Source organism: Schistocerca gregaria, chromosome 1 (genome assembly GCF_023897955.1).
Source record: "Schistocerca gregaria isolate iqSchGreg1 chromosome 1, iqSchGreg1.2, whole genome shotgun sequence".
Taxonomy (NCBI): Eukaryota; Metazoa; Arthropoda; class Insecta; order Orthoptera; family Acrididae; genus Schistocerca; species Schistocerca gregaria.
This window is the reverse complement of record NC_064920.1, coordinates 590,658,433-590,791,387: the sequence shown is the minus strand read 5'-3', so window position 1 is coordinate 590,791,387 and position 132,955 is coordinate 590,658,433. Positions and strand designations below refer to the sequence as shown.

The 132,955-nt window shown below is 39.6% G+C and overlaps 3 protein-coding genes across 5 annotated transcripts in view; 1 reads left to right on the top strand and 2 right to left on the bottom strand.

Moving 5' to 3' along the window:
* Positions 1–68,630, bottom strand: part of LOC126357627 (serine/threonine-protein kinase unc-51) — a 141,144-nt gene extending 72,514 nt beyond the window's left edge. For both annotated transcript variants that reach the window (XM_050007474.1, XM_050007475.1), the window contains exons 1-11: positions 68,204–68,630; positions 68,024–68,116; positions 67,886–67,936; positions 64,948–64,980; positions 64,799–64,835; positions 63,720–63,770; positions 35,376–35,501; positions 34,269–34,342; positions 16,740–16,900; positions 15,312–15,484; positions 387–476 (exon numbers count right to left, since the gene is read on the bottom strand). In XM_050007474.1, the coding sequence (XP_049863431.1) occupies positions 387–476; positions 15,312–15,484; positions 16,740–16,900; positions 34,269–34,342; positions 35,376–35,501; positions 63,720–63,770; positions 64,799–64,835; positions 64,948–64,980; positions 67,886–67,936; positions 68,024–68,116; positions 68,204–68,293 (979 nt within the window). In that variant the 5' untranslated portion in view covers positions 68,294–68,630. The remainder of the gene's footprint in view (positions 1–386; positions 477–15,311; positions 15,485–16,739; positions 16,901–34,268; positions 34,343–35,375; positions 35,502–63,719; positions 63,771–64,798; positions 64,836–64,947; positions 64,981–67,885; positions 67,937–68,023; positions 68,117–68,203) is intronic.
* A 549-nt stretch (positions 68,631–69,179) lies between these two features.
* On the top strand, positions 69,180–86,938 carry LOC126357680 (DNA-directed RNA polymerase III subunit RPC9). The gene is made up of 5 exons (XM_050007478.1): positions 69,180–69,269; positions 69,349–69,385; positions 78,936–79,016; positions 79,124–79,276; positions 86,319–86,938. Exons 1-5 carry the CDS (start codon positions 69,262–69,264, stop codon positions 86,403–86,405), a joined length of 366 nt encoding a protein of 121 aa, XP_049863435.1. The 5' UTR covers positions 69,180–69,261; the 3' UTR covers positions 86,406–86,938.
* LOC126357653 (density-regulated protein homolog) lies at positions 86,398–131,688 on the bottom strand. 2 transcript variants are annotated; one of them, XM_050007477.1, is made up of 6 exons: positions 131,610–131,688; positions 131,380–131,531; positions 108,724–108,811; positions 102,921–103,097; positions 86,649–86,788; positions 86,398–86,566 (listed from the first exon to the last, which is right to left on the bottom strand). In XM_050007477.1, the coding sequence occupies exons 2-6, from the start codon at positions 131,479–131,481 to the stop codon at positions 86,522–86,524; spliced, it is 552 nt and encodes a 183-aa protein (XP_049863434.1). In that variant the 5' UTR covers positions 131,482–131,531; positions 131,610–131,688; the 3' UTR covers positions 86,398–86,521. The 2 variants fall into 2 exon arrangements, with proteins under 2 accessions (XP_049863434.1, XP_049863433.1); XM_050007476.1 differs by having other exon boundaries at positions 131,615–131,682.
* Positions 131,689–132,955: the final 1,267 nt, after the last annotated feature.

Here is a 132,955-nt window from a genome sequence, read left to right as displayed (position 1 = left end):
CAAGTAAGAGTGTGAGACTAGCACTGGTAATATATTTCCTCTTTCCTCAGGTTTTACACTTTTGCCTGCTATGTCCTCTTTCATGTGTTTATTCTGGATGATCGAGTACTGGTGTTGAAGTTTTATATACAGACAATGCTGTCTTTTTACATAATTTATCACTGTATATAAGAAACTGTGATATGAATGAGCTGAAGCAGTCTACTGAAAAATCTTCATAATTCAGATAAGGATATTTAAAGAACTTGGAACAACTGGAAATTAGTGCTGAATAGAAGTTACTACAAAATTAAAGTTACTTGTAAAAAATAAATTCCCACACAAAAATAAACATAAAACTACACTGACATAGAGAACAACACAATGGTAATTAAAACTAAAAGTACCTGGTTCTGGTGAAGAGGGTTCAGCCCTTGGTAGTGAAGAAGCCGCTGCTACAGGAGCAAACAATGTAGCTGGAGAAGGAGGAAGCTCTCCTGAAAGAAAAAGTAGAGCATTTTAACTTCAGAATAGCATACAACGTGTATTCCAAGCAAAAACACAACACTATGTCTTATACTGTGTACACACACTGAAACTGTGGCCAAATGATAGAAATTTATTCTGTGCTCAAACTAAGCAAGAAAAATAGAGTAAGGATCATACAGCCTATAAATTCTTAATTTACAAATATGAACAACAATCTTGCGAAACAATAATCTTCTGGTGTATTTTGATATTAACTAAAAGTATTAATTATTTGATAACATAATACATCAGAGAAGTACTGTGATGCTGCTGCTGATTTCTGTATTATAGAAAAGAAGTCTATAAGTAAAACCTGTACAACACAAAATGCTAGTTGCTTACAGGGCTTTAAGTTCCAATTGCTTATGGACCTTTAAAGATCTGTATTGATGAAACCAAATATGAAGAAACTGTGTCATGTGCCACTTGCTGGAGCATATATGCTTTGTAGTGTGACAGCAATAACTAGCTAACAGTCTATGATGAGACTGCTACTTGTTTTTGAGTGTGTAGTGCAACCAGTTGCGTGACATAAGGTGTGTGTGTGTGTGTGTTTGACTCAATTTCACACATCATAATCGATGTTTTTGATAGCCTGTGGCTGTCATTCATTATTTAAATAATGAAATAATGCACTAGTGTGGTTTGTGCCTGCCTTACATCTACAAGCTCACACCACTGGAAGCACCTTATGAATGGTTCTTGCTACACCAAAATTTCTTTAGCCATTTAGTTACCCCACATATACATGTACAATTAATGGTATAAAAATGGCACCCTTGTCTTTACATTCAAAATACATAATGAGTTTCATTTGTTCCATATTCAAACATCTCACAACCTATGCATGATTTAGCTGGAATAACTAAAATGATTTACCATATTTACAGCACTTTCAAAGCTGATCAGTACCTCCATATTGTGGAACAATGAGATGATGCATTAATCCAACTGCACCAAATTCGATTCAGTAAATAGTTATGCCCTGTTGTTTAGAGCTGGCTGGAAAAAACCTTCTCTATCAAGCGGCAAGGAATGTATTAGCTGAGTGGCATATTCTTCTAAGTCCTTACATGTGGATTACATGTGCAAGTAGATGTGCCTTCCAGTAACTGTTGTTTCCAGTGTGATATTTGTACTTCAACTACGATAGGCCTATTTGAGGGTTATGCTAAAAAGAAGAGATCAGTAGCTCCTTGATATGGTGTCAGCTTACTGTACACGTAGCTGCTGTATGTGTCTGACTGAATCTCAATAGCAACTTTCATCGTTATTGGACCGTTTGAAAACCAAGCTGCACAAAAAACACCGGCGATTGGACCGCAAAAAAGTCCTTTTCCATCACGACAATAAACTAGCACACACTTCAGCAGTTGTGGTCGCAAAACTAATGGAAACAGGGTTCCAACTCATTTCACATCCCCCTATTCTCCAGACTTGGCTCCCTCGGTCTACTATTTGTTCCCCAATTTGAAGAAATGGTTGGCGGGACAAAGATTTTATTCAAACAAGGAGGTGATGGCAGCAACTAATAGATATTATGCAGACTTTGACAATTCCTATTATTCGGAAGGGATCAACAAATTAGAACAGCGTTGAACAAAGTGTAGAAGTCTAAAGGAGACGATGTCAAAAAATAAAAAAGGTTTACCCCAAACATGTAAGTAGTTTTTATTTTTGCACGGTCTTTTCAAACGCCCCTCGTATAGCTTCAGTATTTTCTCCACATGTCAATGGCATCAAGAACAGCTTGATTCCTTTGAGGCGTAGAACTGACAAGTCTGTGGAAAAAGTCCTCATCCATGGCAGTTCTCCCCATGAAGAATGAACCAAATCCCATATGGGATTCGCAGTTCCCGGAGGAGGGTCTGTCCAACAGTCCTGCGGAGTCTTCTAAAGGTGAGCCCATACATGCCCTATGGATTTGAGAACAGGTGACTTTGGAGACCATGGAAGGCACTGAATAATATTCTCCCTCCTTTGAAACCAGCTCCGAATCCTAATTCTAGTGTGTGATGAATGATATCTTGTTGGTACGTGAAACATCCTTCAGGGTACCGAAGTCAAGCTCCAGGGATGATTACATTTTCAAAGAAATGTTCATACCATGCTGAATTGAATTTGCCTTGGATATGTTCTAAAGTTCCTTCACTCATGTAAGACATCCAGCCCCAACATTTCACACTTAAGCACCTGGTTCTAGTGCATGTGGCCACGAAGCGCACATCGTATCGTTGCCCATCTATGCAGTGAACAAGAGCAGGACCTCTGCTCATGGATGCTATTGTCCTCTCATTGGAGAAAATGACTTCTCTCCAATTGTCATCTTCCCAGTACCTCACAATTGGTAATCTATCCATGACTTGTTCATCAGATATCAGCTTTTTGATAGGAGCAGCATGACAGGACCTGATTCATTGGTCCTTTAATCTTCAGAGAGCAGTTCTTGAAGAGCCCAGAAAACGTGAAGCTCTCCTTAGTTCTCAAATGAGTGACAAGGGAGTTTTCTGGCCCACACTGACCAGTTCTTCATCTTGTATTCATGTAGAGACTAGTGGTCTTCCAAGTATTGCACGTCTCGCTACCTCACCATTATCTCCAAATCGTCTAATCTATGTTTTTGCTGTGGAAGCATCAACACCATCACGATGTCCTGCCTCAGATGCAGTAGCACCATTTCAAAGAGAGAAATTATTCACTTGTGAACATTCACATCAGCCATTTTGAAGCAGATGTATGATGTATGCCACTCAGCTGATACATTTCTCTTAGCTGAAAACTGTAGACACAACAGTTGGCAGTCTAAGTAATTACAAATAAATAAATCCATTTTCAATATTTTTACTATGGGCATTTGTCTATTTGTTTAAAGATTAGTCTATTACAAAATGCAATCTTTTGAAAGAATGTGGAACTGTGAAATGCTTATTGTCACAATAATTCTACCGAAATGGAGTTCCTATATGTCAACTGTTCCCACATGCTCGAATACTGATTTTCAAAAGAAATGATACGATGAATTCTTTTGCAATAAATCTAGACATATACTGTATCCTAACCATTATACTGCTTCTATTTGATGATGTAAACACCAAGCTGAAGCTCCACAGACCCCTAGAGTTGTGAACATGGCACTTCTGAACTAGAGCATGCACAATGCTCTGTTCTTGAACTTAAATTACTCTGGCTAGGCAATCTTTTTGCCTCTCACTGATTAACTTGGTGACATGTTATTAACTCCATGTTGTGCTATAATTTACCATTGTCATTACTAGCAGATGATTTGTATTTAACTCTTATTAAAATGCCTGATTATACAGAAAAAACAAAAACCTTCAGCTTGTGGTATATTTTAACAATTAGTATGGACAATGGGTGGATTGCTACTCACCAAATTAAAGAGATTTTGAGGGGCAGTGCCCCCTCCTCTCTCTCTCTCTCTCTCTCTCTCTCTCTCTCTCTCTCTCTCTCACACACACACACACACACACACGCACGCACGCACGCACGCACGCACGCGTCATCTTGGTTCCAAGTCCCAACTGCCGCTGTGGTGAGCAGAATTTCAGCTGTAGTGAGTAATGGGGGTAGAGAAGAGGAGTCTGGGGAGGAGGGAGAGGGATAACAAAGCTGTGATGAAAGGAACTATAGTGCTGCCTGTGGGACTGTGCAGGGATGTGTGGAAGACAAGGACAGGATAGCGAGCTGGCTATATGGGAGGGAGGGGAGAAGGTAAGCAAAGGAAAAAAAGAGAGAAGTGCAGTGATGAGATAGTAGGCATGTGTAAAGCTGGAAAGAGAAAGCAGGAGAGGGCCATAGGCAGGTGGAAGGCAGATAGTAGCGAAGGTTGAGACAAGTGGGGGTCACAGGAACGAGGATAGTTCCTGTAAGCTCAATTCACAAAAGCAGATGGTAGGAAGAACCCAGTTGTGAAGCAGTGCATCATGCTGGGTGGCATACTCAGCAACTGGGTGATTCAGCTGTCTCTTGGTCACAGTTTGACAGCGGCTATTTATGTGAACAGACAGCTTGATTGTGGTCATGTCCTCATAGAATGTCCACTGGGGGCCGAACTGCACAATAACCCTGGGTTCAGTGTGGGGTGGTGGTGGGGTGAGTGGACTGCTGTAGGGGTTGTGTACCACTGCGGGCTATGGCAGGGACGAAGCCTCTCCATCGTTTCTAGGTCCCCAATTCCATACCATACCATACCATACCATACCATACCATACCATGCCAAGCCATGCCATTGTTGGTGGTTCTGATGTGGATGGGGATACTGATATCACCATATTTGAGGTGGAAATCAACCTCAAGAAAGACGGCTTGTTGGGCTGCGGAGGACCGTATGAAGCAAATGGAGAAGGGGGCACTGAGTTTCTGCAGGCGTGTAGATAGCATGACCTCATCCTTGGTTTGTATCAAGAATATGTCATCAATGAATCTGAACCAGAGGTGTGGGTTTGGGATTCTGAGTAGATAGGAAAAATTCCTTTACATGGTCCATGAGTAAGTTGGCATAGGATGGTGCCATGTTGATGCCCAATGGTATAGCTCATATTTGTTTGTAGGCTTGCCTTCAAAGGAGAAGTAATTGCTGGTGAGGATACAGCTGGTCATGATGACCGAGAAGAAGGTTGTATGTAAGGGGTCAGTCAAGCACTGGGGAAGATAGTGTTCAATACTGACAAGCTCATGAGCGTTCGGGGTTTCAGTGTAGAGGGAGGTGGCGTCAATACTGATGAGCAGTTGCCAGACAGTAAAGAAAAAGAAACTGTGGAGTATCAGTAGAGGAAATGTTTAGTGCCTTATATATAAGAGAGTACTTACTAGTAATAGGCTGAAGATGTTTGTCCACAAGGGCAGAGATTCTCTCTTGGTCAGCACAGTAAGCAGCCTTACTGGAGTGACCTGGTTGGTTGGGTTCATGTACTTTGGGATGCATGCAGAAAGAGGGTACAAGCGCTGGGAGTTCTGTGTTGAGCTGGAAACTGTACTCAGGGGAGAGGTTCTGGGATGGACCAAGGAATTTGAGGAGGGACTGGTAGTCCTGCTGGATTTCAGGTATGCATTCACTGTTGTAGAGCTAGTAGACCATGAGGGATTTTGGGAATAATTGAGAGGCAACATCTGTAGTTATGAAATTCTGCAAATTTAACAGTGGATGATTCAAAGAGATTGGACATGGATCACAGCTAGATGGAAAAGTAAAGCTGATTAAGACAGAATTCAATACTGGTTTTGAATCAAGTCTGTTTTTACGATTAGTGGAGAAAAAGCTTTTCTCATTTTAAAGAACATAGTTCTTATACAGGAAATCAGTGATCTGTAATTATTATAAACTGTTTACACAACCAGCCGCAAACAAGAGGATTGCCATGCGCCACCGCCTCCAGCAGACATTCATGGTCCGAAGATGATCTCATAAAAAGATCGAAACCGGTCACCATTAAAAAAGTTAAGTGATCAAGACTGCTTCCAGTTTATTTAAAAGCTTTTCTGTTATGGGGACAGGGAGATGGTCTTAGGAGGCCCAGCAGGACTGAATTTGGAAGTGGAAAAAATGGCTCTAAGCACTGTGGGACTTATCTGAGGTCATCAGTTGCCTAGACTTAGAACTACTTAAACCTAACCAACCTAAGGACAGCACACACATCCATGACCGAGGCAGGATTCGAACCTGCGACCACAGCAGTAGTGCGGTTCTGGACTGAAGCGCCTAGAACCACTTGGCCCCAGTGGCCAGCTTTGGAAGTGGAGCAAAAGGTGAAGCCGTTGTACAGGGCCAAGACTTCTGTGGGACTGAGGCTTTTGGAAGACATGTTCCTGACTGAGTTGTTGGTCTGTTTAGGCTCAGAGTTCTGTAAGGTGGCATGTGGGAGTTTCTGGGTGTGTGTGACAAATGAAATATGTCTGCAATGCAGGGTCTGGCAGCTTTGAATGGGTGTGGGGGATATTTGATGGGGGTTATTGGTTGTAGTGATGGTGGATGAAAATAGTACAAGGCATGAACAAGAAGTGTTTGCACAGTCTATTGAGTGGACATTTTGCATACAGCTCTAGTTCCTGGAGGGCAAAGGTTTCAATCTGGGAGGTGAGATATGGGATGGATTCCATTTTGGATTTTCTATTATTTAATTATAGTATGGATTAGATAAATTTAAACCTACCCAGAGACTGTTACTGAAGTACTTCAGTTCGAAAGTATTTTCAAATCATGGATGCTTAAAGTGATGCCAGACATACAGACTTGTTCAAATTATTAGACTAAAGGATTATTTTTGATGCTTTTTAGTTTTCTGGTTTAAAAGTAGGAGAGATAAGTGTAATAATTGATTTATTTTAATGGTTTGAATGATGCCACAAAATTTCCCTTCCAAGCAACTTACAGATCACTGAATTTTTCACAGTTGGTAACATTTTCCATTTTCTCTCCAAATTGTGGTGGTGTTAGTTGTCTGTGTACATGCTTTGAAGCTGTGTTTACAGTAATGTTTTATGTTTGTGCTGTACTTCAGCTTGTTATTTATTCTATCAATTTCTTGCTACTATAACAAGACATTATACAGCTCGTGAACTTACATGTTTTTAGCTTTAGGAATAAATCATGGTGTTTCCATAGAAAGCGAGGTTGAGGGAAAGACAAAAGAGGTTTCACCTTGGAAAGTTCCAGCTGTGGTAGCACTTCTTACTGAAAATTGTTATACACAACAAGAAATTTCTGACAGAATGAGAATATCACAGAAAACTGTCAGCAGAATCAAACTTTCTGTACAGAAAGGTGGTGAACACAAGCCAAACAGGAAAGGAAAATGGGGGCGTAACAGAAAAATCAGTTCTAGAACAATGAGAAGACTTACAGATATGGCAACAATGAACCATAAACTTACTTCTACAGGCATAAGTCATCAGGTGAAAGGTTTGGATATTGAAGTTTCACTAGTTACAGTGAGAAGGACACTGCCTGAATGTGGTTTAAAGACTTGCCGGCCAAGGAAAAACCAGAAAATCACACCTGCCTTGAAAACCGAAAGATTGTAGTGGGCTAAACAACTTCAGGAGTGGACAAGCAAGGGTTGGGCTAAGGAATGTGCAATGATATGGTAAATTAAGTGGGTTTAATCTCAAAAATTAGGAGTTTTGGCTTGAAATTGTGGTGACGTATTGATACCGAAGAAGTGCACATCTGAATTTTGGGACTGTTGAGGTCTCCTACGCTACTATTCCCAACTTTTCTAACTTGCAATTTTGTACATATGCTTCATGTATGCTTCAGTGATGAATCTGCTGTATTCACTGTGATGGAAGAAAGCAGCCAGTATGCTCATCACACATCTGGAGAACAGTTAAAAGCTGAGTGTGTGCAGCAATGTGTGAAGCATCCTACTTGCATTATGGTCTGGAGCGTGATGTCCGTGAACAGTGCTGGCAGGTTACACATTGTTGAAGGGACAATGAGGCAAGAACAACAAAGAAATCCTTAAAAAGGAACTTTTCCTCCAAATAAAAGAGTGCTTGCCTAATAAAGATGACACTTTTATGCATGACAGGGCGCCCTGCCACAAAGGCAAAAGTGGTTGCTCCAAGTACTTGGAAGAAAAGCAACTGAAAGTGTTGCTCAGGTCGGTAATAGCTCTGATATGAACCCAATCGAAAATTTATGGGCTACTGTGAAACAGAGGACAAGGAAATTTACAATAACCACCAAACAAGATCTTAACGGATAAACTAGACGAAATCTGGTACCGTGACAATGATATTAAAAAGTCATGTGAAAAGTCGCTTGGTAGAATTTTGCATAGAGCACAACTTAATCATAGCTAACACTTGGTTTAAGAATCATGAAAGAAGCTTGTATACATGGAAGAACCCTGGAGATACTAAAAGGTATCAGATAGATTATATAATGGTAAGACAGAGATTTAGGAACCAGGTTTTAAATTGTAAGACATTTCCAGGGGCAGATGTGGACTCTGACCACACTATTGGTTATGACCTGTAGATTAAAACTGAAGAAACTGCAAAAAGGTGGGAAATTAAGGCGATGGGACATGGATAAACTGAAAGAACCAGAGGTTGTACACAGTTTCAGGGAGAGCATTTGGGAACAATTGACAGGAATGGGGTAAAGAAATACAGTAGAAGAAGAATGGGTAGCTTTGAGCAATGAAGTAGAGAAGGCAGCAGAGGATCAAGTAGATAAAAAGACGAGGGCTGGTAGAAATCCTTGGGTAACAGAAGAAATATTGAAGTTAATTGACGAAAGGAGAAAATATAAAAATGCAGTAAATGAGGCAGGCAAAAAGGAATACAAACGTCTCAAAAATGAAATCGACAGGAAGTGCAAAATGGCTAAGCAGGGCTGGCTAGAGGACAAATGTAAGGATATAGAGGCTTATCTCACAAGGGGTAAGATAGATACTGCCTACAGGAAAATTAAAGAGACCTCTGGAGATAAGAGAACCACTTGTATGAACATCAAGAGCTCAGATGGAAACCCAGTTCTAAGCAAAGAAGGAAAAGCAGAAAGGTGGAAGGAGTATATAGAGGGTCTATACAAGGGCGATGTAGTTGAGGACAATATTATGGAAATGGAAGAGGATGTAGATGAAGATGAAATGGGAGATATGATATTGCGTGAAGAGTTTGACAGAGCACTGAAAGACCTGAGTCGAAACAAGGTCCCCGGAGTAGACATCATTCCATTGGAACTACTGACGGCCTTGGGAGAGCCAGTCCTGACAAAACTCTACCATCTGTTGAGCAAGATGTATGAAACAGGCGAAATAAACTCAGACTTCAAGAAGAATATAATAATTCCAATCCCAAAGAAAGCAGGTGTTGACAGATGTGAAAATTACCGAACAATCAGTTTAATAAGCCACAGCTGCAAAATACTAACACGAATTCTTTACAGACGATTGGAAAAACTAGTAGAAGCCGACCTCGGGGAAGATCAGCTTGGATTCCGTAGAAACACTGGAACACGTGAGGCAATACTGACCTTACGACTTATCTTAGAAGAAAGATTAAGGAAAGGCAAACCTACGTTTCTAGCATTTGTAGACTTAGAGAAAGCTTTTGACAATGTGGACTGGAATACTCTCTTTCAAATTCTAAAGGTGGCAGGGGTAAAATACAGGGAGCGAAAGGCTATTACAATTTGTACAGAAACCAGATGGCAGTTATAAGAGTCGAGGGGGCATGAAAGGGAAGCAGTGGTTGGGAAGGGAGGAAGACAGGGTTGTAACCTCTCCCCGATGTTATTCAATCAGTATATTGAGCAAGCAGTAAAGGAAACAAAAGAAAAATTCGGAGTAGGTATTAAAATCCATGGAGAAGAAATAAAAACTTTGAGGTTTGCCGATGACATTGTAATTCTGTCACAGAGAGAGCAAAGGACTTGGAAGAGCAGTTGAATGGAATGGATAGTGTCTTGAAAGGAGGATATAAGATGAACATCAACAAAAGCAAAACGAGGATAATGGAATGTAGTCGAATTAAGTCGAGTGATGCTGAGGGAATTAGATTAGGAAATGAGACACTTAAAGTAGTAAAGGAGTTTTGCTATTTGGGGAGTAAAATAACTGATGATGGTTGAAGTAGAGAGGATATAAAATGTAGACTGGCAATGGGAAGGAAAGTGTTTCTGAAGAAGAGAAATTTGTTAACATCGAGTATAGATTTAACTGTCAGGAAGCCATTTCTGAAAGTATTTGTATGGAGTGTAGCCATGTATGGAAGTGAAACATGGACGATAAATAGTTTGGACAAGAAGAGAATAGAAGCTTTCGAAATGTGGTGCTACAGAAGAATGCTGAAGATTAGATGGGTAGATCACGTAACTAATGAGGAGGTACTGAATAGGATTGGGGAGAAGAGGAGCTTGTGGCACAAATTGACAAGAAGGAGGGATCGGTTGGTAGGGCATGTTCTGAGGCATCAAGTGATCACCAATTTAGTATTGGAGGGCAGTGTGGAGGGTAAAAATTGTAGAGGGAGACTAAGAGATGAATACACTAAGCAGATTCAGAAGGATGTAAGTTGCACTAGGTACTGGGAGATGAAGAAGCTTGCACAGGATAGAGAAGCATGGAGAGCTGCATCAAACCAGTCTCAGGACTGAAGACCACAACAACAACAACAACAACAACAATGTGAAAAGTTAATAAAACCATGCCAAACAGGATAAAAATGTTGATTAAGAACAAAGGTATGCGTATAAAGTATTGAATGTACGAATATAATATGTATGGGGATGTAAATGTGTAATAAATGTAAAGTTTTGGAAGAAACGTCTTTAGCCTGATAATTTGAACACTTTTGTAATATTTTAGAGAGGCACCTGGGTTTTAGGCTTGATCCTGCTTTCACATCTGATGCTAAGATGTTATTCCAAAATATAGACAGCCTTGGAAATTCCGTTTGTTTGTAAGGTGGAATTTACAGGAGATTGGGGTGGCAGTGAGAATCTTGACTGAGGGAGATGCCAGGGTAAACCACAGAGTTGTGTGAACAGCTGTGCCAGAGTGGCTCAGTGGCTAACACACCTGCCTAGTAAGCAGGTGACCTGGGTTCGATTCCCAGCCTTAGTACAAATTTTCACTTGTTGCTTCAGTCTATATACATAAAAATCATGCCTGTCTGAAATCAGTGAAGTCTCTAAAGTTGCGTCATTTCAACAAAAATTATGTCCCCATACAACAAATGTGTCATAAACAACCTGTAGCGACACATGGCAGACGTGTACATTGTATTTTGTTCAAGAAACGATGCTTGAAAGACTTCTACATGATCCCAAAAAACTTTACCAGATATTTGGACTAACAGCTAAAATGAAATTACATTGCTGATTATCTGCATGGAAACAGACACGTCAATAGCATGCAGTCCTCAAATTCTAAACATAAAGGTGCTACAAAAAATTAAACAACTAAATATCACTGTCTCTCCACTTCTGCAGACAATAAAATTCATGTTAAGGATTTTTCCTGACAAGGGAACATCACTAACTTGAGCTCATATTTTAAGGAGAAGGAAGAAAACCTGTAGAATATCAGACCCAGCAATCAATCATGAGCAAGAATTTGGATCACAATTCGTATTGTACACAGTTATTACATTCTGAAGGTATAGTTTTCGAACTTTCCTTCACACCAGTTTTTTGTCACTTGCACCGCCCGAATGAAGTAGACCATCCGGCTAGCCACACAGTCCAATGCGCTGCTTCCCGAGCGAGAAGTCGTGACGGACCCTGGCACGAATCCGCCCGGCAGATTAGTTTCGAGATCCGACGTGCCGGCCAGCCTATGGATGGTTTTTAAGGCGCTTTTACATCTTCCTCAGCGAATGCGGCCTGGTTCCCGTTATTCCGCCTAAGTTACACTATGTTGGCAAGTGTTACACAAACACTGTCTCCACGTACATGTACACCATAAGTACTCCACCATGCAAACATTGGGGTTACACTCGCCTGTTATGAGACACTTCCCGTGGGGGGGAGGGGGTGGGGGGATGTCCACTGGGGGCCAAACTGCACAATAACCCTGGGTTCAGTGTGGGGTGGCAGTAAGGTGGGTGGATTGCTGTGGCCTATTGTGGTGTTGTGAACCTCTGAGGGCTACAGGGGGACGAAGCCTCTCCGTCATTTCTAGGTCCCCGGTTCAATACACAATACACACACCCTAATGCAGTAAGTAGCCTAATGATTGAGTGTGAAGTACTGTACAGTGGAGAGACACCCAGAGTCCTCGAATTCATGGGATTTTGAAGAGAAAGGGAGAGGTGAAAATATTCGCCCAATGTGCTTCCCAAATCTTTGAGCACACATGTTATAATAAGTAATATGACCACATAATATGTCAATCTTACAAACATGTTCACTATTACTTTAACAATATTCACATTTTGATATTTTGCAGCTATACATAGTCTCAGAATTAAAATGAATAAACCTGGGCAACTGAAGAGCAGTGACATTAATAATTAAATAGCACTATGCTCTTCTTTAATGAAACAATTATCAATTTCATTCATTTACACAGCAACTGTAGCATCAGCTACAGGTTGTAAACAGAACTTTCTGACACAACGAACAGAGCATGTTACTAATTTCAAAACAGTATTTCCCAAATCTCTATGTAGTCTACATATATAGCTACATCTACACCATTACTCCGGAAGCCCAAGGGTGTGTAGCACAGAGTGCTCCTGGTGCCACTAACGATCTCCCCGTCCATGTTCCATTTGTGAATGGCACATGGGAAGAACAACTGTCAGTAAGCCTCAGTATTAACTCTAATTTTTCGAATTTTCATTATGGTCATTTTATGAGATGTATGTGTGATGAAGTAATATGGTGTCTGACTCTCCCCAGAAAGTACTCTCTCGAAATTTCAATAGTAAACCTCACTGTGATGCACAATGCCTCTCTTGTAGTGTCTGCTACTGGAGTTCGTTGAGCATCTCTGTGATGCTCTCACGCCAATTAAACAATTCTGTGATGAAATGTGCTGCTCTTCATTGGGTCAACTCTATCTTTTCTATCTGTTAAGGGTCCTAGATTAATGAGCAATTTCTCAAGAACCAGTGAAACAAGCATCTTGCAAGCCACTTTTTTGTAGATGAGTTACATATCCTTATGATTCTTTCTATGAATTGCAGTCTAGCACCTACTTTTCCTACTATTTGTTTTATGTGGTCATTTCACTGAAATAGCTCTGGATAGTTACTCCTGGACATTTTACAGTAGGTACTGTTTCCAGCAATTTGTCATCAATAGTATAGTTACACAGTAGTGGATTTCTTTTTCTATGCATGTGGAATACATTACATTTATTTATGTTTGGGGCCAACTACCGAAGCCAGCACCATTCATCAATCATCTGTAGGCATTCTGAAAATTGATACTTTCTTCTGGCCTTGCTACTTTCTTATAGACAACTGCATCATCTGTAAACAGTCAAAGAGTTTCCGATGCTTTCCGCCAGACTGATAAGAGTATTTACATTGTATATAAACAAACTGCCTTGAGGTCACTTTACATCTATTATTTTGTTCCATTACAAGCCACATGTTGAGTTCTATCTGCAAAGAAGTCTCAAATCCATTTGGAAATCTGTCAGGTATTAAGTGTCTGCAGTGGGGCGGAGTGAGTGACAACTAGTTTAAAAACACACGTTTAAAAGCTGTAAGTTTGGAATATCATAACTGCATAATATCAAAAGTACGGCCCAAAGTTTTGTGCAGCACTAATTGCTGGGGCCCATGTCTTGCAAGTGTGTTTTTCCTCCTTAAAATGCGAGGTCAAATTGGTGATGTTTCCTTGTTCAAATTTCATCAGCTTCATGCACTTACAGTCATAATTACATCTACCTTCCGACTCAAATGCATATAATTTTTTCAATATTAACGAGAAGTAAAACTAAATGGAGAACATCACTGGCGGCCTTCGGTTCGAAAATGTTTCTTCTGATGAAATGTACTGCAAGAGGTAGCAGGAATTTTGGGAGAAGTAAGTGATGTTCATTATTTATCAAAGTTTTAGTGCCCAATGTGCACATACCACACTCATAAAATAAAAGTTGATTTCACCAAAAACTTTATGCAAAATGTGCAATACATTTTATAGTTACATAAATCATAAGAACTATTAGCTACACATTCTACAGTTGCTCTGTATTCACAACTTATTCAGAAAATTGAGACAAAGTGACCAGGTCTACAAGGTCTTTTACATAATGCACAAGCTTTGTGTCCGCCTTTGCACAGGAACCGATACCAGAAAGGCGGTCTCCAAATGCTGCATACATGTGCTCCTGTCCATTGCTCAGACTTTGGCAGGTGGCATTACTAGAATAGATAGGTGCAGCCTTGGGAAGAAGTTTGAGAAGATCGCAGACACATTTGGGACTTCACAGACTGGTGTATCAGTAACATCTATTTGCAGAGCCATGTAAAGATTCCAACTGAAATCTTACATAATAACAGCAGGGCACAGACTGGCCAATTTAGATAATAAAAATATAGTACGCTTTTTCATACAAGTATTAAATAACACAGAGATCTACAGATCCATTCAGGCCACAGCAAGAGTACAATCACCCAAGGCAATTATGACAGTATTATGGAGACAAACTTTATCAACAAAAAATTGTATGTCTGTCTGCAGTCCAGAATTACTGCTCGTCTCCTTTGTGGCCTGCAAGCTTCCTATTACTTTCCTTTACTTTCAGCTACTGGAAAGCTGTGTAACAATGTTCATATTTGTGTACCACTTAGCTCTGAAGAAAGAAATTGTACACAAGTATCAATGTTTAATTTAAATTTATGCACCTATCAATCACTTATACTATGAGTTGTTATCTTCACTCATTCGGTTTTTTTTTATATTCCACCAAGGATATTTTTTAGCACTAAATGTATGTTTTTGAGCCATTTAATCTGTCTTTGGAGGTTTCCTTCCAGGACATTATAAATATTAATTAATCACAGCCTGTACGCTAATACATACAGAACATCTCTTTGGACGGTTTAAATCATCAGCAATTCTCAGTTTTAACTATATAAACAAATAATTACATAACTTGCATGCAACTTTTGAAAGAATGGAAAATATCACTTGAAATATAAAAGAAAGAACTCCTGAACAAGCATTTCCCTTAAATAGCTTTATGTTGCTCCTCTCAGCCCTACATGATGTGGGGAAAAAATAATACTAACAAAAAATAATTAAGTCAAGATACATAAAAACAACATTTTACATGACTAATGAGGTTTCCTAACATACTACAAACTATACTCACCAGGTAGAGTACAGGACGGCGGTGGTGGTGGAGCTGGGGTGGGAACAGGCTCTGAATGTCTTTTCAAGAACGGATGATTAAAAAATGTGTCAAAATTCATGCGGTCCCTAGCATTACGTCGCAACAGCCCCATCAAGAGATCTGTTAATTCTGGTGATGTTCCTGGTGGTATCCTTTCAAGAGAAATTCAAAAGCCATTTGTACACAACTGCTGAAACTGCATGGGTAACACACTATTGCCATAGCCATTATTCTTGTAATATATCAATGAGTTAAGTAATATCTCTGCTAATAACCACACACACAAGCTTTAAATAGAATGTTAAAATGATCGTACAATTGTTATCAGATATAAAAGAGTGTTGTTGAACTTCGAAATGTTTCCTGTTAGTTATGCCAAAACACAAAAAGTAGCTTCAGTGTCGTACACAACAGAAACATATTAGAAACATTTGAAATAAAATTCAACAGAGACACTAACAGAAAGACAGATTACACAAAATTCAACCAACAATGATGAGCTGAATTTTCCTTTGATTTAGGAATCATGCCTATTTTGGACAGAGTGTCCATGTTTAGGCATATATCCAACAATATATTACACTATGGAGCAAAGTTACTGTATCGTATGCTTTTTCTTTACTTAATATCTTTGAATGTTCTATGGATTCTATGAAGTTAGTGTTACAGAAAAGACTTCCACAAAGACCTAACCACAACTGGACTTACCAAAAGGGCTCTTTTCTGTAAGTTTTTGTAGGGTACACATTATATTAGTTAAAATGTAGAGGATAATTAGAAAAAGTTAATTTGCAGTACCTACAAGCCTGTTCAACAGCTTCTCCAGTTAATAAATTTATATAGTTAAATGCCTGAAGAGAAGTTGCAGAGTTTAATGAAGCATCATAACCATTAATGAAGGATTGAAAGGACATATAAGGGAGGAGGAAAGGAGAGTGGCAGTAAGGAATAATTATGTGAGAAATAATAGAAAGGTATCACATGACCAAGACAAAGAAAAAAAGCAATAAGAAAATGGACTGCAAATGAGGTGACTATATCAATCTGTTACTACAAGGGAACAACTTTAGCAATATTCATTTAGAGGATGGAATATTTCTTTTTCGTTGAATCAATTTTTACTTTGCAACAGAATTTGCACCAATTTGAAACTTCTTCACAGATTAAAATTGTGTGCCAGTCTGAGACTAGAACCTGGGACCCTTTTTTCTTTTGTGAAGGGTAAAGGTGTCAGGTTTGAGTCACAGTGCAGCACTTAGTTTTAATCTGCTAGGAAGTTTCAATTATTTTTCTATTTATAAATAACATTCAAATAAATTAGATATGATATGTTTCCCCATTTTTAGTTTTCTCAGTACTACAATGACAACAATCTAGGATTAAGAAATCTGAAACAGAAATACTTACTTTGGAGACAAATTTCCATTTTTCTCATAAAATTGTTTGAGAGCAGGTGGAGTTTGGGCCTGAAATGGAGCCTTTCCAGTCAGACATTGGAAAACAATTGTGCCCAAGCTCCACAAATCTGCCTTCGCATCGTACTGGAGAGACATTATAACTTCTGGAGCCTAGAAAAGACCATAAGTCCCTCTAATGATGTGTGTGTATACAAGTGTCTTTATAATAAATCTTCAAAATTTACAGAACTTTTTCCATTTAGGCGGTGTTTAAACAGTGGATAAGTCAAACAACTGCACAAGAGTTATGTTTGACACACAGTCCACAAAAAGGCATTTTTGAAGAATGGGTACTGTGGGGCGAAGACCAATACAGTTTTGTTACCATTCTTTACCTTTTTTCCAGCGATAATTACCTACAAGTAAGTTTCAGGCAAATGTGCAGAATACACACACACACACACACACACACACACACACACACAAATGATATGGCCATTTGACCAAGGTGTCTTTATATGTGCAGTTTTGTTCATTGTGAAATACCATAAACTTCTTTCCTTCTGAATACAGCATTAAATGTATGTGTTGTTGTTGTTGTTGTTGTTTTTGTTGGTGGTGGTGCCCTTCAGTCTGGAGACAGGTTTGATGTAGGTCTCACTGCTTGTCTATCTTGTGCAAGTCTCTTCACCCCTAAATACCTACCACAGCTTATACAAGTATTGTATTGAATCCCCCCCCCCCCCCCCTTTCCATTACCAAACAATTCCTTGATGCTTCAGGATGTGTCCTATCAATCTATCCCTTCTTAGAGTCAAATAGTACCTTAAATTTATTTTTTCCCCAAATTCGATTTCATATGTCCTCAAGGTATATAGAAGGTTTATACAAGGGTGATGTACTTGAGGACAATATTATGGAAATGGAAGAGGATGTAGATGAAGACGAAATGGGTGATACGATACTGCGTGAAGAGTTTGACAGAGCACTGAAAGACCTGAGTCGAAACAAGGCCCCCGGAGTAGACAACATTCCATTAGAACTACTGACGGCCTTGGGAGAGCCAGTCATGACAAAACTCTACCAGCTGGTGAGCAAGATGTATGAGACAGGCGAAATACCCTCAGACTTCAAGAAGAATATAATAATTCCAATCCCAAAGAAAGCAGGTGCTGACAGATGTGAAAATTACCGAACAATAAGTTTAATAAGTCACAGCTGCAAAATACTAACGCGAATTCTTTACAGACGAATGGAAAAACTGGTAGATGCGGACCTCGGGGAGGATCAGTTTGGATTCCGTCGAAATGTTGGAACACGTGAGGCAATACTGACCTTACGACTTATCTTAGAAGAAAGATTAAGAAAAGGGAAACCTACGTTTCTAGCATTTGTAGACTTAGAGAAAGCTTTTGACAATGTTGACTGGAATACTCTTTTTCATTTTCTAAAGGTGGCAGGGGTAAAATACAGGGAGCGAAAGGCTATTTACAATTTGTACAGAAACCAGATGGCAGTCATAAGAGTCGAGGGGCATGAAAGGGAAGCAGTGGTTGGGAAAGGAGTGAGACAGGGTTGTAGCCTCTCCCCGATGTTATTCAATCTGTATATTGAGCAAGCAGTAAAGGAAACAAAAGAAAAATTTGGAGTAGGTATTAAAATTCATGGAGACGAAGTAAAAACTTTGAGGTTCGCCGATGACATTGTAATTCTGTCAGAGATGGCAAAGGACTTGGAAGAGCAGTTGAACGGAATGGACAGTGTCTTGAAAGGAGGATATAAGATGAACATCAACAAAAGCAAAACGAGGATAATGGAATGTAGTCCAATTAAATCGGGTGATGCTGAGGGAATTAGATTAGGAAATGAGACACTTAAAGTAGTAAAGGAGTTTTGCTATTTAGGAAGTAAAATAACTGATGATGGTCGAAGTAGAGAGGATATAAAATGTAGACTGGCAATGGCAAGGAAAGCGTTTCTGAAGAAGAGAAATTTGTTAACATCGAATATAGATTTAAGTGTCAGGAAGTCATTCCTGAAAATATTTGTTTGGAGTGTAGCCATGTATGGAAGTGAAACATGGACGATAACTAGTTTGGACAAGAAGAGAATAGAAGCTTTCGAAATGTGGTGCTACAGAAGAATACTGAAGATAAGGTGGATAGATCCCGTAACTAATGAGGAGGTATTGAATAGGATTGGGGAGAAGAGAAGTTTGTGGCACAACTTGACTAGAAGAAGGGATCGGTTGGTAGGACATGTTTTGAGGCATCAAGGGATCACAAATTTAGCATTGGAGGGCAGTGTGGAGGGTAAAAATCGTAGAGGGAGACCGAGAGATGAGTACACTAAGCATATTCAGAAGGATGTAGGTTGCAGTAGGTACTGGGAGATGAAGAAGCTTGCACAGGATAGAGTAGCATGGAGAGCTGCATCAAACCAGTCTCAGGACTGAAGACCACAACAACATGTCCTCAATTTGTAAATTAAACTATCCATGTAATCTTAAGCATTCCTCTACAGCACTGTACTTCAAAAGCTTCTATTCTCTTCTTGTCTGAACTGCTTATTGTCAATGTTTCATTTCTGTACAAGGCTACAAACCAGAAAAATACCTTCAGAAAAAACTTCCAAACATTTAAATTTATATTAGTTGTTAACAAATTCCTTTTTAATTCTTTTCTTGCTACTGCCACAATGTATTTTATATCTTTTCTATTTTTATCATCACTACTGCTTAAATAGGAAAGTTTGTCTACTAATTTTACATTCTCGTTATCAAATTTAATTCACTCAGCATAACTGATTTGATGTGATTACGCTCCATTACCATTGTTTGCTTTTGGTGGTGGTGGGTAGTGTTTAATGTCCCGTCGACAACGAGGTCATTAGAGACAGAGCGCAGCTCGGGTTAGGGAAGGATTGGGAAGGAAGTCGGCCGTGCCCTTTCTAAGGAACCATCCCGGCATTTGCATGAAACGATTTAGGGAAATCACGGAAAACCTAAATCAGGATGGCCAGTGACGGGATTGAACCTGTTTGCTTTTGCTGATGTTCATCTTATAACCTCTTTCCAAAACACTGTCCATTCTGTTCAACTGGTATTCCAAATCCTATGTCGTCTCTGACAGAATTACATCATTATCAGCAAACCTTAGTTTTTGTTTCTTTTCCTTAACTTTAATTCCATTTCCAAATTTCTCTTTCAGATTCTACACAGCTTGCTCAATGTACAGATTGAATAATTTTGGGACTAGACAACAAACCTGTTTCACTCCTTTCCTGTCCTTCAACTATCACTACTGAAGTCTGGTTTCTGCACAATCTGTAAACAATCTTTCACTCACTTTATTTCCCCCGGGCTAACTTCAGAATTTTAAAAATTGTAGTTCTGTCAACATTATGAAAAGCTTTATCCTAATCTACAACTGTCAAAGATAGATTTATCCTTCTTCAACCCACCTTCTAGGGTAAGTTTTACAGTCAGTAGAGACTTACTTTTTGTATGTTTCTCTGGAACCCCAACTGATCTTCCTTGAGTTTGGCTTTGGCTTCTACTAAGGCTCTCTCTCTCTCTCTCTCTCTCTCTCTCTCTCTCTCTCTCTCTCTCTCTCTCTCTCCCTCTCTCTTGCAAGCAAAGCATGATTTAATGAAAACTGAGGGTTGGTAGTATTCACACCTGTCAATTTTCTGAAAAGTGAAGATGTGTATGTAACTCATGGTAAATTATCAAGAGGAACATCTCAAAAAGCTTCTAATGCCATTATCGTTAGCAAAAATAGAAACAAAATGGTACTTATTATGGATGTCATCTTATTAAGTATGGTGATTGGCGCAGAGGGGTAATATTCCTCATGCAATAAATTGTATGTGTTGCATTCATGTAGATTCTTACAATGGTGGCAGGTAAAATGCAGATGATATTCTACACAGCTTAAATAATTTTGTGGTCCTGACTGGTAATTTGCAAAAGTTCTAATTTCACCATTAAATCCAGGAGAGACAATGAAGGTAACTACTCACCATATAGTTGGGAAATTTAGCAGTAAACTAAAAACACGGCAGTTGTGTTCGGTAGAGTGGGTGATAATGATAGGGGAGGGGGAGGGAAACAAAGAGATGAAACGAAATCCAGTCTGGTCCTATGCATGGCCTATCTCGTCAGACACAGGGACCCTTCTAAAGGAGGCACAACTTATGCAAAGTTCACTGCAGCTTCTGCTTAACCTTTTATGCAGTCAGGACCAACAACCAGTTATTGTTATGGTGGTGTTGTTACAGTAGTTGTTGTCTTCAGTCCAAAGATTGCTCTGATGCAGCTCTCCATGCTATTCTATCCTGGGCGAGCCTCTTCATCTCTGAATAAATACTGCAATCTACATCTTTCTGAATCTGCTCACTGTATTCACCTCTTGGTCTCCCTCTATGATTTTTTTATTCCCCACACTTCCTTCCAATACTAAAAATACTAAATTAGTGATCCCTTGATGCCTTAGGATGTGTCCTATAATGAACCCCTTCTTTTGGTCAAGTTGTGTCACAAATTTCTTGTCTCCCCAATTCTATTCAGTATTTCCTCATTAGTTACATGATCAACCCATCTCATCTTCAGCATACTTCTGTAACCCCACATTTTGAAAGCTTCTATTGTCTTTTTATCAAAACTGTATTATCCATGTTTACTTCCATACATAGCTATACTCCAGACAAATAGCATCAGAAAAGACTTCCTGACACTTAAATCTATATTCAATGTTAACAAATAACTCCTCTTCAGAAATGTTTTTCTGACAATTGCCAGTTTGGACTTTATATCCTCTCTACTTCGGCCATCTTAAGTTATTTTGCAGCCCAAATAGCAAAACTCATCTATTACACTACACTGAGTGTCTCATTTTCTATTCTGAGTGAGGTAGTGCAGTGGTTAGCACAGTGGACTTGCATTCGGGAGGACGACTGTTCAATTCCACATCCAGCCTTCCTGATTTAGAATTTCTGTGATTTCCCTAACATCGCTCCAGACAAATACTGGGATGGTACCTTTGAAAGGGCACAGCCAACTTCCTTCCCCAGCCTTCCCTAACCCGATGAGATCGATGACCTCCCTGACTGGTCTCCTCCCTCAAAACAATCCAACCCTCCTAATCTGTTTCCCTTAGCATCACCTGACTTAAATAAACTACATTCCATTATCCTTGTTTTGATTTTGTTAATGTTCATCTTAGATTTCCCTTTGAAAACACTGTCCATTCCATTCAACTGCTCTTCCAAGTCCTTCGCTGTCCCTGAAAGAATTGCAATGTATCAGCAAACCTCAATGTTTTTCTGCTTCCCCGTCATGTCCCTTGACTCTTACAATTGCTGCCTGGTTTCTGTATTAGATCATAAATAACCCTTCACACTTCCTGTATTTTGCACCTGCTACTTTCAGAATTTCGAAGAGATATTCCACTCAACATTGTCAGAAGCTATTGGTTCAGTATTGCCTTGCGTGTTCTTACATTTCTCTCGAATCCAAACTGATCTTCCCCCATGTCGGATTCTACCAGTTTTTCCCTTATTTCATAAAGAATGTGTTTTTTGCAACCACGACTTACTAAAATGATAGTTCAGTAATTTTCACACCTGTCAGCAGCTGATTTCTTTGGAACTGGAATTACTACATTCTTCTTAAAGTCTGAGGGTATTTTGCCTGTCTCAAACATCTTGCACACCAGATGAAAGAGTTTTGTCATGGCTGGCTCTCCTAAGGCTACCTATAGTTCTGACAGGATTCTTTCACCCCCGGGGCCTTGTTTTTACCTAAGTCTTTCACAGCTTTGTCAAATTCTTCTCACAGTATCATATTTTCCATCTCATCTTCATCTAAGTCCACTTCCCTTTCTATAATACCACTTTTAAGATCATCTCCCTTGTACAGGGACTCTACACACTCCTACCTTTCAGCTTCACCTCCTTTGCTTAGTACTGGTTTACCATCGGAGCTCTTGATGTTGGTACACTTGCTTCTCATTTCCCCAAAAGCCTCTATAATTTTCCTGTAGGCGGTATCTATGCCCCCCTTAGTGAAATGTGCTTCTAATTGCTTATATCTGTCCTCTAGCCATTCCTGCTAGCAATTTTGCACTTCCTGTCAATCTTATTTTTTTTAAATATTTGTATTCCCTTTCGTCTGCTTCACTTGCTGTATTTTCCAATTTCCTCCCTTCATCAATTAAATTCAGTATGTCTTGTTTTACCCAAGGATGTCCACTATGCCATGCCTTTTTACCTATTGGATCCTCTGCTGCATTCTCAGTTTCATCTCTTAAAGCTTCTGCTACTGTATTCATTTCCCCTGTTCTAATAAACCATTGTATAACACTCTCTCAGAAACTTAACCACTGGTTCTTTCAACTTATACAGGTCCCATCTCCTTAATTTGCCATTTTCTTCAGTTTCAATTTACAGATCAGAACCAATAAATTGTGATCAGAGTCCACATCTACTCCTTGAAATGTCTTACAACTTAAAATCTGAATCTGAAATCTGTGTCTTCCCATTATATAATCAACCTAAAACCTTCTGGTGTCTCAAGGTCTCTTCCAATTACAGTTGTAGCTTCCCCTTGCTTTCAGCTGTTCACAGTTCCGGCACAGCAAGACCATTTTGGCTGATGTTAGAGGGCCGGATCAGTGAATCCTCCAGACTGTTGACCCTGCAACTACTAAAAACGCTGCTGTCCCTCTTCAGGAACCATACCTTTGTTTGGCCTCTTCAACCGATAACTCTCCATTTTAGTTGTACCCATGGTACAGCTACTTGTATCATTGAGTTATGCAAGTCACTCCATTGACGGTACGGTCGATGGTTCATGGAGGGAGGACCAAACAGCTATACACCCGAACGAATGGTCATCATCAAGCTATGTCCAAGAACACAGTTTATAACCCAGTAGCAGTGTTTGCCACTGAAAATTGCATAACATAATTGGATAGATAAAAAAATCTATTCATGAAGCATCAGAAGTAGAAAATACATGAAAGTTAAGGAAATTTTCAAGCTTTTGGAGCCGGTGACAACTACTTCTGTCAGAAGGGTTGAAGGGGAAAGAAGAGGGTTGAAGGGAAAGGACTAGCAAAGTTTGGGAAATGAGGAGAATTACAGAAAAGTCACCTAGAACCTTGGGTCAGGAGAGACTTAGCGGATGGCATGAAAATGGAAGACTGATTGTTGGAGACTGGCCGAAGGGAGATTTGAAAACTTAAAGAGCTTAAAGGTGAAAGATAGGTAATAAGCAAGAGAGAGATTACTGAAAATACATTGTGGAAGAGTGAATATGAGTGCAATAGGTAGGTCAGAAAATAAAATATATTGCAAACTGAAAGGGAGGGAAGAAAGAAATAGTTGCTACGAAGAAATGCTGGGACCAAAGAAATTAACACGAATTAAGCACCAAGAACGGCGAACATGTAACGCCAGTTCCCACCTGGAGAGTTCTGGGAAACTGGTGTTGGGGAGTAGAATCCAGGTGGCACTTGCGATGAAGTGGAGATCGAGGTCATGACTGTCATGTAAAGCATGCCTGTTTCAACACACATCATCTGGATTCTCCTCCCTAACACCATTTTCCCATAGCTTCGTGGGGGAGGGGGGATGGGAACTGGACATGTCCTTGCCACTCACTTGGCCTTAATTTACATAAATTCCTTTATTACTTTGGTCTCAGCAACTCTTCTTAGTAAATATTTCTTTCTTTACTCTCTTATTTTCTGACCTGTCTATTCCCCCCTCTCTCCAATATAACCACACACAATGCACTTAGCTTCCCTCTCTTATTTACAATTGCATGAAGTATTGTCAGTAATCTGTCTTGCTTATTACCTTATCTTCTACCTTTAAGCTCTCAGGTTTTCAAGTCTCTTCCCTTGTAGTCTCCAACAATCAGTCTTTCCTTCTCATCCCACCTGGTAAGTCTCACCTGAAAAGGGTTCTGGGTTACTTTTTCATAATTCTCCTCACTTCTGAAGCCTCACCAACCCTTTTCCTTTGTCACTCTTCTTCCCCTTCAACCCTTATGCCAAGAGAAGGAGCTACTGGCTCTGAAAGCTTGCAAATTTCCTGAACTTTCATGCTTGTTTTCCTGCGACCATGTGGTGAGTTAATTTTATATTTGTCCAATTATATTATATTTTCAAAAATTTAATAGTCTCACTGAAAATAACATGGCTGACTTCAATGAGGTTTTTCCAACTTGTGACATCTGAATCACACACGACTTCCCCCATCCTTCCCCATCATCAGTTTCTTTGAAGAATATAAATTAGTATTGCCTCTAAGTGATATCTACCAACCCCCCCCCCCCCCCCTTCACCTCAGTCTTCCAAGCACCTGTCCCACATCCACCTCCATCCCAGTTTACAAACCTTTCCCCTTACATCCACACCTTGACAATAACTCCCCATCACCTCATCTTAGCCCAATTTATTCATCTATAAGCCAAAACTGTTCATTCAACCACTTCCCTCTTTCTCTATTCTACCATGGCTCTTCTCCCTCAAACATAGACATTTTACTTCATGGTGTATTACAAATGATTTGGTGCATTAAGCTGAGCTTATTAGTACAACATTCTTATATCATTAGCATTTCCCCTTCCTTCCTACCACTCTCCCCTCATATTTTATATTACTTGCTCTACCGAATTCAAACAGTGTCTAGAGACAATGTACCTGCGCGGTTGCGGTGGAAGGGAGGGTGGGGGGAGAGTGGAGGTGGGGCTGACTTTTGTTTATGTTTGTTAGCTCAGGTTGAGATCAATGACTGAAAATGAAGCTACAAGTAGCAAATATTGTCAATGTGCCTGTCTGCTGCTGAACACCTAAACTACACAGTAAGTGTTAATTTTACTCACTCCATGGTATTCTTTCCATCCTTAACTCCATCACATTACAACAAAGCTCTGGTAAACTGTTACAGGAAGATAATTTTCTCCAATATTCGAGTTTGCAACAAACATTGAAGTGAAGTACCAGGAAAACTCAAATTTCTTATGAAACAAATTTGTGGGAACATAGGCAAACAAAGACCAAACTTTATAATGTGAGGATTTTGTTTATGTTAATCACTAGGTATCTGAAATATTGAATTGAAAGAAACACACAATGGGCAGTTAATCATTAACCTTAATTTACACAATACACAATATAAATCCTTGGCGAACAAAATACATTTCACTGCAAACAAAATGCTTCTTTTTGTCTCACCCTCCTCCACTTAATTTGCTTGTAAATAAGCCACACATTTACTTCTACTGTGGTGCTGTACATTAAGTAGCTTTACAGTACATGCTAACTTCATCAGTGAAAATTTCTGGTCCCAACATTCCACCTGCTGTTATTCTTTCAGAATATTATCTTATTGACATCATTTTATTGCCTTGGCTTAGCTGGTATAGCAGAACCAACAAGTGAGGTGCTGTACAACACAGAGGTTTACTACCAAATTTCTGAGAAAGTACATTCTGAGAAAAGTTGAGCAACATTTGACTTTCTACCAAGTGTCTCATGAAATGACTACAATATGATCATACAGAGATTTACCAACAATCATTCTTTCCATGCACTATTTGAAAATCAAACACAGGAGGAGGGAAAAATATTGTGGTACCACAATAACCCCGTACCATCCACACACCATAAAGTAGCTTATATACATGCAGATCTAAAGAACACACACACTGTAATGTAGCAAATTATTATGAGTTGTTATCTTGCATTGCAAGCGTAGCTTGCCATGGAGCCAGGAGGAGAGTAGATTTTGGTTCTCACGCTCACACAGTAAGGCTGTTTACTGGGCCCAGCGAGATATGTAAAGAGTGGCGCATATAAAACCGGCCCGAACTGGAATGCAAACATGCTAGCTTGTCAGTTTCTTTGACACCCTTCAACAGCAGTAGCATGTGAGTAGTTCATACGGAAAGTAGTCCTTATAAACCATGTACTTCATTTTCACTGCTGAAGAATATGTGCGGTCTGAATCCATTGAAGTTGTTTGTGACACTTTTCATGAAAAGTTTCCTGAAAGTAATATTCCTGCAAAATCGAACGATTCATGATCTAGTGAGAAAGTGGCGTTTGACAGGTAGTGTTGTTAATTCAAAGAGAAATAAGGAACCGGCAGTATGTACACCTGAAGTTGTAGCAAAAGTGACAGCACACATTGAAAGAAGTCCCTACAAGTCAACACGATGATCATCACAGCTATGTGGAATATCTCGGAGGTCATGTCAACACATCCTTCATGGCTTAAAAATGAAACCTTACTATGTGAATGTTGTTCAGCAAATAAAAGAAGTGGACAAGGGTAAGTGTACACATTACTGTAATTGGTTGTTGGAAAATGTTGCTGGGGGACATCTTGATCCGTTCCTGCTTTTTTCAATGGATGAAGCTTAGTTTCATCTGTCGGGTTACGTTAATTCACAAAAACACAAGACACTGGGATACAGAGAATCCCCATGGCATACTGCAAAAGCCGTTACACAATTGAAAAATTGGTGTATGGTGTGCTGTATCCAGTAACAGAATTATAATGTTCTTCAACAAAACTGTCAACACATGTTTACTTGCAACTCTACAATGAATTTTCGGCTCGGTTAGTTCCAAATGAAAAATGTTGTGCATACTTCCAGCAAGATGGAGCAACTTCTCATGCATCGGATTTGTCCTTAGCTCATATACATACTGATTTTACAGAAGAGAGGACCATTGGTAAGAGGGCTTGTGGCCACCCCACTCTCCCGACTTGTCACCATGTGACTTTTACCTCTGGAGATTTGTAAAGGCTAGAGTCTAATACAGCAATCCCAGAACACTTGACACATAAAAAAAAAAACATATGTGAAGGAATTTCGAACATTCTTTAAAGAGAACTGAAAAGTGTTTTCCTTAACATGCTTTGAAGTGCACAACTTTGCTTGGATGTTGGCAGAGAACATTTTGAACACAGACTTTAATTTCCTTTCTAAAATATGCTTATTAAACTAAGCAAAGTAAATTTGTTACTTAAACTGTTAATTACATAGTTAATAATGAAACTGTACAATAAAAATGTAAGAATGCCTAATGCTAAATGCAATATGTTACATATGAATCTGAAGAAGTACTATTAAATATTAACGAATCTTTCCCCTACTTTGTATACCAAATTATATGGATAAACCAGCCATACTGTTAAAATTTCAAATCTACAATTTCTATACTTTCGGGCACATAAATTTTTAGCTAAAACACATAATAACCGTGCTGACATTGTCAAACTGAGTTAGGCACTGTAAAGTATTCGTCTACAGTATCAACTGAAACTAAAGTAAGATGATAGGTTCATATAACCCAATTTTCTGAAATCATCTTCAGTTTCATTACCACAGATTTCCGACTTACGAAATAGTAGTGTGGACAATTATTATTTCATTCTGTTTTGGTCGTGTTAGTGTTTTGGAAAGACTGAAGGAGTTCATGGAAGATGTATGTAAAGTGAGAATGTGATATTTTATTAAAACTATGTAAATATAAGTTGTTGTGCAATAGGGGAATTTGTGATGTGTGTCCGAGTCAGCATGAGTTTGTAAAAGGCAATCAGAAGGGGTGCTGAGTATTGTATTTATTAGTAATTTGTTCTGTCGAAAGGAATTACATATTGTTTTTATTAAATTTTATTTAGTTTTGGAATTATGAGATTTCTAGTCTAAATTATTTGTGGTAATCTGATTGGCTGACATTAGAAATACTGCGAGTATAGAAGCGCTCGAGACAATCTGATTGACTGCTTAATATACTAGCCAATAGAAAGACCGTGTTTCTCATGCGTCTGAGTAGGGCTTTGTGCCTCAGAACTATGAGTCGAGATAGTTTCTCAGGAGCCATCTTCTGATAAACATCTATTTTAAACGGTGTTGATGAAATCTGCGCCAAAATAAAGAAATTAGTATGTTTGATTGGTTCCCATGCCGTTGGCAAAAAGTGACTACAGTGTTGAGTATTTTGTGAAAGTTTGAGTGTTGTTAGTGGTGTATTTCAGGAGATATTCGAATGTGAACATTTAAAGTGGTACATAAACTCTGCGTGGCATATTTTGTACAGATTACGAGACATTACGGTGAGCACTTCTTTACAGGGAGCCTACGGAATGACTGAAGTGTTAAACTGCATTTAGTAGTGGATAAGTGACTGTTTAGGACATTTAAAATGTCGGGTCAGACTAAATATCTTCTGGCTGCTTTTCGGTGTGAACTTGTTCAGAGATAGTCAGTAACATTGCATAAATGATGTCTGGATATTACATATGGACCTGATAGGCAATTTCCTTTTTTTAAAGACAGTAAACCAACTAAATGGAAATTTTTGATATTTTTCAAATGACTCGTGCAAGAATCCCAAATGCTACATAATTTAACTAACTTCCAGCTATTACCTGCGGACTGGGGTTATGTGGCCTTTGCGTGGTATGTATTTAGTTGAATTTTTTTGTAAACACTGCTTTTATCGGCTAAACCAATATCTATCACAGAGTGAAGGGGCATAAAATTTGTATTGGTGCAGCAGTTTCTGAAATATTATATAATTTGGTATTTTTTCTAATTACTGACTTCCCAACAAAATGATTGTTGAGTGCAGTACATTTTTATGTGCTGTGCATAACTTTCTTATAAGTTCACGTGGTAAATTCCCTCCAAAAATATAAGAAGACATGAGCATAAAACATTTCCCATTATTGTACCAGGTGATTTTCCCTATTTAACACATTATAACACAGAAACTAATTACCAAATGAGGACCAAACTTGGTAACATTAATGTCAAGGGCATGGGGGGGGGGGGGGGGGGGGGAGAAAAGTAATGCAGAATCAATTCAATTGGAAATCTTTTAATGTGCTGCTATGGTACATCGCACCATTAGATACCGGTACCATTACTGCACCAAAAGGGGCTCAATATGGCACCCAGCAGTGCACAGAAGAGTCTGAAAGTGCAGGATTGGATTTAGCATAGCAGAACAAAGCATGTCCGTAGATATTCTGGCTATCTCTCTTGATCGCCTGGTAAACCCTGTCCAGGTATCCTCACAGCCAGAAATTACAGGGAGTGAGATCAGGTGATTGTGTCAGCCAAGTATTTGGGAACAATCAGCCGATGCTTCAACCATTTCCAAACATGTCTTGGAGAAGCAGGAGAACTTCATGAGCAATGTGTGGTGGGGGCGCATCCTGCACAAAAACTGTTGAGTTTAACAGTAGGGCAGGTATGACATGCCAGTAAGCATATCACAGTAAAGCTTGCCAGTCACAATGTATGTCTTTGGTCCTTAAGTGCCAACCTGTTCAAAAAAGAATGGGTCAATAATGAACATAGCCATAGGGTGACACGTTCAACATACAGAGGAACTTCATGCACACTTACTGGAAGTGAAGATCCCCACACACGGCAATTCTGAGTGTTCATCTGACCTGTCACAGAAAAATGAGCTTCGTCTGTCCAGAGGATAGCCCAGGGCCAGCCCTTGTCAACTTCAGTCCTTGCGAGAAAGCGGAGAGCGAAGTCAACACGTTGTTGTGAGTCCTGTGGTGTAACCTGCTGTGTGATATGGATCTTGTGTGGATACCATTTGAGAATGGTTCGAAGCACCTTCCGTACAGTGGACCACGGGATGTACAACTGTAGTGACACAGCATGCGCGTTGCTTGATGATCGGGAATTACACGCAGCATTGTCTGCCATACGAACAGCAATTTCCTCAACCACCTGTGGGGCAACAACTCATCGGCCTTTTCCCAGAGTGATGACAGGTCTCCAGTTGATTCAAACTACTTCACCATCCTCCATACAGCAGGTGGAGAAAGAGGACCCTCCTGTAATCCTTTCTGCACACAGCTGCACACAGACAACATTAGAGTTTGGTGTCAGAAGTATTTACTGTATATCTTTCAGAGTATCTCACCTTATGTGCCAAATATATAACAAAAAAGGAGCAAACCTATCAGTATGTGATAGTAGAACAATGATGCAGGTAAATTTTATCATCAAAAGATAAAATTTCAACCAAGCTGTAGTAACTCCTTCACAGTAATTATGTCCTGATATTGTTGAGGCTCCTTCCTCCTTGTGCAGTTAATAGGAATAGTAAAAATTTCAAACAAGCCTTATGTTGATAGCAGTCCTCAAAATCTATTTAGAAAGCAAACATATTTGTGTAACTCATAATAATGACAGATGGGTCAATTTAATACATTATGTGATCAAAATTATCTGGACACCTGGCTGAAAATGACTTACAAGTTCGTGGCACCCTCCATTGGTAATGCTGGAATTCAATATGGTGTTGGCCCACCCTTAGCCTTGATGACAGCTTCCACTCTCGCAGCTCGCAGGCATACATTCAATCAGGTGCTGGAAGGTTTCTTCGGGAACGGCAGCCTTCACGAAGTGCTGCAGTGAGGAGAGGTATTGATGTCGGTCAGTGAGGGCTGGCACGAAGTTGGCATTGCAAAACATTCCAAGGGTGTTCTATAAGATTCGGGTCAGGACTCTGTGCAGGCCAGTCCATCACAAGGATGTTATTGTTGTGTAACCACTCCACCACAGGTCGTGCATTATGAACAGTTGCTCTATCGTATTGAAAGATGCAATCGCCATACCTGAATTTCTCTTGAACAGTGGGAAGCAAGCAGGTGCTTAAAACATCAATGTAGGCCTGAGCTGTAATAGTGTCACGCAAAACAACAAGGGGTGCAAGCCCCCTCCATGAAAAACATGACCACGTCATAACACCACCGCCTCAGAATTTTACTGTTGGCACTACACATGCTGGCAGCTGACTGGACATTCGCCATACCAACACCATGGCATCACATCACCACACTGTGTACCATGATTCACCACTCTACACAACGTTTCTCCGTTGTTCAATCGTCCAATGTTTGCACTCCTTACACTAAGCAAGGCGTCATCTCGCGTTTACTGGCATAATGTGAGACTTATGAGCAGCCACTCGACCATGAAATCCAAGTTTTCTCACCTCCCACCTGTCATAGTACTTAGAGTGGATCCTGATGCACTTTGGAAATCCTGTGTGATGGAATGGATAGATGTCTGCCTATTACTCATTAAGACCCACTTCAACTGTCGGCAGTCTCTGTCAGTCAACAGACGAGGCTAGCCTGTATGTTTTTGTGCTGTATGCGTCCCTTCACATTTTCACTTCACCATCACATCAGAAACAGTGGACCTAGGGATGTCTAGGAGTGTGGAAATCTTGTGTACAGACATATGACACGAGTGACACCCAATCACCTGACCACGTTCGGAGTCCGCAAGTTCCGCGAAGCACCCCATTCTGCTCTCTCACGATGTCTAATGGCGTCACTGATATGGAGTACCTGGCAGTATGTCGCAGCACAATGCACCTAATGTGAAAAACTTATGTTTTTGGGGGTGTCCAGAGGCTTTTGATCACATAGTGTATGTGTATATATGATCCATCCCTGTCCTCAATATAAGTGGGTCTCTCTCATCCTGAGGTTTGAGTAAGCAGTTGTTCCATTTTTACCTTCCTCAACATATCGTCCTCACCTCCCGACAAAGGCACTATCAGTTCTGAAACTTGTGTCTCTTACTTATATGTAATTTTTAGGTGGCTACTGACAGTACTTCCCTTCAGAAAGTAAGTATTGGCCAACAATTTGGTCTCTTAATTTTGCTGTATAATATTTTTTTCTCCAATAGAGATTTCCAGTCTATAAGCATCATCACACCACAAATAAGAATTGAACACCACTCTGATGTGATATGTGAACACGTAACAAGGACATTTACATCCTTTGATACTTGTGTGAATGGTCCTTTATGTTGGAGGCGAGGCTTGCGTCATACACAATATTTTAAGTTATTTTTGTGAATAATAATGAACCATGGACCTTGCCATTGGTGGGGAGGCTTGCGTGCCTCAGCAATAGAGGTGGTCGTACCGTAGGTGCAACCTCAAGGGATGGGTATCTGTTGAGAGGCCAGACAAATGTGTGGTTCCTGAAGAGAGGCAACAGCCTTTTCAGTAGTTGCAGGGGCAACAGTCTGGATGATTGACTGATCTGGCCTTGTAACACTAACCAAAACGGCTTGCTGTGATGGTACTGCGAACGGCTGAAAGCAAAGGGAAACTACAGCCGTAATTTTTCCCGAGGGCATGCAGCTTTACTGTAGCATGGAGAGCTGTATCAAACCAGTCTCAGGAATGAAGACCACAACAACAACAACAACAACAACAACATAGTTAAAAATTGTGCATGCACTTGCATCCATGCACACACACATGGTCATGTGTTTGGGTGCCTGTGTGGCTGTGAATGTGAATGAGTGCTTTTACTAAAAAAAGAAATTGAAAGATGGTACGAAAACTGTTTTCTGTTACATGTTCATGTGTGCTACGCATCAGTCTGCTGTACGTGTGAACGGATGCCTTTCTTTTATTTTACTTATTTTTCCATTTTGAAATTTCCATTATTGTTACTGAATTACTCTAAACTTCATTATACCATTTTTGTCCCATCCGTATAGATGTAGTAGTTACTGATGATTGACTGTGATTATGTTAGAAGGTGTTATAAAATGTCTGGTAAATTTTTCCTAGTGGTTGCGACTGTTACTAACAGTGTGAATTATAAAGCAGGACTGGGCACGGGGAGGGGGTTGGGGACAGAGTAGGAGTCCCAGGTTGAGAGTGGGATGTCCAGTCTATGAAGCATGTCTCAGGGGGAATGATCACTATCCATGGAGGGATATGAAAGGAAAGCTCATTTGAAGCAAAAAATTCCAGAAAACATGGGCTCTCAAATGCATATGTTAACAGATATGAACACTTTATCACCTTTGCTAATGTGAAACATGTTTCTTCTCCAGAACAAGTGCTCATAGCTCTTAAGGTATGTATTTTACAGCACATGTTTAGTAGACATTTTTTCTTGTTTTTGTCCATACTACTTGCTCCCAAAATATGGAAAGCAAAGAGCTTGCAGTCAAAGAGATTTGCTTCATAGCATTGAAAATGAAGAAGTGCACATAGGTCTTACGGTATGCATTTTCGAGCTCATATTTACAAGACATTTTACTTTGAATGGTCATTGATGTCATATCTGTGAATGATTATTCCTCCTGGTACACCTTATGTATGTCATTATCTTTGTATTCATCAAACAATGAACTCCAGGATGGAATATCTTTATACTGTTATTATTTATTTAAAATTTAAGAATAAGTTTAATGTGGAATTAGTAACTAGAAGCTTTGCTTGTCTGTATCATCTTGTTGCAAAGCTCTTACAAGTGAACAAAATTTTTGCTGATGTTTTAGTTAGTATTAGATAAATTTTTAAAACTTAATGTACCTACAGTCCCTCCCACGGCATGTTCATAACATTTCTACAGAATGATACCATGAACAATTGGAAAACAACAGTTCCACTTGATTTTGTTCTTATTAGACCATTAACAACAATGTAAACAATCTTACCATGTACATAGGAGATCCACATAATGTTTTTGCCATAACACCATCCTGCAAGAACCTTGCAAAACCAAAGTCAGCTGTAAAGAAAAGAATGTTGGGTAAGTATTTGTTAAAATACATAGAAAAATTAAACACCCTCTCTCTCTCTCTCTCTCTCTCTCTCTCTCTCTCTCTCTCTCTCTCTCTCTCTATCTATCTATCTACTATCTATCTAGTTGACTACATTGCTACAGTGTTGCAGCTCACCTGAGTTGTAGTGCTGTGTCAGATGGAGTTGGTTAGAGGAGAAAGGAGGGTGAGGGAGGGGGCAAAGCAAAGTGATGGGATAGCAACATGGCACTAGTGAGTTAGTCCCAGCCAAAAGAGGGAGGAATTGTGTAATGTACACAATGAAATGAAAGGGTGGATTGGGAGGTGCAGATAGGAAGAAGAACAGTGATATCATGAAGAGAAGTGTGTTTGTTAATGTAAAACGAGAAAAATATGGGGGGGGGGGGGGGGGATGGGAACACGGATGGAGGTGGATGTGCGACAAGGGCATATGGAAACTAAAATATGTAAATGGGAATTGTCTTAACACCACATCCTTCGATATCACAATCCCCCTTGCCTCAATCTCCACTGGTCCCTATCTCACATCCATCTCTACTTGACCCTGACTTCCACCTCATTCATTCTACTCTCTCTCTTTCTCTGTTTTATCTCCACTGTCAATCCACTCCTCCATAACAAGATGATGATCACCTTCTCTCTTCATTCATGTAGCTAGATATACAAATATATGAATGTTTGACCGGGTACAATTGTGGGGCTTCATCCACCTGCATACACCCCAACACTTCGCAAATATTTTCTTTTATTTTTTGTACTTCGGTACTTCTTATTTGGTTAATATCAAAATAACTTTAAATTTAATACATTGTTAGTATTGGTCATGCAAAAGGAAAACAATAACAATATCAAATGTTTTCCTATTTACTTTCAACCAGGAAGTGTATATGAAACTGAAAGCAAAGGGTTCAAAATTATGTGATGCACATAATTCAAACAAAACAAAATAAAATTACATTAAATAGGTATCTCTATTGTAAGCATGATTGATCAACTTACCAATCTTAAGTGTTATTTCATGAGGCTGTGGGCACATCTTACCACCTGAATGGCTGAGAAGAATGTTTTGTGGTTTTAAATCTCTATGTACAATGCCTTTCGCATACAAAGCTTTCATGGCACCAGCTGCAATAATAATAAATTATTAAGATATCTTAAAAAGAAACATTGGTTGTTTAAGGAAATTACCTTACATAATGGCTTTCATTTACACATAATGAAAACAGTGTGCAACACACAAACTGCACTAGAAAACAAGTGATATTCCCTAACATACATGGAACAGTATTTAGCAAGTGGGATACACAGACACACCATAATACATATGTGCTTCTCGACATTTCTTTCCAACATTTAAGAGAAAACATTTGAAAGGAATTGTGCAGAAAGATGACAAAGCCAAGAAACGTATTTGGAATGGTGGGTTGGGAGATAGAATGAAGTTGCTAAAACATTTTGTAACTGATTGAATACGACCATGTAGCGTATCATAAGATGTAAGTAATGGAAAATTCAAAATAGGAGAAGAGCAGAGAAATATGGGTGGGTGCGTTGGCAGAGGGCTGCAAATAAACAGGTAGGGAGATGAGCAGTTTCCACTCCCTCTGGACTATCACCTCCTCCCCATTCTCATCTCCCACCTTGTTTATTTGCAACCCTGTGCCAACACATCGGCCTGGCTTACCATGCTCCTCTGCTTTTTCATTCCTTTTTTCCCCACCTCCCTATCCCACAATCTCCTGACGCTGCACCTGTTGGTAATCTAGACCCTGCACCCTTCACCAGACTGCCTAGCCCGAGATGCTGGAGTTGACAGTCATGTGCACATGAGATGTGTTTGTGTGAGAATAGTGTGTGTGTGTGTGTGTGTGTGTGTGTGTGTGTGTGTGTGTGTGTGTGTGTGTGTGTGTGTTTGGGGGCGGGGTGTCTTTTTACTGACAAAGGCTGTGGCCAAAAGCTATATGTGAGTGTCTTTTAGTCTGCCTGTCTGCAACTTGACATGTCTTCTTTAGGATAAGTAGCAATCTATGTTTACCTAAAAATTGTTCAAATGGCTCTAAGCACTAAGGGACTTAACATCTGAGGTCATCAGTCCCCTAGACTTAGAACTACTTAAACCTAACTAATCTAAGGACATTACACACATCCATGCCCGAGGCAGGATTCGAACCTGCAACCGTAGCAGCAGTGCGTTTCCGGAATGAAGTGCCTAGAACTGCTCAGCCACAGCAGCCGGCTATCTTTTCCTACACTGTTGGTATTCCTACATGGAGTTTCCACTGTTTCATCAGATAGAAATTTCCACTATCTATATGTCTGCAAAAGCATGAGTAGATGATGAAAGACCAATGGCAGAAAACAATCAACAGGAGCTGATGACATCAGTGGTCAAAATAGAATGGCTGTTTCAAAAATTTCAGTATACCAGTGAATTTCAATACACCATGCGGGAGCTGGGTGGTTTCATGAGGGGTCAGTATAGGGACCTCGTAGCTAATCCACGATTTACATGAGATGGCAGAGTACATGCTTGTTCAGCCTGACAGGAGGTGGGGAGGTAAAAAGTTGCATATACTGATGATCTTTCATAGTGTCTCCACTGTATTCATCTGTCCTGTAAAGATAATAAGCCACTGGCATGGAGTCAACATAATGTTTCAATAGACATGTTGTTAAAGATAACACTGATCACATCTGTAAACTCCAGCATGACAGTCTCTTTTGTGAAGTCTTAGTTACTCCACATGTACCTTGAAACAACTTTTACTGCATTAATACCATTTTATCAGTGAAATCTTCCCATCTCCTTACTCTCTTTTCATTGAAATCAGGAGCCCAAAACAGCTAGGATTTCAGAATGAATATCTCACTCTGATGGACAGAAAGCTGTTGTGAAAGTTTCTAACTGAATAAAGCAGTGCACTGGATCAAAACTCGGACACTGCCATCAGAAGGAAAGGGCTCAAGTTTGAGTCAAGCTGGGGGACTTGTTGAGGGTCCTGTCTGACAAACTTTAATGTCTTTAAGCGGTGCACATGGTCTGCCACCCAACCAACCTCGCAGAACTGATGATAATTGGTCAGATAATCTTGACTAGGTTTTATATCTATTATCTTTCAATCATGTTTACTCACGTGTGAAAATGATGACAAGATATTGTTCTTGGACTCAATACACTACCTTTCTCTTCCCTTTTGCTCAGCTATCATCCTATTTTACTAACAATTTAGGAAAAGACAGATTGCTACTTACTGTAGAGATGGTATGTCAGGTTGCAGACAGACACAGTTAAATGACACTCACATATAGCTTTCGGCCACAGCCTTCATCAGTAAAAGACGCACACATGACACACGCCGCATACACACACGCACACACAAGAAAGCACACCTCACACACAAATGACCACCAGCTCCAGCACCTTGGGCTGGATGCTGAAGTTGGCTGTCATGTGTGCATGAGGTGTACTTGTGCCACCCCCCCCCCCCTTTTGGTTTTGTGTGTGTGTGTGTGTGTGTGTGTGTGTGTGTGTGTGTGTGTGTGTGCGTGTGTTTTACTGACAAAGGCTGTGGCCGAAAGCTATATGTGAGTGTCTTATAACCTTGCCTGACTGTAACCTGACATGTCTTCTGTATGGTGAGTAACCATCTGTCCTTTCCTACACTGTTGATATTCTTACCTGAGGTTTCCACTGTTTGATCCTATTTCACTAGTTTAATAGTGGGCACAGGTGATTCATTTGTGGAAATATATACGCCACAGTTGATTAGGGCCTGCATCACTTGCACGTGTCCATGTGGTAATGGTCAACAGTCTGTTTTTTTGTATTTTTAACTCTTGCCCCAGATGGTCTGCCTCAATAATCGATTAATCAGTACATCTGTCTGCCATGTACAGGATCTGTGTTCAAACTCCAGTACTGCCTGGGATTTTTCCTTGGTGGGAAGACTGGAAAAGGGTCCACTTTGCCTTGTGATGGCAATTTGGGAACTACTTGAATGAGAAATGATAGCTTCAATGTGTGGAAAGTTGAAAAATGGGCAAGAGAGAGTGGTGCTGATCACTTGTCTTTCATATCACATCTGAATGACACCATACAACAAAGTATGAGATTGCAGCTGGTTGACATCATGCTCTTTTCTGGGTCTGACTGCAGAGTTTTTTCCTTAGTTGCCACAAATGAGTTAAAAATGGTAGCCTTCTAACTGTACGATAGTCAACTCATAATTTTCATGCATTGTTATTTTTTCTTCAATGTACACAACTCAAGACTAACTCCAATCTAGATGACTACCAAACCAATTAATGTAGGATTGTAGAGAGCAACAAATTATTTCTGACAATGAACTTCTTGTGCTTCACCACAATTTATGTCTATGCATTGAAAGTTTACTATACAATGGCCATTGTGATGCAGGGATATGAGCTGGTGTGGATCACACAATGGAATAGTGTGCTAAACTACCATGGAGACCACATGGGATGTGTAATATGGGCAGACCCGCTGACAGAAATCTTTACTTGCGGGCAGTCTCAAGACGTGTGGGGCGGTGCTTTGCTGGGTTCAACCACAACAGACATTGTTGTGTGCTTTGTGTCGAGTATTGTTGCCAAGTGCTCAGTCACCTGGGCCAGCGGCATGCCGATTTTACCCCTGTGCATCTCTCTACAGGGTTTTGGACTTCCTGCTTCCCACAGATCAACACACATTGTTTTTTTGTTTCCTCTCACAGGGCTCTGTTCCCCAGTTATTAACGAGTCACTGTTGACCCACAAAGCACCTCTGCCAACAAGGTAGTCTAGCAGTGGTGGCATGCCTGCGCAGATACTAAAGTGACAACAAAGGACGTCTCTCTTTTCCTCGTGTTACTTTTGAGCCACCATTGACTTGGCATATCTGCAATGCTGGCAGTAACAGTTGTATCTACAGAAGAAGCGGCAGCAGAAGCAGATGCAGGTGCTGACGAACCAGAATGCAGATTTGCTTTGTGCCTTTTCACCACCAGCAGTAGCCCACGGCCAGGTATCTATTGTGAAGTTTTCTTCCCCATTCCCATCACCAGATGACATTTCATGGTTTCGATGAATCTACAGAAAGGTGAGAGAATTACCTCAGGTCATTCTTGCTGCTTTGCCAGATAATGTGTATCACTGATCTGGTTTATAAGATCAGCTTCTTCTTTGTCCAGCAACATGGATTTATTCAAAGTTGATCAGAATTTGAAGCCCTCCACTGACCTTGAGAAACATCTCTTTGATGAACTTTGTTGGTTGCTGACACAGTATTTTGGATTTCAAACCCATGTGGTGACATTACAATTACCTAGGCAACTGTATGTGGCCTGGGTTGCTGACTTGCAGTGTCTCTTCCAAAGCGTCATTTTAGTGTCCTAAATGCGCCACATCTTATGCAGACTTTCTAATTTGGGATACGATTGCCAGTTAGCATCCAGCCAAGAGGTTGAGACTAAGGCGTTAACTTTGTTCAACATTTATTTAGCTGACTTTGCCTAGGTTGTGGAATCCCATAAGTCGACAGTAGTAGCAAGGAACTGCCTGTCTGATAACTGGAATGTGGCTCAATTAGGTCACCCATGCCACAGCTCTTCTCCAAGCATGACAATGCAAAGGCCAAATTTCCATGATGGCAGAATCAAAGTGTTGTGTCTTCTACTTCCCATCTGGTGGTGATTCAGAAGACTGATGGCACCATTAGCCTTTTCAGCAATTTTAAACAGATGGTCAACTTGCAATTCATCACAGATTCGTATCCAATTCTGCGGCCAGCAGAGTTGTTATTGAAGTTGTCAGGAGGCCAGTATTTTTCATGCATTGGATTGCATGATGCATACCTGCAGTTGTCTTGGATGCTGTTTCTTGGATCTTCTTGGCCCTCGGTGCCCCCTTTGGGCTTTGCCAGTTTAATCACTTGCCTTTTGGAACCTCATTTGTGCCAGAGACTTATCAATGGTATTTGGGACAGTTGATTCAGGAGATTCCCTCTTTGACCAATTACTTTGATGGTATCTGTGTAATGGACCTACAAAAGAGGAGCATTCATGAAACCTTCAGCTGGTTTTCTAAAACCTCCTGGAGAACTCCTTTGTTCCAAGTTGACGAAGCGTAGTTTTTTTCTCCTCAGAGGTCCCTTTTTTTTTTGGGACATGTGCTTAGCAAAGATAGGCTTATCCCTAAGAATGACCACACAAAACCATCGTCAACTTGCCGGCACACAAAAACCTGAAGGAGCTCCAGTCTTTTTGGGTGAGATTTTGCATCATTCTCAGTTCATTCCCCAGGCCATGCGTATCTGCCATCCTCTTAACCAGCCTTGTCAGAAATGTGTCGAGTTTGTCTGTTTGTTAGATTGTCAACAGGTTTTTCAATCTGGCAACTAGCACTTGTGCTCTGCTCCCTATCTTGTTTCTGTTATGAATGGTAAACCTTTAGCCCTGGCCTATAATGTATCTCAGTATTGGTGCAGTGTTGCTCACATACTGAAGACACTTTCTACTGTGCAGTGTAATTATTTACAGATGGAATAGGAGATGACCGCTATTATTTTCTGAGTTAAAAAGTTTCACATTTTCTTGCATGGGAGTAAGGTTCCTCCTGATCACCGACAAGAAGGCACTTGTTTCCTTATTTGCCCTCCTTCAATTGTACGACAGGATTGCCCACTGAGTGCAGAAATGGGCCCTCTTTCTCAGCAATTATTGCTATGACATTGGTTGCTCCTCAATCACCCAGAATACCAAGGCTGATGGGCTATCATGGTTACCGGTGGGTCTCAATCTGGAGTTCAACCTGTAGGAGGCTCTCATGGTTGTGTTGAGGCCCTCATATTCATGTTGGGTGATGTCTTGCAGCAAACCCTGTTGGATTTTCCATTGACAGCACAAGAGGTTGTGAATGCCATGGCCACTGACCTGCTTTTCCAGAAAATCATTTCGGTGGTCCACGTGGGTTAGCTGGAGTACATTTATCTGGTGTGGATTTTGCAGGGAATACGTTTCATCCCCCTCGAAATGCCCCAATTTTTTAAAAATGTTTTTTTTTATGTTTTTTTTACTCCACTTGCTGCACTGAGGTATGACTTATATGAATGCGTCGGCACCACACCCCATCTACTGACCAGTGATCAGTTGTGACACTGAACGTCTGGTGTAGGCTTGAGGGGTCTGTACAGGCTGCATGCCACATTACTTTCCTCATTGGCCAGTTCTGGAGCACCCTTGGGAGAGAGTGTACATAAATTTCGCAGGTCTCTTTTTGGGCAGCATGCGATTGTTGGTAGTCAATGAACTGACCAATTTCCCAAATGCATCCAAGCTGTCCTTCACGTTGTCGACTGCCACTGTCCACACGTCAGATATTTTTGCCATTGTGAGAAACCCCACGACCCTTGTGTCCAGTAAGTGGAGGCAATTTGTTTGGTGGGAGTTTAATGACTTTTGCTTTCGCAACAGGACTCAGCATATGATTACTGCCCCACTGCACCCGCTTCTAACTCAGAGGTGGATAACTTCATGGGTACATCAATGACCCAAATGAAGAGGTCATGAGTGCTTTTTCCTGCGATGATGTGTTGCCGAGTTTTCTAGTTATGTACTGGATGAGACCAGTTAGCGGGTGCAGTCCAGTGGAAGTTTGCAAGGGTGCCACCCACAGGGTCTCCTGGATTTCTTGCATCTTAAGTCACATACCACAGACCACAGTGGCCTTCCAGGTTTTCTTACCAGAGCTGCCATTTGGGCCCAGTTCTTTAGCCGGTGGCACGGGTGGCTGCCAGGTGTCGTGGTGGGCTACAAAAGTCGACAGTTGTTTGTGGTGGATATCAGTAGGAAGCAACTGACCTGTCATGCAAACCACTTGTGCCTGTCCACTGTTGGAGGATCACCACCACGGTTTTTTGGTCTGCTGGGTGAGAGGGTTGACTCACAACACTGTTCTGGGTGCAGGCTCTCACTTGCAACAGCGTACTTCCCTGCTGCTGCCTCCTCCACTGTCCTCCCCTCATCTGCAGCCTCAGGCCACAGTGAGGCTCGGATTTTCCCCTGCTGATGTGGAGCCCATGGATTCTGATTGTCCCCCCTCCTCCTCTGCCTCCACCTCCTACACCACCTACTCCTATGACTCCCCCCCCCCCCCTCCTCCTCCTCCTCCTCCTCACTGATGGTAGTAATCTCATCTCCATTGCTGCCAGTGGATTCTCCCTGTTGTCACAGCCTCTGTGCCCTTCTGGGAGAGCCAATGGCGCCAGCCTTCACTCCTTTGGTGGTTGGTCCACTGCCAGGTTCTCCAACAGCCTCTCAAGATTTGAGATGGAGGTCGTAGCCCAAGCCTGTCTGTGTCCAGCCTCACAAGGACTTTCAGATGAGAGGGATTTAGTACACCTGCCAGTGAACATTACAATGAGGGCAGATGAGCTGGTATAGGTAATGCAGCAGAATAATGCCAAAACCAGCCACGAAGGGTGCAAATGCCTTGTTGTTTGGGCAGACCTGCTGACAGAAGGGTTTATCTTCACGCACAAGAAAGCTATGCAGGCTGGTGCTTACTCTGAGTTCAACCACCATGGATCTAGCCTAGTGCTTCATGAAGAGTGTTGTCACCCAGTGCTTAGTCATCAGCCGCCAGCACCAGCCATTTGCCGAATTTATCCTTGTGTACGCTCAACATGGTTACAGACTTTCTGCTTCCTGTAGATTGACTTGCCTAGCAAGTTTCTGTTTCGTCTCACTGGGTCCTATTCCCCAGTTATTACTGAACCACTGTCAACCTGTGAAGTGCTCTGCAGCTACAATACAATGCCGCCACTTGCCATGCCTGTACAGACATTAAAACATGCTACTATAGTTTGTTTTAAATGATGGCATTTAAAACATCTTAAAGCACAGGAAATGTACATCAGTATCTTTAGCTGGGCAAAGGAAGAAACCTGCTGTTATATAATCAGGAAGCATCTCAACACAAAAAAAGTTGAAATGTCTATTTCTGTTAACAGCAGGCGTCTCTTGTAGAGTTTTTTACTTTGTTTCATGGCTAACTATTCACCAGGAATGCCGTCAAAGTATTATTCTCACTGTTTCTCTGTTCAACACTGATGGAGCAAATTTCATTTTTTATAAGGAGAATATACATTCATATGCCTAGCTCCACCACTGACAATCAAGTGCACAAGTAATGACAGATCCCATACTTGTTGCAGGGGAAACAGGGTACACAGGAAAGGATACTACTTGAGGTATCTTTGGTACCACAGGTATATGACTCTCAGACCTTCTTTCAACAAACTGACTCGCAGCAGCTGCCAGTCATTCACCAGCGGTCAGGGCGATTTCCAGCTGCTTATGAATGTCAACTAACTCACCCCATCTTCAAAAAATTGCATTCACGGAGGAGCTGCATTATGGTTTGTGCAGTGTTTTAATGGACAGTGAACAAATAACTTTTAACTAAGTCTGCTGACTATCTTTTAATCTGTTGACCTAAGAAATTACTAACTTCGCACAAGAGTTGCCAAAAATACACAAAACCAGACTTCTATTAAGGCAAAAGGAAAATCTAAGCTACTGATTACTCCTTTCCTAAGGCTTTTAGAGATTAATTATAGTCAAAAAAACTAAGATATAGAGTTAATTTATAGTAAATGTAGATAATTTATACTCCTCCTGAAAGGGGAAAATAAATTCAAGATCACAGGTTTGAATCCTGCCTCTGGCATGGATGTGTGTGATGTCCTTAGGTTAGTTAGGTTTAAGTAGTTCTAAGTTCTAGGGGACTGATGACCTCAGAAGTTGAGTCCCATAGTACTCAGAGCCATTTTTTAAATTCAAGACAATATGTTAGTTACAATATATTTTGCAGTAACTTAATGCAAACACTGATTTAATACTGTGAATTAGTTTCTGCATAAAACAATGGTAACTTCCAAAATTTCTCAAATATTTATATTTATGTGCATTGATATATACTGAAATTTGGGATGATCTATTCTTTGGCGGAAAATGTGAGAGTCACAAACACTGATTTGCTACAAAATAAGTTATCGACAACTCTAGCAATTTATGAAAATTTTCAAAAATACAGTATAAAGATAAGCTATTTCTCATATATTTATACAGCTGCATTAGAGAATGAATGTTTTGAATGAGGATAGGCATACTGTTCTCAAAAATTTAAAAGAGCACAAATAAGTTTAAGCCTACTGTCAGCAATAACAGTACCAGTTCATCAGGGTCCTCGCAAATGTTCGAAATTTCATGCTATATCACAATACAAATGACTACTGATATAATCAATGAAAGATTATGCAGAAGTGATATGAACAATACAATACGTTAATCTAGAATTTCAAATTGGCAAACACAGTCTCACCCAAAGAAAAATTCCAAAGTCGGCTTTTACATATAAATAAATGTGTATATTGCATGGATTTTTCTACTAGCTGTTTCTGTGACAACCCCTATTCTGACATGTCAAAGATGAAGACTGCTGCATCAGTTTATCTCAGAAGGAGAGATCCTCAAGGGTGGGACTGGCTTTTTGAAATCATCTATATCATTCATACATCTATATGGTTGTGTATGTTACACTCTCAGTTATTACAACTTGTACTCATTCACCTTGGTGAGCCCACATTTGCAAGTAATCGATGAAAAACAATTTGAAATTTCATGCAATGGTCTACAGTCATAAGAATAGTAGCACTACTCAAAGTGTTAATGTAGTGAAATGGAGAAGGTGCATTACCCACAAGCAGAAGGTTGTGGGTTTGAATCTTCACAGGTGCCCTGAAATATTTTAATTTTTTATTCTTCCTCAAAATGACTTTGATCAATATTTTTATAAATTAATAAGTTTAAATGTAGCTTTTTAAAAATTTTTAATCCTTAATCTCGTCATTTGAATCATTGCCTATTCACTTCTGCTTTGAGTTCTTTGGCTGACGCTCATCTAATGATTTTACTGACGTTTTGCCAGCACGAGTGGCTGGTATTGTCAAAGTTTAACCCTCCATTGCCGGTGGTGAACTGGAGTTGAGCTTGTGGCCGCAGACTATATGTACGTGGCGCGCCAATGTCCGAGGGCTTCTCCCCAGTCATTTCCGGTGCGGTTCTCCTCTTGCTACCTGCGACGGTCATTCGCTGCAGTACGGGAAGCCAGGATCCGTTTACTCTAAGGCTTTCCTCTTTTTTGTTGAAGCTGTTAGCGTGTTTTTGTATTTTTACAGCTTCTCTGAAAAAGCGCATGTGATATTGCTTCTCTACAGCCAGAACTTCCGTGTCGGGGAATTTTATTACGTGTTCGGTCTCACTCAGTGCATGGTCTGCCACGGCCGATTTCTCCACCTGCCCCAACCTGCAATGTCGCTTATGTTCTTCGATCCTGTTGTGTTTTAGATCGGCAAAGGAGAAAAGATACTCTCTTGCAATGTCAGGAATATACCGTATACCATGCACATGCGGAAAAGTTTATGTCAGAATGACTGGATGATCAATCAACAACAGGATCACAGAACAAGCGACATTGCAGGTTGGGGCAGGTGGAGAAATCGGCTGTGGAAGAGCATGCACTGAGTGAGACCGACCACATAATAAAATTCCCTGACACGGAAGTTCTGGCTGTAGAGAAGCACTATCACATGTGCTTGTTCAGAGAAGCTGTAGAAATACAATAAAACGCTAACAACTTCAACAAGAAAGAGGAAAGCCTTAAGGTAAATGGATCCTGGCTTCCCGTACTGCAGCGAATGACCATCGCAGGTATCAAGAGGAGAACCACACCGGAAATGACCGCGGAGAAGCCCTCGGACATTGGCGCGCCACGTACATATAATCTGCGGCCACGAGCTCAACTCCATTTCACCATCGGCAATGGAGGGTGAAACTTTGACAATGCCAGCCACTCGTGCTCGCGAAACATCAGTAAATAAAAAATAAATAAAAGTAATTAAATTCAAAAGCACATAAATCCCAGCTGGAAAAATAATGAAATGAAGAAAAAAGATAGCAAATCAAAAGATTAAAATAATGAATATAAAAGGGTATAAATAAAAAATTACATTTAAACCAATTAACTGAATAAAAATGCTAAACCATCATGTGAAATTATGAAATTTTTCTCACTGATTACTCACAATCGAGGACACTCAAGAGTGGGGTGTGATATATGGGACTTCAACCTACATCACCATTTAAATGGCTTCAAGAAACCGATCCCATCTCTGGGGACTCCTCCTTGTCAGTCAAAATCATGAAAATGTTCAGCACCAAAACAACCTGTCTTCTGCCTGGAGCAGATGTGATTATATGAACCTGTGTGGCCAAGTGAACAGTATGTCTGTCTTCTCTGGCACTATTCACAAGCGTCCACCGAGAACCTTCAAGGCACTGAGTATGGCTCTCCTGAACCCATCAATTCCATATTCGCATAATATACATGGGATTCTGATCAACTCAAGCAGCAATACCACCTAACGATAAACTGAAGTCTCAATAGGTCTTGTTCCTGACACACACTGGTATACATTTCTCCATCTTACATAAGGCTTGCCACCATGTCTGAGGTTTAACATCATTTTCTTGCACAAAGCCTGCTGCATAACCTTTCCTTGTATACGGAATGTACAGGGTGTCACTCCTACCTACTTTGCGCAATTGCTCTGAAATGATAATTATTTGCTTATCTACACATGTAACACACTGCATGTCAGTTCTCACTTGCATGTGGTCTTCATGATGTGGCAATTTTAAAGACCAGCAGTGCATACTTCATATGAAAAACACAAAAACATTAAAAATGCGACATGTATTGTGACAGTTATAAAAACACAAAGAACTTTTGGTCTCTGAGGCACAATGCAGACACCTACAAAAGGCATGTGGCACCTTAATCTTTTGGCTTTGGGATTGTATGTTTAGAATGTATATTTCGAAAAGAGTGTTCCAACGCACAGATGTTTTGCCTTTGAAGCTTACCTGTGGGTAAAAGATAGCATTAAATTGGATGTGTTTATTTCATAAGTTACAAAAGGCATTCAACAAGTTTTGCACAGTCGTCTCAATTTTTTTTTATTTTTTGCAGGAGCAGAACGAATTTTTTTGTGAACATGCTTGGAACACTTATCTATAGGTTTGTATATAGAAGTATTTTCTTTTATTTACGGGTGAGCCACAATGCACCGTGAAGCAGATGTCAGGTTGCGACAATGGTTGGTGATGGAGTTCCTCTTCAAGACCAGCGATGACTTTGCCACATCGATTCACAGGAAGTTGCTCCCTGTTTATGAGGAATACACAGTGAATCGCAGCATTATCCAGCGGTGGTTGCAGATGTTTAAAGAAGGTGATTTCTCTCTATTGGACAATCCACGATGTGGTAGACCATCGACGGCAGTGAGTGATGTGAATACGGAGACCACGGATCAAATCATCCAAAATGACAGATGCGTGACGACACGACAGCTTGCTGAAATAACTAGTTTGTCACTGGGTAGTGTGATATCACTGATACAGCCACTAGCGTACAGAAAAATCTGTGCACGTGGGGTGCCTAGATTATTGGCAAGAGAAATTAAAACGATGAGGAAGAATGTGTGCGAGGGTCTCATGAAGACCTTTACTAAAGAGTGAACCAAGTGTTTTGACAGCGTCATTACCATGGATGAAAGATGGTTGTTTTTATCCGAACCTGAGAGCAAAAGCCAATCCATTGAGTGGCGTCATCCGGGTTCCGCTCAGAAGAAGAAACCAAGACTTTCACGAACAGCAGGCTGAAAGGCGATGGCCTCCTCCTTCTGGGATCAGTGTGGTGTCATTTTCATTGACTTTTTTGGAACCTGGCTCCACAATTAACCCTGACCATTACTGTTTGTCAATGGACAAGCTGCAATGTGCCATCAAGATCCACAGACCACAGCTTCAGGGTCAGCTCATCAGACTACACGATGACAATGCCAAACCCCATATAGCTCTTATGACGCAGGAGAAAATCAAGAAAATGGATTGGAAAATTGTTCCTCGTCCTCCCTACAGCCCGGATTTGGCTCTGTTTGATTTTTACCTCTTTGGTCGTCTGAGGGCCCACCTGCACACTGAAACATTTGATAGTGAGAAAGACCTTATTTCCTGTCTCAAGAGATGGTGTAAAAGTCAATCCCCAGAATTTTACCAAAGTGCAGTTACAGTATGGAAAGAACGTTGGGCCAGATGTGTCACAGTTGATGCAGGCTAACAATGAGTAGACTCAATGTATAGCTAAATATTCAAAGTATGTTCACAAAAAATTTAATTCTCCCACTGAAAAAAAAAAAAAAAAAAAAAATAGAGACGACTGTACAAAACTTTTTGAACACCCTTTGTACTTAACAATAACAGAAAAATTATGCATTCCCACATCAATGGCAGTTCACTTCCAGATACCAGTCTATTTTCCTTGTTGAAGAAGTTAGTTCAAAAACCCCTTGCTACGTCTACGAACAGGATGGGGACATCATTTGTGTTGCATGTAATGGACACAGCATACATATTATAATGATTGTTTTTAGTTCACAAAACGGTTTAATGCAGCTCATCACATTAGTCTAGCCTATGCCAGTCTTTCACCTCTGCACAGTTATTACAAGTCTGCTCCGAAGCTGAGTGGTAAGCATAGACGGCTACTGTGAGGATAACCATATCAAACACTATGAAACCACAAGGCAGAGGATAACACGGCAGCAGGTAGATATCCCTCGGGCCTTCACAACCTGGATGAGGAGCTCGTTATAGCTACTGCAATGTACATGTAGCTGAACATGCAGACTATATTCAAACATTGGCATCCCTCTACAGTTTTTATTCAGCATAATTTTCTTTGTTACTAAATTAACTACTCTTGTGGTTGGAGAAAAACTTACTTTTCATATAAATGAAAAGCAATTACTCAGGTAGAAGTGTACTTGTGGAGCGCACATGGGGGATTTTTGGACTACAAGATGCCATTCAATATGCAGACAGGAAAAGCAGACTACATTCAAAGTAAAGATACTTCAAATTTTATCAGTAAATTGTCAAAGTATATGTAACAAAGCTCCCAAATTTACTGCCCTCCAGGAATATTCTCACGCTCAAATTATTCTCGAGACCAAGAGCTAGTTAAAATCTGAAATAGGAAGCTCGATGATATTTAGTAAGTCATGCAGCATTTATCGGAAGGACAGATTAGATGTCATAAGATGGAGGTGGGTTTCAGTGCAGTTGACAAAATATTGTCTCTGTTGTTGTTGTTGTTGTCTTCTGTCCAGAGACTGGTTTGATGCAGCTCTCCATGTTACCCTATCCTGTGCAAGTCTCTTCATCACCAAGTAACTACTGCAACCTACATCCTTTTGAATCTCCTTGTGTATTCATATTTTTGTCTTCCTCTACGATTTTTACCCTCCAGGCTTCTCTCCAATACTAAACTGGTTGATTCCTTGATGCCTCAGAACGTGTCCTACCAAACGATCCATTCTTTTAGTCAGGTTGTGTCACAAAGTCCTCTTCTCTCCAAGTCTATTCAGAACCTTCTCATTAGTTACATGATCTACCCATCTAACCTTCAGCATTCTTCTGTAGCACCACATTTCGAAAGCTTCTATTCTCTTCCTAAACTATTTATCATCCATATTTCACTTCCATACATGGCTACACTCCACAGAAATACTTTCAGAAGATTTCCTGACACTCAAATCTATACTCTATGTTAACAAATTGCTCGTCTTCAGAAATGCTTTACTTGCCACTGCAAGCCTACTACATTTTATATCCCATCTCTACTTCCACATCATCAGTTATTTTGCTCTCCAAATAGCAAAACTCATCTACTACTTAAAGTGTCTTATTTCCTAATTAATTCCCTCAGTATCACCTGATTTAATTCGACTACATTCCATTGTTCTCATTTTGCTTTTGCATCTACATCTACATCCATACTTCGCAAGCCACCTGACGGTGTGTGGCGGAGGGTATCCTGAGCACCTCTATTGGTTCTCCCTTCTATTCCACTCTCGTATTGTTCGTGGAAAAAAGGATTGTTGGTATGCTTCTGTGTGGGCTCTAATCTCTCTGATTTTATCCTCATCGTCTCTTCGCGAGATATACGTAGGAGGGAGCAATATACTGCTTGACTCTTCGGTGAAGGTATGTTCTCGAAACTTTAACAAAAGCCCGTACCGAGCTGCTGAGCGCCTCTCCTGCAGAGCCTTCCACTGGAGTTTATCTATCATCTCCGTAATGCTTTCACTATTACTAAATGATCCTGTAACAAAGCGCGCTGCTCTCCGTTGGATCTTCTCTCTCTCTTCTATCAACCCTATCTGTTACGGATCCCACACTGTTGAGCAGTATTCAAGCAGTGGGCGAACAAGTGTACTGTAACGTACTTCCTTTGTTTTCGGATTGCATGTCCTTAGGATTCTTCCAATGAATCTCAGTCTGGAATCTGCTTTACCGACAATCAACTTTATATGATCATTCAATTTTAAATCACTCCTAATGCGTAATCCCAGATAATTTATGGAATTACCTGCTTCCAGTTGCTGACCTGCTATTTTGTAGCTAAATGATAAGGGATCTATCTTTCTTTTGTTGATATTCATATTATATCCTCCCTTCAAGACACTTCCAGGTCCTTTGTTGCCTCTGACAGAACTACAATGTCATAGGCAAACCTAAGTTTTTATTTCTTCTCCAGGGATTTTAATTCTTACTCCAAATTTTTCTTTTTTTTCCTTTACTGCTTACTCAATATACACATTGAATAGCATCAGAGAGAGGCAACTACCCTGTCTTACTCCGTTCTCAACCACTGCTACCCTTTCATGCCCATCGACTCTTATAATCGCCGCCTGGTACAGGGAGAGAAATAACCTCTCTCTCCCTGTATTTTACCCCTGCCACCTTCATAATTTGAAAACCCAGCCAACATTGTCAAAAGCTTTCTCTAAGTCTACAAATGTGACAAACATAGGTTTGCCTTTCCTTAATCTATCTTCTAAGATAAGTCGTAGGGTCAGTATTGCCTCGCATGTTGCAACATTTTATGGAATCCAAACTGATCTTCCCCGATATCAGCTTCTACCAGTTTTTCCATTCATCTGTAAAGCACTTGTGTTAGTATTTTGCAGCCATGACTTATTAAACTAATAGTTTGATAATTTTAATACCGGTAGACACCTGCTTTCTTTGGGATTGGAATTACTATAGTCTTCTTGAAGTCTGAAGGTATTCTGCCTGTCTCATACATCTTGCTCACCAGATGGTAGAGTTCTGTCATGGCTGGCTCTCCCAAGGCTTTCAGTAATTCTAATGGAATGTTGTCTACTCCCGGTGCCTTATTTTGACTTAGGTCTTTCAAAGCTGTGTCAAATTCTTTACGCAGTATCATATCCCCCACTTCATCTTCATCTACGTCCTCTTCAATTTCCAAAACATTGCCCTCAAGAACATCACTCTTGTACAGACTCTCTATATACTCCTCCCACCTTTCTGCTTTCCCTTCTTTGCTGAGGACTGGCTTTCCATCTGAGCTCTTGATATTCATACAGGTGGATCTCTTTTCTCCAAAGGTCTCTCTAATTTTCCTGTAGGCTGTATCTTACCCCTAGTGATACACATCTCTACATCCTTACATCTGTCCTCTAGCCATCCATCCCTTTTCAGCCATTTTGCATCTCCTATCAATCTCATTTTTGATATGTATGTATTCCTGTTTTCCTGCTTCGTTTACTGCAATTTTATATTTTATCTTTTCATCGATTAAATGGTAATATCTCTCCTGTTAGCCAAGGATTTCTACTAGACCTTGTCTTTTTACCTACTTGATCCTCTGCTGCCTTCACCATTTCATCTCTCAAAGCTACCCATTCTTCTTCTACTGCATTTCTTTCCCCTGTATTTGTCAATCGTTCCCTAATGCTCTCTCTGAAACTCTCTAAAAACTCTGGTGCTTTATCCAGGTCTCATCTCCTTAAATTCCTACCTTGTTGCAATTGCTTCAGTTTTAATTTACAGTTCATAACCAATAAATTGTGGTCAGAGTCCACATCTGTCCCTGGAAAGGTCTTACATTTTAAAACATGGTTTCTAAATCACTGTCTTACCATTATATAATCAGTGTGAAACCTTCCAGTGTCTCCAGGTCTCTTCCATGTATACAACCTCCTGTCATGATTCTTAAACAAAGTGTTAGTGATGATTAAGTTATGCTATGTGCAAAATTCTATGATGCGGCTTCCACTTCCATTCCTTACCCCCAGCCCATATTCACCTACCACTTTTCCTTCTCTTCCTTTCCCTTCTATTGAATTCCAGTCCCCAATGACTATTAAATTTTCACCTCCCTTAACAATCTGATTAATTTCTTTTACCGCATCATATTTTTCTTCAATCTCTTCATAATCTAACTAGGACTATTTGGCTTCAATAATGTCTTCACTATGCTGTTTGTAGCAGCTTATCCATGCTCCTATTTTTTTTATTCATTATTAAACCTACTTGTGCATTACCCATATTTGATTCTGTATTTATAAACCTATATTCACCTGACCAGAAGTCTTGTTCCTCCTGCCACCAAACTTCACTAATTCCCACTATATCTACCTTTAACCTATCCATTTCCTGTTTTAAATTTTCTAACCTACCTGTCTGATTTAGGGATCTAACATTCCATGCACTGATCCGTAGAATGCCAATTTTCTTTCTCCCAATAATGACATCCTCCTGAGTAGTCCCCACCCGCAGATTCAAATGGGTGATTATTTTACCACCAGAATATTTTACCCAAGAGGACGCCATCATCATTTAACTATACAGTAAAGCTGCATGCTCTCGGGAAAAATTACAGCTGTAATTTCCCCTTGCTTTCAGCCATTCGCAGTACCAGCACACCAAGGCCATTTTAGTTAACATTACAATGCCAGATCAGTCATCCAGACTGTTGCTCCAGCAACTATACCGAAAAGGCTGCTGTCCCTCTTCAGGAACCATATGTCTGTCTGGCCTCTCAACAGACACCCCTCCACTGCTGAGGCATGCAAGCCTCACCACCAACGAAAAGTCTCTACTGACATTGAAATTGAATAACTATGGTTATGAAAGCTAATATATCAGTCAAGAAAGCTAGGAGAATGTTTCTGCTAGAAGGAGCAGATAAGTAGCTATTAGCATATCACTTGGACAATGAACTGACATCATTTGGCTCCATAACTACGGACATAGAGCAATTATAGACGAAAATTGTAAATCTTGCTCTGCACAAGTATGTACCGAGTAAGTGGATTAAGGAGGGAAATACCCCCTGTGGTTTAGGAACAAAATTTGGAAAGTGCTGAGGAAGCAAAGGCTGTTGCACTCTCAGTTCAAAAGAGACAGTGCAAAAGATGACAGGTAAGTAAGTAGAAATTCATGTATCTGTGAAAAGATGTATGAGCAAAGCTAGCACTTCCACTGTCATATCTTAGCAAAAGATCTGGCTGAGAACGAAAGAAAATTCTGGCGCCATGTATAATTGCTAAGTGAGTCTATGGCTTCCATCCAGTCTAGTGTGGCAGTTGAAGATAGCAAAATGAAAGCACCATGTCTAGGAATCTAGGAAATTGTTCATGCAGGAGAATCTTGCAAACATAGTGTTATTTGACCACCGCACAGAGTCTCATATGGATGACATAGTAATATGCATCCCTGGGATAGGGAAACATATAAAAGAGTAGAAAACAAATAAGTCGCTGGGTCTGGATGGAATCCTAACTTGGTTTTACGAAGAGTATTCTATAGCATTGGCCCCCTTACTTAGTTTGCATTTAACACAAATCTCTCGCCCAGTGCACAGTCCCAAGTGACTGGAAAAAAGTGCAGGTGACTCCTGTATATAAGAAGGGTAAAAGAATGAACCCATAAAATTACAGACCAATACCCTTCACATCAGTTCACTGCAGAATTCTAGAACATATTCCGAGTTCAAATATAATGAATTTCCTAGAGACAAAAAAAAAATCTTATGTCCTTGAATCAGCACCATTTTAGAAAGCATCACTTGTGTGAAACTCTGCTTGTCATTTTCCCACAGGACATATTGAAAAAGTATTCGACAACAGTATTCCACTGTGGAATTTTAACGAAGGTGCAAGCATACAAAATAGGTTTCCAGATACGTGAGTAATAGAACCAACAATGTTGTCCTCAACGGCGAGAGTTCATCAGTGACAAGAGTATTGTCAGGGGGGGGGGGGGGGGGGGCAGAATTTTAGGAAAGTGTAGTTAATCTGTAAAGGAGACAGCATTTAGGACGCTAGTGCATCCTATTCTTGAGTACTGCTTGAGTGTTTGGATCTGCACCAGGTCAGATTAAAGGAAGAAATTGAAGCAATTTGGAGGCGGGCGTCAGATTTATTATTGGTTGCTTTGAACAACATGTAAAGTGTTAAGGTGACGCTTTGGGAACTCAAATGGGAATCTCTGAAGTGTAGGACTTTTCGCAAAACACTACTGAGTAAATTTAGAGGAATGGCACTTTAAGCCAATTGCATAATGATCCTACTACTGCTAAAGCACATTTCATATAAGGACCATGAAGATAAGACATGAGAAATTAGAGCTCATACAGAGGCATATACACAGTTGTTTTTCCCTTGTTCTATCTGTGTACGAAACTGGATAGGCAATGACCACCGTATGGTGGCTGACAGGACAACGTATGGAGATGTAGATGAAATTACATTGAGCCAACTCTGAGCTGTAAGAAACATAGTAAGAAATGTTTCACTTGAACTAACACACACATTCTTGTGTCTGTGGAGCAGCAAGTGGACACAAACTGTCATGCAATTTTTTGCTAATCATTCCCTTTCCTATTCTATCTACAAATGGAGTAAAGTAAAAGTGACTGCTTCCATACGATGCTTAATTTCTACTATCTTGTCTTCATTGTCATTAAGTGAAATGTACACAGGAGGCAGTAAAATTGTTCCACAATCAGCCACAAGTGAGTGTTTTCAAAATTTTCTCAACAGTGTCTCACAAAAATGCTCCAGGGATTTCTACTACTTTCACAAAGCACTCCCATCATACTCACATGTTGACTGAATCTACCAGTAACAAATCTCGCAGCATGTCTCTGAATTTCTTCAAAGCCTTCCTTCAATCTGACCTGGTAGGGATTTTACACACACTAACAGAATTCAAGAACAGATTGCACAAGTGTTCTATAAGCAGTCTCCTATAGAGATAAGTTACACTTTCCTGGAATTCTCCCAGTAAATCAATTTTCACCATTCACCTTTCGTGCTACCAACCTTACGTGCTTTCCTATCACTTTTTAACATTATTGAGCATGTATTTAATCAATGTGGTGGATAGACCACATAAGTAATGAGGAGGTACTTAATAGAATCAGGGAGAAGAGGAATTTGTGGCACAACTTGACTAGAAGAAGGGATCGGTTAGTAGGACACGTTCTGCAGCATCAAGTGATCACCAATTTAGTGATGGATGGAAGCATGGAGGGTAAAAATCGTAGAGGGAAACCAAGAGATGAATACACTAAGCAGATTCAGAAGGATGTAGGTTGCAGTAGGTATTGGGAGACGAAGAAGCTTGCACAGGATAGAGTAGCATGGAGAGCTGCATCAAACCAGTCTCTGGACTGAAGATCACAACAACAACATTTAATCAATGTGACTGTTTCATGAAGTACACCACAAATATTGTATTTGAACATCAAAGGATCTGCACTAACATATATTTTTCTACATTTACAGCAAACTGCCATTCATCACACTAAATAGGAATTCTGTCTAAGTCATTCTATATCCTTCCACAGTGTCAAATCAACAATACTTTCTCATATACTAAGCATCAACAATAATCAGTCAAAAATTGCTGCTCATCCTACCCATCAGATCATTTACATATGTAGAGAATAAGAGTGGTCCTAACACACTTCCCTGGGGCACACCTGATGATATCCTTGTCTCCAAAGAACACTCGCCATCCAGGAAAAGGTACTCAGTCCTATTACTTAAAAAGTCTTCGAGTCACTCACCTACCTGGGAATCTATTCTGAATACTTGGATTTATCTTAACAGATCGCAATGGGGCAATGTATCAAACATTTTCTGGAAATCTATGAATATGAAATCTGCCTACTGCCCTTCCTGCACGGTTCACAGGATGTGTGAAAAAAGGGCAAGCTGGGCTACATACATGTGATGCTTTCAAAATCCATGTTGATTTTTTGACAGAAGGTTTTCTGCCTTGAGGAAATTTATTATATTCAAACTTAGAGTTTGCTCAAGAATTATGGAGTAAAGTGATGTTAAGGATATAGATCAACAATTTTACAGGACTGTTCTTTTATCCTTCTTACGTACTAGAGTCACTCACACTTTTTTACAGTCACATGGGACTTTGCATTGGGTGAGACGTTTGGGATAAATGTGAACTAGGTACAGGGTCAGTGTCTTACAGTACACTCTATGAAATAGAAATGAGGTTCCATGCAGACCTGGCAACCTTCTTATTTTCCAAGTCTCCAACTCTTTCAATTGTTTATCAGTGCCATGGGTGCCTATTTTTATGTCCTGTACATGGGAGCCCACGTATGGTGAAATGACAATATGTCTGTGCAATCCTCCTGCCTGAATGATATTTCAACAGGAAATTTAAAACTTCAGCTTTCCTTCTGCTGTTGCCACACTGACTGTTCAACAATAAACTGTATAAAAGACTTTGACTCATTTAGCAAATTTACATACGATCAAAATATTCTCGTGACCTCCATAATGTCTTTCACTAATGTAAGATAGTGGAAATAGTTGTATACTTTTTTTATAGATATATGAATTTCTACCAACATCTGCCTGCTGATGATTTCGCACCAGTTTTTTGACCTGAGAGTACAACAATCTCTGCTCCCTCAGCATTTTCCAAATTTTGTTATTAGAACACAGTGGGTCAGCAAGTACTTCTGGAGAGGTCAATTCACAATTAGTTTAAACTTTACCCTTAAGTCCTCTATGTCTGTCACATTTGACCTACATGGCGGACATTTATTGTCTAAACAGGATTTAACAACTGATTACCTGCTCTTTTCAGTTCTTAGACACCCAGACTGATGGTTTATGAACTATAGTAACCATTTTCACAATGATGACATCACATTCACTAATCCCTGATGCTATACTGACAATTTTGATAAGGTTGCACCTGTTTGTAGTTACAAACTCTAAAATATTTCCATTGTATGTGGTCTGTCAAACTAGGTGCTCAAAACAGTTATCGAAAAATGTGTTCAGAACTATTTCATATCACCCACAATGAATCCGTAGACACACCAGTTGACACTCTGAAACTACTCGCCTCCAACTAAGATTGCATGACCAGGGTACTTCAGAGCTTGTGAGCATGGACTTTTTTTAATGATTCTACAACTGCCGTGTGCTTATTAAATAATTGGGACACCTCTACTTCAGGTTTCATCCAGCTCTCAGTTCCGAGTAAAATTTGGGTGTGATACCTTTCCCGGAAGGGGGGGGGGGGGGGGTGGTAAATCTGTCTGTTATAAATGCTTTGGTGATTTACTGTTAAAATTTTGACATTCAAAGGAACAGCTTCATTGGATTTTTTAAATGTGGTAGTAGAGGGCTTTATAATGTCTGAGACAGGCTCAGTGTTTCCTAGTTACTTGTGTTTGTGTTATAAACAAGTTTGATAGTGCAACACCATGTCTAAAAGACAGCAGGGTTCATTTTTATCTTTTTCTTGTACCTATTGTTTTCCCCCCACGAACCATGGACCTTGCCGTTGGTGGGGAGGCTTGCGTGCCTCAGCGATACAGATGGTCGTACCGTAGGTGCAACCACAACGGAGGGGTATCTGTTGAGAGGCCAGACAAACGTGTGGTTCCTGAAGAGGGGCAGCAGCCTTTTCAGTAGTTGCAGGGGCAACAGTCTGGATGATTGACTGATCTGGCCTTGCAACATTAACCAAAACGGCCTTGCTGTGCTGGTACTGCGAACGGCTGAAAGCAAGGGGAAACTACAGCCGTAATCTTTCCCGAGAGCATGCAGCTTTACGGGTATGATTAAATGATGATGGCATCCTCTTGGGTAAAATATTCCGGAGGTAAAATAGTCCCCCATTCGGATCTCCGGGCGGGGACTACTCAGGAGGATGTCGTTATCAGGAGAAAGAAAACTGGCGTTCTACGGATCGGAGCGTGGAATGTCAGATCCCTTAATCGGGCAGGTAGGTTAGAAAATTTAAAAAGGGAAATGGATAGGTTAAAGTTAGATATAGTGGGAATTAGTGAAGTTCGGTGGCAGGAGGAACAAGACTTCTGGTCAGGTGGCTAAAGGGTTATAAACACAAAATCAAATAGGGGTAATGCAAGAGTAGGTTTAATAATGAATAGGAAAATAGGAATGCGGGTAAGCTACTACAAACAGCATAGTGAACGCATTATTGTGGCCAAGATAGATACGAAGCCCACACCTACTACAGTAGTACAAGTTTATATGCCAACTAGCTCTGCAGATGATGAAGAAATTGAAGAAATGTACGATGAAATAAAAGAAATTATTCAGATAGTGAAGGGAGACGAAAAATTTAATAGTAATGGGTGACTGGAATTCGAGTGTAGGACAAGGGAGAGAAGGAAACATAGTAGGTGAATATGGATTGGGGCTAAGAAATGAAAGAGGAAGCCGCGTAGTAGAATTTTGCACAGAGCACAACTTAATCATAACTAACACTTGGTTTAAGAATCATGAAAGAAGGTTGTATACGTGGAAGAATCCTGGAGATACTAAAAGGTATCAGATAGATTATATAATGGTAAGACAGAGATTTAGGAACCAGGTTTTAAGTTGTAAGACATTTCCAGGGGCAGATGTGGACTCTGACCACAATCTATTGGTTATGACCTGTAGATTAAAACTGAAGAAACTGAAAAAATGTGGGAAATTAAGGAGATGGGACCTGGATAAACTGAAAGAACCAGAGGTTGTACAGAGTTTCAGGGAGAGCATAAGGGAACAATTGACAGGAATAGGGGAAAGAAATACAGTAGAAGAAGAATGGGTAGCTCTGAGGGATGTAGTAGTGAAGGCAGCAGAGGATAAAGTAGGTACAAAGAAGAGGGCTGCTAGAAATCCTTGGGTAACAGAAGAAATATTGAATTTAATTGATGAAAGGAGAAAATATAAAAATGCAGTAAATGAAGCAGGCAAAAAGGAATACAAACGTCTCAAAAATGAGATCGACAGGAAGTGCAAAATGGCTAAACAGGGATGGCTAGAGGACAAATGTAAGGATGTAGAAGCTTATCTCACTAGGGGTAAGATAGATACTGCCTACAGGAAAATTAAAGAGACCTTTGGAGAGAAGAGAACCACGTGTATGAATATCAAGAGCTCAGATGGCAGACCAGTTCTAAGCAAAGAAGGGAAGGCAGAAAGGTGGAAGGAGTATATAGAAGGTTTATACAAGGGCGATGTACTTGAGGACAATATTATGGAAATGGAAGAGGATGTAGATGAAGATGAAATGGGAGACACGATACTGCGTGAAGAGTTTGACAGAGCACTGAAAGACCTGAGTCGAAACAAGGCCCCAGGAGTAGACAACATTCCATTAGAACTACTGACGGCCTTGGGACAACCAGTCCTGACAAAACTCTACCAGCTTGTGAGCAAGATGTATGAGACAGGCGAAATACCCTCAGACTTCAAGAAGAATATAATAATTCCAATCCCAAAGAAAGCAGGTGCTGACAGATGTGAAAATTACCGAACTATCAGTTTAATAAGCCACGGCTGCAAAATACTAACGCGAATTCTTTACAGACGAATGGAAAAACTGGTAGATGCAGACCTCGGGGAGGATCAGTTTGGATTCCGTCGAAATGTTGGAACACGTGAGGCAATACTGACCTTACGACTTATCTTAGAAGAAAGATTAAGAAGAGGCAAACCTACGTTTCTAGCATTTGTAGACTTAGAGAAAGCTTTTGACAATGTTGACTGGAATACTCTTTTTCAAATTCTAAAGGTGGCAGGGGTAAAATACAGGGAGCGAAAGGCTATTTATAATTTGTACAGAAACCAGATGGCAGTCATAAGAGTCGAGGGGCATGAAAGGGAAGCAGTGGTTGGGAAAGGAGTGAGACAGGGTTGTAGCCTCTCCCCGATGTTATTCAATCTGTATATTGAGCAAGCAGTAAAGGAAACAAAAGAAAAATTTGGAGTAGGTATTAAAATTCATGGAGACGAAGTAAAAACTTTGAGGTTCGCCGATGACATTGTAATTCTGTCAGAGACGGCAAAGGACTTGGAAGAGCAGTTGAACGGAATGGACAGTGTCTTGAAAGGAGGATATAAGATGAACATTAACAAAAGCAAAACGAGGATAATGGAATGTAGTCAAATTAAATCGGGTGATGCTGAGGGAATTAGATTAGGAAATGAGACACTTAAAGTAGTAAAGGAGTTTTGCTATTTAGGAAGTAAAATAACTGATGATGGTCGAAGTAGAGAGGATATAAAATGTAGACTGGCAATGGCAAGGAAAACGTTTCTGAAGAAGAGAAATTTGTTAACATCGAATATAGATTTATGCATCAGGAAGTCGTTTCTGAAAGTATTTGTTTGGAGTGTAGCCATGTATGGAAGTGAAACATGGACGATAACTAGTTTGGACAAGAAGAGAATAGAAGCTTTCGAAATGTGGTGCTACAGAAGAATACTGAAGATAAGGTGGATAGATCACGTAACTAATGATGAGGTATTGAATAGGATTGGGGAGAAGAGAAGTTTGTGGCACAACTTGACTAGAAGAAGGGATCGGTTGGCAGGACATGTTTTGAGGCATCAAGGGATCACAAATTTAGCATTGGAGGGCAGCGTGGAGGGTAAAAATCGTAGAGGGAGTCGAGAGATGAGTACACTAAGCAGATTCAGAAGGATGTAGGTTGCAGTAGGTACTGGGAGATGAAGCAGCTTGCACAGGATAGAGTAGCATGGAGAGCTGCATCAAACCAGTCTCAGGACTGAAGACAACAACAACAACATTGTTTTCATTTGAATTTTAGCAGCAGGATGGGTAGGAGGCATGCATGCTGTGCTCATGTGGATTTAGGAGTAACAGACCACGGTTCACAAGCTGCTGAAGATACTTTTGGCCTTGGTCAGCTGTCTGCACACTGCTACCTCAGGATGTAGCAGTGGCAGAGAAATTTAGCACATCACAAACCTCAGGTGTCGTTTGTTTCACCCATTGGGCAGCCATGCTCACCGCAGAGTGAATGCAGGTAGTAATTGTGGGAACTGTTGCATAACAGCTGCAACACACATAGTATAAACAGTCTGCATGTTTTAGGCCACTGTCACATTGTTTAAATTTTGTCTGGTTCCAGCTGCCAGAGACTGTGGGGTGTGTGTGTGTGTGTGTGTGTGTGTGCATGCACTGTCTATTTTTGAAAAAGGCTTTGTTGGCCGAAAGGTGACTTTCTGACAGTCTGTTTGTTGTGCCTTTCTGCAACTCAGCATTTCTGCTATATGGCGTTAGCAACTATCGTATTCATAACGCTGTTACATTTTGATGAGGCTTACAGCAATCTTCATGACATTTTTTGGAATGGGTTCATGTTACACAGACTTATTAGTACACCCTTTTGTTGTGTAATGCTACAGATGTGCTAGTGCTAGGGGCAATGTATTGTGTGTTAGTGTAGTTTGCAGTTAATGTGGAACATTAGCATACACATGAAAAATTGTATAAAGGTGTTGGAAGGGTTCATGGTTGCTTAACCACTACTGATTCCTTTTAAAGTAAGAAAACCACCTTCAACATTGCCATATGGGCCACACCCACAAGCTGTGCAACGGAAGCCAGAGGTTCTCAAACTTGATAAGGGATCTCTACACAGGATCCAAAGTTTACGATACATTTCTACAAGTGTCAGAGGCGAAAGCTAGAAGAAGTTTCCTTTAGTGTCCTAAGCTTATGTTTACTTCAAGCAAGTTGAATTTTTTACAGGTTTCATTAATTTGCTGTTGAAGGCCACAAGGGAAACTATACTGCAAGCCAGATGATATCACTGATGGGATTGCTTGGGAAGAAATTTTAATTAGTCAGACCAAAAAAAAAAATCACACTTTTCAAATGTGATTACCTTAAATTATTAGATAAAAAAAAGGGGGGGAATGAGTTCTTTGTATAGGATTCCTTATACCATAGAATTTTTTATGAAAAGAATTTTGTAGAGCTGAATGCTAGAGAGGCATTAAAGAAAAAGTAAGGAGGAGGAGAAGAAGAAGAAGAAGATGATGATGATGATGACTACTTCCTTGCAGTTTTTCGAGTCGAGCTCATTTCCTGGTCATCTGAACTTTTGATATTATCTTCCATTGAGAGTACTGAACAGCAGTAGAACATAATAAAATATGTCAGATTAAATGTGAGTACCAGTGGAACATGGGCACATTCTCTAGGCAACTCCACCTTATGGTTCTTTTTTATGGCGGTTTGCAAAACCAAGTATGGTTTTTTTAGGTGGTTTGGAACAAGGTCTTTCTACTTAAAATGATTTAAAAGATTTTTCAGAAGATACTTTTTTGTAAACATGGGTCAAAAATAGACTTTTTGGGCTTTTTAGAAAAATTGTCAACTTTGCCCTCAGTTTGTGAACTACTGGAAAGCAGTAGGAGAAAAAAGTCAAGGGTGCACTGCTGATAGCTGCAGTATGGATCAAATCAATAACTATACCTCCGATAGTACTGAATCAATGATTGTGAAACTTTGCCCATGTTCAGTGGAAACACATGCAACTGTTAAAATAAAATCTTTAGTGGTTATGCAAGAACATTTTCCTAAATCAGGTTACTTGATGTGGAATATCTCAGATACAAGTTATGAAATTTCTTCCATCAAGATTAGAATATTTTGCCTATAAGTTGAGCACCATCACACAAGGATACACTAGTGGCCTGAGGTATACAGACAACTAGGACTGTGCCAAAACGTTCATGTCCCCACAAATTCAACAAGGATAGTAAATTCGATATATCTATTATAACGACTTCTATCATTACATGGTGTGTAAGCTACAAATTGTTAGCATATGCACTCTCTTGAACATACTGTACCTGACTCACACTGCTCTGACAGAGAGTACTGACAATTTTAGACTGTGCAACCCTTGGTTAGGCCAACTGTTTTTCTATTTTCACCCAGTACTATACATATGCAAAAAATAATAACATGGAAACAAAACTTGCTGATACACAGACTGTACGAAATATTACTAATGTGACTGACTCACCCAACTGACAGAGGAAGAGGCGAATTGTATCCTCACTTAATGTCCCCTTGACTGAAAGCAAAATAATTAAACAATTTTGAGATTAAAGCAGAAAATTGTTATATTCTACAATGTAAAGATGTCACCTCAACAAAATTCACATCTGTATTTACTTTACAGTAAAAGCACTGAGAATATGGAAATACGGAAGTGTCCGATCCCGCCCGTCTGCTTTGACCCATAACGTCACAAATATGGCTGAAACGACCATAAACCACGATGCCAATATGGCACAAATAAAGTCGGTACATACACATTATGAGGCCGAAAATACATCGAGAACCAAACACACACACTTTCCACAAAAAGCCTAATGACACTAACAGGACAATCACGGGAAATTGGGTGTTTTTGGGTGGGGGGCAAACTAAATATAAACAAATTTAGACACTCACCCCCATACAAAACCACACAAAATGACGAAAAAACAGACATCACAAAACTCCCCAAATGCCACTAAACACAATATCATCTGGAAATGGACACTTCCCTTGACCTATATAGCTCAACAGCAGCTCACGATCCCATAAATTAGGGTCAAACACTTCCCTTGGCCTGTATAGCTCAAAAACATCTCTCAATACCAATATCAACATACACAGCCACACATTGGGCTCGAACACTTCCCTTGACCTGTGCACTGTTAATTTTAACCGTCATATCCATTCCTGAACAAAAACAACCACCAATTAATTTTACTAAAACTACCACATGATGTACAGCGAACAACACTAAATTAACCTCCAACAAAATCGTTAACTCACTGAAACAAATTCCACTACAAAACACAGCCGACACTCGAACAATTCTGGGTAATGGGCAAAAGCAAACAGAACCCATCACACCACACAAACGAAAACCCTGAACATACCACCAGACAGCACAACAATCCACAACATGACGACATCTACAAACATGCCACACTCACAAACCAAACTCCGTGCCGTCATGACGTCACACACGTCAACACCCTTACGCCATGGGTCAAAGCCGACACGTAGGATCGGACGCTTCTGTCGACCCGAGAATATTTTATTTACCTGCTAAATAGTCAGCCAAATCTCCTCCATTGCAATACTGTAAAATGTAAGATGAGGGTGGTTAGACATTTTCTATTAAAAAAAAACAATTGGCACAATCTGAAAAGACACATATATTTAATTCAATACATGCAACTCAAAATACTTACTTCCATGACAAGGAAAACATTGAGTGCAGTTTCCTGAAACAAAACAGAAGAGCCATTCTTAATGAATGTGAAGAACAATGTTACGTTTTAAAATAATATGGTTTATCAAACAATAAAAATGAATCTTCACTGATAAATATAAGCTTTTCATAAATAGGATGACTAAAGTACCATACAGAATACTAATCAAAACATTTCATCTCTAAATAACTTGTCACCATTTTTTAGTTACAATTTAGAGCACACTAAATTATTACTTTCTGAATACTTACAAGCCTATGTATTCAACAACTCAATGATCAAGCTTTATTTAGTTTATTCGTACACAATTAAGGCAACAAATGTTAAGATCAATTCAATCTGTGTGACATATGGCTATTATGGATACATAAGCCATGATGGTAATATGCTTCAACTTACGACACAGTCTTTTTCAGCCCAACACTGATATGTAATGTGCAATCATCCATTCACGCCTGACCCAGAAGTTTTATGACCAGTTAATAATATGACACCACAGTGACAGACCAATGACATCATCAACATCGCAGAAATACAAGCCTTAAGAAACAACCAATGTTTGATTTCACTAATAATGTGAAAACATTAATGAAAGGTAATAGGAGTTTTTGGGCTCCAAGTGTTCTTGTTATTAACACTTTCTAATAAATTAAATATGTGAAAGTATCTGGCCACACTGTGAAAATAAGGTTACTGACCAGGGACATTAACAGGTCGGAGTCACACTAAATCAGTGCATAGTGTCAAATATTTGTTATTTTTTGTCTACTGTGTGTTCACATGGAGTAAACAAAAAATTCAAAACGTCACACTCTTTCAATGCATACCCCCTATGTTTTTCAAATAACAAGAAATGTAAATTATTCATTTTCTGGCAGTGGCATGGAACAAAAAATTCATAACTTCGAAACTAGTGATGCGGGGAATCTAAAAACAGATGTCATTGTGAAGATCTTCAGGTTTAATTTGATATGGAACACATCAAAGCTGTAACATCTGCTTTACTGAAAAACTAATGTTTCACACTTGGGTTTTGAAACAGTGGTTTAAATTGCAACAGGAGAAAAAATGGTTTCTTGATGTGTAAAATTAGGAATGATGTGTTACATAAAAGAACAAAAATTAGTAACAAATTACATGTTTGCTAATCCTATAGTATAAACCTGCCAAAATATCAGAGTAGTAAAAGTTATACAAAATAGAAACAACTACATAAGGATGATTTTTTAATGGTCATCATCTGTATCTTCTTCCTGACACAGAGGATATAGTAAACAAAACTAAAAAGCTGCACAGAGCACTCTAACTATTGGTACTTTAAGATTCACTTGTATCATACCTTTCATTCAGAGCTCACAATACCTCATCCAAAGTCAAGGTATAGACAATCAGTAGGCTTCCTGGGCTCAACATTTCTTAAATATGTAAGATTTCAAAAATTTTGATAATAATAAATACAATGAAGCTGCAGGACTCTTCAGACAAAGAATAATAACTTTGAATTTCTTAGACTGACCACCCTGTTCGAGAATGGCAGCAACCTCCAGCCATCGATTCAAGCAGTATGAAATAAAACTTGTAACCATTATGGATGGGGAAGACTTTGATGTGTTGCAATACTTTCAAGAAACCTTTAAGCAGCAGGGTTTTAAAACATTAACTTTTACAATGCTTTCACATTAATACACTAAAAATATTCAACACAAAGGAGTTAGAAATATGTACGACAAACACACATTCTTTTGAGATTTTTGTCAGCTCTATGGCTACATTGCTTTTGGAGTTACAATCAAATCTATTCCTCAAAATATTTTGACAGTAACAAATTTGCATGGTCAAAAACAGCCTGTCAAAAATTGTAATAATTAACTTCATGAGTATTGTCAGATATTACAAAATTGAGGTAGACTAATAAAATATATCGCGAACAATTACAACTGAAACTTACAAACAAAAATATCCCTAACACCGGCTACTTTTCATATGGCTCCACATATCAAAGAACATTCCGATGTCTTTCTTTATCCAGAACATCAAAAACATCTAGCTACACCTATACTATGAAAATTATTTTTAAATGTATGGCAAAGGGTACTTCCCACTGCAGTGCATATTAAGCTATATTGTCGATCTTTTCATGAATGGATCATGTGACTAACAACTTCCTCTTTGAGAGTAGTAAGTAGTTTAGTCTTCTCTTTGAGATTCCTAGGAGGCTGTAGTATATTCACTGAATCCACATTTAATGCTTGAAACTTTGTAAGTAGGTTTTAGTGGTATAGTTGTCTACCTTTAAGTGCCATTCAGTTCAGGTTTTTCAGAATTCCGTGATTCTTCCCCAGTATTAGTATGAGTGGATTGATTCCAATTGTGTGTCAATGATATTGCAGTTCTATGATCCTACATTATCAGTTTTTTTTTGAAGTGTAGAGTTTCTGAACATTAATGCTAGCGGCCGACCTTGGCTCCACTTTGAAATCTTATAATAAGCAACTATATTAACTGTGCGCTCTAACACCTCTACTACAAAATATTCATTGGTGTTATAATATTGATATAGTCTTGTCTGGAAGGTAAACTACAGCATGCATCAGTATGTAAATTCCAAGGCAATGTCCTTGAATCCACAAGAGTTAACAAAAGGCATGGAAATTCTATTCATTTTCAATTATCACACTGTTTCTAGTACATCATCAAAGCCATCTAGTATAAAACTCACGTTGAAATTTTACTCTAAAATCTAAAATGATGCAATGTCGTTATAAACTTGCAAAAAATGACAAAATTAAGGAATCGAGAATTTTTGGTATGTACTGCATACATTTGCTAAATGTGTGATAGAATGTAAGTAAAAACAATGTTTAACCAAACAAACATTTTTGGCCCATGTAGACAATATATGGACTGTAGCCCTTACCTTACAATCAAGGAGTGCCACGACATTTTCATGGTGTAATTCCGTTAATTCCTGCGAGAAAATGTCACGTCAAAAACAGGTATATGTTTACTCGAAAAACCACAAGAATTCTTATTAAAATATTGCATACACACGTACCTTCAAAATCTTGATTTCTTTCCCAAGAAGATTCTGAGATTTTGCAAGATTCTTTTTGGTGATACTTTTTATTGCCACTACAAAATTTGGATTCTGGGAACAATTAATTGTATTAGGCCACAATTGTTAAAGTGGAAACGATGTCATCGAATTCATAAAGATCATTGCGTTGGGTCTTACCTTTCTGTGTCTTCCTTTAAAGACAACAGCAAAAGCTCCATGACCAATTATTTCTTTGCTGCTGTACTCAAAATCGCCCACAGTTTCCATCTTACAGCGCACTTCGTTGTTTTTATACTATCTAGGAGAAGAAATCATGTTTTGAAGAGATCGTGTTTTGAAGACCTCATGAGGGGTGCTAGGGAGAATCGATAACACAAAAAAACTGTTGTTCTCAAATCAACCAGTTCATGAGTTCATGTTGTTTGAGATTCTATGGCTGTTACATGGTGCAAGCATGGATCCCGGAGCACTTTCACTGGAAACAACGAACAAGCATTTTCACAAAAACTACGGTGTTCACCAAAAATAACAACAAACGTCAGAACTGCCATGTACTATCTTTGTGAAAATGTTCCGTCCAAAGTCATGGTGGTGGGCAGATACTTCACATGTTCTGTTTGAAAACAGTTATCTCCAGGGGCAAACTAGAAAGAGGTTGCTTGTATAAATTGATCCCCCCGTGAAAAGAGGTTAAATAACCCTTAATTTGGGCACTGATATATGTAGTTGTCATACACACATTTTATTACAAAGATAATGAGGTGTATTTTATAATTAGTTGCCGACTGAGGCCCTGCGCATTATTGTCAGGTTTCGTACGTTGTTCACAGAAGATAAGGATAAATATCTTGAGAAGTAAGACATCAGGAAAATATTTTAAAATGGACAGTAAGTCTCTAGTAGCATTTATTCTAGAAGCACCAGTGAAACGAAAGACTAAAATCTGAACAATTTTGGTTGGTCTATGTAGCGATAGCACGAAAACTTTGTGTCTCTTAAATTCTGTGGTGCAGTTTGACGGAAAAACTATTATATGTCTAAATTGGTTCCTTTTACTTTAAAAAATTACGAGGACTGTCGTAGTTACATATTTTATATCAAAAATGTCAGCTGTTCATCGATGTAGTTTTCTCTTTGTACTACATTCATTGAATAGGTAAGAAGGTGTTGTGTACTTCCTTGTTTATGTTTGTACCAGCTGTGTTGTGGCCTAGCGCTCGGAGCGTTCATACGTAATGGAGACGTACGTAAACGTTGTTATTGGATTTCTAACTTATACTTTTTTATGCTCACGTTTATTACCCAATATATTTTTTTTTCAGAATAAATGCCAACGCTGCAATTCTCAGCAATTATGAGGTAAGTTTTGCTTATTGGTTGTGCTCAAGTAATTTAAGTGTTACTCATTATGATGAATAATGTACGTATGCTATGGTAAACTCTCTTCCTTCTTGAGATGTAATTCATGATGCTACAAGTGACCTTACCCAGAATTTTGTACTGCTGACAAAAGGTACTGGTACTATTATAAGGACTATATTTTTTTTACGTGTGGTTGTGTTTCAGGGCATTGTGTGCACCTGTACAATTTGTAGCACACCTGCACTTCATGCATATCCTAATTAGTTTTTCATTTAGTCCATGTTGTTTTCTAATTATCGTTATTTATGTTGAACCTTGCGATATTAGAGATCGGCAGTTGAAGAGCGCAATTTGACAGGCACTAACCATAGCATTTACAATATTTCACAATGTGAAGGTTGCAAAGCATTGTCTCTTAAGAAGTAGTGATATTAGTTTGCACAATCCTGTTCACAAATTGTCTATGGAGATTTAGGTTACATGGAGATAGAGAATAGCTGGTATTACTTCAGGTTGAGAATTTAATAAACCCACATTGTTCATAAACAATTTTATCCTTGTATGTTGTCATGTTAATACTAGAGAGTTTCTTAGGTCCTGTGTAATGCAAACTTCAGAATCTGAATAATTAAAAAAATTGAATTATGCCCAAATAGGCCATGAAGGCCTAACAGTATTGACTGGCCACCGTGTCATCCTTAACCCACAGGCTTCACTGGATACAGATATGGAGGAGCATGTGCTCAGCAGACCACCTTCCTAGCCGATTTGTTAGTTTACAAGACCGGAGCTACTACTTCTCAATCAAGAAGCTCCTCATTTTGCCTCACAAGGGCTAAGTGCACCTCACTTGCCAACAGTCCTTGGCAGACTGGGTGGTCACCTATCCAGAAGCGAGCCCAGCCCAGCAGCACTTAAGTGTTCTGACAGGAACTGGTGTGGCAAGTAATTGGATAGATAAAGAAACTACTCACTAAGTAGTGGCAGAAGAATGCACGTACTCATTAAAAGGTATTTCAGTTTGCAGTAGATTTTTTATCTATCTAATTAAATTTTCAAATATTAATTGTTTTTGTTGACGAACTTCAAAATCTTGAAAGCTGCAGAATACCATTGTTTTTATATGTTCTTCTCCACTTCATGCAAATGACAACTCTTTTCCCCATAATTGGTCAGCAGTTATATGATGCATTGATGTATCCAAATACATCTAGTAGTCCCTTTGTCAGTATTCAGAAAGACATTTAATTTGAATACAACTGAAGGTCATTGATTTTTTTAATGATAATTTTGTAATTAATTTATGATGACCTTATTTTCCCAAAAAGTTAAATCTCATAAGTAAATGAATTAGTTACCTTTGTTGAGTATATGTTTGGTATTTGTTGCAGCAGTGATTTGACATAAAACCCATCCACGTAATGTTTATTTTTGAGCTAGCTGGCCAACTTGCTTGCTTGCTTCCTTCCTTCCTGTTAAACTTTTGACATATTTGTCGATCCCTGCATAATTAGGGTCTAAGTGCAGTATTTGCTACTTCAGAGATGACATCCATGTTTGTAAAATTGATGATCTACTTTCTGCTTTCAAATGTATGTTTCTGTATTTTTGTCTGCATCACTTTGAACATGTTGTAGTATTGCTTGGGCTAAGTTTAAATCAGGCCCAGCGTCATTCAGGGCAGTGTTTCTCTACCACTCAGGTTGGCAATGTGTCAGTTTCACATAGGCAATGGGAGGTCACTTTCACAAAATCAGTTGAGGTATGAGAAAAGAAGCAGTGAATTCATTGAAAAAATAGAAACCACTCTCTTCTTTACTCTTGCCACATATATTTGAATCTTTTTTCTGAATAAGTCACGAATTACGAGGTTGTCGTTAAATCGGGGCCCAATGAAACAGCTTTAACTGCTAAAAATAAAATAAAGATTAGTCATAATTTTGGCTGTGGGAATCATTTCGCTCCTTTTTCTGAATGTCTTAATATCTCTTAGGTTGCAGTATATTGTGTCTTGATTTGAAACATTGTCTGTCCACTGCTCTCTCATAGGTTGCATAGAGCCAGCAAATAACAAACCCTCCCCCCCCCCCCCTCCCCCTTTCATTACCATCACATCTCATGGCAAGTGCTGACAACATGCTGCACTAAACACACTTGAGTACACCACTGGTTCTGATCTAGACTTTTACCGTTGCAATAATTTAAATTCCTGCTTCAGGCTAGGTTCTTTTCATGATTTCTGAGAGTTTTAAGATATGTAGCCTTGCACAGGAAGTTAGCCCAAGTTAAAGGGTACTTACTATAGCTCTGTCACTCAGATGATGAGTTGATAGACTATGCAAATATTGGTCTATCTGCACAGGCTTCCTGTAAATTGTGTTGTTCAACACTCTCCGTCCTTCTTAATGATGATGCATGGAACAGTAATTGAAACGTGTCTGTCACTGATTTATTGTTATGGTGTTTCATTTTATCCTTAATCAAGGCACATTGTTTTGGAACTTTGGCCAACATATACTGTCATCTTCCTTTGTCATATGACACTTTGTGACTGCACAAGTAACTGTTAGCTATGGAATACAATAAAATAGAGGTATCCAGAACAACTAGCTCATAATTGTAAATATTCATTCAAAATGTTCAGCAAGTTCCATATTTTTTACATTGGCACATGACATTGGAAATGCCATACAAAGACTGCACTTTGTCTCCTGACAATTTGTATTCAATAGACGCACTGTCAGGTATTATGAAACTGAGGTGTGTGAAACTATGCTCTTTCTACACCCCTCAGGGCTATGGTGACTAGAACTAGTTGGATTTCACCAAGTGCATAAAATAGTACTCAAGGAAAAGTCTAGTTTGAGTTGTGGAATTCACCAAGAATTTTGACCTCAGCTATGTAACTAATGGCTGCGTTATATTATTGCATTAGTTTCGTCTTGTGAAAAAGCATAACCTTGGATGTGTAGTCTACTTGGATAATATTCAGTAAGGAAACTGTCTGGGTACCCTCTGAGAACCTTAAGAGCAATCATAATAAGAACATTTTTCTTTCACATAAATTTAGATAAGCTATTGAATCCACCTGGAGGTAAAGAATTTAACATATCTTCCCAAAAGCCAGTTAACCTTTGAAGGCATTAAACATCTGCTAATAATCAGTTTGTCTAAATTTGATGGTAAAATTTTGTACAGTTTATATATAAAAAGAAGGGATGAGGGGAAAGGAGGAGGGGATTGGATTATCAACTGATACCATTATGTCTAATGGAAATGATAATAACTTGATAAAGATAAATTTGAATAATCACAAGTTATTTCACCTCTGCACAAAAACCTCAGACTTGCAAACAACATTCAAAGAAAAGGATGGACCAAATCATACACTGAAGAGAGCCAGTGAAACTGGTACACCTGCCTAATATTGTGTAAGGCCCCTGTGAGCGTGCAGAACTGCCACAGTACAACGTGACATGGCCTCAACTAATACCTGAAGTAGTGCTGGAGAGAATTTACACCATGAATCGCCGGCCAGAGTGGCCGTGCGGTTCTAGGCGCTACAGTCTGGAGCAGAGCGACTGCTACGGTCGTAGGTTCGAATCCTGCCTCGGGCATGGATGTGTGTGATGTCCTTAGGTTAGTTAGGTTTAATTAGTTCTAAGTTCTAGGCAACTGATGACCTCAATAGTTAAGTCGCATAGTGCTCAGAGCCATTTGAACACCATGAATCCTGCAGGGCTGTTGATAAGTCCATGAGTACAAGGGGTGGAGATCTCTTCTGAACAGCACAGTGCAAGGTATCCTAGATGTGTTCAATGACGTTCATGTCTGGGGAGTTTGGTGGCGAGCAGAAGTGTTTAAACTCAGAAGAGTTTTCCTGGCGCCACTCTGTACCAATTCTGGATGTGTGGTATGTCATTGTCCTGCTGGAATTGCCCAAGTTTGTTGGAATGCACAATGGACATGAATGGATGCAGGTGACAAGAGAGGATGCTTAGATATCTGTGTCATATCTAGACAGTTCAGGGGTCCCATATCACTCTAACTGCACACACCATTACAGAGCGTCCACCAGCTTGAACAGCCCCTGCTGGCAAGCAGGGTCCTTGGATTCATGAGGCTGTCTGCATACCTGTACACATTCATTCAATACAATCTGAAATGAGACTTGTCAGACCAGGCAAAATGTTTCCAGTCAGCAACAGTCCAATGTCAGCGTTCACAATCCCCCAGGAGCTTTGAGTCATGCAGTCATGCAGTCATCAGTGGTACCCAGGTCAGTTTTCAGCTCCAAAAACCCATACCGGTGTTGTTTTGTTGAATGAGTTGCACGCTGACACTTGATGGCCTAGCATTGAAATCTGCAGCAATTTCCGGAAGGGTTGCACTTCTGTTACATTGAACAATTCTCTACAGTTGGCATTCTACATCTACATCCATACTCCGCAAGCCACCTGACAGTGTGTGGCCCAATTCTTGCAGGGCTTTTTTCCGGCTGCAGCGATGTCTGAGATTTTATGTTTTACTGGATTCATGATATTCACAGTAAACTTGTGAAATATTTGTACAGGAAAATCCCCACTTCATCACTACCTCGGAGATGCTATGTCCCATCACTCATTCGCCGACTATAACTCTACGTCCAAACTCAATTAAATCTTGATAACCTGTCATTGTAGCAGCAGCAACCTATCTAACTACTGTCCCAGACACTTGTTGCCTTATATAGGTGATGCCAATCGCAGTGCTACATTCTGCCTGTTTACATCTCTCTGTATTTGAAAATGCACACCTATACCAATTTCTTTGGTGCATCAGTGTATATTGGCTCCATAATTCAATGAAACATGAAAGTATTCAAAGTTCATGCAGAATAATTCCAGCTGTTGCTTACAAAACTCCTTTGCATGTGCATATCCTGGAGTCGCATGTCAAATGTCCTGACATTAATAAACTACAGTTCTATCAGAAGCGGTCAATAAATAATGAATGATACATCTTTCTTCTAAAGCAGCTCGGTTTTATTTAGTATTTAAATACACCTTATTAATCCCCCCCCCCTTTTTCCCCCCAACAATCTCTGTTAATGGCCTTATGCCACCTTACTGGGAGGGCCTGTCTGTATGCCTGCTTGGTACTACCAGTCTACTGTCAACATCAGAGCCTACATCTTCCTGCATCAATAACCTACCCATTATCCAATTCTGCTTCCACCAGAGTGGCTCCCTCTTTGGACCTCACAGATGGAAGTCCGAAGGTGCGAGATCAAGGATGTAGGGTAGATTAAGGATAACAGTCGAATGAAGTTTTATGAGCTCCTCTCAGGTGTGTAGTCTTCTATGAGGCCTTGCATTGTCATGGAGTAGTAGTACAGTTACATTTTTGTGGCAACGAATATGTTGAAGTCATTTCTTCAATTTCCTATTGGTAGAACAATAAACTTCAGAGTTGATCTTTTCTTTGGAGGAGAGGTGGGATGGTGCTACTCCTTGGGTTTCCATTTTGTTTCTGAAATCAAAATAATGGACACACGTTCCATCACCTGCGACGATGTTTGAAAAAAAAATTGCCACAGTCATCCTTGTAACACACAAGCTGTTCCGCACAGATGGTCCTTCATTGCTCTTTATGGTATTCTGTTAGACAGCAAGGAACCCAATGGATACACACTTGAGTACCCAAACTCGTGGATGAATTCCAGCACTACCAACAGAGACGTCTATTATGCAGCATGGTGTTAGTTTGGAATCCGTCGATCGCCTCAAATGAGAGTGTCGGCATGTTCCAGCATTGAGGAGTCACAGCTGTGTGCAGCCAACAATCATGTGGAGATTGGACAGGTTTGTGTGACCTTGTTGCGATGGTGACTGACACCTTACTCAATGACTCACTGTGCTTTTGTTCACTGCCAGGTCTCTGTAGACATTCTGCAAGCACCTATTAATATTTGCAATGCTCTGGTTTTCTGCCAAAGGAAACTCAATGAGAGCTCTCTGGTTGGAACACATCTGTTGCAGGACACTGTTTTGAAGGCTACGTATAGCGACGTAACCTGTCGGAACTTCATGAAACTACAGGGGCTGAAGCATGAATATTTCACGATATCCCACAGTAAACTCAACGTTTCTTTAGTTGAAAGTGGCCAAGGAAAAAAAACTGTTGCATTACTTATTGAATGCCCTTGTATATCTTCATAGGGGATTAAAATAAGTGAAGTATGATTTTTATATGGCAAGGCTATATATATGTGAGTGAGTGCTTCCTTTTACAGTATCACATCATTGTAATTGACATTTTATAACATAATTGTGCTATGTTGATCAGAAGAACCACTTGGCAGTTTTTGTAAATTTTGTCGAAGAACTCCATTGTGCTGCCTCCTTCTTTAAAGATAACAAGGCCCACATTGTACTGCAAATATCTTCTCTGTCTTTTCTACAAGTTCAGTGGTTAAGTGATTAGTACCCCAAGTGCACATCAGCTTCCTGCCTAGCTTCAATACTGCTGTACTCAAAAGAGGATAGCGAAGCTGAGTCTCCATATGTTTAGAGCAAAACAGTTGCATTTTAGTGCCACAACAACATCAAAGACTTATATTGGAAGAAAATTTCTCCATTGATAGTGTAATGAATGTTGCAGGCTGGTGGTGCATTTTTGGAGTTTCAAGAAATTCTGGTCTGAGTTCAAAGAAACTTGGAAATTTTCAAAGACAGTGGTAAATCAAGTATAATGACCAGGCATGCAGTGATTTTGTAATGTTTAGCCATTATTCTAAATCATTAAAAGAACTTGACATAAGTTAGGAGCATTTTTCTTGGATGGGGAGAAAAATGTTGGAACAGCAATAGTGTAAATAGTGGTAGGCCTCAAGCACTTTTGTGGCTTGATCTCTTCTGGTAAGCTAGATCATTTAATCGGGCCCACTTGGGAAGAGGGTAAACTGACCTACCCCTTTAAAAGCTTTAACGCTTTCCCTGTTGGGCTGTTCCAGGATTGGTCAAGATACATATGGCATTCTGTAACAATTAAGATAGTTGTTCTGCACCATTTTCGTAATATCTGGTTGTTCACAGTTTCCCTGAAGCCTCATTTAGATCAGTTAAGATTGCTCTTTGAGAATAAAACTGCCGTACTTCCAGTTAGTGATAGATGTGTTCTCAGATAGTGTATGTGACCTGTAATAGACTCACGATCACGAGTATCAATCGAAGAGACCACTCCATAGCCTATTGACAATAGGTTTGAGAAACAGTGAAGCAAATTATTCCTATATGTGCAGCAGTTTCCCTATTTATTGTAATTGTGAGAAATCGTGATAGTACATTAAATTAAAATGTAACATGTATCAACTCCAAGAATGGGATTTTAGTTTTCTGCGTACTGAACCATGATTTTGACATTCATGTTTATGACATACTCTGGCCATTTTTTCTAATAGAACTGTGTTCCTCAGGATGACATATGAAGTGCTAAGTCTTCCAATTAACAGTATATAATCAACAATGATTCCAGTAAATATTCATTGCTTATAGATAATGTTTCCTTTTCTTTTGCGAACCTCACCACCATTGTCAATAACAGATAATGCATCATGATTCTATTGAAGAAAGCCATCTAATTAGCTATTGCAAATGCCATCTTTCCATAATTTCTGCTGGATTCAGTTTCAAATTAGCTAATTACAATTAATAGCTGCCAACAATGTGATATTAATTTTCAGTGATTGTCTAACCACTATACAAAACAGGAATTGTTTTTCTTTCTGCATCTTGTCAGGCACATGAAAATATTTAATATTCCCTCCACCCCACCTCTCACTATCTGTACACAATACATAATGGCTTCAGGCAGTGATAAGTCAGAAACCTGGCTGTGGTTGTCTGTAGGGTGTAGAGCACTACACTCTGGCCCTGGAGGTCCAGGGTTCCGTCACAGGTAGGGGCAAGGATTTTTCCTTGTTCCAGCTCCTCTGGGTCAAATGAGTGCCAGGAATCTTAGCCAGATGTAAAAGGTGGCTGGAGGTCTACTACCATCCCCCTTCTAGTGCCGCTTCAACAAATGGCTGTACTTTAATTACAGCCAGGCCAATTGCCTGCTCATCAGCTTACATCTTAGAGTTTATCTTTATCTGGAGTCAGGTAAATTACTGTCTACAGTCGGTTCCATTTGTAAACTTGCACAACGGTGCTATGAACATATTACTGAAGGTGTCTTGTGTATTGCAGAAAAGTTTTTCCAAATATTAATCCTACTTACAGCAAGTTGAGGCTTGGTCTGTCCTATTAAACTGTAGGTCCCACTGTAAGTCAGTTCAGAGATCATAAAGAGTCAGTGAGCCATGCCTAGTAAAACACAGTGATGTTCAAATCCATGTTCTTGAGGATACTTCATTTTCTCCAGGCATGTATGCTTTAATTGTACAGGGGGTGGGGCAAATAAAGTGTGCACACCCGCCACATGATCCACACTGGTTCCTTTGTACACAATCTTCATACCTGACAGAGTAGTTAGCAGAGGTCAGTCTGGCTGTGACCCTAGCTTGTCACCCAGGTCACCTGTCACTGCTGGAATCGACCAATTCATACAAATACGTGGATGCAACACTTTGTAGGGATAATGAAATGGAATGATCACATAGGTTCAGTCATGGGTAAAGCAAGTGGTAGACTTCAGTTTATTGGTAGAATACTGGGGAAGTGCATCAGTCTACAAAAAGAGATTGCTTACAAATTACTCCTGTGACCCATCCTAGAAAACCTCTCGAGTGTGTGGGATCCGTACCAGATAAGCCTAACAGGAGATATTAAACATATACAGAGAAGGGCAGCACAAATGGTCACAGGTTTGTTTAATCCATGGGAGATTGTCACAGAGAAACTGAAATGACAGACTCTTGGAGGCAGATGTAAACTATCCCAAGAAATTTTATTAACAAAATTTCAAGAATTGGCTTTAAATGATTTTTCTAGGGCTATAGTACAATCCCTTATATATTGCTGAAACAGGGATTGTGAGGATAAGATTAGACTAATTACTGCACATGCAGAGGCATTCAGTCATTCTTCTCCCGTTCCGTACATGAATGCAACATGAAAAACCCTAATAACTGGTCCAAGGGATGTACCCACTGCCATGCACCTCATGGTGGTTTGCGGAATATAGAAGTAGATAGAAAGAGAAGACTGTACTTCAGAGCATTCATCTTCAAACGATGTTGCTAATATTAAGAAGGCATGACAAGTGCGTAAAAATATTTTTGATTGTTGTAAAGAAATGTTACGTGTTATTTGGAGACAAAAAACATAGGGAAAAAGAAATTAAGAAACTGCTTAACACATTGACTGCTTGTGGCCGGCAGTGGGCACAGCAGACAGCTATGCAGTGCTGCCACAACACCTTGTGCCAGTCAACGTGTCAAACATCGAGGGGGGGGGGGGGGGGGGCAGATCTACCTAAGAATTTATTATTTAGTATTCTCTGTAATCGTAACATTTTGATTTTGTTTTAGATTGCATTAATATTTCATTTGTCTCTTCTTTTAAAGGTGTGGATCTTGTTACAAGAAATTCGAGGAAAAAAACAGCATAGTAATGCATTTGGTCAACTAGCCACTATCACTTACGAGGTAATAAAACTTTTTTTTTTTTTTTTGTACCTTCCAGTATAAATGGTTTGAAGACTTGCTTTGATTAAAAGGTATGGTCATGCTTAATTGTGATTTTCATATTCCAGACTACACGCTACTTGCAAGATACTCCTTGTAGTCAGCAGACACCAGAAATTATTGAAAATTTTCTGCGTGCACTTGAGCCTTTCAAATTAACAAAATCAGAGAAAGTTATGCTGCTTAACAATCCACCAACAACACCTTTGGAAATACAACTGGTAAAATGAAGCTGCTCTTAATTTGTATACAACTTAACCTATAGTGGCTTTCTCATCAGAATTTTAAAGATCCACTTGTCACAATAAGCTAGATAGATTTTTCAAATCAGAATTGACAATCACAGTGTATTCCACTCCTGCCAATGTTGAGAAGTATGCATTGTACTGTCACATTTCTGCATAATTCACTTTGTGTTTGTTAACAGGATTTAATGATTAAACAAAGTTTTAAAAAGTGAATGGAAGTTGGCAACATAAAACCATATGATTAGTATGAATTCCACTTTCATAAATAAGTGATAAGAATATACATTGCTGTATTTTTTTCTTTAAGGAGTCAACAGTGTTCTGAATCGTTTATGTGGCCCACCATGAATCCTCTCCTGTGCCAATCTTTTCATCTCATAGTAGCACTTGCAACCTGTATCCTCAATTTTTTGCTGGATGTACCGGAATCTCTGTCTTCCTCTACAGTTTTTACCCTCTACAGCTCCCTCTGGTCCCATGGAAATTATTCCGTGATGTCTTATCACCCTGCCCCTTCTTCTTGTCAGTATTTTCCAAATATTCCTTTCCTCGCTGGTTCTATGATGAACCTCCTCATTACTTCCTTATCATTCCACCTAATTTTCAACATTCTTCTTTAGTACCCTATCTCAAATGCTTCCATTCTCCTCTGTCCCTGCTTTCCCATAGTCCATGTCTCACTACCAGATAATGCTATGCTCGAAACGTACATTCTCAGAAATTTCTTCCTCACATTAAGACGTGTTTGATACTAGTAGACTCTCTCTTGGTCACTAATGCCCTGTTTGCCAGTATCTAGCCTGCTTTTTATGTTGTCCTTGCTCTGTCCATCATGGGTTATCTTATTGCTTAGGTAACCAATCCATCTACTTCCTGTCCGCTTCAGGTAGCTGAGTTAAGTCTTCCAAAGCTCTTCTTAATTCTAATTCTGGATCCCCTATCTTCTTGTCACATCATCGAGTTAGTCCTTGCTCTCATAGAAGCCCTAAGTGTGCTCTTTCCACCTATCAGCTCTCTCTTCTGCATTTAACAGTGGAATTCACAGTTCATTGACAGGGCTATTTTCATCAGAATTGACAGCAAACCAATGCTGACAACAATAATTCAGGTCTACATGCTGATATTGCAAGCAGAAGATAAAAAGATAGGGAACGTATATGAGGAGATTGAACAGGTAATTTAGTACTTAAAGTGAGATTAAAATCTGTCATGGGGGACTGAAATGCAGTAGAAGAAAGGGTTACAGGAGAATATTTGCTTGGTAGTACAAACAAGAGAGGAGAAAGACTAATTGGGTTCTACAATAAATTTAAGAGGGTTATAGGAAGTGGGATACTGAAATACTAAGGAATGAAGAGATGTGCTTTAAGTTCTGAGAGTTTATAGATCCTAATAAAATGAATAAATCATTAGGCAGTTCAGTGACGAGGAATGAACATATTCAAAAAGGGCAATCACACAAGTGGGAAAGAAAAACATAGGTACAAGGAAGATAACTACAAAGAAACCACAGGTAAAAGAAGAAATACTTCAACTGAGCATTGAAAATACTAAGTACAAAAGTTTTTTCTTAAACAGGAAATGTGCTTAAGTCAATGCAAAATGGCTGCAGGAAAAATGTGAAGGAATCAAAAAAGAAAAGATTGTTGGAAGGACTGAATCAGAATATAGAAGAGTTGAAACAACCTTTGGTGAAATTAAAAGCATGGGCGATAACACTAAGAGTGTTTATCTGCTTCTGGGTATAGCTTACAATCCAGTACCTGAGTTCAGAATCTCTTAATGTAATCTAGCTGAAATCTTCCAATACCTTCTGGTCTTTTCAGGTATACCACCTCCTCCTCATGTGATTCTTGAAAAGAGCATTCCCTTTAACCCTCTTAAATTTATTGCAGAACCCAACTAGTCTTTCTCCTCTCTTATTTGTACTAACAAGCCAATATTCTTGTATAACCCTTTCTTCTACTCCTTCCCCTTCTACCGCATTTCAATCCCCCACGACAGATTTTCATTTCATATACGTTCCCCATCTTTTTACCTTCTGCTTGCAATGTCAGCATGTATACCTGAACTATTGTTGTCAGTGTTGCTTTGCTGTCAGTTCTGATGAAAACAATCCTATCACTGAACTGTTCACAGTAACTCACACTCTGCCCTAGCTTCGTATTCATAATGAATTGTACATCTGTTATATCATTTTCTGCTGCTGTTTGTATTATTCTGTACTCATCTGACCAGAAATCCTTGTCTTCTTTCCATTTCACTTCCCTGGCACCAACTATATGTGGATTGAAACTTAACATTTCCCTTTTCAGATGTTCTAGCTTCCTTACCATGCTCAAACTTCTGACATTGCATCCCACAACTCTAGTCTGTAATTCTTTTTGAATGGAGAGATGATCATGACACTTTTTCAGTCACAGGCCACATGTCCTGTGGATATTCAGGACACACATTGTGTGTCTTTAATGCAGTGGCTTCCATATCCTCATGCCATTGATCATTGCTGATTCTTCCACCTTTTAGTTGCAGATTCCACCCCAAGTACAAGAGATGGCCCTGAACCTCTTTACACTCCTCTGCCCTTTTAACAAGGCTGTTGGCAGTATAAGGGTGGCTTCTTATGTCAGAAGTCCTCGATCGCCATTACTGATGATTTTTATTCCAAATTTGAGCAGTGATGGGGTTCAAACCAGGGATTGAGAACGAATTGCTATCCTTGGATCACAGGTCTTACTGTTACAAACAAATTTTAAGTGTACTTAGTTTAACAGATGTTCTGCTGTAGGTTGGTTAAACAGTGAAGTGTTTAGTAATAAGAATTTTAGATAGTGACTTCATCAGGGTGAGAACAGTGGTCAGTGGAATTTTAGATTATGTTAGAAAACCACAGAACACGAGGAGAAAAATGCAGTCTTTAGGCAGAGTTATAATGTGAAAAATTTAAACTATGCCACTTAAAAGGGAAAACCAAGAGTGAGCTGGGAAATGGTCACAAGCACATTGAAACTTCATTTCCAAATAGATTTGGTTGCCATCTAAACTAGAATAGGATGAGACTCTTACAGAGTAGAGGAATGTAGGTGCAAGACACCAAGAATATGAACACAGACCTGCTGGTAGGTTGCAGGGAAAATTAGATTCAGAGTACCAGGTTGCAAGTTTCGTGAGGTTGCTGAACAAGTAAACATGATTGCAAGAGGGCCCCTGGGTGAACATTAGTGTGATGTTAGTGAACAGGCTTGAGCAAACCCACTCTGAAAATAGCATGATCCCACATTATTAAGCTCTCTTTTAGGGCCAGTCAGTATACAGGTCAAGGTGGAAAACACCAATTTCAGTTTTGCTGGGAGTACTTGGTTCAAGAATCATGAAAGAAGGTTGTATACATGGAAGAGGCCTGTAGATGCTAAAAGGTTTCAGATAGATTATGTAATGGTAAGACAGATTTAGGAACCAGGTTTTAAATTCTAAGACATTTCCAGGAGCAGATGTAGACTCTGACCACAATCTATTGGTTATGAACTGTAGATTAAAACTGAAGAAACTGCAAAAAGGTGGGAATTTAAGGAGATGGGACCTGGATAAACTGACAGAACCTGCGGTTGTAGAGTCTTTCAGGGAGAGCATTAGGGAATGATTGGAATGGGGGAAAGAAACACAGTAGAAGAAGAATGGGTAGCTTTGAGGGATGAAATAGTGAAGGCAGCAGAGGATCAAGTAGGTAAAAAGATGAGGACTAGTAGAAATCCTTGGGTAACAGAAGAAATATTGAATTTAATTGATGAAAGGAGAAAATATAAAAATGCAGTAAATGAAGCAGGCAAAAAGGAATACAGACGTCTCAAAAATGATATCGACAGGAAGTGCGAAATGGCTAAGCAGGGATGGCTAGAGGACAAATGTAAGGACGTAGAGGCATATCTCACTGGGGTGAGATAGATACTGCCTACAGGAAAATTAGACCTTTGGAGAAAAGATAACCACTTGCTTGAATATCAAGAGCTCAGATGGAAACCCAGTTCTAAGCAAAGAAGGGAAAGTAGAAAGATGGAAGGAGTATATAGAGGGTCTATACAAGGATGCTGTACGTAAGGACAATATGATGGAAATGGAAGAGGATGTAGATGAAGACGAAATGGGAGATACGATACTGCATGAAGAGTTTGACAGAGCACTGAAAGACCTGAGTCAAAACAAGGCCCCAGGAGTAGACAACATTCCATTGGAACTACTGACGGCCTTGGGAGAGCCAGTCCTGACAAAACTCTACCATCTGGTGAGCAAGATGTATGAGACAGGCGAAATACCCTCAGACTTCAAGAAGAATATAATAATTCCAATCCCAAAGAAAGCAGGTGTTGACAGATGTGGAAATCACCAAACTATCAGTTTATGAAGTCACGGCTGCAAAATACTAATGCGAATTCTTTACAGACGAATGGAAAAAAGTGGTAGAAGCCCACCTCGGGGAAGATCAGTTGGATTCCATAGAAATGTTGGAACACGTGAGGCAATACTGACTCTATGACTTATCTTAGAAGAAAGATTAAGGAAAGGCAAACCTATGTTTCTACCATTTGTAGACTTAGAGAAAGCTTTTGACAATGTTGACTGGAATACTCTCTTTCAAATTCTGAAGGTGGCAGGGATAAAACACAGGGAGGGAAAGGCTATTTACAATTTGTACAGAATCCAGATGGCAGTTACAAGAGTCGAGGGTCATGAAAGGGGAAGAAGTGGTTGGGAAGGGAGTGAGACAGGGATGTAGTCTCTCCCCGATGTTATTCAATTTGTATATTGAGCAAGCAGTAAAGGAAACAAAAGAAAAATACGGAGTAGGAATTAAAATCCGTAGAGAAGAAATAAAAACTTTGAGGTTTGCCAGTGACATTGTAATTCTGTCAGAGACAGCAAAGGACCTGGAAGAGCAATTGAACGGAATGGACAGTGTCTTGAAAGGAGGATATACGATGAACATCAACAAAAGCAAAATGGGGGTAATGGTCGGGTGACACAAAGAGAATTAGATCAGGAAATGAGAAAGTAGTAGATGAGTTTTTCTATTTGGGGAGCAAAATAACTGATGATGGTCAAAGTAGAGAGGATATAAAAAGTAGACTGGCAATGGCAAGGAAAGCATTTCTGAAAAAGAGAAATTTTTTTAACATCGAATAAATATTTAAGTCTCAGGAAGTCATTTCCAAAACAAATACTTTCAGAAACGACTTTCTGACACTTAAATATATACTCGATGGAAGTGAAACATGGACGATAAATAGTTTGGACAAGAAGAAAATAGAAGCTTTCTAAATGTGGTGCTACAGAAGAATGCTGAAGATTATATGGGTAGATTATGTAACTAATGAGGAGGTGCTAAATAGTATTGGGGAGGCGTTTGTGGCACAACTTGACTAGAAGAAGGGATTGGTTGGTAGGATATGTTCTGAAGCACCAAGGGATCACCAATTTAGTATTGGAGGGCAGCGTGGAGGGTAAAAATCGTTGAGGGAGACCAAGAGACGAATACACTAGGCAGATTCAGAAGGATGTAGGTTGCAGTAGGTACTGGGAGATGATGAAGCTTGCAGAGGATAGAGTAGCATGGAGAGCTGAACAAACCAGTCTCTCGACTGAAAACAACAACAACCACCACCCTTTTGACATTGGCCCATTCTTAGATTTCACGCTTTATGGATATCTCTCACCCAGCAGAAAGTTACAAGTGAAAAGAAAAAAAAGTGCAGGTGACGCTGGTGTGTAAGGAGGGTAAAAGTACAGACATGCACAATTATGACCAACATCCATAACTTCTGTTTACTGCAGATTTCTTGGTAATCTTAAATTTCTTGACATTATAATGAAAAGGATAGAGTTTGCACCTAAAAGGCCTCCTGAATTATCCAACACACACATTCAGACCATTTTCTCTGCCTGCTTAGGCCAGACTGTGAGCAACAGCATATGATGGTAGAAGCCGTCTGGGTGGTGGGGTAAGGAGGAACATGGAGTGGGATTAGATGGGGAGGGAGGCAGAAAAGGAGAGAAGTAAAACGACTGTGGATGAGCTAGTGGAATAGAAGCTGTGTAGTACCAGATTGGGAAGAAGGGAAGGTATATGCAGTCAAAGGACAGTGACTAATGAAATTCCTTGAGAGAGAAAACACTTCTATACATAAATTGACACAGATTTAGAAAGCATTGCTTGTGTGAAACTCAGCTTGCCTCTCACATTATGTCCTGTGAGCCATAGAATGAAAGGCAAGTGGCAGATTCCATATCCCCAAATTTTCAGAAATTGTTTGATATAGTGACACTCTGTAGACTTTAACAAAGGTCCGAGCAAATGGAGTAGGCTTGAAGACTTCTTTAAACCTTTTTTTTAATCAACAGAACTCAATACATTGTTGTGGATGGCAAGTATGCATAGGAAACAAAGATGTCTTCTGGGGTGCAAACAAACAATCTGATGAATGTGGTGGGCAGTAATCTGCAACCATTTGTTAAAGATGTTGTCATCATTGAGTGATTGTAGGAGGATACAAGATGACTCAGATAGGATTCCTATTTGGTACTGCAATCGTGAGATTGTTCTAAAGATGGAAAAATGTAATTTAATGCAAAATAATAGGAAGAACAATCATATAATGTACAAATACAGTATTAGCGGTGCTCTTCTTCACATAAGGCATAATGTTGCAAAGTGACATATAATGGAATGAGCTTGTAAAGTCAGTTGTCAAGAAGCTACAACTTTCAGCTTTAAGAATAATGCTCGGAGAGATTAGTTATTCAGCTTCACAGTTATGTGTTTAGTCCTGAAAAAAAACTGTGTAAGTTTGTACATTAATTCTTTGTACTTTAAAAAGATACTAAATAAATGTGTGTAATATACAGGCCACTGTGATTGTTCTATGGTTAACGAAGGTTCCATCACAACATTTTTCGGTCTGTGTCATAAAAATTACAACTGTTTATAATTAACATGTTTTCAATTTCATTTTTTTTTCCCCAGATGGTTGAAGAGAGTGAAGACAGACTCACAGATGAGCAAGTTGACCAATTGCTACAGGTTGTGCAGGACTGTCAATTGGTTACTTAGATACATGGTTGCCTTTATTATTATTATTATTATTTGTTAACATATACAAGTGACCAATTCCACAAATATAAATATTATAATTATTTATTACAATAAATAGAAAAATAATAACTGCACTACCTCTTCTGATCTCCTAAATCTTCAATGCTGTCTTCATCAATCTGGAAGGAGAAAGAAATTGTTTATGTAATAGTTGTTTTCACAATACATGTACAAGAGAGGACATGTTGCTTATGAACTTACTTCTGGCCACTTTTCGGGGATAATGTCAAACAAGTCATCTTTAACATCACCTTGAATTACTATTTCATCTTCTCCCGTTACAGAAGATCCACATGCAAATTTTGTGCCAAAGAATTTTGCAGCCACTTTTAAATCTATGTCTGAAAATGAAATATAATAATTTAGTACAAGATCACCTAGTTAAAACTAACCTTACAGTGTACATTAGTATAAAATTGTGTAATTGGTAGTTTGTCTTGATACTACATAAGAAAATAAAGATTATGATAGGTCTCCTTGGCACTCCTATACATGGTTTATTTTTTTCATCTCCTGGACTACAGCTGCTTCAAATTTTGTAGATGAGGTGGATAGGCAGAATTCTAGGGAAAAGAAAGGGAACATATCAGTGCTAGAATTAAAGTAAATGGGGACCACAAAATGTGGCAAAGGAGAGTAGAAGGACAATGACAGAAGAGACCAAAAAATGTAGTGCAATGTCACACAATAAGAGAAAGTATATTTATGTTCAGTAATAGTGTTAGGTAAAAAGTTAGTGGCAGGATGGGAAGGGAGCCACAGAGGTTAACACAGGCCATAATTGCAGAGGATACTGACTTCATAAACTGAAATAATTTGTGGCTACTATTAAACATAAGTTACAAAGATAAGAACTAAGAACCTCTGTTAGAGCATTTGAAGAGGAAATAATTCTATAACTGGAATATATAACAATACTTATTTAGTAATTTTTGAGAACATTTCTCTTGGAAACAGCGATTTGTTATTACTTAAAAATGAACATGAAAAGTTAGCATTCGTGAAGTGTAGCACCTGCTCTGTTAACTGCCACCGTCTACCATCCTGGTGTGAAGTCTGAAGACGGTCTAAAACCAGTAACTTCATAAAAAAGATGTTTCTTGCAATTGTGACTTCATTTTTAAATACTTATTTAGTCTCAGGGAATAAAAATATACGGAATCACAGAAATAAAACAATTTTTGACTCACATGTTTTATTTTTGTATGATGAAATTGGTTGGAAACAAACACTTTGTAACTATTGGTGGTTGGAGTAAACTGATGCAGTGTTCTTTTCAAGCCAATTATTTCCTACCATCTTCGCAGTCAACAAAAGTATACAATTTTACACAACTTCTCTTATAAAAAAAATGTATTTTTGAAAGATTTAATGATAAATGAAAAAAAAATCTTTCACACATTTAGGGTTTCAAGCAAACAGATAATCTATTGCTAATCTGCTCTGTCATGGATCACTACTTTTGTTGAGTTCCGATTAGCCTTTATCAAAATTAAAGTGGTTATATATTTTGTGGAAAGGCAACACTGTCAAACAGTATCTGAGAAATAATGTTTCACGTTTTTGTTCTAGAGCCCTCATTTCTTTAAAAATGATTTTCACTGCAATTCCCAGAGCCATAATTTCATTTCACCATACACTAACCAGGAGTCATGTGGTATAGTGTCAGATCATGTAAATACATTATCCTTCTTCAAAAATAATATTCATATACAGAAAAACAAATTCTGGAGGTAGCAGGGGTAAAATCTAGGAAGAAAAAGGTATTCGCAACTTTTATAGAAATCGTTCTGTAGTTGTAAAGAGTTTAAGGACAATAAAAGGGAAGCAGTAGTTCAGAAAGGATAGAACAAGGTTGTAGCCTGTCTCCAATGTTATTCAAGCTGTACACTGAGCAAGCAGTAAAGGGCACCAAAGAAAAATTGTGAGAAGAGAGAAAAGTTTGAGATTTGTCGATGGCATTGTATTTCTGTCAGAGACAGCAGAAAAGGACTTGGAATATCAGCTTAATGGAATAGACAGTGTCCGAAGAAATTTCTTTGGAAACCCAAATGTTTTAAACTACTATATAGGTAGGTCCATTGTTTTTAACTTGATTCGAGTACTGCTAAGCTATCCACTGTTTAAAGATTTCATCCAACAACTAAACACAGAACTTTATTTTTCTTTACTCTTTTGAAGTTTGACCTGTCCAAATAGTTCGTGCGTGTCACAAGCTGCTTCCAGGACAGGGGAATGTGTCGGCCCAGACCAAATCCTCCCAACGGATTAATGATGAGGGCTGATACCCAAGTCCTGGCTCACTTATAAGCTTGACAAACATTTTGAAAATTGAAACTTCTTGTCAGATTAAAACTGTATGCCGCACCGAGACTCGACCTTGGGACCTTTGCCTTTCATGAGCAAGTGCTCTACCAACTGAGCTACCAAAGCACGACTCATGACCCATCCTCACAGCTTTCATTCTGCCAGTTCCTTGTCTCCTAGCTTCTGAACTTCACAGAAGTTCTGCGAACCTTTTAGAACTAGCACTTCTGGAAGAAAGGATATTCTAGAGGCATGGCTTAGCCACAGCCTGGGGGACATTTCCAGTTTCATGCACTTTCACATGAGTACCACTACACACATGCAAATGGGATACACATATTCCATCCAGGAAGGGAGGCGGAGAGACGACTGCACCAGAAAAAGAAAAGCTTTCCTGAAGTTTCCACTGTTTTCTTCCTTGCATCAACAACAAGATATCTGTATATGTAAGCTGAAGTTGCATGCTTGTGTCTTTCTGTACATGTAGGAAACTTGACCTGTTTTGACTATTAGATACACTGAATAAGCAGGAAGGTTTTTCTATATAATTTATAAATATTTTGTACACATTGTCTAGTTGTCTGAATTATGATGAATCAAACAATGGAAACTCAAGGTAGGTATATTAACAATGTGGGAAAAGACATATTGCTACTTATTGTAAGGAAGACACATCAAGTCACAGACAGTCACAATTAAAAGACACACACACACACACACACACACACACACACACACACACACACACACACACACACACACACACACACGACCGTGAACTCCACCATCTCAGGCCGGAATGCAACATCACATGGGATGCAAGCAGCGATCTTGAAGGGATGGGGAAGGGGAAGGGGAAGGGATAGTAATATACAAGTGGGGGGAGACGAACACAGTCTGGTGGAGTGCTGCCAACAGGTGCAGCATAGGAGGTTGTGGATCAGGGAGGAGGGGAAAGAAAGGAACAAAAAAGAAGAGCAGGGAAAGATGGACGGGTGTTGGCATAGAGTTGCAAATAAATGGTGGGAGATGAGAATGGGGAGGAGATGATAGGACAGAAGGGGTGGAAAGCAGTTGTTAGTACTGCTCAGTTTTGTGATGGAAAGTTGAGAGCAATTCTATTAACTCCTCCAATTGTAAAGTTATGTTAGATGAATTTATTGTGCCACCAAAACCTTTGAATTTGCCTCTTACTGGAAGTCACCCAAAACATAAGGACTCCAAACTTCGCCATTACAATACTGCACTTCAAATGATCTCATTCAACAGTCAGCAAGTCTTTTTATACCAACATTTGAAGTGCAGGGTCAGGTTTACCACCTGACAGGCAGTCTTATTCCATATCATGCTGATGACCACAAATTTTTGCAGATTTACTTCATTGCCGATCCTAAGATCCATGCAGCTACATGAAGTGATAACAATTCAAGATAGGATACACATTAGTCACATCACTTCGAGGTATTTTACATTCACACAATGTACACATACAGTCTTTAAAAACTGCTATGGAATATGTTTCTCCTAACATCCCAGATTACAGTGTAGTTGCTTATTATCATTATAATGCTCTGTAAACTACCGAAGTAGTGATTGTGATTGCTGTGTAACAATTCGACAAAAAGTATATCATGCTACAAAGTCTTGATGATATTCTCAAAAAAATTCAGAGTTACATGAATCCTACGACAGCCTACATAATCCCTTGATGTTAAGTCAATGTAGGGATGGAAACTCATTGATATCCCTCAAGTTGATCCTGTTACTAAGGTTTCACTACAGAAAACGAAGTTTCATGCATTATTTATATCTTATAATGGACCACAAGGACAATTTTACTGTTTTATTTAGATGCAACATGTTACTTAATCAAAATTGAGTTGATCAAGACACTAAAATCACATCAGAACATAAAACATTTACACAATTCAATTGAACAAAATTGTGCCCTAAAAATTATGTTCACTTACAGGATGCCTTTCTTTCACACAAAATATGGAAAACCTGATCTTTTCATCACAACAGTTTGCAATCTGAACTGGCCAGAGGTTCAATGTAACACACGCCTTAATGTACCACCCCAAGACAGGTATGACAGAGTTAATAAAGTGTTTCATTTAAAAGTGCGGAAACTATTTTTTGTACATAAAGATCATATCTTTGGTCCTCCATGCTGTTACACATACACAGTTGAATGGCAAAAATATGGATTGCGATACATATATCTGCTTCTATGGGTAATCAATAAAATCAGGCCAGACAAAATCGGCACTGTAATCACAGCAGAGGTACCAAATGAAGAAGAACCAGTACTTTATGACACTATGGTAAGACACACAGTTTATGGCCCATGTGGAGCTTTAAATCCCAATGTGATGTGCATTAACGAAGGAAAATGTTCAACGAACTTTCCGAAATTCTTTCAGTCCCATATCTGCTGATAATGATGGACATCCAAAATACAGACAATTGTCTCCTCCGGAAGGTGGACTACAGGCTACTGATCCAAAACTATATAACTGACAATAGATGGGTGGTGCCTATAATAAACTTTTACTCAAAATATATGATGTGCACATAAATGTGGAACTGTGTAGTTCTGTGAAATCGATAAAATGCCAAAAAGTACATCAACAAAGGCAGCGTTCAAGCTACATTTACCTAGCAGTTGACAAAAGAAGAGCAACAGTTTCAGTTAGGCCACTGTACATGGAATCAAAACATTCCATCAATGGAACCAAGGTATATTGGTTGAAGATCATACTGACGTTAGAAAAACAGATGCTCCTGGCAGTGTTCACCCTTATAGCAGCAAATGCTTTCACTTGAGAATGTTACCCATGTTGTTAACAGGCTACTTCTTTTACATGCTAAGCACTGTGAAGGTGTGACTTATGATGATTTCCAAGGAACGTGCAAAGTTGTGGGTCTACTAGAAGACGATTCTCACTGAAAATATGATATCTGAAGCTGCAATATGCTGTATAGCAAATCATTTAATTGCTGTCATCATATCATTTTGTGCAATTATTGACCTGATGTACCTTTGGCAAAATTACTGTGAAAGCATGGCTCAAGACATATTGCATTGTAAATGACAAGAACTCTCTTCAGATGATATGATTACAACCAAAATATTTTTGCTGGACCTTTACTTGGATTGAATAAAGAGGTTCATTCTCTATCAGGCAAATACATAACAGATTTCAGACTTTCTTTACCAACAAATTTAAATCTGTCAACCAAATACATATTATTTATGAGAAACAAACTATGATATTTCCCAACTGTTTCAGACTGTTCAGACAAGTTGGAATCACAAGCAAAAAATGGTTACAACTTGGTAATGCCATCAATCAACAACAATGAAGATTTTTTTTATGAACCTGGAGAAACTGGCACGGCATCTGTAATTAATCTAATATTCACAAAAGTCAGATCTGGTGGAAAAATTGCCCTTGCTGTGGCTTCATCTGGCAGTGCAGTCACACTTTATGAAGGAAATTGAACAGCACATTCCGCATTAAAATTTCCCCAGAAATTTTACGGCGGTGACAGCAGCGTCTGTAATATTTAAAGCAAAGCAATACTTGTAAATTGAGGCAGGATTGCACTTCGATTGTCTGGGATGTTGTTTTGATGTCCCATAAAATATCCATTAAAGCACTCAACAAAACAATGCCAGACTTGTGTAACAGCAATAGTCCTATGGGTGGCTGCACTATTTTGTTCTCTGAGATTTCTGTCAAACTTCACCAGTAATCGAAAGGTGGACAAGTGAAGTAGTAGTCAAGCCACCATTGTAAAGATAACACCAATGGCTGCACATAATAAGAGTGCAACTTAAAACTATTATGAGAGTTCTATCTTCCACATAAGATAATATACACTTTGCTAATAACTTACTCAAAATAGAAAATGGTGAATTTCAAAGCAACAAGCAATAAAAATAAATATTAATACAGTTTTGTTTTGGTACCAAATGTCTATTAATTGAAAAAGATGCCCAAATATTCATAATGTGCCAACTAAGACACTTGACAGTTTCATCAAAGGGCTATGTTGTCACCTACAAATGAATGTCAATAAAGTAACTGATTTGATTACATCAGAGTTTGAGGCCCCGTCACAAATTTATTTCTATGTTGACATGGTCTTAAGCTTAGTTTACACGACAACACTGGGTTGCATGGAACAGCATTCAGGATGCCCATTTGTGCAACTCGTCAGTGAAAATAAGCAGTTTCGGCTCATTCCAACTTTGGTGACACTACTTGCCCAAGTTTTGATGTTACATGTGTCAGTATAGAGTGAACAAGTTGAAATACGAAGTGGAGTACAGAAGAAATACTTTGTTTTGTGGACATCTATGCTATGCATAGGTGTTCGGGGGAATTTCAATGCTGTTGACTACAAAAACAGGCAGCGACATGTTGCTGCACATGTGGCCATCCTACATGATCTGAAAACCGAAGGACTGAATGTCAGAGTGACAGCGCACAATACATTTAATTAGGGATATTATACAAACAAAGAAAAATGCAGGCAAGCGAAACATATGGCGGTGGAGTAACCCACATCTACAAGACAAAAATCCTGTGGTTCGAGCTGCCTGGTTCGTTTTCTTAGGGAAACTGTGTACAGGAGAAAAATCTGCTAAGCTGAATTGAACTTTACTGAATACTGATTTCTTTAAGTAGTCAGAGCAGTGCTTTACATTCACAACATGTAGTACTGATATATACCTGATATATATTTTGAAACCCTTAAATTTTGCCAAGGTACAGCTCCATCTGTAAGAAAGTAGGTGGAAAACCAATCTCTTGTTAATGCAGCTTGTTTTGAATAATTAGTGCTGACTGCTTGCAGCTTTGCATGATCAGCCTCCCGACGCATTTACGCTTCTTCATGCCCTTGGCTGATAAACTTTACTATCAACATTCTCTTCCCACATTACAGCATCTTTTTTCCTTGTTGCGTTGTTAATTGTATTTAAAAGAAATGTGAATTGGTCTGGTGGCAGTCTAATGTCGCTGAACAACAGAGCTGATGCCTTTTCTTGATCCAGCCTCGAACCGAAATACGTTTCTTATGTCTTTTAATCTTTTCACGCAAAGAAGTATTAACTCTGCCACAACTCATAAAGTTGCTAAAATTTTCATTTACACCAGAATATACAGCATTTGGAAATGATGAAACAAATATACACTGACTGCACTGCGTCTATAGGCATACACAAAACCATTTGCATGCAATGAGTGGCACAAGCCACTGTCTTAGTGTAAACTAGACTTCAGATAGAGATAAAGCAGTGCATTACTCTACTTCATTGAAGCCACCTGGAAATCTACCACATAAATTAAAACTAAGTGCACCTATTGCTTTATGGAGAAATTTGAGCCCACCCCAAATTTGCAATGGAATAAGACTCTGAACCCCCCCCCCTCCCCCCCAATGAACCATGGACCTTGCCGTTGGTGGGGAGGCTTGCATGCCTCAATGATACAGATAACCGTACCGTAGGTGCAACCACAACAGAGTGGTATCTGTTGAGAGGCCAGACAAACATGTGGTTCCTGAAGAGGGGCAGCAGCCTTTTCAGTAGTTGCAGGGGCAACAATTGGATGATTGATCTGGCCCTGTAACACTAACCAAAACGGCCTTGCTGTTTTGGTACTGCGAACGGCTGAAAGCAAGGGGAAACTACAGCCGTAATTTTTCCCGAGGGCATGCAACTTTACTGTATGATTATGGTGTCCTCTTGGGTAAAATATTCCGGAGGTAAATAGTCCCGCATTTGGATCTCCGGGCGGGGACTACTCAAGAGGACATCGTTATCAGGAGAAAGAAAACTGGTGTTCTACAAATCGGAGTGTGGAATGTCAGATCCCTTAATCGGGCAGGTACATTAGAAAATTTAAAAAGGGAAATGGATATGTTAAAATTAGAAATTGATGAAATGTATGATGAGATAAAAGGAATTATTCAGGTAGTTTAGGGAGAAGAAAATTTAGTTGTCATGGGTGACTGGAATTCAACAGTAGGAGAAGGATATGTAGTAGGTGAATATGGATTGGTGCTAAGAAATGAAAAAGGAAGCCGCCTGGTAGAATTTTGCACAGGGCATAACTTAATCATAGCTAACACTTGGTTCAAGACTCATGAAAGAAGGTTGTATACATGGAAGAGGTCTGGAGATGCTAAAAGGTTTCAGATAGATTATATAACGGTAAGACAGATATTTAGGAACCAGATTTTAAATTTTAATACATTTTCAGGGGCAGATGTGGACTCTGACCACAATTTATTGGTTATGAACTGTAGATTAAAACTGAAGAAACTGCAAAAAGGTGGGAATTTAAGGAGATGGGACCTGGATAAACTGACAGAACCTGCAGTTGTAGAGTCTTTCAGGGAGAGCATTAGGGAATGATTGGAATGGGGGAAAGAAACACAGAAGAAGAAGAATGGGTAGCTTTGAGGGATGAAATAGTGAAGGCAGCAGAGGATCAAGTAGGTAAAAAGACGAGGACTAGTAGAAATCCTTGGGTAACAGAAGAAATATTGAATTTAAGTGATGAAAGGAGAAAGTACAAAAGGCAGCAAGTGAAGCAGGCAAAAAGGAATACAAACATCTCAAAAATGAGATCGACAGAAAGTGCAAAATGGCTAAGCAGGGATGGCTAAAGGACAAATGTAAGGATGTAGAGGCTTATCTCACTAGGGGTGAGATGGATACTGCATACAGGAAAATTAAAGAGACATTTGGAGAAAGGAGAACCACTCGCATGAATATCAAGAGCTCAGATGGAAACCCAGTTCTAAGCAAAGAAGGGAAAGCAGAAAGGTGGAAGGGTAGAGGGGTCTATACTAGGGCGATGTTGTTGAGGACAATATTATGGAAATGGAAGAGGAAGTAGGTGAAGATGAAATGGGACATATGATACTGCATGAAGAGTTTGACAGAACACTGAAAGATCTAAGTCGAAACAAGGCCCCGGGAGTAGACAACATTCCATTAATACTACTGACAGCCTTGGGAGAGCCAGTCCTGACAAAACTCTACCATCTCGTGAGCAAGATGTATGAGACAGGCGAAATACCCTCAGACTTCAAGAAGAATATAAGAATTCCAATCCCAAATAAAGCAGGTATTTACAGATGTGAAAATTACCGAACTGTCAGTTTAATAAGTCACAGCTGCAAAATACTAACACGAATTCTTTACAGACGAATGGAAAAACTGGTAGAAGCCGACCTCGGGGAAGATCAGTTTGGATTCCGTATTAATGTTGGAACACGTTAGGCAATACTGACCCTACTACTTATATTAGAAGAAATATTAAGGAAAGGCAAACCTGTGTTTCTACCATTTGTAGAGAGAGAAAGCTTTTGACAATGTTGACTGGAATACTCTCTTTCGAATTCTAAAGGTGGTAGGGGTAAAATACAGGGAGCGAAAGGCTATTACAATTTGTACAGATAGCATATGGCAGTTACAATAGTCGAGGGACATGAAAGGGAAGCAGTGGTTGGGAAGGGAGTGAGACAGGGTTGCAGCCTCTTCCTGTTGCTATTCAACAAAAGCAAAACGAGGATAATGGAACGTAGTCGAATTAAGTCGAGTGATGCTGAGGGAATTAGATTAGGAAATGAGACACTTAAAGTAGTAAAGGAGTTTTGCTATTTGGGGAGTAAAATAACTGATGATGGTTGAAGTAGAGAGGATATAAAATGTAGACTGGCAATGGCAAGGAAAGCGTTTCTGAAGAAGAGAAATTTGTTAACATCGAGTATAGATTTAAATGTCAGGAAGTCGTTTCTGAAAGTATTTGTATGGAGTGTGGCCATGTATGGAAGTGAAACATGGACGATAACTAGTTTGGACAAGAAGAGAATAGAAGCTTTCGAAATGTGGTGCTACAGAAGAATGCTGAAGATTAGATGGGTAGATCACGTAACTAATGAGGAGATATTGAATAGAATTGGGGAGAAGAGGAGTTTGTGGCACAACTTGACTAGAAGAAGGGATCGGTTGGTAGGACATGTTCTGAGGCATCAAGGTATCATCAATTTAGTACTGGAGGGCAGCGTGGAGGGTAAAAATCATAGAGAGACACCAAGAGATGAATACACTAAGCAGATTCAGAAGGATGTAGGTTGCAGTAGGTACTGGGAGATGATGAAGCTTGCACAGGATATAGCAGCATGGAGAGCTGCATCAAACCAGTCTCAGGACTGAAGACCACAACAACAACAACAACAACAACAACAACAACAACAACAACACTCAGAATACCCACCCTGAAAATTTGTTATGATCAACTGCACAATACTACCTTCCTGTGAAGCTGGACAAATGATGTTTGATACCAAGAATAGTAATGACACCCACAGATTTACCTTTCCAGTTCAAACTCCAGTTTCCCACTAAACAAACCTTTAGTGTGGCAATTAACAAAGCACAGGACTAGACACTGAACAGTGTTGTAATTGACGTAAGTATGCAGCATTTCTCACATGACAAGCTGTACATGACCCTGTCATGTGGGACATGAAAACGAGTTCATTTTTACACCTAATCCTGACGAAGTTATCAATACAATATACACAGAAATATTTAAAATATTTGTGGGATCATAGTTAAAATGCAAAAGCTTTCAAGGGTTTCATATCAAAGCTTAAATGCAACACATTTAATTCAACTTTCTGTACAAATATGATCACTACTAGAATTTGGCGATTAAATTTATGTAAGGTCATTCTCAGATTTTTTAATCATAACTATATGCCGTGGCAAGTTACTTAACATTGTTCTTCGATTCTTTGTTAATTGTATGCAGTGGCCCGTAACCAAAGTTACCACTACTACACTCAAGACATCTGACAGTTCATACTTTGCATTCTGTGCGAATCCAGGTTGGGTCACTAGTTTAATACTAAATAATGTGTGTTTAGTTATAAAGTATCTCTCCAAATTTGATTTCTAATTATTATTTAATGTTTTCTGACAAGTAAGATGGGTCTGACTAAATACAATCAGCTTTAAACCACAATTTTCATCATTTGTTTTCCTATGGTGCTCCTTTGTACCTATATCAAACATGGCACCTAAAATAAAATTTCATTGCGTCATCTTGCTTGGCTCGAAAGTTCATGTTGACATTTTCCATGATGGTGAATGAAGTAAGGTTTTGGCCGAACCTGCGTATAAAGTGCACCCGTCACAAATAACATTGTTTTGTACCATTCCATAGTAGTTTTACAATTTTGAGCCACTCCCTCCTTCATTATTGCTTAAGCTAACAAGGTAATGAGTTTTGTTGCGTACATCCAAGTTGGAAAACAGTAATATAAAATAAATAGCAAGTTTGCTGAGAAAAAAATTTACAATCAGTGCATAAAATGACATAGGTTGCAAGCTAGCAGCACAATGCCACAATAAGGAAGTTACCTACAAGAGAATTAATTATAAATTAAGCATTTCACAGGTATCTGATGCAACTCCACTGTTTAATGCTTCAACAGAATGATACAGTGAAGTGTGCGCGCGTGCGTGCGCGGCTGTGTGTGTGTGTGTGTGTGTGTGTGTGTGTGTGTGTGTGTGTGTGTGTGTGTGTGTGTGTGTGTGTGTGAGCGCGCACGGGAGGGGGGGGGGGTGGTTTCTTTTTTTAATCGAGGGCCTTGTTGGCTGAAAGCTCATTTTGTGACAGCATCTCCACTATATGGCAAGTAGCAACTATCCTTCACATAATATTGTTAGCTCATATAATGTTAGTTTATCATTGTTTGGTTAAACTAAGATTAAACTGTATTTTTGTTCATACAAGTCTACCTTGGTATTATAAAGACAGCTATTCTTTACATATGTACAAAGTGTTACGAAAAATTGTGTGTCCACTCAAGGGTTAAAGTCTGTTTCAATGAAAACACAATGTATTTCTTTTTTATTTACTCAGACATGCAGGGTGTATACGTAGACAAGGAAAAAAAATTCCCCGATTTTCCCCCGTTGAAAATACACTTTTTCCCAGGTGAAAATACACTTTTTCCATGTTAAATGACAGTATACTTTTCCTCGGCACTGTAAAACTTATCAATCCTTAGAATGTTTATGGTTTTCTACACAGACGTAGAATTTGCCGGGACTTTAGAAAACAAAACCCAGGGGAAAAAAACACGTTTTGGAAAGATCTTTGATGTGCAGCATCATGTATGCTGCATTTCTTCATTTTACGGAGGTACAAATTCGAATTCCACCAAACACTGCATGTTACTTTCTGAAGCAATGAAATCGAGATTGCGACGCACTTTTGTAAGCCAGTCATAGCTCATGTCACCTGATCTCGACAGCTGATGACAGCACAGAACACGTAGTGTAGTCAACCAATAGCAAGATCACTCTTCAGTAGCGCGAACACACAAAAAGAAAATTTAATGGTTTAAATTTATTCCATAGTTTTGCTAGAAGAAAAACACAGCTTTCACAAATAATATTGGTCTTGAAGATTAATAAGCTTCAAGAGAAGCTAAGCTTCCATATATAATGCTGATCATTTTGCGCGTGTTACACTTTAAGATACATCACAGAAATGTACCAGTAAAATTTTTAATAACGACATAAATGTCTGATCTTCTGGGCTCGAAATTCTTCTAGATGGTCGTCCTCAAAGAGTTGATTTTTAAGTGAGAGTCAAACGTTCTGTGATTTAAAAAATTCATCGTACATTATCACACATAGTTCATCTTGCGTAAAAGGAAATTTACTTTGAAAGTAACACGTTTCAAACCACCATTCGCAATATTTTCCTGTGACCTGTTAGAAATTGGTTCGTTTCAGCAGTTGCCAGAGAGTGTCAGATAACAGGCGTCACTGCGCTTGCGCAGCTACGATGACGCATGACGCCCGCATGTTGGTATGTGTAAAATATTAAAAGAGCTTGCATTATGTCATAAAAGAAACAAGACATCAAAGGATACTTCAGGAGCATCGGAATTTCATGAACGATACTAAAATGCATAATTTGGCTTAAAGTGCACAATCGTATGTCCAGATTCGGATGTAAATTTTCTTGAGTACCAGTACTGTATTATCTCATGTTTGGTTCTTTATTATGGCATAATGCCATACGAGCTAGAAGATGGAAAACTTGCGCTTAGTTGAAACTAGCCAACAGTGTGAAATTAAACACTTTGATTTAAATAAATTGACTGCCTCAGTGCAAAATATTAATAAAAGCCAAATCTATTTAGCAAACTGACAAAAATAACTTCATTGTTCTGCAAGGTGATTAATGCTTGACTGTCAGAAAGGTGGAAATAAAACCTGAAACTAACAACATATTTTAGCCTTCCGTAATTATGCAAACGTATTTTAATTCATTTGGTAGCTCCTGGCCACAGAAATCCGTTTTGTTTTCATTTAATGTGCGAGTAACAGATGAAGAGGAAACTGCAAAATCGCTGAACATAAACACAGGTCACGTGGAGACTACCCACTTCCACATTACAACTCAGACTGCTCTGTGCATCAGCTCTGGATCTACGATTTTCCGAACCGAAGAAATTTATATAGTGGCACCCCGCCATACATCTGTAGCCAGAAGCGTGAGAAGGTACTACTCATAGGCGACTCAACTGCGCATGCTCAAGAGCCCGCCCGCAACTACTCAAATGAATCAAATGTAAACAGCAGTCATGTCACGCTCATCGGAGGCAATTTGTTGTTAGGAAGCACTGCACATTCTTCCTAAAACCTTTGACACACTTTGGTTGGCAGACGCTTGTATGAGCACTGTTTTGTTGTTTTATATGGCGCATTTCCTTTGCGATTTAAGTTTTATTTTCGTTTTTCCCCCTCTCGTTCACGTTTTTTTGCTGCAGCATTATTCTGCAGAATTCACAAAAATTTAGCTGGTAACTAAAACAAGGAAAAGTTCCCGGAATTCTAAAAAATTCCCAGGTTTTTACCAGATGTCCCGGGTCGTATACACCCTGGACATGTTTTGACACCTGTGTGTCATCTTCAGTGAATCAAATTTATTTTTGTAAATTATCAAACATTTCATTAATTTTCAGATGAGAAAGTAAAACAAACTAAACAAAATGCACATGTTATAGTTTTTAGGCCTACAATAGAGAAATGACTATGAACTTTGATATTTTACAGAAATTTGATGCACAGATGACACATAGATGTCAAAACATGTACGGGCATGTAAAAACGAAATACATTGTGTTTTGCGTAAGGCTGTCCTTTTTAACAAAAAATATTAATGTTTCATTTTATAACAACACAGCCACCAACAAAAAACAATTTCAATTCTTAAATTTATGACAAAAAGTACCTCTAGGGTTAACAGCTGTTTGCAAAAATAAAGGTAACTTTATAATTCAAGTAGATAATTTTGTCACCTACATGTGATTTGTGGGCACAGTTAGCACTAACCACCACCTTTACCATGCTTACAGGCGGACTGAAACTTCGAGGCCCCTAAATGTGCAGAATGGAAAGTGCCGCTGGTGCTGAAACTGCTGAGAGGAGACAAAGCGCTTAGTACAGAGGCACGTGGAATTTCCAACAGTGGGACTGTGGATTTTAAACCATTCTAGTCTTACACACGTAGGCCACAAAGTTTCAACTTGACTGTGCATACACAAACGTAGTACTTTGTGGGAGAGCCACACTCAAATGGCTTGCGAGCCACAGTTTGTCTATTATTGGCATAAGCAGAACAAGGGTAATGGAATGTTGGTGAATTAAATTATGTGATACTGAGGGAATTAGATTGGGAATGGGGCACTATAGGTAGAAGTTGAGTTTTTTTCTATTTGGGTCATAAAGTAACTGACAATAGTCAAAACGAGAGAGAATATAAAATGCAGACTGGGTGTAGCAAAGAAAGCATTTCCGAAAAAGATGCATTCGTTAACTTCAAATATGAATTTAAGTATTAGGAAGTCTTTTTTAAAGGTGTTTATATGGAGCGTAGCGTTGTACAGATGTGAAACAAGGATGATAAGCTGTTCAGACAAAAGGAGGATTGAAGCTTTTGGAGTGTGTTGCTATGGAAGAATGGTGAAGATTAGAGGGGGAGATTGTGTATCTAATGAAGAGATACTTAACGGAATTGGGAAGAAACGAAATTTGTGGTACAACATGAGTTTAAAAAAAAAAAAAAAAAAGGAATCGGTTGATAAGTCACATCCCAAGGCATCAAGGAATAGCCAACTTGTTAATGGCGGGAAGTGTTAGGAGTAAAAATTTTAAGAGGAGACCTAGGCACGAATACAGCAAGCAGTTTCAAACGGATGTACAGGGAAGTAGTTATTAAGGGATGAAGAGGCTTGCTCAAAATAGGCTAGTATTGAGAGCTGCATCAAACCAATTTCAGTAAGAATGTGTAAAGCCCCTGGACCTATAACGACACCTCCTACAGTCCTACTTTTACTCTGCATTTTAATACTCAGCCTGTTACTGAATCTCAAAATGCATATAATTTGATGGCATTTTTATTTTGCCTGCAACCCATCCTTACCACAAATGCCTTAATATAGTTTCAGATTCATGTAAACATAAAAACTGTTCTCAGCTGACTTCAATCACAGTTTGGTAAAGTCTGCTTATGAGTTACAACAGTTGCCTTGTAATCATATCCACATAGGAAGCACCAGAATTGTTGTAGCAAGGTTTGACATATTGTTCTGCTTCTATTCCAATAATAAATTGCAACTATCATATGACGGATGGATACATGGGACAGACCTCGCACCTAGCCTTTGCAGAGGGCATTGGCTATGAGCTTTAAATCAGCAGCAGTATATTAACATGGGCTGGTAATTTTTAGAAGGGCCATAAGCAAAACTGGTGCTTTCTTCTTCTTCTTCTTCTTCTTCTTCTTCTTAAGATATCATGAAAGTGATTTCTATAGAGGGCTCATATATGTACAAATGAGTGGATGTGACTGCACTACAGATATGTTTGAAGAACTAACCTTCACAGGAGTATTAATTGCATGTTAGAGAATGTTTATGAAGTCTGGAGTCAACCGAGTCCACAAAATAATTTTATATGCAACAATCTTCTCTGTTATTAACGGTTTGATTTCATTAAATGATTACATCATCGTGATTCTATGCGTACTGAAGATAATGAAATTTTCTTACCAAATGTGCTTAGACCAGTAACAACAGTTACAGACTTCTTTTTTCCACGAGGAGCACGAGAAATACAAACTTGTTTTGGGCCATCTTCCTTCTTTTTAGCTTTCATCAAAGCCTTTCCACCTCTTTTCTGCCGTTTTTTCTCTTCTTCTCCCCCAGGTTCATTGTCATCTTTGTCACCTAATAAAGAAAAATAACCAAAAATGACAAAGACAAAGTCATTGGTAAAATAAATACTGGAATGAATGTGCAATATCATTAAAATTTTGGGCGTTTAATTACTAGCTGCAAGTCAATTAAGAGTTGACACGAAGAGTAAATATCCCCCCCCCCCCCCCACATCTCTCTCTCTCTCTCTCTCTCTCTCTCTCTCTCTCTCTCTCTCTCTCTCTCTCTCTCTCTCTGTGTGTGTGTGTGTGTGTGTGTGTGTGTGTGTGTGTGTGTGTGTGTGTGTGTGTGTGTGTGTACAGCATTAGTAAAAGAAATGTACAACAGCTGAAAAATCACCAGGAAGGACGGACACAAAGAGAATGCACCACAGATACATTATACTGCACCTGCCATAGTTTTTAAGGTTCCCTTGAGGTAGTCTGACATTACACCTACCCACAGAGTAATTCCTGCACACAAGCATTATGTAATGCACGACAACTGCACCTACCGTTTACACATATATAATGGATTCTCTGCAGCACCCCATGTCATTAAAGATACTCAACAACATATCGACTATTTCCTATGAGGTGGCAAACCTAGGTGTAGGGTACTTTTAATATTTAAGAATACATGGTTGCCCCAAATGTAGTGCTTTGATTGGGAGGTTTGTGTATTTGGACTACGTAACTCCTCTGATAAGATAAGGCTCCTACCTAGGTAAGGCTGAAATTAAGCCCATAGCACATTATGTGAATATTTTTGTTATGACTAGGGAATGAGTAGTATTAGCGTTTATGTAACTTTTAGCACTGAACCTCACAGCAGTCAATCTTTCCTGGTATGCAAGTGTCAATATATGAGTTGCTTGTGTGTGTATTTTCTTTTCCATTCTATGGGATGGAGAAGCAAAGTAAAGAAATGAAAACTAAGAAGATTTGTTGAGACAATCAAGCAGACAACAACAAACATGATGACCACAAATGACACAGTGGAGCCTGTTAGGCAAAGCTTGGAAATTTTATATCTGTTTGATGTCTTTCCTTTCAGACATGTCAGAGAGAACAGAAACCATTCTCAATCCACAGCTGCACACATACATGATAAAATGAAATAGAAATTATGACAGAAAGGCACTGAAATAAGTTCAGTAGTGATGTGTTAAAATTTGTGTCGTACCAGGACTGTAACACTGATTTACCACTTTATGCAAGCAGTAGCCTTAACTACTTTCCTGTCTGAGCATGTTTCCCATCCAACCTAAAATTCCCAACTTGTTGTACACTACTTATGTAGTGCTCCCTGTCCACCATACTCATCGCTTTTCCACAAGAGTTTGGGAGAGGAGTGCATCCACATGGAAATTATTTTTAATTGTTGTCAAGGAGTATACAGTGGAACTTCAATTTTATGTTCTCAGACTTTTGTTTTTTGCAATTCTACGCCATAAATTAACTGACCTCTTGAACAACTAAGACCAATGCTAAAAACATTCCCCGATTTTGTGTTTCTTCCTAGTAAGGTTTACCTCGATTCTATGTTCTTATGCAATGTCTCACTTGATGATGTCCTGTTTTCTTCATACTGACATTTGATGTGACTGAATGAGTTATAAGTGCCACAAAAAACAGATGGTTTACACCACGGGTTGTGACAGAGTTAAGGGAATATTTTGGCTGTTGTGGAGAGGGGAAACATGAGAGAGGAAATGCTGACGTAATCCACAATCGTCACTATCAACACAATTTGCAACGTTTAGCTTCACCACGCAATTATGATACAGCTACTGCTATGTTGTGGCAGCAATGGGGAAAAAAAAAAAAAAACAGGACAGTCGATGCAAAGTGTTTCGGACCATGCCATTATGTGACAAAGGGGCCCAGCCAGCACCTTCTCTTTAACTCAGTCTCTTCTTCTTGCATGTATTTTCAATTTACTCTACTCAGCAACAATATCAATTATCAACCTTTTAAATTTAAACATTGAGTCTTTAAGAATATGCTCAGTCACGAACAAGGAAACACTGGCCACTTCTGGCTAGTGAGCTCTTATTGGCTGGCAACTTTTTACATCATACAACAGCCAGCACAGCCACCAAACCACACTAGCACATGTAAAACGAGTGTGTGCTGGCTGTGTGGAGAGGGGGAGTAGCCCTTCAATGATGGGAGTGCAGGTGTGAAATCATTTTGTTAATTACTGAAAATATTGTGCAGATCATGTGCTGTGGGAGATATATCACAATAAATAGAACACAGGTTTTGCAATAGCACATTTTAAACATTTGTGTGTTCAAATTTGACATGATTCACTTGCAACAACTACATACACACTTAGCACCACACACCGTAGATCATACAAGATTGGCAACAGTGATAGAAGGCATGAAGCAGGACTGTAGTGCCTGAGTTGTCTTTTAAATTAATATTTTACACAGTGTACAGAAATTAATTGAGCTGGTTAATAATAAGCTTGTAAAGTCAACTGGGGAAGTAAACTCTCACCTCTATTTCTCTCATCAAGCCTAAAATAACACTGACAGAGGAGAATATGAAATTTGGGTAGTAAGAAAAGCATTAAACAATAACAGCAATGGTGACAAAGTTTGCTATTAAGCAGACATCCACATTTATGGTTATGGTTTGACCTCTTAGCTCCTATGATAATTTACACTTTTCCTTGCTGCTTTGTTAATCATATACAGCACATGAAATAAAAATCAGTATCTCATAACTTATTTTACAAAATAAACAAAGCTACTTTGGCTACATCCTTCTGAATCTGCTTACTGTATTCATTTCTTGGTCTCCCTCTTAAGATTTTTACCCTGCCATGCTTCGCTCCAATTCTGAATTGGTGATCCCTTGCTGCCTCAGAATGTGTTCTATCAACCGTTTCTTTCTTCTTGCCAGGTTGTGTCATGAACTTCTGTTCTCCCCAATGCTATTCAGCACTTCCTCGTTAGTTACATGATCTACCTATCTATTCTTCAGCATTCTTCTGTAGCACTATATTTCAGAAGCTTCTATTCTCTCTCTGACTAAACTATTTATTGCCCATGTTTCACTTACATACATGGTCACATTGCATATAAATACTTCCAGAGAAGACTTTCTAACACACAAATCCATATTTGATGTTAAAAAACTTTTCTTCAGAAAAACTTTTGTTGCCATTGCCTATGTATACTTTATATCCTCTCTACTTCAATAATCAGCGGTTATTTCGCTGCCCAAATAGCAAAACTCATCTGCTACTCAGGATGTCACATTTCCTGATCAGATTCCCTCACCATCACTTAATTTAATTCGACTGCAAACATTATCCTCATTTTGCTTTTGTTGATGTTCATTTTATATCCTCCTTTCAAGATACTGTCCATTCCATTAAACTACTCTTCTAAGTCCTTTGCTGTCTGACAGAAGTTCAATGCCACTGGCAAATCTCAAAGTCTTTATTTCTTCTCTCTGGACTTAAATTCCCACTCCAAATTTTTCTTTTGTTTCCTTTAGTGCTTGTTCAATAGATTGAACAACATCTGGGACAGGCTACAACCCTTTCTCACCCCCTTCTCAATCACAGCTTCCCATTCATGCCCCCTCGAGTCTCATGACTACCGTCTGGTTTCTGTACAAGTTGTAAATAGCCTTTCACACACTATTTTTTATCCCTGCCAGCTTTAGAATTTGAAAGTGAGTATTCCACTCAACATTGTCAAAAGCTTCCTCTAAGTCTACAAATGTGACAAACATAGGTTTGCCTTTCCTTAACCTATCTTCTATGATACGTCAATAAGAGTCAGTATTGCGACAGGTGAGTCGGAACTTACCAACAGCCAAAACAAGAATACGGTCGATAAACAGATTTAAGAGGTGTGGGTGTGTGTGTGTGTGTGTGTGTGTGTGTGTGTGTGTGTGTGTGTGTGTGTGTGTGTGTGTGAAGTTTTCAGTCCAGTTCTAGTTTTGGCTGCTAGTAAGCAGATGCATATATAATTAATATCCAGTTTGAGTACACTTAAAAGCTTTCATATTCCAGATTTGTCAAGAACTCGGGTAACAGAAATGAGGCACACAAAATTCAAATCAACAAAACATAATAAACTGTAATTTGTCTTTTTGCACTTTGAAATATGTTTGAAAAATATCAAAGTAACAAAGATGTTGAAAAAATGCCAGAGATTACTGAAAGGATGACACACAATTCGCTATCTCAGACAGGAAGATCAATGAGATATACAACTACTACAAAAAGCTTTCTTTTTTATTTTAATATACAGGATGCTCCAGGAGGAATGGTTAACATTTTAGGAGGTAGTAGTATACACAAATTGCAATAAAAAATGCCGTATAATAATTTTATGGAGTACAGAGATATAGCTCGGTTCAATGTATTTTCGCTTCATGTGTTGGTACACTGATTGCCAGGTCATATTTACTGACTGTGTTTATGTTCATGTTGTGCTTTAGTTTACACTGAAGTATTCATTGTGATTTGTTGGCCAAGTGTACTGTAGTGTGTAAACATGTCACATGTACTTACACATACTGAGTATGCTGATATGGTATCTGTGTATGGGTTTTGTAATGGAAATGTTGATGCTGCTTGTGGAGAATACAGCACTATTTCCTAACTGCAGACTATCAGATTCAGGAGTGTTTACTTATGTGTTTAATACACTGTGTGAGACAGATACAATGCGCAGCAGTCACATTGCATATGAAAGTGTAAATGAACAGACTGTGGATGAAGCAGAAGACATTACAACTCATTCAGCACCTTTAGCCAGGAGATGAGGATAGAAAATTGGAATTTTGTCATTGGATGCTTGAAAACTGCCAAGTAATCCCATTTTTACTCCTCGCTGCTCAAGCCACTTTCACTTGTGATGGCATCAATAACACTCTTAATTCACATCAGTGGTCGAAGAAAACCCACATACTGCTGTGGAGACATTTTCAAGAATGCTTCTCTGTAAAAGTGTGTTGTGGTTTTATAGACAAACGGTTGATTAGGCCTGTTGTGTTACCGCATCATCTTACTCTACACTTTCTTGAAAATGAGCTTCCAGCTTTATTGAGAGAGATTCTTTGGCTACAAGAATGTGTATGTTCATCCAGCATGATGGGACTTCTGCACATTGTAGTCATCGGGTGACATAATCTAAACTTAACATTACCCAAAAGATGGGTCAATAGCAATGGGCACGTTTCTTGGCCACCGAAGTCCCTGGACCTCACACCTTTGGATTTTTGCCTGTGTGCCACAAAGAAGAATTAACAACCAGAGCCAATTTAATCATTTGGATTATGATCAGTGCAGCCCTCATAAAAGAACACGAAGGTGACCTCATGAGATCTACAGGTGGTGTTATCAAGAGAAGTCAAAACTGCAATAAAGTAGTTGGTGAAATTTTTGAAAAATCAACTGAATATCCTGATTTGCCTTTGCTTTCAGTTTGTCTGGGTTACATGCTAACAGCTACATCTCTGTATTCAATAAAAATTGGACACATGTTATATGGCGTTTTTATTGCAATTTGTCTATATACCACTTCCTACAATATTTACTATTCTTCCTGAAACAACCTGTATTTTGTAGCTTATTTCTTTCTCAGTCATGTTAGATTTTAATGCACAAGTTATACAGAACTCACCTAACTTAAGCACTTTTTCAAATTCTGATGGCATGTTGCGCTCCAACCACTGTTTGCATTTTTCATATTCAGGATAGTATTCACAATACTGAAAAAGGAAAGACAATTAATTTACTGGGTTTGCATCCAAGCTACTGCCAAGCAATTCTAATAAATCGAAGCACAACACAATACCTGATGGGTTAGGAGGGAGGGGGGTACTAGTTTATGCGTTATTTTGTATTAGAATTTCTTTAAAACACACACACACACACACACACACACACACACACACACACACACACACACTCTGCTCTGACTTCTGTCACCAAATTTTTAAATATGTGAAAAAATGCCAACTTATAATTATTGTGAAATATACTAGTGTTGCATATACTCCCTCCTTCCCATGCGTAAAGGACTGAAGTAATGCGGAATTCACTATGTGCTTTCAAATGTTCACTCAAGTTGTTGATTCTTCAGCTCTAAACACAATAGTGCACCATTAATCGATCAAGGTGAGTTACCTTGAGAGAACACAATGCACACTTGCACTGCTTCACGAAGGCAATTTAATAACACACTTTGAAGTAGTAATTCCTTTTCCTAGTCTTAGAAACAAGAGGCCACAACACAAAACTGTTCCAAAATATGAATTATCCACACAATTCTGATCAACTGTATACTTCAGAAAGATGATGAATGAAACAACATCCAGTGCATACAGCATAACTTTAAATTATTTATTCTGTTATTAAGCACAAATTTACAGCATGTGTTTACCAAATTTGTAACTCCATAGAAATTACTTAAGGTGTTAATAGTTTGTTATTGTGACAGCACCAAAAAAACTTAGGGAATGGAAAAGTATCAGCAAATCAATATACAAGACACCTTGATATAAATTCAGTTACCATGAGGATACTGAAGTTCTTTCATACATTTTTCACTGGATATATTATTTTATCACATTTTAAAGTATCCTTGTGAGTCTTGAGGATTTCTGTGTAATGTTGGAGGCCCATCAGATAACACTAGTTAAATAGGACCTGCCTACCAGAAAAATGGAATGCAAATAAAACAAAGATAAGCACAGTCTGTCAATGCTTCCATGGTTCCTGTCCAGAATAAGTGACATTATGTACTTTTATAATTTATTCATCTCAATTCTTAAAATTAAAAGAAATGCATTAATATTTTAAAAGTTGTACTAAGATGAGAAATCAGTATAGCATTATCAAGGTGTCTGGGAAATTATTTACACATTTGAAATCATATTCTTCAGTGCATTGGTTGTGATACTGTTCATATTTCCATGAGCTATGCTGCATGCAATGTTGCACAGCAGATAACATCGCTGGCTGGCATCTTGTGGAATACTCAATCTCTGTATAAATAGCTGCACTCTCTCCAGGATTGCAGTTCTGTTCTGTACGTGTGCTGGTGTCCGTAATAAATTTGCATTCAACACCTTGTGTTTTACTTCACTGTTGTGGATTTAGATCTGACTCTGGTTATGATGTGCAACATTGTTTGGTGGTGACACTGGATATATCACTGTGACTCCAATGAGGTAATGCAAAATATGTCACCTATACAAGCAGGAAATGGAATAGAAACAGTACACAGTTCCTACAGTCCAAATATTGACATGACCTATGTAATCCATAACAGCAGTAAGTCAGCTGCAGTTAAAGCATCTGGAGATGCTGGTCGGGGGGCCCAATGAAATGGCTGAAAGGGTTCTACATAGTCATCAAACACAACAGCTGGGATGTGTTCACAAATGTGTACTTTTACTTGGAGAGCACAGCCTAGCAGTGATTGAAGAATGAGGAGAAGCTCAATAGCGGAGATAAACTGCACGTTGAATTGAAGAAAACATTCAGCATCAATCAATAGCAACTCTTAGGGGATAAACTGAAGCACAGGGCTCAAAGTCGTGGGATAATTGGACCTTTGACAATGTTACTTGGACCAATACAGGTACAATCAAGTATAACACCGTGCTGAAGAACAATCCTTTGCACGCAGGGACAACATGCCAAATTGTTTCCATTGTGGATGCCCTGGACATGTTATATGTTACTGCAAGAAAGAAGATGAGTTTACAACTATTATGTCTCTAGACATTAACCATCGCAACAGTTCTGTTAACACAAGTCAATTGCATAAAATTATAGTCAACCTGTGGGATGAAGCCCATTGTCGTGCCCTGCACAAGGTTGCTCCTCAACGTGCCATAGGCATTTCCCGTCACTGTACAGAGATAACAACTAATTGCCCAGCTGCCAAACACAGGAAAGTATCCAAAGAAACCACCTGTTGAGGTGAGGCTGACAGTCACCAAGATGTCTGAAAATCTCATTCACGTCATCACTGACGCTCAACCTATCAGGACACTAGCTGACTCAGGGGCTTCGTTTTCTGTAATATCATATGCTTATCAAACTAACTAAAACAGGTTATGTTCTGCAATACAAATGCAGTTGTGCTCAAAATCACTAATGCGAAATATGTACAGTCAACTGGAAATGTATTCATGAAATTACAGAAAACAACAATTCGCATTATGTCATTTCAACATAATGTTGTTACAACTTTATTCTTGGACAATACTTCTTGCAGGCCTCACAAGCAGACGGACTGTGCATAGTGTATTATGACAAGAGAATGAAACTTTCACACCTATACGAATACAGGTGAGATGAAATTATATTAATTAAATATATGTTAACGACTTTCTGTTATTTAACCATTTTATTTGTACAAAACTATATTGTATATATATTAAAAACGAAGATTCCAAGACTTACCAAGCGGGAAAGCGCCGGTAGACAGGCACAATAAAATAACACACAAACACACAAACAAAATTACGAGCTTTCGCAACCAGCGGTTGCTTTGTCAGGAAAGAGGGAAGGAGAAGGAAAGATGAAAGGATGTGGGTTTTAAGGGAGAGGGTAAGGAGCCATTCGAATCCCGGGAGCGGAAAGACTTACCTTAGGGGGAAAAAAGGATAGGTATATATTCGCGCACACACGCGCGCCCACACACACACACACACACACATCCATCCATACATATACAGACACAAGCAGACATATATATTTCTTTCTACTTCTTTCTATTTTATTAAACTATATTGTATGTTACACAGATGTTTTCATTTTCTGTTCACGTTGAGAGCATGAGTGATGCAACATGCTGATGGCATTATCTTTATTGCAGCAGCCAAATATGCTGAGTCGGGTACTGCCACAGCTTACACAACAGCCTGTGATTGCAAGAAGATCTTGCTGCTGTCACTGTTGATGACTTTCATTGTTAAAAAGTAAAACAAATGAAACAATCTACATATCTGTAATGTAACAGGTCATGTTTTAATGTTCACTGTGTAAGTCTTCAAGTATACATTCTGAAATTAGGCGCTGTATTGTATACATGAATCTTCAGTGACAATAAAATAAATTGTAAATATTAAAGAAATAATGTGATTTTATGCTGAATGACTTCTTTTTTAACCAACGAAGCATATCTGAAATATTGAAAAGAAAAATATGAATTATTTACAAGTTGCCCAAGGAGCACTATCTTTGCATTATCCAACAAAAAAGTATTCTCTAAATAGATCAGAGCTCCAGACTGACAAAGCTATTTCAACAAGCACACTCAAGAAACATTGCTCAAGCTGGTTGTTTGCCGTTGAAGACAATGTTATCACACCATAATCAACAAGCACAGTTCCAGTCATCAATCTAAATGCTCAGTTAAACTGTAAAGCTTTTGTCAACTGCAAAGAACTACTTACGCTCATAAAATAAATCTACATGCCAGTGATGATCACACACTTTTTAGGCGGTCAGGGAGAACTGTGGATTGTTAACTGTCATGAGCAGACAATGCGTCCCAAAAATATGTGCACAGGGATAGCCAAACCATCCAGGAAGTGCAGCTTTATGCTATCAACAGAGAACTGTGCTTCACTACCACCTCAGACAACAGGAGGAAGCTACTACCAGTCAGCCAACAATATCTGGTCTGACCAAAGAACAACGTCGGTGAGAGTTGGCAGTTCTTCACCAGTTTTCATATTTTTTCAAATCCAAACTGGAGGAAAGATGAACCAAACAGTCCATGGTAAAACTTCATATCAGCAATAAGGATCATCCACCAATTAGCCAGTGCTCGTACATGGTGTTGCCAGCTGAACAACAGATAATCCAGGAGTAAGTGAGAAGATGCTGCAAGATGACATCATTGAATCTTCAATGAATCCTTGGTCCCCTCCTGTGGTCGAAGTGAAGAAGGCTGGCACATGGCATTCCTGAGTCAATTCCCAACAACTGAACAAAATCAGAGTGTTTGAAAGAAGCAAAGTATTTTACAATTATGGACACACAGATAGGCTACTGGTAAACTAAGACTGATGAAGCTAATCTGTAAAAGACTACCTCCGTAACTCCTGACAGCCTGTACAAGTTCAAAGTTATGCCATTTGGACCAAGTAACATTCCAGCCACCTTTGAGCAAATGAGAAGCAACCCGTTTTGACGCCTTAAATGGACGATGTTTCTCAGTTATACTGATGAGATTAACATTTTTTCGAAGACACCTTAAAAATATCTAAGCTACCTGACAAACATGTTGAAATGTGTTCAGACTGCAAGCCTCTGCCTGAATCTGAAAAATTTCCTCTCAATCACACAACAAATAAAAATCTTGGGACACTGAGTGAAAGATGATACGAGTCTGTCCTGATCCAGAGAAAATACGATCATTCACAGAATTTTACCACTTGATTCCACATTCAGGATGTTAGAAATTTTCTCAGAATGTGCTCATACTACCTACAATTCATAAAGGACGTCTGTAACAAGGCATGTTTCTTGTAAGGACAACTGCAGAGAGATGTCAAATTTTCCTGGAACAAGGCACAAGACAGAATTGTGCTAACATCTTTCCAGGCCTATCAATGTATGACAAGAATGACGAGGCCGACTTCACATTGATGCTGACAGTCATGGTGTAGGTGGTATTCTATTACAAATCCAGGAGTGTGCTAATATGTTGATAGCTTATGATCCAAATCCAAGAAAGAGTGTCTTACATTTGTTTGAGCCATAAATTCCGGCCACATTTATTTAGCAAAGTAATCACCACTGTGACACACCACCATTCTCTGTGCTGGCTGACGAGCTTGAAGGATCCATCAGGTCGACTATCAAGATGGGCAGGGAGGCTTCAGTAATACGACAATGTAGTAATATATAAAAATGGACACAAACACAAGTACACACAACTGCCTTTCACAAAATCCCGCAGTTGAACACAGCAGCATGGACAAAATATCAGTCACGGATGTTGTTGCTGGACAAAGGTAAGATACAACATCACTGAAAACCATAGAAGCTTTGAAGAATGAGGAACCAGCCAAAGGAGAATTCTAATTAACAAACAGGACATTGTATAGGGTGTTTTGAAAAGAATTTCGCAAATTCGAAAATTCATATAAATTAATTCATAAGTACCTACAGAAGTGATTGTAGTGTCAATTTGTAGGAAAATACATCAAGTTTTGTCTTGTGTAGTTCGCTAGCGCTGAATTGCACCATAAGGAGCGCTCGCAGCAGTTGCGTTAAAGATGGTTGCCTGCACTGGACCTGAGCATGTGTGCTTTGGTTTGAAGAATCAAAGTTGGCGACAACAGTTCAGTGTAATTTTCGTACCAAGTAAACTAAAGATCCTCCTAGCAGGCCTGCAGTTTATGAGTGACCTAAATATTTTGTACAAACAGGGTGCTCGGTAAGACATAGGAAATCATCAGGTCATTCAAGCACATCCGACAGTGTCGTTGAGTGAATGATACGTTTTGTCAACAGCCTATAAGATCAACCCGGAGTGCATCTCGCAAAATGCAAATCCCACATTCGACTGTTTGGCGTGTGTTGAGAAACCGTTTGCATTTGAAACCGTATAGACAAGACAATGTGGGAAGAAATTTACTTCCAATGGGATGTGTGCAGGATAACCAGCAGAAGCCATATACAACATGTTTAGTTTAAGGTAAAAAGCTTGATGTGTTTCCCTACAAAATAACACTAAATCCAGCTCTATATCTTCTTTCAATAAATTTATATGAATTTTTAAAGTCATAAAGCCCTTTTTTAAACACCCTGTGTAAGAAGTAGTATGATCTTATGGGGCAGAAACAGTTACTTGTCACCCCAGCTCACCTACGACCAGTTATCCTGAAGCAGTTCCACAATGCTTCAGCATATGATCACCTACAATCTGAGGCAGGTAACACTGGTCTGGTTTCTACAGATCTGTTAGACAGTATGTCAATCACTGTAAAGAATGCCAATGACAGAAACTCATGCTACAGTTATATCGGGGGATATGGCACCAATGCCACCTGGGAGGCCAATGTCCAGAGTTGGTCCACTGGTGGCCTGTTTGGCAAGTCAGATCCCGCTGTGAAGGATTGGGCCCAGCGCCTGCAATGCAGAAGGGGATACTGAAGCATAAGCCAGGCTCCCATAATCCAGACGGGGCTGGATTAATGCTTGGTACAGCCGTAAGAGTGTAGACCGGTCGCGTGCCAGCTGGTGTGGCTCAAGCATCGCAGAGCATTAAGATGCCGCCAACACATCTGTTTAAGCTGCCGAATATTTGGAAGCCAAGTCAACCGGGCATCAAAAACCACACCCAAAAACTGATGTGCCTCCACCACAGCAAGAAGTTTGCTGGCAAGATAAAGCTGCAGCTCAGGGAGAACAGTGCGTCGCCGGCAGAAATGCATAACGCAGGTCTTGGCAGCCAAAAACTAGAAGCTATGCCCAAGACTGCGCCTTGCAGATAGCACCCTGCAATGCCACAATGCCAATGGAGCTATAGTAGAGGCATAAGTCATCAGCATACAAGGAAGCTGAGACAGATGTTCTCACCGCCGCAGCAAGCCCGTTAATTGCAATTAAAAACAGGCAGAGACTTAAAATAGACCCATGTGGTACCCCGTTCTCCTGAACTCGGGGGGGGGGGGGGGGGGGGGGGGGGGCTAAGGGGCGCCACAACTTGCACGCAGAAGGTACGATGCGAAAGAAAATTTCGTAATAAAATTGGCAGTAGACCCTGAAGACCACAACCATGAAGTGCAGAGGATGTGATGGCGACGTGTCTTATCGTATGCCTCCAGCATGTCAAAAAAAGACAGCAATGAGGTGCTGATGGCGAGCAAAGGCCGTATGGATGACTGACTCCAGGCTCACCAGATTGTCGGCAGCAAAGTGGCCGGCCTTTACAGAACCCACCCTGAGACAGAGCCAGAATGCCCCGAGACTCGAGTACCCAACTCACCAAGCGTTCGAGCAACTTGCAAAGAATGTTGGTGAGGCTATTGGGGCGGTAGCTGTCCACCTCCAATGGGTTCTTACCAGGTTTCAAAATGGGGATAATGCTTTCCCGCCACTGCGACAGACCCAGATACTGTTGTAAAGGTCAAGGAGGCGTCGCTGGCAGTCTACTGAGAGGTGTTTCAGCATGTGACAGTGGATGCGATCTGGCCCAGGAGCTGTATCAGGTCAAGCGGCTAGGGCACTGTGGAATTCACACTCACTGAATGGAACATTGTAGGATTCAGGATAGCAGGTGTGAAATGAAAGACTCTGACGTTCCAACTGCTCTTTAATGGAGCGGAAGGCCAGCGGGTAATTCACAGAAGCGGAACAGAGCAAAATGGTCTACTATGGAGTTTGCAATTATGTCGGAGTCAGTACAAACTGCTCCATTCAGTGAAAGCGCAAGGACACTGACAGGGATCCGATAGACATAGAGGCGCCTAATGCTGGCCCAAACCTGCAACGGAGAGATATGGAGGCCAATGGTGGAGACATACCGTTCCCAGCACTCCTGCTTGTGTTGGCGAATAAGGCGGCGGGCCCGCACCCAAAGCCGTTTAAAGGCGATGAGGTATTCTAGTGAGGGGTGTCACTTGTTACGCTGGAGCGCCCACCAGCGATCTTTAATCACCTCAACAATATCAGGCAACCACCAAGGCACATTCCTCTGCCAAGGGTACCCAGAAGTACAGGGAATGGCAGATTCTGCGGCAGTAACGATGCCATTGGTGACAGAGTGAACCACCGCATTAATGGCGTCATTGGAAAGAGGCTCAATAGTGGTAATGCAGGACAACAAGTCCCAGGCAGCCTTATTCATAGCCCATCTGCAGGGGCGCCCAGAAGACTGACGCCGTAGCAGTGATAGAAAGATCAGAAAAGTGATCACTACATCACAAGTTGTCATGCACACGCCATTGGACAGATGGTAAGAGGCTAGGACTGCAGATAGAAAGGTCAATGGCTGAGTACATGCCATGCGCCACACTGAAATGTGTGAAGGCACCATCATTCAAAAGTGAAAGGTCGAGCTGGGCCAATACATGCTCAATGGTGGCGCCTCTGCCTGTTGCCACTGATCTACCCCACAGAGGGTTATGGGTGTTGAAGTCACCCAGTAACAGAAAAGGGTGCGGCAATTGGGCTAGCAGCGCAGCCAGGACATGTTGTGGGACACCACCATCTGGTGGAAGATACAGACTGCAGACAGTTACAGACTGTGGCTTCCACACCCAAACAGCGACAGCCTCTAAAGGTGTTTGTAGAGGGACAGATTCACTGTGATGGAAGTGAAGGGCGTAAATGCAGATGCCATCAGATACCCTTTCATAAGCTGCCCGGTTCCTATGATAACCCCGATAGCCACGGACGGTGGGAGTTCGCATTGCTGGAAACCAAGTTTCTTGAAGAGCAATGAAGAGGAAACGGTGAAGGCTGAGAAGTTGTCGGAGCTCAGCTAGATGGTGGAAGAAACCGCTGCAGTTCCACTGGAGGATGACATTGTTCTTGGCTGAGAAAGGCGTGAAGGGACTGGGGAGGCAGATTATGCCGCTGGGTCACCTGCTGCCACCGATTGAGCACCTATGCAAGTGCTATCCATGGTGTCTGAGGGACCGGCGAGATCAAGGTCCTCAGCGGACGCCAGGATCTCCACCTCATCCTCAGACGCAAAGCTCGAAGGGTGCGGTGGGTTGGGTGGCACCGCAAGTTCATTGGCCTTAGAGGTCTTTCTCTTGGACTTCTCTCCCTGAACCTTGGGTTTCACTGGTTTGGAGGGCTTCACTGATTTAGTCTCCGGGATGGAGGAGGATCACATAAGCCCTACAAGCAGCCGCTTGTGGGCAGTTATGCCACTGTCGCTTGTGGAAACCTGGGAAGGGAGGGACCCCTTGCGAGCGAGATAAGCCAAAGAAGTTGGACAATTCTCCGGCTTAGAAGCGGGGATGGACATCCCCGATGGGTGGGAGGGTGTTGCTCCCGAGGTAGGTGATGCAGGAGCAACAGGGTGGGTAGAGCCCCTCACGGGCAAGAGGGCATGTGGAGTTGTACGGCTTGTCGATCTGGCTGGAGTTCTTGGAACTGATGGGGCTAGCATGGTGGTTGTAGCAGCGGTGTATGAAGATGTCATTCTCACAGGATGTATTCGGTCATATTTCCTCTTAGCCTCACTATAGGTCAGTCGGTCCAGGGTCTTATATTCCATGATTTTTCGCTCTTTCTGTAAGATCCTGCAGTCGGGCAAGCAAGGTGAATGCTGCTCTCCACAGTTGACACAGATGGGAGGCAGGGCACACGGAGTATTGGGATGTGATGGGCGTCCGCAATCTCGACATGTGAGGGAAGACATATGCCCAAACTTCCAGCACTTAAAGCACCGCATCATGGGAGGGATATAGGGCTTGACATCACAGCAGTAGACCATCACCTTGAACTTCTCCGCTAATGTATCACCCTCGAAGGCCAAGATGAAGGCACCGGTAGCAACCTGATTATCCGTCGGGCCCTGATGAACACACCGGATGATATGCACACCTCGACGCTCGTTAAGTTAATTGAGACTGGAAAGATAAGGCATGGGAGATTTGTTTTTGTACAAGGATGGGAGGATAATTACCGTCAGTGAAGGCTTCAGTGAGACCCTCGGTGTATTTTGAGAGGAACTGCTCATCACTGCAGATGCAATGACCACGGGTGGCTAGGCTGTATGGAAGAAACTTCTTGGTATGGAATGGGTGGCAGCTGTCAAAGTAGAGGTATTGCTGGTGGTTAGTAGGTTTGATGTGGATGGAGGTACTGATGTAGCCCACAATTACTTCTCCTTTGAAGGCATTACCTACAAATCAGCGGTACGGCTATGGGCACCCACATGGCACCATCCTATGCTAACCTATTCATGGGCCATTTAGAGGAATCCTTCCTAAAAACCCAGAATCCTAAACCCCTCACCTGGTTCAGATTCATTGATGACATCTTTGCTATCTGGATTGAAGGTGAGGACATCTTAATCACATTCCTCCAGAACCTCAACAACTTCTCCCCATTTGCTTCACCTAGTCCTACTCAACTCAACAAGCCACCTTCCTAGATGTTGACCTCCACATCAAAGACAGCTACATCAGTACCTCTGTCCAAAACAAACCTACTAACCACCAGCAACATCTCCACTTAGACAACTGCCATCCATTCCATACCAAGAAGTCTCTCCCATACAGCCTAGCCACCTGTGGTCGTCGCATCTGCAGTGAGGAACAGTCGCTCTCAAAATAGACCGTGGGTCTCACTAAAGCCTTCACTGACTCTAATTCTCCTCCCATCCTTGTACAAAAACAAGTCTCCCGTGCCTTATCTTCCCAGTCTCCCACCATCTGCCGCAGTCTCACAGTCCAGCCACAGAGGAGCATTCCCCTCGTAACTCGGTACCATCCGGACTGGAGCAACTGAATTATGTTCTCTGCCAGGGTTTCGATTACCTCGTCATGCCCTGAAATGAGAAATGTCCTGCCCACTGTCCTTCCCACACCTCCTACTGTGGTATTCCGCCATCCACTGAACCTACACAATATACTCATTCATCCTTACACAACCCCTGCTCCCAATCCCTTACCTCATCGCTCATAACCCTCTAATAGGCCTAGATGCAAGACCTGCTACCACCGCCTACTCCAGTCCAGTCCCTAATATCACCTATCCCATCAAAGGCAGGGCTACCCGTGAAACCAGTCATGTGATTTACAAGCTAAGCTGCAACCCCTGTGCTGCATTCTATGTAGGCATGACAACCAACAAGCTGTCTGTCCGCATGAACTGCCACCAACAAACTGTGGAGAAGAAACAAGTGGACCACCCTGTTGCTGAACACGCTGCCAAACATTATATCCCTCATTTTAATGACTGCTTCACAGCCTGTGCCATATGGATCCTTCCAACCAGCAACATCTTTGCTGAATTGCGCAGGTGGGAACTTTCCCTGCAATGCATCCTATGTTCCCGTAACCCTCCTGGCCTCAACCTTTGTTCGTCACTATCCTCACCCATCCAGCCCCATCCCTGTTCCCATTCCAGCACTACACAGCTGTCATTTCACCACCACACCCAGTCTTTTAATTTCTTTTATTTCTCTCCTTTCCGCTACTTGCCCCCTCCTCCCTCCACACCTTCTCTCTTGCTCTCTGTCTAGACTGCAACACTTGACTGTCTGCCACTCCCACCATACTATCCCTCCCCCTCCCTGCCCCAGCTTCGTCCTTACCCCCACCCAGTCGCTACTCCCATCATGCACTGGTGCTGCTGTTCGCAGTCTGGTCTCAGCTCTCTGAGACTGCAGGTGTGTGTGTGTGTGTGTGTGTGTGTGTGTGTGTGTGTGTGTGTGTGTGTGTGTGTGTGGGCGCGCGTGCGTGCGCTCACATACGTGTGTTTACTGCTGACAAAGGCCTTAATGGCTGAAAGCTTTAATTGTGTGAATCCTTTTTGAATCCTTTTATTGTGCCTATCGCGACTCAGCATTTCCACTTCATTTCTAAGTGATGAACTACCCCATTAAATTATTCCATAAATCATTATTGAATGGAAATATGGAAAATGTGTTAGGAGGCCGACTCATTTGTTGGCAAGCGAATGTATGTACAGAATCTTCAATTGAGAAACCCTCACTGTTGCTGCTTAAATGCGAGACTACTTAAGTAGCCTACATTACTTTTTCAAATATTTTGAAAAAAGCTGTCAATGAGGAAATTGGATGATGATTATTCAAGTCTTTTTTATCACCTTTCTCATTTTCTGCAAATGAAATTTAACAATAGAGTATTTTTACACACCTAAAAAAATCTCTGTGCCTTTGATGCATTACAGGCATCTCTATCAACATTACTTATTAAGTTATAACAAGTCTTCATAATTCTGGTTGAAATTCGAACATCACACAAGCTTTTGGTTTTGAGAACTTTTCTAACACTCTTCATTTCAGCAAAGGATGTTCTGGTTGATTAAGGTTTTGTAACATTCTGTTGCTTCAGCTGAACCACTTATTCAATTTTTGCTGCTACATTTAGAAAGTGATTAAGAAATTGCAACTTGTGAGTTATCTGTTCCAACTTTGTTCAGCAGTGGCTGGTTGATCTCTCTCTCATTTCACTTTATCCCAAAGAGTTTAAATCACATTATCTGCAGAATTTTAATTGTGGTTACCATAGAGCACCTCTCAGTAATATCTAATTGTTCAAGTAATAGGATTTGTTAAAGAGTTTACTTCATCCCTGGAAGTTGGGGTATTCCAACTCAATTTCTAACTGCAGGCAGTGGGTGCCCTTGGGCAGAGTTGAGTAGGTGTGAGCAAAATTCTCACACACTGGTAGCCATGCCGTAGCCTCCTCGTTCATACTGCTCAGCCAAGCAGCCATGGGCTGGGGCCAAGTGGTTGCAAAGAACAGTCAGAAGCCTAGCTTTGCCAGCCCAAGGCAAGCTGACAGGTGTCAGTGCCCCATGAAGCAGCTTCCTGTAAGTTGGTTGATTTGGGGGGGGAGGGGACCAAGCACCAAGATCATTCAGCCCCATTGGATTAAGGAAGGATGGGGAAGGAATCCAGCTGTGACCTTTCAAAGGAACCATTTGCCTTAAGAAATTTAGGTTCAAATGGCTCTGAGCACTATGCGACTCAACTTCTGAGGTCATCAGTCGCCTAGAACTTAGAACTAATTAAACCTAACTAACCTAAGGACATCACACACATCCATGCCCGAGGCAGGATTCGAACCTGCGACCGTAGCAGTCGCACAGTTCCGGACTGCGCGCCTAGAACTGCGAGACCACCACGGCCGGCAAGAAATTTAGGAAAATCACAGAAAACCTAAAACAGGATGGCCGCACACGTGTTTGAACTGTCATAATCCCGAATGCGAGTCCAGTGTGCTAACCATTGTGCCACCTCACTCAGTTTTATATAGGCGATATATTTAGGTACTTCACTGGTCTTAGAGGCATTCAGATTCAATAAATAGCATTCCTCATCAAAACACGACAATTTCAAGCACTCCTCCAAAGCAGTATCTAAGAATAGTGACACTATTACATTTAATCCTTTTTAATTGCCTTACAAAACCATGGCATGAAAGCAGCACTGTAAGAAATCAATTTCACAACGCAGCTTTTTCATAATTGACACTTTTACTTTACTATTGGTTTCAGGTCATTGTCTTGCCTTTCACAGGTTAATGCTGAACACACTTCCATACTCCAAGAATTCTTCCTTTTCATGATATTTTGATGATGTTACAAACTGAGCATGACCTGAGATCAGTGTAATATACTTGTAACTAAGGACACAAACCTAGATATCTGTTAATAAGAAAGCAATTTCGTGAACACAGTTTTCAGAATATACGTGTTCTATGCATTCGGTGATTGATTTTCTCTATTTTGCTTCTATAAATTATTTAGTGCTTCCATTATTAACTTACAATATTTCATTGTTTTGCAGTAGTGCGATCATGCCTTTTCACACAATATTTTTGAAAAGAAAGGAAAGTATATTTTACTGTCTCATTCATTCACAGTAAAACAAATAAGATTACAGTGTTTAAAAAATATTAATGATATTTTCAGTGTGTTTTGTTAATAAGAAATACAAAGGAAAATAATACAATTTATAAATAATCATTGACTGAAAACTTCAACCTTCAGAATGACGTTTTTAGCTTGATCCATTCTGCCACAGCTTAAAATGTCATTTGGAGATGCTCTGAATAAAGTTAATTATGAAGTGTTTTTAATCAACTTCAAGTTACTCGTAACATGCTTAAAAAATTGCCATACAAGAGAGAAAGTCAAAACATTTGTATCGTAAGTAATGTGTAATATTTATTAGAAAAAAAGGGGCGGGTGTGGAATTAACTGTGACGACATTTTGTTCTAAGGCTCAAGTCTTTATTTGATGCAGCTATAGCTGATATCCATTCAGTATCTGACACACTCCTTTTGTCAAAAACGTTATTGAATTAAACTCTGTTTCAGGGAGAATTGCAACATTATTATTATTGTTAAATTTGCAACCTAGAAGTTAATTAAGCAAATCATAGGAAAAGTTCTAACAGTAGATAGCGAACAACAAGTGACGTCCTTTAGAAAATACAGTACAGGCAAATAAATGTGAGTGTAAAACATATAATACTGTGCAAGTACCAAGATTCATGTTTAAGACAGCCCTCAATCTGGGTGACTGAGTATCAGGATATTACCTGGTCTAACAAAAAACATGAATAATCCTGATGGGAAACAAGCTTCAATAAATCTGCAGTCCAATCTAATTACTGCTGGGCCCATTGCAATCTTAACTGATGTCAATTGGTCCACATGATAATATATAGGCGTTGTCTGCTGCTGAGTACCATGTTCAGTGTGTGGTGAATGATGTACTTTGAAACACTTTTGCTTGCACCAGAACTGCACACTGCAGTCCAACATACCCAGGCAGCCTATTTTGCTTTGCAGAATGAGCAAAGCCTTTGACTTCTGTGTTCTGTGATGAGGTTTGGAAGTCGAACACAGTGTCATCAACTCATGGTTTCACTAACCTTCAACCACTAGATGCTCATGAAAGTAGCATGTGGCTACCTGACCAGCTTTATCTTTCCCAAGATGCTTGTTCTCAGACACCAACCTGTAACAACTTTATCAAAGTTACTTATGTCAGTGGATTTTCCCATTTGTGGCCCGTATCATACTACGATCAGTCTCGATTTATGTCTGCTCCTCTTACACATTCTCCTAACAGCATCACATGCCTGCAATGCTATCAGATGTCATTTTATCTTGTGGTGTTAATCCATAGCTAGTCTTCTCCATACTTGTATGTTGAAACACATGGTGAACAGATGTAGTATGTACACAGTAGTATAAAAATCCCCACCTTTCCATGTAAAGAGTTTGTGTGTGTGTGTGGGGGGGGGGGGGGGGGGAGGAGAGGTGGGGCGGTGGTGAGGATAGGTGGGAGGTGGTGAGGATAGGTTGGAAAGGAGGGGGGGGGGGGGGGAGTTGCAACTACACAACACAATGTAGCCACCATACTTGTGTTTCATGCCTAGAATCTATCTTCAGCATTTTTCCTTATATACAAACTGTGATTGACTGTGTCACTGATTCTAGTCTAAACACAGCACAGCAAAGTGAAACATGATATGTGCTACTAGGTTACAAGTGTCAAAACAAAGTTTTTAATGAGGGTACACATGAAAGCCTGAAGTCTTCAGTAACAATCACAGTAAAATGTTATTCTGGACATATCTTAAGGTTGGCAATGGCACAAAAATCAGCATTTAGAGAGTGTCAAGACAGGCACAAACACAAAATAAAAGGAAAGCTGAAATGATTAATTCAGTCTCCAAATGTTCCTCCACAAAGAAAAATCAAGAAATGAAACACTCATTTGACATATTTATGACAGCATGGATGAGTGACATAGTATTTGAAGTAGTAGTGGCGAAAAGCAGCTTCGATTGCTAAAACTCATTAAGTCTGGAACTGACAGAAGACCCTTTCAATTCCATACAACTGAACTGAATGGAATTTATTTGCCTGTAAACAACTTGTGTTGTATAAGGCATCATCTTTTGTTACATAATTATACAGTTGGTTACAAAAATTATACAAAATGTTAACATATATAGATACTATTACATTAATATTGCACATCTTCTACTCATCCATAATTAGTTACACTGGTTGCACAGACAAATTTTGTTGTATTTCGTAAGTTACAATTTTCTAAGTTCACAATCACATCCTTTTTTTTTTTGTTATATAAAAGAGTATCATATTTGTCATTGTATAAAAGAGCATCCAATTTTGTTGTTATATATTAATTCACTTGTACTATAGAATGCTTTCTCTTTCAGTCATGTCTCTACCACCATTTTAAATTTATTTTCATGCAGCTCTGTTGTGCCATGTGAAAGTGTGTTAAAAAATGTTTTGCCAGCATGTACAAAATTATTTTGGACTTCACTCAAACATGTCCAAGGAATGTCTAATAAGTTCCTGTTCCTGGTTTCATGAGAGCGCATCTGACCTGCTTTCATACATGTGGACATTCTGTTTGGCTTGCCTAAGTGCTTTGAGTATGTATAGACTGGGGACATTAAATATTCTGTGCTCAATAAAGTACTGCCTGCAAGAAGTTAATTTGCTCAAACCAAAAATACATCTAATGGCTTTCTTCTGCCAGAGGAAGACATCTTTTGTCCCCGGCAGAGTTTCCCCAAAGAAGTATTCCATAATGCAATTGTGTATGGAAAAAGGCATAATATGCCATAAGCATGCACTCCTTACTGTCACAATCCTTAAGTACCCTGAGGAGATAAACTCTTGCCAACTTACTGCAGAGCTCTTCTGTGTGCGTATTCCGGCATAATTTTGTATCTAGATATATGCGCAACAATTTTACTGAATATCTTGGTTAATTTGGTCCATTGTTAATATCTCTAAGGAAAAAGGAGATGTGTTCAGTTTTGTTTTTATTTAATGACAGTATGTTTTCTTGGAACCACTGAGCTGCTTTTTCAATCATTGAGTTGTTCATTTGTTTGACTACATTCGCGCCACTATGTGATGTGACAAAAGTTGTGTCAGCGGCATACATTACAGATTTATATGGTAATAAGCTGGGCAGGTCATTCACATACACAATAAATAAGAAAGATCCTTGTAGGACTCCATATTTCACCATGAGGAGGTCAGATTTGTTATTTGAGTTTAAAACTACCATTTGTTGTCTGTTTGTCATATATGTTTTCAGTAACAATAGTTCTGCATCAGTTATTCCATATTTCTCAAGTTTTTTTAATTAAAATGCTGTGTGGTACAGGGTCAAATGCCTTGGTTAAATCTACTAAAGTTGCATAGGTGTTATTTTCAAAAACCATGTAATATAGATAGTACAATTTCCTGAACTGCTTTTATTATTGATAGCCCACTTCGGAATCCACATTGGGCCCTATTTAGGAGGTTGTAAGACTTAAAAAAAAAAAAAATCATGTAACTGGTCTTTCATTAATGTTTCAATAATTTTGGATAATATACATACTATTGCAATGGGTCTGTAATTTTGGGGTCAAGTTCTGTCTCCTTTTTTGAATATGGGCAAGACAATTGTTAGTTTAAGGTAGTCTGGAAACGTTCCTTCTGTAAACATCCTATTGATTAGGTTAAGACAGTGGATTGCATATGGGTGTCTATTATTTTATTTATGATAAAATTAGATAAACCATAGATGTCCTCAGTTCTGGAGTTGCTCGGTGATTTGAATACATTCAGTATATACCGGGTGACCAAAAAAATTTGAAAACTTAATAAACCACGGAATAATGTAGATAGAGGGGTAAAAATTGACACACATGCTTGGAATGACATGGGGTTTTATTAGAACCAAAATGCAGGATGACGCTCCACCCCATATTGCTAGACGCATGAAAAAACTCTTGTCAGCGTCGTTTGGTGGTGATTGTGTGCTCATCCGCCACTTTCGTCATGCTTGGCCTCCCAGGTCCCAAGACCTCTGTCCGTGTGATTATTGGCTTTGGGGTTACCTGAAGTCCAAATGTATCATGATCGAACGACATCTCTAGGTATGCTGAAAGACAACATCCAATGCCAATGCCTCACCATAACTCCGGACATGCTTTACAGTGCTGTTCACAACAATATTCCTCGACTACAGCTATTGTTGAGGAATGATGGTGGACATATTGAGCATTTCCTGTAAATAGCATCATCTTTGCTTTGTCTTACTTTGTTATGCTAATTATTGCTATTCTGATAGGATGAAGCACCAGCTGTTTGACATTTTTTGAACATTTGTATTTTTTTGGTTCTAATAAAAACCCAGGTCATTCCAAGCATGTGTCTCAATTTTTACCTCTCTATCTACATTTTTCCGTGATTTATTCAGTTTTCAAATTTATACTAACTTTTTGATCACCCGGTACTTAGAATAAATAGTTTTCCATCCATATTTTGGCAGGTCTACTGGCAATTCTGTTTCCCTACAAACTGGGAAGTCTATCTGCATTGTCCTCTAAATTTCTTTCATTTGTTATAGCTAATGCCCCAGAATTTATAAAACTATCATTTACTTCATCTGCACTTCGAGAAACAGGTAAATTTTCTGCAATTAACCCTGTTTCTGCTTTAATTATTTTCCATGCTGCTTTACATTTCTTACTGGGCTGAGAAATATAGTTGTAATTTGCTTTTTCTTTGCAGAAATGGTAACTTTCCTGTAAAGCTTTTTTAATTTGTCATATGTATGTCTATATCCATTATTTGAGCAAGAATTGCCATAGTAAATTCTTAATAGAATTCTTAGGTTGTTTAAGTAAGGTTTATACCAGTCAGTTACATTACTTTTCTGTTTTCTCCTTGCATTTAGTCTATTGTGTTTAATGATGAGGGGGCAATATTCATTAAAAACAATGGTAATGGTATCTTAGAAATACTCAAAAGCATCACTTAAAGGCTCATTCTCCGTGACAGCATTGCACCAATCAATAGTCTGAAGTCTTTCTGTGAGGTTTGTTACATTTGATGGATTTATCTGCCTCACTATCCAGGATTCTATTGGTTGAACACGATTTCTTTGGATACCATTAATTTCAGGAAAATTCCGCCATGGTCAGACTGCATTGGATTAAAAACATTTAAGACTACCTCATCTTTGACTATATATTAAAAACAAAGATTCCAAGACTTACCAAGCGGGAAAGCGCCGGCAGACAGGCACAATGAACAAAACACACACACACAGAATTACTAGCTTTCGCAACCGATGGTTGCTTCTTCAGGAAGGATAGGGAAAGACGAAAGGATGTGGGTTTTAAGGGAGAGGGTAAGGAGTCATTCCAATCCCGGGAGCGGAAAGACTTCCCTTAGGGGGAAAAAAAGGACAGGTGTACACTCGCGCGTGCGCGCACACCCACCCACACACACACACACACACACACACATCCATCTGCACATACACAGACACAAGTGTGTGTGTGTGTGTGTGTGTGTGTGTGTGTGTGTGTGTGTGTGTGTGTGTGTGTGTGTGTGTGTGTGTGTGTGCACCTGTCCTTTTTTTCCCCCTAAGGGAAGTCTTTCCGCTCCCGGGATTGGAATGACTCCTTACCCTCTCCCTTAAACCCACATCCTTTCGTCTCTCCCTCTCCTTCCTGAAGAAGCAACCATCGGTTGCAAAAGCTAGTAATTCTGTGTGTGTGTTTGCGTGTTTTGTTCATTGTGCCTGTCTGCCGGCACTTTCCCGCTTGGTAAGTCTTGGAATCTTTGTTTTTAATATATTTTTCCCATGTGGAAGTTTCTTTCTATTTTATTTACATCATCTTTGACTATGTTTGATATGAAATTATCTAGACAGGCATTCTGCCTGGTAGACTTATAGTTAAGGCAATTTTAACTGTATGATTTGTGGGTATCTAGCAGTAATTTGCTTTTAGAATTTTGCACTATCTCATCTATATTAATGTCACCAAATATTAAAATTTTGTGTTTCTTATACCTAAGTAAGTACATTAAGAGATTATCTACATGCTGGACAATAACTTTGTCACCAGTTTTTGGGGCACAGTACATAGATACTACAACAATCTTGCTTTCGGTAAAGTGAATGACAGCAATTTCAATTTCTCCTTCATGCACTAAATCCTTGAGATCTATAATCTTAACTGTATGTTTGAGATCACTTTTCATTAGTATTGACACTCCTCCATTTTCCATAACTGGTCTAAAATAGCCAGTTAAAAATTTAAAACCAGCAGGAGTGTACAACCTGGATTCATGTTCTTTAAGCCAGTGTTCATTTAGGCACAGAATATCACAGTGCAAGTATTTTAAAACTAGTTCAAGTCCATTCAGTTTCTCACTGACTGTATGTTTATATGAAACAAGGACAGATGGTCACAAGTCGTCTTTTGATTGCAGCACTGGTTTGTCATAATCCAACTTTGTAGTTAATGGTGGTGGTTGAAGGTTAATAGGCCTAGACCAAGATTTGTAAAAACAAGTCTTTGTCATCACTGCAAATGCCCCTTCTGGGGACACTCATGTTCACGGCTGTGGATTGTTTTCTGAAATTTTAACCTATCACTTATAACCTTTTCAATAGCCTGGCATAAAGCTAATTTACCAGAATAATTAAAATGCTGTCACTATTTTGTGTAACAGTCCCTTTTAAAATTGCTTATATTTATTACTGTCACACTATTAAAATGATCAAAGATTTGGTTGTATCTAATATTAGTTTGTGATACTTTTTTGTTTACACATGAAGCTTCAGTCAAGTCATTTTTGAGCGAATTAGGTCTGTTCTTTGCAACAATTTTCTGCAGATTGCATTAGCAGAGAAATGTTAACAGGTTACACTCATCTAAAGACAAAGAAGACTCATACGATACCACTCAAATCTACATGTAGCAAAATCTTAGAACAGTTTCGGAGTTCAAACATTATGTCTCAGCAGGGACAAAACTTTCTGCATAGAAAGAACCAAGGGTTCTGATAACATCAATCATGTGAACTTAACTTACACTCTTCACACGATATCATCAGCACCACAGATAAAATAAACCAAGCTGATTAGGAGTTAAGAAGTTCATTATCATCATCTTCTACATAATTTAAGTTCCTATGGGATATATAAAAAGGTTTATGAAAGGATAAAAACACTCAATAGACACACCGCAGCTCGTTATAATGGACATACTCTACAACAGACATTGAAATAATGTCTTGTGTGTCCCAAGCAAGTGTAATATGACACTTATCTGTTTGTGTCATACAGTAATGACTCTGAAAGAAGAAGAATGCTTTACTCAAAAGATGTGATTATCTACAAGGAAATTCAATAAGCTAAATGTTATAATGACATCCAGTTACATCATGACAAAATATCAGATTGAGCCAAAGACTGGCAAGTAGCTACTAATGATGAGAAATAGAGATTTGTGCATAGCATAATACACAGAAGCAAGTAATCTTTCACCCACAGGGTAACCAGGGTCTGTGTTATACAAATATTTGGGAATAGTATGTATAGAGATATGAAGCAGAACTCCATACCATCAGGACCTGCTACAGGTAAAGCAAATAGGGAAAAACAGTATCTACAAGAGAAATTTCATGTCTGAAACATTTGCATGACCCATACTTTAACAATTCTCAAGTGTACGAGATCCACATCATGTCAGATTGACAATGGACACTGAGTAGGCCTATTTACAAGGGAGGGGAGTGCAATTGGTCAGAGGCTTATACTACTAACAAGAGAAAGTAAGAGAGGTATTAAAAAATTTTACATGGTAGGTACTCAATAAGTGCAATTTAGTTCAACGGAACTCTTTTATAAATCACCTGAGAAGCAACTTTCAGGGCAGAAACTGCGAAAATGCTTCAGATATCTCCGAACCAATCCTAGAGAGATCATACTACGTAAAATAGGTAAGAGTTACACAGTGGTGAACTCTACATTTTCTGTTGTTTATAGATGATATATGTGCATGAGATGCAACTAATGTGTGTTCACTAATAAAGCTTTTCTGATTTTTTTAGTTTTTATAAATAAAAGAGCGTTGAACATGGCACAAAAGACAAGCAACCAACCTTCCCATGTTATTTCTATGACTGGGAAATCCTCTAGGTTTAACGCCCTAAAATATTGGCCTACCTCCTGTAAACTCCGGTCATTCACAGAGTACAGATTTAGGTAAGTACACTTTATAACACGTGCTGAAGGAAGACAATGAAAAGTAAAGGCACTCCTACATCCTAGAGAGAGCTCGATGATGCAATAACTGCGCTCAAAGTGGGTGATGACAGCCTCCGTCAAATTATCCACACTGCCTGCCCCACATGAAAAACGATTAGGTCAAGTGCAACTAACACCACTATATTACTTAAATACCAGAAACATTATTACGGTCGAAACGTGTATAAAACTGTCTGGAAAACGTATGTCTCGGTATTTACTTCTAGACATCCGATTTAACGATTTTTGTCACTGTCCCACGGATGCATTTTTTGCTGTCTTCTAGTAAACACGACTGTGTGTGGGAACACAAAGCTTACTTTCTCCCGATCAATTCTTAAGGCAGTCAAGGAGGAAAATAAAATGATTGTTTCTCGCTGATATGTACCGCAGAAATCATACCCTCTACATAACTGGCAGAAAATATCCTGCGTTACTAAAAATTGTGTTTCTAATGTTGTCGATAGTAATTTCTATTTTATCAATACGTACCTCAATGGGCAACGAGCAATTCCCGCAATAAAGCACTCGTATAGGGTACGTGACGTCAGGTTGTGGGCCCACAGGAAGGCTCACCGTTTCGTTCTCACTCATGTTTTGATTGGGTTGTGCACAGAAGTCTAGTTTCAAAGTTGCATTTCAGTCTGTAAATAAAAAAAAATCTTTAGATAAAACGATCACAAACCTATACATATCGATAACAAGCAAAACGTGTACTTTACCTTACCCGGTAGATTTCAAGCAATCCTGTCGATATGGACCATCGAAACATCGACACATAAAATCGAATTTAACAAAAGCAAAAACAGATTGTGGACAAAGACATTACAGTTGGCGTCTGCTTCGATGCAGACTGCAGAATAGGAAAAGATTAGGAAAGAATACCACAGCCTGAAGTCTTTGTTAGCTTTCAAGCATGTTTTCCATACAGTTGGTAAAATTTTCTTGTTCACAAGAATAAATTTTCAAACAAATACGTAAACTTGCACACAATTTTCATTATTACCATTTATTATTGGTTTCTCCGTCCTAACCTTACTGGAATTAATTGAAGAGAATTTTACACAACATGGGTTTCGCTTTTATGTACAAAGCATGTTTGCGGTCACTGGTGTTTCTGTCTGTTGTTCACATGTCCTTTTTTCCTTCTTTGTTAGCGAGTGCTGAGGTCGACAGAAATTTCGTTGTACACATGCACTTGATGGCTTTTTGCACACATTGGCGTTATTTTCACTTCACATCAATTTTGGAAATTACATCTCTAGCTAGCATTGCCACCCGTCCAGTTTTCGGCGGGATTCTCCCGGAATTTAAACTACTGTCCGGAATACCAGGTAAAGGCCAACTCACATTGGCCGTCACGTCAAAACATTCTGCAATGTATTTCAAATGGCGGCGTCCAAACATTTCTAATAAATGACGAAAGATTAATTGAAACAGAATGTAGTAGTCTGAAATGCACGACATGAATGTACTAAATTACTTGCCCTGTACCACATTCATAAAGTGGATTTCTACAGTGACCATCGTATCCGTCACGTTATGTCATGGCACCTTTAGGATTTCTTCAGGAAGAAAGTACCGATACACTATACAAGGAGCTCGAGGAAGAGGAAACTGAACTTCATACTTTAGAAAGTCGCCCTAATAGCTGAGTGGTCAGCGTGTCTGATTGCCATCCTATGGGCCCGGGTTTGATTCCCACCTGTGTGTTGTGTTGTGTTGTCTTCATCATTACATCCCCATCCGACGATCAAGTCGCCCAATGTGGCATCGAATGTAATAAGACCTGCACTACGGCAGTCTGACCTGCAAGGGGCCTCCCGGTCAATGACGCCAAACGCTCATTTTTTTCAAAGTTTTTCCAAGGTTTTTCATTTGGTAGTTTAATTGTACTCAGAATTACTAAAAGGGCATGGTGTACCATATTTTACAATGAAATGGATTGCAATATGGCTGCAACATGAAGTGGGTAGAATCAGATTAATTTGTAGGTGGAATTGCTTTAATGTGGTCACGAATTTCTAGTGTTTCATAAATAAATGGACAGAAACCTTCATACACTGCA

Excerpts from the sequence above, each read along its gene's own strand:
- LOC126357680 (XM_050007478.1), top strand. Across the intron at positions 69,386-78,935 it reads CAATTCTCAGCAATTATGAG|GTGTGGATCTTGTTACAAGA; the intron begins GTAAGTTTTGCT and ends CTTCTTTTAAAG. Across the intron at positions 79,277-86,318 it reads CACCTTTGGAAATACAACTG|ATGGTTGAAGAGAGTGAAGA; the intron begins GTAAAATGAAGC and ends TTTTTTCCCCAG.
- LOC126357653 (XM_050007477.1), bottom strand. The coding sequence starts at position 131,481 with ATGAGTGAGAACGAAACGGTGAGCCTTCCTGTGGGCCCACAACCTGAC. Across the intron at positions 86,789-102,920 it reads TACTGGTCTAAGCACATTTG|ACATAGATTTAAAAGTGGCT; the intron begins GTAAGAAAATTT and ends TTTCATTTTCAG. Across the intron at positions 86,567-86,648 it reads TCCCCGAAAAGTGGCCAGAA|ATTGATGAAGACAGCATTGA; the intron begins GTAAGTTCATAA and ends TTCTCCTTCCAG.